Genomic DNA, 120,674 nt, shown 5'->3' with positions numbered 1-120,674 from the left:
AGCGAACAGCTTTATTTGGCTCTTTCACCCGTTTTCGTAGCATGGAGGCTGGCGGTCGAGCTTTCATCGCCAAGTGCGAAGACTCTTGCGCAACCTAGTCGCCCGGCGCGCGTTCGTCGATAACAGTAAATAGATCGGATTAAAAGACATTCGATGCTAACGTAGTTCTCACTAACTTATGACCTTTGGGTTTGACTCTTTCAATGGTAAAATAAATATTTCGCAAAATTTTAATTAAACATCGAGGGCTATTCCGCAGATCGTGAAGAAGGCAATGAGGTCAATCACTGCGAAGGCAGAACTTCGCTCAGTTGAAGACATGCCTTCATTGTGCGTCTAAGCGAGTCTCTCAGGACGTGCTGAGGGCCTGTCGCGCTAGAGCTTGGAGATGGTTGAAGGTTTAGATGCTGTTGTGGAGTGCTCGGGAAGGACTGCTTTCCTCGTCTCCCGTCGCCTTCTCTTGTCGCAGCTGCAGAAGGAGGCTCCAGCACTGGCTACCGATGCACTGCTTAACGGTTCTGTTATCTATGGAGTTACGCAATGAAACGACAAGCTCTACCTAAATGTCCTCACTGCAAGGAATATATATGCCTGCAAACGCATCATTCATTTAATAAATCGAACATCTTTCTATAGTCGGATACAACTTTAGAAAAGAGGGGGCGTTTACTCCTCCGAGGCGGATGCACACGAGCATCCACCAATGGGCGCGCACTCTGGACCGACGTCATGCGCCGGACGGCCGGTGACTTCGCCGCTTCGGTCATCTGGGCGGGGCCTCCCCTTTTTTCTAAAGTTGTATCCGACTATAGAAGCGTTGATCGGCTTACATTGACAATTATCGTCGATATGCAGTTTCCGCAGAGTTTTAGAGCAACGCTTTCTTTGTGTCTTCCTTCCACTATGCGAGTGCTCGATGCTGCACTGTCGTGCCGATAACAACTTGGGTCACTGGGTAAGTGACTCTGTGTATGTGACTCGACACATATGGGTAACTGGACATATGGCACTGGGCGATTGAACGTTCTTGGTCAGCCCTCAGAATACGTATGTGCCAGTGGGCACATGCCCGAAATTTTAAATTAAATTATGGGGTTTTACGTGCCAAAACCACTTTCCGATTATGAGGCACGCCGTAGTGGAGGACTCCGAAAATTTCGACCACCTGGGGTTCTTTAACGTGCACCTAAATCTAAGCACACGGGTGTTTTCGAATTTCGCCCCCATCGAAATGGGGCCGCCGTGGCCGGGATTCGATCCTGCGACCTCGTGCCCATCATCAGTGGCTATGATCAGTGGCTATGATCTGTGGCTATGACCGTGGTGATCAGTGGCTATGGTGCTGTGCTGCTGCAGCAGCACAGCACCATAGCCACTGATCAACCACGGCGGGTCATGCCCGAAACGACAAGCAGAAGACGCAAGAAGGGTCAAGAAATCGGCAACAGAAAATCGAAGTCAGCTATTGGAAAGTGAAGTCGGCATCAACTAAAGGCAGCCGAGTGCAGAGAAAGAAATTAATAAAACGGGACTCGGACGTGCACCGAGCGAGTGGACCAACTTGGACAGAAACATGGGTCCCCTAAATGCGCGGAAAGTTCCCAAAGAGTGCTAATCGCATTAATAAAAGCGCTCAGTCTGCAGGTGCGAGGTGACCCTTCAGAAGCGTAGTTGCGCGCCCAAATTTTAACGGGATTGGTATTGTCGGGATATTTCACGCACTTACCGGTTAGTTTGTGTGTTCTAATCGTTTTCCCGCAACTTCGGTTTCTGGGTAGTCTATGGTTTAATGGGTAGAGCATCGGGATGCTGTGCGGAGGGAGCAGTGTTCAAAACCAACCGTTGGACCGGCTTGGGTCAATAAGTACGTGACACTGGGTATACGCCACATTTTAATAAACTTCCTTGATGGGCCATGGGTACGTCCCGCTATTTATCGACAAAAAAAAAACTCGAAATTTTTCTGGTGCTGGGCGGTACCGAACTCACGTTTACGTTCAGACAGTCTTGTCTCGGTCGCACGCGGACTTCGTGGCGGCGGCGCTAGATGGCGGGGCGTGTCCAGAGAAATTAAGTCCCCCGAATAAAACTAAAGGTAGCGACATTCTTTTATCTTGCCGCCGCAGCTGCTGCGAGGAGCCTGAGAGGGGGCAGGAGAGCGGGTCTGCGTCTTCCAAGTGGATGGGCGCCGTCACGTGGTATTTTTCGCGCCCTCCTCTCTATTTTTTTTCTCTTCTTTTCCGCGTCCCGGCGCACTCACCACCATGACAGTGGGCCGTCGAGACTCTAGGAAATTTCTTCAAAGACGAATAGCCTAACGGCTATTCACCACCTCAGGCCTCCTGATCCGCCTCAAATCCGCTTCTGCTGGGCCACCTCCTATGGTCTATCACCAGTCCACTCCTCCGGTCGAAGCCACTTGTGCTTCCCGGCCGGGCTGCTCCGCTGCTGCCATGGTGACTCTCTACCTTTCTCCCTCCTTCTATCTCCTTCACTCCCATATCCATCCCACTGCTGGCGCTGAGCCGTGCTCCCGCAAGGGTTGCAGAAGATAGTGCCAGCCTTCCCCCTTTCCCCACAAGAACCACTTCACTCTCGAGTTGCTGCGGCGTCATTCGAAAGGGATTTGACACGTTTTGGCTAAGTTTCGCGGCTACTTGCCTCACTGAAGAACTATATTTTTGTTTGTCTTATGCTAAGGGTTGTGCGTTTAAGGCTATACGGAACGTGCCAAAGTGTACGAACAGAGCTCTTTTTCTTCGTTCATGGGATACGGAGGTCAGGCATGGGTAGCTTATGCATGGGTAGACTTTCACGAAGGTTGCTTTCTCGGTTCTCGTTCAGGTATCTTTCTCCTGCTTGCGCTATCGTTAACAAGTGCACGAAGCTATGGAGTGCGTAGCATGTCTGCTGTCATATATCGTGCTAAAAACGTAGCACGCGTTATCATCGTCCCACTGAGAGTGCGTAGCTTTGTCAGCCCATGCTTTTGTTAGGCGCTACAAGCATATCTTGCGACGACAAGCTGTTGGTGACAAGTGCAAATGATTTTGACTATTGTGAGTAGGCTTTCTCCCCTTCGCCGTCTTGGCCGAATAAGGGAAATTGCGAAAAAAAAAAATGGTTGGGGTGGGAGCGGCTAGAAAATGAACAGGTATGTAATAACAATAATATTTGGGGTTTTACGTGCCAAAACCACTTTCTGATTATGAGGCACGCCGTAGTGGAGGACTCCGGAAATTTCGACCACCTGGGGTTCTTTAACGTGCACCTAAATCTAAGCACACGGGTGTTTTCGCATTTCGCACCCATCGAAATGCGGCCGCCTTGGCCGGGATTCGATCTCGCGACCTCGTGCTCAGCAGCCCAGGTATGTAATCGGAAAACGTATTATATATATATATATATATATATATATATATATATATATATATATATATATATATATATATATATATATATATATATATATATATATATAGGGTGCGTTTCCGCACCCTGTGTCTGTATAAATATTCAGGTGTCTTTCAATTATATACCTGTTGATAGCAGTGTTCTGGTTTCTTTTTTTTTCTTCCCTTTTTTTGCGCAGGTTCCAGGAAATCAAGCAATATGATGCAAGTGTTCTCGAAGTGGGGGTTCATCAGTTGTGAGACAGATTGACCAACAGCTGTCCAACAGCTGCCTTAAACATCCGACGGCAGCAATAAACGGCACATTTGCGCAAGAGGGAGAATCGAAGCGCTTAACACTCGCGCTGCAGCGAACGAGGCCAACATTTGTAAGGTGCCTCGCTGCTGGAAACCGTGCCTACGTGTAACTTCCGTCCTTGCGTGCGCTTTGTTTGCAAATGAAGTACGGGTCGTCCACTGGAACGTTCGCGCTTGTGAGCCAGCGGCGCCAGTTTGTCTTAAAGGCGTCTGACCAGTTTCACTGCATGCAGAGATGATTAGCGTCCTGACGAGACGACGAGAATAGTTCGGATGCTCCGCGTTGGTCGCGCGGGTTTCTACACGACGCTCGCGTTATTCAAGCGAATATGTCACGCGCCTTACGTTCGGTCGTCATGGTATACTAAGATGATTAAATGATGAAGCTGCACAAGCTCGATACATCACAGCACTCGATTGGGTACACCCAAGTACACACGTACGCAGTTCGAGCAGAGCAAACACATCCGAGTTGTTGAATCAGCAGCTACATAGTGCTGCGCACAGGAAAAGGCATCGCCTTTCGCGTACACCTTGACGAAACCTTGACTTCATCGCAACCCTTTCAAGCCAGGCAAGTGTCTTTAGATAGCTAAATCAAGAATCTGCAATGCAATAGAAATAACTCGCGAAGCGGCTTCATCTGTGCAAGCCGCGACGGTGTTATTGCACATACACTGTGGATGACACGACACTCAAATAAAGCTCTAGCAGGTAAAGGAACATCGTATACATTAAGCGTGCATTATTGGCGAGACAAAGAGCTCTGATTTTTGTGCTAGCAAAATGCACTAAAAGAAATTTGTCCACGAAACTAGCCTCAAAAGGCTTCTAACTAGAAGCAGGCAACCAACCCGAAGCGGCGAAACAAATGCGCAGTTACTGTGCCGATAAAGCAAAAAAATCATCTGCTTCTGCCAATTTCATAGCATTCAGTCGTCGATCCTAGACCAGCACACACAATAAACAAATCTATAAAATACGCTAAAAATCCACGAGCAAACACCCAACAACAATTTTTAATGTCTCAGCTCGCGTAAATCTACGGGCGAAGCCCGGCGCGCCCCAGAGCGATCGAGCAAACTGCGAGGGCGAGAGACAAGGGAAAGGGCGAGCGGCGAGGAGACCACAAGAAGGAGAGGCCGGGCGAAGAGGAATGCGGCTACTTTTAGTTTTATTGAGGGGAATTAGGAGAAATGAGCGAGAAAGGCGCCCTGCTGCCTTCACGCCTCATGCTTGACGCTTTTCGTCGGTGGCAGTACGGTGCGCCGCGGCATCGCTTCACTCCCAATCGCACTAACGTCGGCAGTCATCCTGCGATGGGTTCTATCGGAATTTTTACCTTCACTCTGTGTTACTAACCCCTATTCTTTTTTTTCGAGGGGGGGGGGAGGAAAAATAAAAGAGGACTGTTCCAGTTGACAATTTTCTCCTTTCTTGCCGCCGCTCTTCCTTTCTCCGTTGAATGTTCCTCGAATATATTGGGCAATTCGCCTACATAACTTTGTTTCCCCCATCCCCATAATTTCGTCCAACCGCATTTTTGCTGCAATGCCGTGACCACCATCGCTACTAGATACTTTGGTGACCAAAGTGGCCACGTAGTTTCCTTAGAATGGCATAGAACTTCTTTCGGGATATGCTTAACACGCTGGGAAGCAACGTAATGGGAACATCTGCGGCCAACGGAGCAGACGACCGAACGCGCCACATGCGCTGCACAGCCAAACACAGCACTACAGCGCAGACGCAGCAGCTGAGGGCCAAATGCTGCAGTTCATCGTAAAAAAAATTAAAAAAAAATAAGAAGGGCGCCGAGAAATCGTTATGAGTGCGCCACGACAACGGAACTGCAATGACGAAAAACCACCGCCGTGCATGCACGTGTAAACACTGTTGACTAGCAGACGACGCCAGGAGCAATTCACCCCAAATGAAGTGACGACTGCGACTCCGCTCGATTTCGCAGGGAACGGTGTCCTAGGACATTCCGTATATGCTGTTACACAAGCCTGCCGACGCACATTTCAAGTAATCGAGCAGAGCACATCGGCCGACAGCTTCAAGTTGCCGTCACGTGGCGAACGTGTCCCACCACTGACGTCACACTACTGACGTCACACGCGAGAGAGCGCCACTCAAAAATCTCGGGGCTAATAACCATGGAAGCCCCTCCATACACGTTTCCGCCGACCAGCGGCGGTGGCGCGTGGATGGAGGTGTAACCACAGAGGCGCAGGCCACGTGCAAATGGCCCGTCGCCACACTCTTTCCCCCTCTCCCACAAATGATCGGAACCCCTCTGGGAACGCATGCGGGGGATGCATGCAGGGGCTAGAGGTTAACACTTTCGCTGTAAAAAAATAACGAGCAGTCAGAAAGCAGACACTAGAGGACACAATGACCGAAGAATTTCATTTCAGAAGATGACTTCAAAGGGAAAAAGGTGCATTACCCCCGGCACCGGATGGATGGATGCCTTGAGCGTCCGCGTTGGAACCGCGGGGTGGTGGGTTGCGCAACCAAGCTCTTATTATTATATTGTTTGACGTCCTACCCACGTTAAAGAAGAAGAAAAAAAGAAAAAGCCCACGATAAACTCCTACAACGAAACTTTCTGAACCCCCATTGTGAACTTTGTTTTTGTACGCCTCCGTTGTTTGTCGTTTCCCTACTTTTACTCCAACAATATTCCAATCGCCTCTTACTAATCTCTATTGCGAATATGTTTACTTTCCCCCTGCTCTCGTTGAAAACCCAAGAGCTTCAAGGAGGCCAGAGGCGCCTAAATTGACCGCTGGGCCGATATATCTTCCCATTCTAATAAAACATGCTCCATCGTTTCCCTAGCTTTACCGCAGCAAGCACATGCTTCTTCTTCCTTGTTGTATCACGCTTTATAAGTGCGTATACGAAGGTATCCTGATGATCGCTTCGAAAAGTAAACAGCTTCCGTTTGAGTTGTCATAAATTGTTTATTTCCTGATTTCGTTTTTTCCCCCCTCTTAAGTAGTTACTCATAGCAGGTTTATTTTCCACTGCCGACACCCATGAGATTATCTCAGCCTCTCTGACTTTCCGCTTGACGTTCTTTGTTGCTATGTTGCTCACCATACAGGTTGTTGGTAAGTTTCCTAGTTCTTTTCCTCCACTGTGAATAAATGTTTTTTCCTGTACAAATACCTGAAAACTTTCCCGGCACATTTATCTTCTTTCATATTCCTCAGTCGCTCTTCATAATCAATTTCACTGTGAGCTTCTCTCACTTCAAAGCTTGTCCAGCCCATATCACCCTGCACAGCTTCATTTGTTGTCTGAGCGACCGATGAGAGGCGTCCCACTGACCTTTCTTTGCTATCGAGTCCTGATTGTGCCCCTGATTTCAAGTAAACAACCACATTTCCAAATGTAAGTCCTGGAGCACTTACACCTTTCCACATACCTCGGAGGACCTCGTACCTATTGTATCCCTATAGCGCTCTGTGCTTCATTATGACTGCATTTCTCTTCCCCTTTACTGTTGTTGTTTTTTCCTGTGTTTCCATATATCTATTGCCTTCGTTTATCCATATACCAAGGTATTTATATTCTTTCACCCGAGGTATTTCCGTTCTACCCTAGAGTTGGACAGTGCGTGGAAAGGGTTCTTCCACTGGTCGCACACTCAAAGGGGAGCGACCGGGGTGTTACGTGCCAACCGTAACACCTTCATTTCTTTGCTCCTGCCATGGGCGGTGAGCACATTGCACAGGTGAGGTTCGTCCATCGATGAGAATTGGTGCTATTGCGTAACGAAAACAAGCGGCAACATTTGCTTAGACCACCGTTTTCAAACTATTTCGTTCTGTAAACGCGTCATTCGTATTTAGAACTAAAGCAAGAAAAGTGAGAAGCTTGGTTTGCTGGTACTTGACCGAACAATTAGCTGGGGCGTCTCTCTCTCTTAAACACACACACACACACACACACACACACACACACACACACACACACACACACACACACACACACACACACACACACACACACACACACACACACACACACACACACACACACACACACACACACACACACACACACACACACACACACACACACACACACACACACACACACACACACACACACACACACACACACACACACACACACACACACACGCACGCACGCACGCACGCAGGCCTTCCGGCGTTCTCAATATAACATAATTTATATATCACATATAACAATATAACATATAACCGACTTTATATAACGTATAGCCCCGGTTTCAAGGAACATGCGCGCTCTAAGGGGTTGCCGGACATCCTAACTTATTTTTTTTGTTTCTCTTTTGTGAATTTCAAATCGGGCGAAACGCGGGAAGTGGTTGTCTTTGTGCGTCCGTCGAGCTTACCTCTCTGCTCACCCTTGCCACTCGCTCAGTGATATCACAAGTCGGATCGCGCTTGGTCATCTGCTTCGGCTGTCGTCCCAAGTATGAAGATGGGAAAGATAACACAGAAAAACTTGATCAGGCGTGCAACGAACGGAAGACGCAGGAAACCAGGTCAACCGAGCATTAGACGGACATGGCTAAATCGGGGCATCACATGTGTTGCGCTGCTCTGCGGTGTTCTAACACCGGGAATTCCAGTTCTGCGAAGTTTTTTCAGGTTTCCTAATGAAAACAGGTAAGCGCAAGTATATCACTTTATTTTCTGAGCAGGTATTCATTTTGCACGAGTCAGCCAGTTCTGTGGAAGCCCGAGTGGATTGATGTAGGAGCAGTGTCGCTCGACCCATTCGTCATGACGGCAGCCTATCTGCTGTCGGTGAAGTCCTTGTATTGAAGGGCTTGAGTGCGTGTTTATTGGGTTATACATTTTGTGCACTCTTTAATTTGTCGACACATACAGCCAAGGCTAAAGCAAAGAAAAAGAAAGACACAGCCATGATGTTTTATCAAATTTAAAGAGAAGTGATGGAAAACGGATGCAGGCACGTAATTACTTGTTGCGTTTTGATGCACCACTGCTAAGATATCGTACTGAACAAGGTTTAAGCTTTATATTTTATCTGAATTTTAAAGCGTAGACGGTACTATACGCTCATCTACCTTGCTTTAGGCTCAGCTTCGCTGTGTGCGAGCTTTTGAGTACTTGTATTACAGACGAGACGCAATGCTACTTGTTTTGCCGGCAAAATGCAAATTATAATACCAGTAATACAAGTACAGGCTATTTATTGCTAATTAGGTACGAACTGGTAATCCCCAATGCGGTGAAGAGTGCTATTAAGTTTTGTTTATGAATGGTTGGTTCCTTGCGTTGCTGTTGTGTCAAAATAGTGTCCTAATACTCGCCGTGCTTTTCTGTATATATGAGTATGACGCAAAGTATGACGATGGGCAGATTATATGCGCTCGTAAGCGCTATAGAAACATGTTCCTTCACTCGGAATGTAGTTCAAATGATGAAAGCAATTATAGGCTATTTCCTGTTCATGCAGATGCATGTAGCCAGTTTAAAATTCTGTGGGTCCTTACTTCTCTTACTGTCAATGAAATACATGTTTTGTACTCTACCTTCTTTCTGGGAGCCACAAAATGTGTCACCGTCATAACATACGTGATAGCCAAGTTCCGTGTGACCAGCTCGTGATGGTTAATTTTCCCATTGGTTTGGATCTTCTGGAATCTATGTTCATTCATTATGTACAAATTTCAGTTGTGAATGAAAATTGCTTCTGCAGATTGACACTTTTGCATTGCGTGGAGGTCAGTCTTTTTGCAGTACGGTATGTGCGAATAAAAACAAGAACATTCAACTTTTACTTGTGCTGAGTTTGGCTGACTGAGAAATCGGCCAGCTATAGTTTATTTATTTATTTATTTATTATCATACCCTCAGGGCCCAATGGGCATTACAGAGGGGGTGGGTACATGGCTTACAAACAAAAAGCATTCAAGCGTATAACACAAGGACAAGATAAATAGACAGTAAGAGCAGAAAAATGAAAAAAAAAACAGCAAAATTCCAGTCATTTTAAAAGATGATCTGTCACAGCGGTCTTGAATGATGACGCATCGGCTAAGGTGGCGATAGAAGAGGGAAGGCGGTTCCACTCAGAACAGGTTTTCGGCATAAAAGAATGCAGGAACATGTCAGTGCGACAAAGAGGAACAGCTACCTTATTGCTATGATCGATACGGGAGGATAAGTACACTGGCTGCGAAATGAGTTGCTGATTCAATGAAGGGTGATGGAACACTTTGTGGAATAAACAAAGGCGCGAGATGTTGCGCCGAGTTTGAAGGTCAGGAAGGGTAAGTGACGATTTCATCTGCGAGACACTAGCGGTACGTGAATAGTTAGACATAATAAAACGAGCTGATCGATTTTGAAGGGATTCTATGGATTGAATGAGAGTGCGGTGTGCCGGATCCCAAACTGCACACGCGTATTCGAGTTTCGGACGAACGAAAGTTTGATAAAGCATTAATTTTAGGCGCTGTGGAGCTTGGAAAAAATTGCGTCGGAAATAACCGAGAGTGCGATTTGCATTACCTATGATGTAGTCAATGTGAGTATGCCATGACAAGTCATCAGATATGTAGACACCGAGATACTTGTAGGCAGACACGCGCTCCAGTCCGATGTCATTAATTCTGTATTCTGAAGACATTGAGGCGTTAGTGCTTCGCGAAAATGTCATATGCTTGCATTTACTGATGTTAAGGGTCATTAACCATTTACTGCACCATTCAGATACTTTATTTAGGTCAGATTGAAGGACAAGTGTATCATTAGGGTTATTTATTTCGCGATAGATAACGCAATCGTCAGCAAATAGCCCTATACTAGAGTTAATGTTATCTGGAAGATCATTTATGTAGATCAGGAATAGTAGTGGACCTAAAACGGAACCTTGAGGGACGCCAGATTCAACAGGACAAGGAGAGGAAGCGTGATTATTAGCGATAACATACTGGGTTCGGTTAGATAAAAAGCATTCGATCCATTTGAGAATGTTTGGGTCAATTTTCAAAGTGCTGATTTTTAGTAGAAGTAGTTGATGAGGTACTTTGTCGAAAGCCTTAGAAAAGTCAAGAAAAACACTATGAAGAAACGAGCCTCGGTCTAGAGCTGCGGCGATGTGATTAGTAAATAACAGAAGCTGTGTTTCACAGGAATAGTTTTTCCGGAATCCATGTTGGCAGGAGCTAAAAAAGTCATTAGATTCAAGATATGAGACTAAATTAGAGTAAATTACATGTTCTAAAAGTTTGCACGGGATACTAGTGAATGAAATTGGTCGATAATTAAGAGGAGAATGCGTGTTCCCGGATTTAAAAAGTGGCACCACTTTCCCGACCTTCCAATCTGATGGCAGCATAGTTGATCCACATCACAACACACGAAGAAAATTAACGATTAATGGTGCCAGGAATTTATTTATACCCGCCCCCCCCCCCCCCCACAGATTATATTTGTGGACTAGTTGAACTGCAGTCCTAACCACAAGTTAGGAATTTCAAAGCGACTACTTTCACGAAATGACAAAACGTAATATATTACCTACGAATATTGGCATTTAACGACAGTTTGATAAATAAGTATATATATATATATATATATATATATATATATATATATATATATATATATATATATATATATATATATATATATATATATATATATATATATATATATATATATATATATATTGCTACGGGGTATGTTCCCACTGATGAAGAGCTGAGCAGGAAGAAGACGAAGACGACGATTTAGAAGCTAGCGCGGGCTGTTGCCTTTTGGCCAAGCGCAGCGTATTTTCCTTGTAAATATATTTGTACATAGCTTGTCGTCTGCGTCTTTCTACGTAACATATTTGGTGGAGGTGGACGTTCCCTGTACCTCGTCACGGAGCTTCGCAGTGGACGGTACGTCGAGCCTACCTTCATGGCTCCCGGCGACGCCAACCCGACTCCACCGGCTCCGACACCTGCTGCCACTTCGACGACCTACATCACCCTCTCCGCTCCCCGTGATCCTGGCGTATTCTCGGCAAAAGATGGGGAAGACGTCGAGGACTGGCTCAGCCTTTACGAACACGTCAGCCGCAATAACCGGGGGGACCCCACTATCATGCTCGCCAACGTAGTCTTTTACCTCGGTGGCACACCTCGAGTTTGGTTTCGGACGCACGAAGAGGAGCTCACCAGTTGGGATTCGTTCAAGCAAAAGCTCCGAGACTTGTTCGGCAACCCCTACGGTCACAAACTTGCCGCGCAGAAGGCGCTTTCCGGCCGTGTGCAGACGTCAACAGAGCCCTATGTCACGTACATTCAGGACGTCCTGGCTCTGTGCCACAAAGTTGATGCACACATGCCTGAGTCGGACAAGGTATCCCACATCCTCAAAGGCATTGCCGATGACGCCTTCAACTTGCTCGTATTCAACAACGTCGCGACGGTGGATGCTGTTCTCAAAGAGTGCCGCCGCCTGGAACTCGCTAAAAGCAGACGTATCGATCAGCAGTTTGCCCGTCTGCCCAACACCCCAGCGACTTCTTCCTGTGCCGACGCTCCTCGTCCCAACAACACCGGCGATATTACCAAGATCGTTCGGCGTGAGATTGAGGCCGCCTATCCGGCTGCCTTCGACTCCAGCCCCACCAACGCACCGGCAGTCACGGTTTCCCTGATCCAGGCAGTTGTCCGCCAGGAGTTCGAAAACATGGGCCTTCACACCATCTGCTCGGCCCATCACCCTGATACCCATCCGGCTTCTTCGATTCCGCCCCGTCCCGCATCGTCTTACCCACCACGTTTCCGCAACCCAGCTGAATGGCGCACTGCTGACGACAAGCCCATTTGTTTTCACTGCCGTCGCATCGGGCACATTTCTCGGCACTGTCGAAGTCGCTGGACTTCCCCGACCCGGTCTGCTTATACTGCCTATTCTCGCCCATCGGGTGGCCCTTCTCGTCCTTATGCCGCACGCTCCGACGATAATGCCGCCACTGACTCTCCTGCGCCGAACCGCCCCTATTCTCGTTCACCTTCGCCCCAAGGACGACAATCTCGCTCTCCCCAGCCCCGTCGCTTCTTTTCGCCGACTCCCTTCGGACGCCGCTCCCAGCCGGAAAACTGAATGATGCAGCGCCTCGAGGTGACGCTGCATTGCTCCCTACGCCGCCAAATCCTCCACTGACGTTGCCCACTCATCTGAACCTTCTTGACGTGCAAGTCGACGGTGTTCCTGTATCTGCTCTTATAGACACTGGGGCGCATTTGTCGGTAATGAGCGCGGACTTTCGTACCCGCCTGAAAAAAATAATCACGCCCGCCACGACGCTTGTTGTCCGTGTCGCCGATGGCGGAACAGCCCCCGTAATTGGTATGTGTGCCGCCCGCGTCTCCTTCGCCGATCGCTCAACAGTCGTGCTATTCACAGTCATCGCCCACTGTCCCCACGACATCATCCTCGGCTTAGACTTCCTCTCCGCACATTCTGCTCTCATTGATTGTTCCGCCAGTACTCTCCGCCTTGACCTGCCTGTTCTGGATCCCGCTGAACCACACCCCAGTCGCCTCAGTTCCGTCGACTTTGTTCGCTTGCCACCTACGGCACTGACCTACGTTGACCTAGTGTCATCCCCACCAGTGCCCGACGGTCACTATATCGCGGCTCCTATACAAGACGTCCTCCTTACACACGGGATCACGGTACCTCATACCGTTTTATCTATTACGGCTAATTGCGTCTGCCTGCCAGTGGTTAACTTTGGCTTGACGACACAAGTGCTGCCACGCGGGATGTCTCTGGCCCAGCTTTGCCCATTCGAAGATCACTCAATAGCATCTATTGAGGTAGACAGCACTTCAGCCGATCCTCCTCTACCATCCCAGTCGACAACTTGCACCATCGCCGACTTACAGAAAATGATTGCGCCCGACATGCCGTCCGAGCACGCTCGTGAGCTCTACCGCGTTCTGCTTTCCTACAACGATATTTTTGACTTTAACGATCGTCCTTTGGCCCAAACTACAACTGTTAAACATCGCATTAATACCGGCGATGCCCCTCCTATTCATCGCCGCCCGTATCGAGTGTCACCGGTTGAGCGTCAAGTTATTCACGCTGAAGTTCGCAAAATGCTTGCCAATAACATCATAGAACCGTCATGTAGTCCATGGGCGTCACCGGTTGTACTGGTAAAAAAGAAGGATGGTTCATGGCGCTTTTGCGTGGATTATCGGCACCTTAACAGGGTTACCAAAAAGGACGTGTATCCCCTACCTCGGATCGATGACGCCCTTGACTGCCTCCATGGTGCTCGCTACTTCTCTTCTATTGACCTCCGCTCCGGCTACTGGCAGATTGCTGTGGACGATCTCGACCGCGAGAAGACTGCTTTTGTAACTCCGGACGGTCTTTATCAATTCAAAGTAATGCCGTTTGGTCTATGTAACGCTCCTGCCACTTTTGAACGCATGATGGACTCCCTTCTTCACGGTTTCAAATGGTCCACATGCCTGTGCTACTTGGACGACGTCATAGTATTCTCCCCAACGTTCGCTACGCACCTCGAGCGCCTCTCGGCAGTCCTGGACGTTTTTCGTCGCGCCGGTCTGCAACTGAACGCATCGAAGTGCCAATTCGGCCGTCGCCAGATTACCGTCCTTGGACATCTCGTTGACGCGAACGGAGTGCAACCGGACCCAGGCAATATTCATGCTGTTACGCACTTCCCTGTTCCGAAGTGTGTCAAGGATGTGCGCAGCTTCATCGGCCTTTGTTCCTACTTCCGCCGTTTCGTGAAAAATTTCGCGGCCATAGCACGACCACTAACCGAGCTTTTGAAAAAGGACGCCCCTTTCCAGTGGGGCGTTAACGAGGCCTCTGCATTCTCGCATCTAATCGACGTTCTCACAACGCCTCCCGTTCTGGCCCATTTCGATCCGTCTGCGCCTACCGAAGTTCGTACTGATGCCAGCGGTCACGGAATTGGCGCAGTACTGGCACAACGCCAGCGCGGCAACGACCGTGTTATCGCTTACGCCAGCAGGCTCCTCTCACCCGCGGAGCGCAACTATTCCATCACTGAGCGTGAGTGTCTGGCCCTAGTTTGGGCGGTTGTGAAGTTCCGCCCATACTTATATGGCCGACCCTTTTCCGTTATCACAGACCATCACGCGCTTTGTTGGTTATGCTCATTGAAAGACCCTTCAGGAAGACTTGGTCGCTGGGCCCTACGCCTCCAAGAATATTCGTTCTCTGTCACCTACAAATCTGGCCGACTACACAAGGACGCTGACTGCCTGTCTCGCTACCCGGTAGACGAGCCTGACGACGCCGACAGTAGTACCGCCGACGGCATTTTCTCTGTGTCTGCCTTCGTTAACATCGCCGATGAGCAGTACCGAGACCTATCGCTGCGAGTACTCATCGAGCGTCTGCGCTCTACACCTACCGGCGCATCCGTTCGCCGATATGTCCTCCAGGGCGGCATTCTGTACCGAAGGAACTTCCTCCCTGACGGATCTGATCTTCTTGTCGTGCCAAAACATCTACGACAGACTGTGCTATTTGAGATGCATGACGCACCTACTGCAGGACATCTTGGCGTAACCCGCACGTACGACCGCGTCCGCCGCCGCTTCTATTGGCCTGGTCTCGCTCGCTCTGTCCGACACTATGTTGCTGCCTGTGATACCTGCCAGCGTCGGAAAACACCTCAGGTGCTACCTGCCGGTCATCTCCAGCCGATCACTGTCCCTGTGGAACCGTTCTTTCGTGTTGGATTAGACCTCCTCGGTCCCTTTCCCACGTCATCCTCTGGGAACAAATGGGTAGCCGTCGCAACTGACTACGCCACCCGATACGCTATCACGCGGGCTCTCCCTACCAGTTGCGCCACTGACGTCGCGGACTTTCTCTTGCGGGACATTATCTTACTTCATGGCGCCCCGCGACAGCTGCTCACTGACCGTGGTCGTAACTTCCTCTCGAAAGTTATCGCCGACATTGTACGTTCCTGCTCCACTCAACACAAGCTGACTACCTCATACCATCCTCAAACCAATGGCCTGACAGAGCGGTTAAACCGTACTCTTACCGATATGCTGTCAAAGTACGTTTCCAAGGACCACCGCGACTGGGACATTGCCCTTCCTTACGTCACATTCGCTTATAATTCTTCCCGGCACGACACCGCCGGATTTTCTCCCTTTTATCTGCTCTACGGTCGCGAACCGACCTTGCCCCTTGACACGGCACTTCCTCCTACTTCGATCTCAACAAGCGAGTATGCGCGCGACGCCATCGCTCTCGCCGACCATGCACGCCAGCTTGCCCGTGCTCGACTGACGGACTCGCAAACCACTCAGCAGCGTCAGTACAACGCCCGCCACCGTGACGTGCAGTTTTCGCCTGGTGCGCTCGTGCTCTTGTGGTCGCCCTCTCGTCACGTCGGACTTTCACAAAAGCTCCTTTCGCGATACACAGGACCCTACCGCGTGCTGCGCCAGGTGACGCCTGTGACTTATGAAATTGCTCCTGTGAGCTCAACCTCGTCATCTACTCTGGCGTCTAGTGATGTCGTGCACGTCAGTAGGCTCAAGAGCTACTACACTGCCTCAGAGTCCAGCCTTTAGTCGCTCCGGGACGGCGCTTTTGCCGCCGGGGGTAGTGCTACGGGCTATGTTCCCACTGATGAAGAGCTGAGCAGGAAGAAGACGAAGACGACGATTTAGAAGCTAGCGCGGGCTGTTGCCTTTTGGCCAAGCGCAGCGTATTTTCCTTGTAAATATATTTGTACATAGCTTGTCGTCTGCGTCTTTCTACGTAACAATATATATATATATATATATATATATATATATATATATATATATATATATATATATATATATATATATATATATATATATATATATACACTGCTTGTTCACCAGCCTGCTTTTTCCCCACTTTTTCATTGAAGTCGGCCATTGCCAAGGCACTGAAATGAATATATATATATATATATATATATATATATATATATATATATATATATATATATATATATATATATAATTCCTTGGCAATGGGCGACTTCAATGCAAAAGTGGGAGGGAAGCAGGCTGGTGAACAATCAATTGGGAACTATGGTGTTGATTCTAGGAAAGCTAGAGGAGAGATGCTGGTAGAATTCGGGGAAAGGAATAGGCTTCGAATAATGAACACACTTTTCAGGAAGCGTAGCAACAGAAAGTGAACCTGGAAAAGCCTTACTGGTGAAACAAGAAATGAAATTGACTTCATGCTTTCTGCTGGTCACAGCATAGTGCAGGATGTAGAATTGTTAGGTAGGGTAAAGTGCAGTGATCATAGGTTAGTGAGGGCTATGATTCACCTCAATTTGAATAGAGAAAGAGTAAAATTGGTCAACAAGAAACAGGCCAATCTGGACGCAGTATGGGTAAAAGCAGACCAATTCAGGTGCAAAGAGATATGAAGCCTTAGAACAGAGAGATGAAGATGACACAGAGGCAATGAATGAAACCGTAAATGGGCTGGCTTCAGAAACAGCACTTGAAGTGGGAGCTAAGGCACCAAAGCTACCAGTAGGTAAGCTCTGCCAAGTAACAAAGGACTTAATAAAGAAACCACTAAGAATGTGTCCAACTCAAGAGATAATATAGAATTCGCGGAACTGTCAAAACTGATCAACAAGGAGAAAATAAGGGATATTCGAATTTATAAAGTAAGAAAGACTGAGGAAGCAGTAAAAAATGAACGTAGCCTGAAATTAGTGAGAAGGAAACTTGGTATCGGACAAACCAAGATGTATGCACTGAAAGATAAGCAGGGTAGTATCATCAGCAATCTCGAATGTGTAATAAAAGCTGTGGAAAAATTCTATACTGACCCGTACTGTACCCAGAGGTCTCAGGAGTACTCCATTCGAAGTAGTAATGAACAGGTTACAGAGGCTTCCTCTATACTAGCAGTGATGTTGGAAGGGCCTTGCAAGACATGAAACGGGGAAAAGCGACCGTATAAGATGGAATAACAGTCGATTTAATCAAAGATAGAGAAGACGGAATGCTTCGAAAACTGGCGGCTCTTTATACGAGGTGTCTGTCAACTGCAAGCGTCCCAGAAAACTGGAATAATGCCAACATTATACTAATCCAAAAAAGGGAGGCGTTAAAGAATTAAGAACTTGTAGGCGCGTTAGCTTACTTCTAGTATTTTATAAAATATTCGCCAAGATAATCTCAAATAGAATAAGGGCAACACTGCACTTTAGTCAACCAAGGGAACAGGTAGGTTTCAGGAAGGGATACTCTACGATGGATCACATCCGTGTCATCAATCAGGTATTCGAGAAATCCGCAGAGTACAATCAGCCTCGCTATGTGGCTTTCATAGATTACGAAAGGGCATTTGATTCAGTAGAGATACCAGCCGTCATAGAGGTATTACGTAATCAAGGAGTACAGACCAGTAACGTAAATATCTTGGAAAATATCTACAGAGATTCCACAGCTAGCTTAATTCTACACAAAAAAGTAGGAAGGTACCTACAAAGAAAGGGGTCAGAAAAGGAGACACAATCTCTCCAATGCTATTCACTGCATACCTGGAAGAAGTATTCAAGCTATTAAACTGGGACGGCTTAGGAGTAAGGATGAACGACGAATATCTCAGCAACCTTCGATTTGCAGATGACATTTTCCTGTTCAGAAACACTGGGGACGAGTTAGAACAAATGATTGAGGACCTTAACTGAAAGAATATAAGGGTGGGGTTGAAGATTAATATGCAGAAGACAAAGGTTATGATCAATAGCCGGGCAAGGGGAACAAGAGTTCAGGATCACAAGTCAGCCTCTAGAGTCTGTGAAGGAGTGCGTTTACCTACAGGTCAGCTAATCACAAGGAACCGTGACCATGAGAAGGAAATTCGCAGAAGAATAAAAATGGGTTGGATCGCATACGGCAGAATCAGTGAGCTCCAGACTGGAAGCTTACCGTTATCATTGAAAAGGAAGGTATACAATCGGTGCATTTTACCAGTGCTGACATATGCGGCAGAGACTTTGAGACTGACAAAGAAGCCTCAGAACAAGTTAACGACCGCACAAAGAGCGATGGAACGAAGAATGCTAGGCATAACTTTAGGACACAGGAAGAGAGTGGTTTGGATCGGATGGCAAACGGGTATAGTCGATATTATAATTGACATTAAGAGAAAGAAATGGCGCCGGGCACGTCATGCAATGCGCAGATTAGGTAACCGTTGGGCCATTACGGTGACAGAATGGGGTGACTTCTGATGATGATGTGTAGGAGCGCTGTCCCAGTGCTTTAAGATATGGCTAGAAGCTTCCAAGGCAAACGCGATAGAAAAAACAAAGCGCTTCGTAAACACGGCACACTTCAGCGGGTTCGCTCCGCGATTTGGCCAACGTCGCCGCGCCGCCAGCAGACCTATATGAGAGCCAGCAGACCTACACAGCCCGCTTGTCTATGTGCGAAGTGTGAAAGGAAGGCTTCTCGGCAAGCCTCCTCCTCCTCTTCCAGGTGGCGCGCCCCCTCTCTCTGCCTTCTGACCTCATCAGTGACCTCATGGAGGCATTGTTTTGTTTGTGAATCATTTCCGGTTAAATATCCGGCAGCCGCCAGGGGTGGAAGCGGCGCTGCCGCCGCATATCGGCATGGGACCGAGTGTCCCACATGGGAGGTATAGGGTGTTTCCGCGAAGAGACGCAAGTGCGAAATACGTCGAAAAGTACCTGGCCACAAAAAACACAGCAGTACACACAGATGCTGCAGTATACGCCAAGCAAAGAGGAACAAACATAGTAAAGACAGCTGCGATAGTAATAAGCCCGGACTACAAAGAGATCAGCAGCGCGTCAATGAAGGACTGCTCGGTAACGGAAGCTGAGGAAATAGCCGTAGCTCTAGCGGCAGTGGAGGGCTACCGATCCGAAAGGTCTTTAACAATACTCACCGACTCGCAAGCTACGTGTCGGAATTACATGAACGGCAGAATAGGACGCAGAGCGCTTCACATCCTCCGCTCCTGCAGGGCTAACAACAAAGTCAGGCATACGATTTTCAGGGTACCGGGACACGCTGGAATAGAAGGGAACCTAAGGGCGGACAAGGCAGCTCGAGAGCACACAAACCGAGCGGCCACAGGCACCGACCCTGAAAAACCCATACTAGTCGACCCAAGCTACTATGACATTCTGAATTACTATCCGAATCAAATACCCTCCACCCCACAGCAGCCTAAATCAGCATGAAGCAACCTCTTGGAGGAGGCTGCAAACAGGAACATACCCAAATCTAAACACACTAAGCAAGATGTTTCCCACCCAGTATAGAGACATTTGCCCCTGGTGCAGCGCCAAGCCCACCTTATATCACATTACATGGGGATGCGTTCGCAATCAACAATTCCTTCAAATAAAAGACCCGAGTGCGGAGCAGTGGGAGAGGGTGCTCTCCAGCAGCGACCCGAAAGTCCAGCATGGACTAGTAAGGCACGCTCACCGAGTAGCCACCCTAAGTGGTGCCCTGGAATAGGGGCGTCGACCCTGCGCAGATGAGGAAGAAGACCGTGAAGACGGCCGACCACATCTGCCACCGCTAATTTCTAACCAATTAGAGCTAATAAAGTTTTACCTCCTCCTCCTCTTGCCGCACCCTGCTGAAAGTGCCTTGAACAGAAATAGCCTTATGCTAACCTAAACAAACAGAACAAATTCTTGCGTTGGAAAGTCGTAATGCGACTTATTTGCAAGAAAATGGTGTAAAGCTTGCTTGACGACTGCGAAAAATGATAGACTGTGGTGCATCTAATGTCCGAGATAAACCGCTTGTCAGGAAAAGTGTGACATTTTTCTTGTCAGAAGTTTGATGCTTGGAGCGTCAAATGACTAGAATTATGTGTGAAATATAAAACTTGTATTCGATTACAATGCCACTTAACCAACGCGAAATTATGCGAATGAGCTCTGCGATCGGGCTTCATTTCCAAATGGGACTCTCACCTACCCACTCGGCGTGATGTTTTATGACCGAGTCACTAGTTTTATGACTGTCCCTACCCACGACGGCCATGACTATATGAAAGTAAATTTGTCTACATAAAGAATTATGGCGAAACCACCATGTAATTATTAGGCACGCCGTAGTAGAGGAGTGCGGATTAAGTTGGACCACTTGGGTTTCTTTAACGTGCATCTCCATCCAGCTATGCACGAACGTTTTTGCATTTCGCCCACATTGAAATGCAGCCTGTGTCGAATCAGCGACCATGAACGTGGCAGTGCGGTGCCACAGGCCCTGAGCGAACACAACGGGTGGTGACATAAAATATACATTAAATATATGCCGTTTGTTGTCCCGCTGATGCTGACATTTGCAAATCTGAATAAATAAATAAATAAATAAATAAATAAATAAATAAATAAATAAATAAATAAACACCAGCAAGAAATACATATAGTAATCGGAGAGCGTCGTGCTAAGCGAGCGCGCAGTCAGTGAGCGAGCAAACTCGAGGTTATTTTAGCGGGAGCGTAGCAGACGACAAATACGATTGATTGATTGATTGATTGATTGATTGATTGATTGAAAACTTTATTACTCCACCGAGCTGGGGTGCCTGCCTCTTACCCTACACGCAGGTAGGGGGGGAGGACGAAGCAGTCCCCGCGAGTCGAGGGCAGGGAGTCTTCACGGCCTGGTAGACCGTCTTCGGCCTCGCTCTGGAGCAAGACCTTCCAGGCTTCTCTATACTGTCAATCTTTTCCTTGGCCCCTGGGGAGCCAGCACATTCCCATATTACATGGTCTAGCGTACCTTTTCCCTTACAAATCTTGCAGAGGGCATCGTTACAGTCCCTCGTCTGAGTTAAGTAGATCCAATGTGGTGATGTATAATTGTTTCCCTGGAGGCGCCGCCAAACGCGAACGTCCTCCGGAGAGAGACACCGATGAGGAGGCGGAAAGATTCTTCTTTCGGCTTTGTAACGATCTACAATTTCATCGTACGTGACGATGTTATCTTTGATATCTGGAACTGGCTGCTCTAGAGTTGCCCGGTGGTAGAGTGCTCGGGCGAGCTCGTGAGCGGCTTCGTTACCTGGGACTTCTTCACGGGCCGGAACCCAAATAAATGTTATGTCCTTCCTATAGGAGGGTTTGTGAGTAGAACTTGGAGGGCCCCTTCCGACATTGTCCCTTTGCTAAAATTTCGGACAGCAAATTTGCTATCGCATAATATGACTCCCGCTTTTGTATCCACACAAGCGAGCGCTACTACAACCTCCTTTGCTGTACAGGCGTCCCTTGTCACGTGGAACATGCTATCTTAACCCACCCGTTGCCATCCACCACTGTCGATACCGCAGCCCCGTCTCTGCCGTAAGCGGCGTCCGCGTACGCTACTTTATGCACCGGTGTGTTTTTAAGTTTATTTACCAGATCCTTAGCCCTATGAGCTCTCCTCTCTTTGCTGTAGATAGGATGCGGCGACTCCTCCGTCTGACGTCACCGGAGAACCATTTGCAGCGCCGCCTATCAGTTGCGCACGAGATGCGTCGGAAGTTTAAATGAGGTTTTTAAACGAGTGAGGTGAAAGTGGGGTAAAGTGCAGCGCAATAGCTGTCTCTCAGTAGAGGAAACCTCAACCGCGCTGCACAGGGGGTGCCGGCGCTGCTGGAACGGGGACGGGTAAGGGAGAGGGGGAAAGAGTGTGGGCGACGGCACCTGTGCACGAGTCCTGCGCTCATGTGGTTGTAACGTCTCGGTGCGGCTGCAGCAGCGGTTGCGGCAGATGCATGGGAGGTGCGGTGACTGCGGTGGCGCTTGTGTCGGCCTGGTGTGGTACCGTATAAAAAAAAAGAAAAATACGATTTCATAATGCATGCAGCCCAACGTATGCAGCCTGAACAGCTTCGCTGGTAATACGCCCACATATAAATGTTGCGGCCCCATGAATTTTTAATTTTTTTTATTCTTTCTTGTAGCGTGTACTTCCTACCTCCTATAGGCCCCGTCATCATCGTGGGTATGAGCCACATGTTTTGAGGCAACAACGGCAAAACACTGACTCGCTCAGAGAAGAAGAAGCTTCCGTGAAGGCCCCGGCAGCAGCGCGCGTACGCCAACCCAGCCGCTTTTTTGAATATGAAATTACCCCGTGAGTACTATATTTGTACGAACGTGACTACCTTAAGCGTTTGCCGATGCTGTTTCTGTTACGGCAACTGTGACCAAAGGGTATTTTTCTCTAAGGCAGCGTATTTCGACGACAGCTGTCGCACACGTTGTTGTGACTGTCTGTGGTGGTCTTAAACGTGCATCAAAAAGAAATATTAGGCTGGTTCCATAATTACACTCCTAACCTCTACGTCAACGAAATTGTCATTGTTACCATGCGCCTATATTATGCAAGACTCGAAAGTGGACGGAGGAGGGCCGGGGGGGTGTCAGTAATCTGGAGGGAAAGGCGAAGTGGCGACACTACTTTGAAGTCACCGTACTATAAGCTCCCCGTTGTGTCTTAGATTCTGATAGCATGCATCTGGCCAGGAATAGTTAACGAATCTCCTAGGGCCGGTGTACGTAACGTAGCGTTTCCGTTTGCTTTTGCCTATTCATTTTCTATCAACCACCGCTCTCGACCGGCTGACGCTGGTGGTTATGTACAGGCGAACCGCCACTTGGACCACTGGCGGAAGAGCTAAAAGGAAAATAACCGGCCTGGGATATCTTACGTTATCCCGGCCTATATAGGATTGCATATGCATTCTAAAGGAATTCGTCCTTGAAACTAAACTCCACCTTAAAAATTTTGAGAACTTCCGCAGCACGAGCATGCGAAATTACATTAAAAACCGTGTCGTCACACTGACGTATCCCGGCAACCGCTGTTTGGGTTAGAAAGTGAGAATGGCTCGAACTTTCGGCCTTCGTTTTCTCCTCTAGTAACCGACCTCTTTCTTCTGCAAAATAAACAATGCTACCTGTGACTTGAAAGAATTCACCCACTGATATAAACTAAATTAGTTTCACTCTTTAGTGACCCTTAACTGGGCGCCCAGGGGTAACGCCAAATATAGTTAGATTGATAAATCATTTTTTCCATAGCTATATTAATCTGGCAGGGCAATACGGTGTGTATTGTAGTCCGGCGAGTAATGTAGTCCGAAATCTCCTTCTTTAGATGTCGCGCTGAAACCTCGTTGCCTGTACGTCAGTGTGACATCAGGGATCTCGAACATCGAGGTGTATGTCGAATGTCTGCTCTATTTAGAGAAACAATCGCTTGCATCTCGAACAGTTACTTGAACATTGCAAGAAACTCACTTTAGCGTCTGCCTGCTCTCGTGGTCGCCTTTGCTGCACAGCAGGAGAGCCGTGCCCTGAAGACATCGTCTTGCAAGTGGTGTAGGCTATTCATGAACAGCGATCATCTGCAACACGGCTGATGCTTTTTTTTCTGCTTTTGTTCTTGTTTTCTCGTTTTATCTGCTAACCGTCGGAATAGTGCAATCGTGTAAACCACCAAATGGAAAGGAAAGGCCGAACAACTTCGCTGCCATTTTAACGGTTCGCACAATTAAATAACGGTTTTAGTACTCCGCGAGAGTGTCGGCTCAAAGAATCAGTCACGGAGAGATGCAGGTGCACCAGAGTCCTGTAGCATATTTAAAACGTGGAATGACTCTTGTCGCGCTTAGGTTCCGCTTTGAAGACGAAATGAAAAAAGAAAGAGAAAGAAAAAAGAAAATGTCGCGCGGAAGTGTAGTGCTTATCGTAGTTTCAATTTAGGCCGACTTAGGAGACAGATGCGGTGTGTCGAGTCCCGGGGCCACAAAATTCACAGCAGTGACACACAGTTTCAATGAGTCGTCTCATCGAAGGTGAGAAAGTAAAGCAGCCAATTCGTGGCATTTTCGATTTCGATCACAGCAGATGGGAGCTGCAGCTTGTCACCTGCTCCGACACAAACAACCCTTAATGCTACGACTAAGTGGCGCGGCCCCCTCGTAACGTTGTGCTCCGCTTTTCAGTTCTCAGGACGCGACAGTGCAATCAATGTGACAGATTCGCTGCTCAATGTCAGCTGTCCAAGAGAAGAGCTAATGAGTTCTGTGGAAAGCCGCGAGACGGAGCAGGTTCCAGCGCGTCGAGTTGCTGCTCTATTGCTTCCGAGTAATTGATTTATTCTCCCTCGCCCTGTCATCCGCTCCTGATTAGCTCTGTTAATTAAAACAAAGACTGCCTCGAAAAAACGGCGGTGGGGGGTTCAGCCACTCGGAGCAGGACGAAGCTCTTCTCCAAATGCGAATTCTCTTTTTTATGGAGGCCGTACGTGCTTTCTTTTGTAGCTTTATTCTTGTTTCAAATGGATGCCAGTTGTCTTTTTTTTTTGAGGAAGAACAAAACAACTCATACCAGTGTAGCTAAAGGCTACCACATCATTTCCTTGCTCGCTCTTTCAGCGACTTGGCGTGGAGGCAAGAACGTTCCAAAATTTTCCGCTGCACTGATCTACCTCGAAGGATCTATGTCGAGCAGCATCACTCTTAAATAAGTTTACGCCCTTTGGGGCTTATCTCGTCCCACAATAACTATCATCATCTGCCTTGCTCGCGTTACCGTTCTCGAAAAATCTGCGCTGGCTACTTTCCTGTCGCATGCTGTTGTACTGGGGTGCACAGCGTTACGGAAAGAAAATGCGGGCAAGACGACGATGATCGTTGTGCCACAAGATAGACCCCAAATGGTGCAAACTTTTTGAAGAGTGATCACTTGCGACAAGGACACACAAGAGCAGACGCGTACAGGACACGTTCCGATAAGCCCGCGTGTGTTTTCTTCGTTTTATTGCGATATAAATTATATGAAAACTTCCGACGAATTTGCGTCGTCGTCGTCGTCGTCACTGTGAGGTTCTGTACAAGGTCCAAGTGCGATAAGATCGTGGCGGCGTGCTGTATAATGTAGGTGCGAGGGAAAGCACGCAATGGTGAACCGAGAAGTATGGTTGCTTGATGCGGCGATGTCTGCTCGCACACGCAAGGTAGGAAGACGGGGAGGGTGCGTGCCGTCTTCTCTCGCGCTCAAGGTGGGGGCGATGTGCACGTGCTAGGAGGGGAGGGGACGACAGGTTAGTGCGCATCCCCTCTTCTAGTCCGGCTTCTTCTTCTTCTTCTTCGTGATTTGGGAGACGGAAAATACGCTCAGTTCTGCAGCCCATATGGGAGCACGGCGCAGCGTAATGGGGATGGGGGCGTGCAAAGAAAGATGAGAGGATAGAGGGGGAAAGGGAGAGTAGGTTTCAGGCAGCAGACGTCAGCATCAGCGGCTGAGCCAACACCACCTAGATAAGAGAGGGTGTTGGCTGAGCGCAGGCGCGCGTCTCCAATCTTGGAGGCAATCTGCGGTGGGTTCGAAGGCTAGGCGATCCGAGATAGCTGATGGCTTCGTGTGCGCTGTGTTCTGGCGCGCCTGGTTCGCGATAAAGCGGGAGGTATACCACGAAGGGGAACTCGGTCGCCGCTGCTGGCCCCTCTTCATCGCGCCAGCGCTCTAAAGAGCGAGTGTCCGCGGTCATCGAGTGAAATGTCTCCGTGTTTGCACGTTGTTAGATATGGGGCTGTTTCCTGCGCCTACTCCGAGTTCCCCAGACCACATCGAATCGCAGCACAACTAATTGAGAAGCGCAGAAAAGCGGAAAGCACATTCCAGAGGAGCGCTCGAGCAAACAAGTTCTCGTGCACACAAGTTCGTACGCCGCCGGTGGAGCCGTGCCGCCGGGAGTAGAAGGGGCCCTCGGACAATGGAGCCCCAGCGTCCCCCTTCTCCGCCTTTGAAGAGGGCATTGCCAGTCTGCAAGGCAAGACCGCAGAGAACCGCCGGGTGTGACACCACGACACGGGCGCCAACCATTGGCCGAAAATGGCGTCATCTGAGCGGACTCTCCCATTGGCCGAACATGACGCGACTTCCAGTCCTCGAAGGGTTTAAAAGAAGCATTCCAGAGAGACCAGAGCTTTCCCTGATTGACCTCTCTCGAATTTCTTGCCGCGGGCCGCAGCGTCCGAGTTGCTGCCGGCCCGCAATGAGTGTACGACTGATACTTGACTCTCACCTCTCTGTATATAAAGTAAAATAAATCCTCCAAGTTTGTTTTCATACCGAAGTACGTCCTCCAACCCCTACAACGTGCACGTGTGACAATGTGCTTGTCAGTTTAGCTAGTAGGCGAGTGCTTACGGCAGCTTATGCAGCCGATAAAACTACTAACTTTACTCCTTGTAGCTGTCCATTAATTTGCTATCGCAACCAGTGCTTCCCATTTCGGGCGAAACTGCGACTTTTTATGTTGTTGTCTTAACAAGTGACGCTGTTCGCAATATATCGCAAGCAATTCGTACAACTTTTTATTCTCTAGAAGGCGAACCAAACAATTTCTGAATGCGCAGCGCAGCTCTCGCGAAAAGATACATGCATGTTGCTTAGCTGCACTTCAAGGTTGTTCGGTGCTTCGATTGTGTTAAGAGCATTTGCGACTTATTTCATACCAGCGAAATTTAAGAAAGTCCACAGTCACACGGCCGTAAAGAAAGAGCCACAATTATTGGCTTTGTTAGCTTGACAACGTTTACTTTGTTCGAGCTCGTAGTAGATGACTTCATTGCTTGCTGTACTTTTTCAGAAACAAAGGGATTGATTAACTGCTCGTCCATTATTTAACTCCGTTTTCGAGAATTGTCTTACACACCCAGTAGGACACGTTCACTTTGCTTGTGCTCAGTTAGAGTGAACGTGTTTCGCAAAAGTGACTTAAAGGCAAAAAAAAAAAGAAAGGAAAATGGCAGGTTGAGTTAACAAATATAACGATCTTATAAATTCGTTAAGATCGCAAGAGGGGTTGAGAGGACTCCCTTTGTTCTCGGTGTGGCATGCATAGTCCTAATCTTGCTATACTTACCGAAGCGCGTTTATTATCTGATCTTGTAGTCCAGTTTGGTGTGCAGCAAGGTGGAAGCAACCAAGCTGACACACAAGGTACGTTCATTACCGTCAGTACTGTCGTTGACTGTAAACGGTCATGTATTGAAAATTTGCGAGGCTGTGTCCAGCATTTTGACTCCTGTAAAGCACCTTATACATTAATAGATCGACATTTCACGGTCATTCAGCTGGATTATCGTTAATGAGGAAGCGCGCGCGCGCGAGCAAACACACACACACACACACACACACACACACACGCACACACACACACACACACACACACACACACACACACACACACACACACACACACACACACACACACACACACACACACACACACACACACACACACACACACACACACACACACACACACACCTCTATTAACTTCCTCATTTGTACATATCATCGTCGACCCATCATCAGAACCGCAACTTTGTCATCGTGGCGTGGAATCTTCGAGAATAAAGAAGTTCCTCAGAATATATTTTTTTCTCGCAATGAAGATTTCTTCAAATGCAGCGAGGCAGTACCCACTGCACAGTTTTACTAATCAATGGATTATTTTTATTAGGAAATAGCTTCAGCATTACCTTTGTACAACGTTCATCATCAGCGCATACATTAGAAGTCAAGAGCAGAAAGCAGCTGCAAACTGCCCATATTCGGTGACAAGTCAAGAACTCGAGAGAGAGGCTGTTTTCCAGAAGTTGTGATGCGCGTATACCCTTCAAACCTACGGCGTTTCAAAAGTGTTGTTCACTTGCGATGCTGCCGGTATGAAGAAGGGACGCCCCAGAATCGCCGATTTTGGGTCGAAGACAGCTCAAAGCGCGTGAGAGTAGTTTGAAAAGGGATCAGGAGAAATGTTTTTCTGACGTGCACTCCAAAGAGCTAACACCTCATGCACTCACTTCCTGCGTGGGCATCGTGCCAGGGCCAAGCGATGCACCTCCAAAAACCAAACGGCCCGATTAGTGACTTCACAGACGCGGTTGTCGCTTGCTTCCGACGAACGATATCTTCTCTATAGCCGGCCGCTAAATTTCAGGACAAGGAATTGCCCCGGAAGCGCGAACGTGGGCACATGCTCCAAAGGACATAGCTGGCGAGAGTAGAACGAGGCGGATGCCTGGCGCAAGTATACCTGTTTAGTTTGAGGACCACTTATCGCTGTATTCTTCACCTGTCAGTGATGATATTTACGGCGAATAAGGCGTTTCGTGCAGCTTATGTAACTAAAAGTACGCCTAGAATTGTAGAGGAAGGGACAGTTTGGATTCTCTTTGATCTCATATCTCGTTAGCCCTAACGTGACACATTCAAAGCTGGCCGACGGCGTACCGGGAAAAGACGGGCACCCACTATAGGCTTACCAAGACCGTGCCGCACGTACTCCTGCAAACGCTGTGTTAGGCCGCGTATATATATTGCCAGTTTCTCGCCGTTTGAGATCCGGCGCATCCCATGCGCTTCCTCGATAGTCCGGCCGAGGGCGCTACAAGCCTTTGCTCTTACTTTATGTTACTCTATGTTATTAATAGACGTTGCTACTCCATGTTATTAATAGACGTTGGAGGAACTCGGGCGAATGCACGTATAGGAGCAGACGGTACCGTTCTTGAGCCGTGGTCCTTGGAATGACCCACGTGGGCTAACAAGGCGAACTCTAACCTTCGCCCTAATCGGGCGCCTCTCAACTCGAGCATTAGCCGCACTGTGCGCGAAATAAGGGAGGAATAAACCACCGCGAAGGGTTGAGAAGCATTTGCGGAAGCCTTCTGTTTATTTCTGCAAATTTGGATTACCTCAGTTATGGACCTAAACTCTCAATTATGAATTCGGCAGGAAATCGCTATATATATCCATTGGGCCATCGCGGTCGGTCGAGTTGTGCATATAATATTCAAGCCTTAACGGAACTGGAAGCAAAACAATAGTACGTTTATTAAGCAATTGCATGTGGTGCATACACAGTATTGTCGGTACTTAGATGGGGCACTTAACAAGTAATGAAGACAACGTGACTGCAGCATTTCTCGCACACTTTAATAGGGAAAAGAATCATTGATATATTCCGTCAGATCGGGTCTACAAATAAAGATAAATACTACATCTCAGGGTTTCGTGCCGTACCTAGTTGTATTGCACGGTGGAACAAGGCGTTCGATTTAAGAGCGGACCAGGTTGTAAACCCTGTCGTCTGGCTGCCGCATCCTTGTCCTTAGTGAAATGGTGTTCTCGGAAAGCACCCGCCTTTTCAAGCGGCGGGTTTTTCACTGCCAAGGCCGGCGCCATATACCGCCGTTTTGCAACACTTCAATCACCCGCGTCGAATGTCGTGATACTTTCCAGTGCCGCTCCTGCGGTTCTCAATTCTTGACGAACTTCATTGAACTTCAGCTTGACGAACTTCAACTTGACGTTCTGATTCGTACGCAGGTCGTCGCTTTGAACAACTCGTTTCTCTTTTGCTCTTCCAGAACCTTTACAGGAGACGTACACAGGCCGTCTAAGAAAGTAAGTATACGAGAACAGAGCTGGAGTGGGGTCATCTTCATTACGGCATAACGATGTAGTGGCACATCGAGGACTCTGAATGTGACTGGTACAGTTAACGGTATATAAGAGAAGCATGCTAATTAAGACGCGCAGTATGTAAGCAGAAGTTCACGAAGTAAGAGAAGCGTCAGATGCGCGACGCCGAAAACGTTTTTACGACTAAGGAAACCTCGGAGAGCATAAGATGTACGTGCAGATAGTACAAGGAGAGGTAGCATGAATGCGGAAGAAAATGACTGCAAGAAAACCACGCTTTCTTTTTTTCAATAAGAGCTCTCATTTCTCTGAACAAGAACAACACAAAAGCAAGTAAGGGTGTGGCAATATTCGGAGCTTTGAATACAAATTGAGCAGTCTTTGTCTTGTTTACATTTTGATGGCCTTTACAGCACGCACATACAATACAAAAGAAAGGATGGGCAGAATAAGAGAGCGCATACTTACAACTACATAAAAAAGTTTTGTTTTAATGAAGGACTGAATCTAAACACCGGTGGAAAGGAACCAAGGTATAGGGGAAAGCGAATGACAACTTAAATCAATTATTGTGTTTCAATTAAGCGCGTGCCCACGGTCGTTTCAAAACTCGGCAAGATTCTCAAACTCATGTTTCTAAAGCGCAACGAAAGCTGCAATAACACACACACGTCACCCAGATTTCCCCAGTGAATGCTCAGATGATTCTGCACAGCATTGCGAACGTTGTTATGATACTCACTCAACCCCTCGTTGAGGCATCTGCCAGTCTGTCCGACAGGTCACATGTCATTCCCCCACATGTCAGTGGTACTGAATATACGACGCCCACATGACACAGTGACTCAGTTATACATTCAGTGCGTTCAGTTCCTGTCATTCGCTAAGAATGTGCCTAGCTTCATGGAGACTACGAATTGATTTAGGCTAAGCAATCTGTTATATAGCCGGCCTCACCATGGTTTCATTCATGTAAACAACAACAACAACAACAACAACAACAACAACAACAACAACAACAACAACAACAACAACAACAACAACAACAACAACAACAACAACAACAACAACAACAACAACAACAACAACAACAACAACAACAACAACAACAACAACAACAACAACAACAACAACAACGATGACGACAACAACAACAACAACAACAACAACAACAACGATGACGACAACAACAACAACAATAATAATCTGCGGTGTTGTAGCATTAGATTTGCTTCCTTCAACAAACACGACACTCTAGCTGAATTTGCTGAACTTGTTTTATTAGCGTTGGTGTCACGGTGCACCAGATAAATGAAAGCAGTTGTTTCCCATTTTCAAGCTTCTCAGTTGACCCGACGTCTAGTTGGGAACTGCATTACGTGCACACATCAAATAATGCCAATAAGCATTTTTTTAACCGGACGGACTTCACGCAAACCTTTTTTTACTTTTTATTTTTTATTTTATTTCAAGATACTGTCAGTCCCTGGTGGGATTGTAACAGGGGGAGGGGGGGGTACAATAACATGTTGGCACAGAGTTTGGATCAAATGTACCAGGATACTTTCATTGGAGATGAGAAAATATTCGATGGTCGCGTCCATACTTGACGGTCGTTTTTTCTCGACTGCTCGTATTCAATTCGATTAGGAAATGTCACTTCAAACACCTATGAAAAAAAAACCCCATAAGAACGAAAAAACGAGAAAACGAAAGGAGGAATCTGGTGTCGTACGTGCTATATTAAAAGAGAAAAATCAACCTTAAGAGAGCAAAGTGTTTGCATACCGCAATGTTTAGTTGAGATCAACTGCACAAACCTTGTTTGTTTCTTTGTAGCTATCCTCGGCACATTCCGAGTCAGATTTGGCGGCCCTGTCACCGTCACGCGCACAGAAAACCTTCGCAATTTGATCAAGTGGCTTGTGAAGTAAAATCATGTGATTTGGATGATGAACTTTACGTGTTGCAGTGCTGCCAGGTTGTCGCGTGTATTTTTGGCACATTTCGAGGCGAAAGCTTTATTTTTTGTTCAACTACTAAATTCTCCATTCTTTATTACACGATCAGTTTTACTCGCAAAAAGATATTAAATGAACAAAAAAAAAGCTTTCCATCAGTCTTATACTTGTTTCCAAAGAAATGTCGTTTTCGCATCTGCAGAGCAGCTACAGTTGTAATGAATGCCTTCAAACTTTAAATAAAATAAAATTAAGTCACATTCGACCAGGGAACACCCAAGAGACGACTGAGTGCCACATGTGTTTCTCTGTGGGCGGCAGTCTGAAGAATAGTTTAAAAACAAGGTTCAGTGCCCTAATGTAGCGTTTCTTTTCTAAGCCTCAGACATGAAGCGTTGTTGTCAGCTTTTCAGACTTTCAGTCTTACTATTATCTTCATTCAGCAAGCGTTACATAAATGAGCAGTCATACTTCCCGCTACATACAAGCGTGTTTCAAGGATCATAGTTAACTGTGAAAATTAAAAACATCACTCAGTCTTCAGTTTTCGATACGCGGGCATGACCTTGCCAAACACACTCTAATGAATGGCAAAAAAAAAGTCTAAGGCCACACTAGTCGTCGCATTATTTTTTTGGAGCAAGTCGGACCTTTACCGAAGAATTGTCCAGATAGATTTGCAAAAAAATTTCCCAACATGTAGCTGTACCTGCGTTGCGATCACCAAACCCATTCTAAGATAGCTTCCGTGGGCTCAAGAGAATGTCCATCTTCGCAACCGTCCTTGCAGCCACCTTCTGTAAACACGACGTAGAACACTCGGATTTCGAAACTATGCAAAGAAGCGTCTGTGCCTATGCCTGGGCATGTCAGAGTGACTTGAATTCATTTGGCTATACTCACAAAAGTAATTATTATTGCCACTGTTAGTACTAGGCCCCACCAAAAAGAACAAAACATTTTCGACCTCGTGAAAAAATTTCCCACGCTTTTTGCAAAACAAGGTTTCACCTTTTCCCTCGGACACCTAATTTCCCCCAGAATATTGAAAATTTCTTGCTATTTGACAACATTGATTAAGATGCCTGGTCTGCTCGAAGCAACGGGCCCGGGCCAAGTGCTCGCGTAAGCCGGCTTGCATCCAACCAAATCCACAGCAGCCGCTGCCGCAAACCGCGAAATGGTCATCTCCTGCGAAGGGCCGTTACAGAAAATACGCCGATTTATCCCTTCATTTTGCTTCAAGAATTTCTATCTGACGGAGACTGAAGAACTTTTCTCAGGCGCAGCCAAGAAGACGCTCACAAAGAGCGACAGTGTTATTCACCATTGATGGAATTTTATATACTTGTAATCGGTGAGAGACGCTGTTCTACGTTTCCGAGAACGGCATGTGTGTACAAGTTCGTGAAGGCTGCCCAGTTCGACAGAGGTTGGCATGATATGTTTTTGCGTATGTATATCGTATAGCGGACAGTGACTGGCCTATAACAATGTACCGCATGAGTGGTAAAATCGAACAGGCTAGCGGGCCACAGTTTGGCCTAGCCAAAAGAAATAGTCTCCGCGAAGTGCACTAACTGCCTTCTTTCTCTCTCGCATGTAAACCCTCGTGTCGGCCAGGCTAATCTTTGCAAACCTACCTCTCCTTTTGTTGATCATCGGCTGCCTGCCGCTCTTCCTCCTGCTCGTCCCTACTGCGTCGTCCCGTAAGTATACGCACCGGCGACCTCGGAAAGTACTGAATGCAGTGGTTTGTCGGGCCATCATCATTGCCGTCATTACCACGCGTGTACTGTGCTAATACTGTCAACGCAAAAAGATGAAGTCTTCCCGTTTTTCTGCGGCGAAACGTCGCTAATGCCCCTTCGTGGGTTCGTCGCATTTCTAACAACAACCTTCCCGCGGTCACGATTGTGTACATATTTGGATGCAGCGAGTATGTATACGCGAAAGGACTAATGTGGACTTCCCACCCTTTCCTGAGTGATAGGTGTCTGCGCCAAGCAATCGACTGTGCTTCCGGCACTACATGGTGCTCGTCTATAGTGACACTATATGTGTGCGTGTGACTTGTGTTCGTTTATTTAGCGCATGTTGACATAGCTCTCTTGTTTGCTTTGTTTCTGCTTTGTTTGCTGAATGGCATACTTGGGATAGCTGACCTTAAAGTCGCTCGCCTTCCTATCTTTATACACCTGAATTCAACAACAACAACAACAACAACAACAACAACAACAACAACAACAACAACAACAACAACAACAACAACAACAACAACAACAACAACAACAACAACAACAACAACAACAACAACAACAACAACAACAACAACAACAACAACAACAACACAGAGTAGAGTACGCTAGTATTTTGGTACTTGAAGAATGAAGCACGAAGCACACAGGCAGTATAAAGTAAGCGAAAATGTCGCTCGCAGTATTGGAAAAATCTGTCTGTCTGTCTGTCTGTCTGTCTGTCTGTCTGTCTGTCTGTCTGTCTTCACCAGTTTCTTCGTCATTAATCATGTGTAGCCGTGATTGTTTGTTATCGCCTACAGCGGAGTAAGGCTCTGGAAGCCCCCAGAGTGAAAATGGAGCTATCCAGATATCTTCAGCTATTGCCGCTTTAGCAACAATAAAAAAATTCGCCGCCGATTACGGTACTCCCTAATGCGAAGTTTGAGTGCAGCTGTACACACGTTGCATGCTGTATGCGTGCATATGCTGTCCGCACCTGCATGCATGTATGCAGCTGCGGGCAGTCTGCCTCGCGCGGCACGTTGCAAACGGAGCGAAGTGTGGCGCGACTGCTTCGCTAATCGGGAGATCGCGAGATAACAACGCGCGGGTGACTCGCGTGGGCGCGGGTCACAGCAGCAGCCGCAGACAGACCTCTGCTCATGCAGTGCTTTGTTTCTATATATGGTATCAGTGAACAGACGTCATCGGTGAACAGACGACGCGGGCTACTCGGGCGCCATCTCGTAGCCATCGTCGCCGCAAAACCCGTCTTGCGCGGCGCTACGCTTTTCTTCTCACGCTTTCGTCATACCCTCCTCCCCCTCCTCCTCCGCTTTCCGCCTCATGATTGCGCTGCACCCTCCTCCTTCGCTTTCATCCTCGCGCTCTTCGCTGTCGCCGTCTTTCATCCGCGCTCCGCGTTCACTCTCTCATCCTTTGCTGTGCTCGCTCGCTCGCTAACGAGGACGCCGACGGTCGCCGCAGGAACGGGCGTCTAGAGCTTCTAAGAGCTGTGCTCTCAAATCCTGGCGAATACAGTGAAGCAGACAGTGGATAGTGGACAGCTATCCTAGTGGATAGCTGGTATTGACCAATACAGAAATGATGTGAAGGAAAATAGACTAGGAAAGCACTTCCGGGTATTAACGTCAGGGTGAGTAAGGATTTATGAACAGATCAGAAACGACTATAGCCGCGGTAGAAACGACAGTTCTCGCATCCCAACAAGTGTTCAGTGCATTGCAACTTAGCGTAGCCGGTTTCCTCAAGCATCAGTTGTTATTATCACGTGGTGACGTTTCTTTTATTTTTTTTCCTCCCTTTAATTCTGCACCACAGTGAGCTCACATAGCGCGCAGCTGACGCCTCTCAGCGACGCAGATGAGTTTGATAAGCCGGCGAGCTCGGGAGCTGCCAACGCTGCCTCCAAGACGACCAGGGCGCCGGCAGCCGCCGCAGCCGAGAACGACGAAGTCGAGGCTGCCGCCGAGGCCGCCACCAAGGCGGACGTGCAACACGCACCGCAGTCGTCCGAGCGCCGCCACCGTCACGTTACCAAGAGGAAGCCCGCGCGCAGAACCGATGTCGCTACGCGTCCCGAGAAGCGACGCCACACGACACGACGACGCCACCGCGCGACAGAACGAAACCCAACGACCCGACGACACCGCACGACGCAGGAAGAGGAGGAGGAGGAGAGAGAGAAGGAAATGCTCGCGGCGACGCCGAAGCGACACCGAGGCTCTCCTGCCGACGAAAAGCTTGCAAAGCCCGAGTCTGAACTCGGAAGAAAGCAAGTGGCGTCTCGGACGCAGGGCCCACTGCAAGAGCTGACGGGACCCAAAGGAAGGCGCCTTGTTCGACGCGTGGTGCGCAAGCGCCGCAAAACGACCCCGCTCGTCGGCAACGCGTCTTCCGCGGTTTCCGCAAGCCCAATGCTCCTCGGGACCACAACGGTCAATGCCGACAACGATTTGGAGGACCGAAAGCTGGACGAAGCGCAGGAACTCGCCGAGCGTCTTTGGGGAATCATTGCCGAGACAGTGACCACGCATTCCGGTCGCATCGGGATGGCTTCTCGAACGAGCGCGGCGTACACCTTGCCAAGACGTTCGTCTCATGTTTACTCTCAAGCTACCGAGGCAGTCAGCGACATAGAAGGTCGACGCCGATTGGAAGTACTGGCACCGAATTTCGGGGGGAACAGTGCAGCGACTTATGGGCTACCGACGAACGAGACCTGCGTCAACCCTTCGCACTGCCGGGCTCCTTCCTACAACAACGGTAGTGGTTCGCGCCGAGCGCCGCCGGACAATGTGGAAACTGAAGAACCAAGGACATTTCAGCACCCTGCTGAACTAACACGTGACTCAACGCCACCCAGAAGAACGCAGGGCAAAGCGTGGACTCAAAACAGACCGCCGAAGACAACCGTGATGTCCAGTGGAGCGCTAGACCTATTAGACTGGCTGTTCGGCCTCGGAGTGAACAATAGGCTGTCGAATACAGAATCTGCGCGGAAGGAGTTCAGAACCGAGAGTTCATCAAGCCTTGCAGCGAAGACTAGCGATGACTGGTCTACCCATTCCTCGCGGTTTTCGACCACCGGAGCTGGTCCTTCCCTGGCAGCCAAAAGTCACGAACTGACTTCCAAAAGCTTTAAGAACCGGTCCTACAAAATGTCGGACCGTATCATTGGTGTAGAGACAGCAGCGACGTCATCCAGCCATAAAATAGCGACCAATTCTGAGCTGGAAACTGCGACTTTCCGGAAGATATTGAATCGCAGCGACGCATCCTCGCTCAGTAGTACATCATCGCCATCTCAGACTCCGGTGGAACCCTTTTCAGACATGTCCAGGGGACTCCGAACAGGTAAAGTTTCAGAAGGCACGGTGCCTCTGTCATACCTGCCTCCAAATGAACCTTTAGCCACTGCGAGCAGAGAGATTCAGCCGAACGGCAACAAATTTAGCGCTTCGGTGGGCAAGCCACTTCAGTTTTCCACAGAAAGCGATGCTGGAGGCGGAAATGCCGATCCCAGTCTGAAAGCCTTAATTCTGGCTGACGAAGACTCAAGTGAGGATGATTACGACGACGGCTACGAAGAGGACGAAAAGAACAACGATGACAACGATGAGCAAGACGCTCTTATAAAGAAAGGCTTATTACCAACGTTTGGCAGGCGTCAAGGACTGTCTGGCCCCGAGAGACGAAATTACAGTGACAACCAAACGAGAACGCCCTTCAGCGCAAGTGATAAGAACTTGGTTTCCAGGAGCCATTCGGTCTCAGCAACTGAACGTGAGAGCAAGGAACCATCCTGGAACTTTGGGGGCGCAACTCAGAAGCATGGGGCCGATGTTGGTTCCGAAGATGGTGGACATAGGCATAGCACAGTTCGTGGTATCTCTGGAAGAATCAGAAACTTGCGTTTGAATCCGCCTGCGCCGAATGGTGTCTCTGGGCGGAGTGCAGCGCCCGGACAAGCGATGACTGAAAATTTCATGGATGGGAGAACAGCGGTAGCAAGCAGCTTGTCCGACAGCGATGAACTCCCAACGACGTCTTTCGCCGAGGAACGTATGGACTCACCTACGAAATGGAGTGGTGTCCGTGACGCAGAGGCTCGAGGTAGCCCTGTTCGAACCGCGGCAACTGAAGGACACACGCCCTCGCACGAACCCTCCGGAGAGGTTCCTCGCCTCATCTACAACTCCGAAAGCCACAACTTGACCGAACCGACAAAAGCAGCCGCTCCCACAAAAGCTTCTGGGAACACGGCATCTGTGAACGCGACCACAAGCAGCGAGCAGGGCGGTATCGCAAGCGGCGGTGCAGTTTCCAGAAATCATACAGGCTCGACCGTGAACCTCCGTTCCATTCCGCCACTGTCGCACCTTGGAGAAGTTCCGAATGCTCCAGTTGTGCCCGAGGTACTGAAGACGGAACTTTCCAAAGAACTTACCACAAGGGCGTCTACGAGAAGGCGCTTGAGGTTGGAAACAACACCGCACAACAGCGCTCCAGATGTCCTCGAGCTCACGTCGTCGACCGGAACCGTCAGTTCCAAAGCGCAAGGTAGGTTGCCTGCGGACAACATTGGGCTAGTGTATTTCGCCTCACTGTGCCTAAAGTGACATCGTTACACTCACTCGCTCGCTTGTTGCCTCACGGATGTGCCGATGGGGGAGAAGTCATGCGAGAAAACATATAGCTTTAGTTGCACGCCACCTATGCTTGCGAAGAAGGTGCCTTCACTTGTTAGCTCAGATGTCTGCATAGGCACAAGTTGCAAAGGATATTAGAACATTCCTATTAAGCTTTAATCAACGAGAACGATTCCTCTCAGGGATAGATACCCCCCCTTACCAGCACCAAGCTCGAAGTAGCCATCAAGCTTCTTAAAGGGTTGAGCAAACCTGTGTGAAATGAAATCAATGGCAACTTTTTAAATAAGAAAATGAAAGGCATAAAATGGGGTTGTTTGCCTGCACGTACTGGAAAAAAACGCGAACATATTACAGAAAAATAAAGAAAAAGAGTTTTCTTCGCTTGAAACACTTCTGTGACAATGAGTGAGCATGATGACAATGGTTAGGGAATATTTTATGAGTTGTCTCTACGCTACTAACCGGCAGATGTTCGGGCTAGTAGGTACAACATTTTCTTTTTTTCTTTTGAAAAAAATTACCCACAGCGCCTTTGTCGGTATTACTGCGGGAAGCACAAGGCTTCATAAAAGAAATCCGCAGTTTTGCGCAAAACAACAATATCTGCTGATAAAGAATTACATGCAGTAAGCTTTTTTGGGAAAAACGAATGCTTAAGAAGATCGGACCTGGGGTCGTATGGTCGAATTTTATTTCGAGGTCCAAACGGGAGAGCAGATAGTGCGCTGGCTGACCATAAGTTCAAACATTAATACCCGTTTCCTTGTTATAAATTGAGTAAAAAAGTTTCAGCCTTAGATTATGCCTTCGATCGTTTAAACATTGCCATTAAGGTCCGTCTTCACGTCTCAGGTGCTTTCACACTGGTCGTACTTCCTCAGAACAAATCTTGCTGCAAGCGAGTAAATACGCTCCAAAGCATCAATATGCACCTTGTGAAACGGATCCCACACAGGGGAAGCATATTCCAGTATAGGTATCACATAGGCTTGGTATGCGATCTGATTAACTTTTTGGTCATGTGCTTCAGCTTTCGTTGCAGAATTTCCGGCCCTGTAATAACACTTGATTTGTTCTCTTGATATCCAATCTTCAGAAAACATGACACCCAAATATTTTTAAAGGTTTTCCTTCATAATAACTCGATTGTTTAAAACGTATTGATTCGTGAACCTATTGACTTCTTTAGCAAAGCTGACGCGGACGCACTTGTTAGTACTCAGTAATACGTTTTTCTTGAGGCACCATACCGCTATGCGACTATGGTCATCCTGAAGCTATGTGGAATCCATTTCGTCATTCAAATTAGTGTGCAAAACACAATCATCGGCAAACATTCTGACATTGCAATTGGTTATGTCTAAAATATCATTTATGAACACTAACGAACACCATTGGGCCCAACACAGAACCTTGGGTTACCCCGGAAGTAACAAACTAAAGAAGAAAGTGAGCCACTTAATATGACTCCCTGTTTTCTTGATGTCAAATAGCCTACAATCAATTTGCTGTTTTGCCAAGTTATTTAGAATTTGTGGTGTAATCATGTATTACGAATTTTTGATGTAATGGTCATTGAAGGATGTATTCCTTGTTGCTCATCTCGAGCTTCACCCTGATGAATAACACAATCAAGCGTTTGTGTCTGCAATCGTTTTTCTTCCCTTAGATAAGTTTCCATTGACAGCTCAACTGTTTGATAAACATCCCCCTCAGAGACACGTAGCCCCGGCCCACACAAACTTCGTAGAAATTTCTAAATGCTATTTTTTTTTCTTTTAGGTCACACCTTGCCACAGAAGCTGCACATCATGTGCTCTATAGGGGCCACATACCCTGGCCCCTATCCCGTTGAGCTGTGCGACAAGATCATGATCAAGGACGCGGTGTCGTTTGATCAAGTGAGGATCAAGTTCACGGTCCGGTCGTATGGCAAGTATTGCGCACTGTTGGAGTTATTACGTCGTGGTAATAGTCGCAAACGTCCCGTAGACGTAACAGCAGTAGTCTTTCTTGATCAAAAATGGCGAAACTGGTATGACCACAGCCTTAAAAAGACAGGAGTGGTTTCGTGAGTGGGCTTATAGACTAGTAATTCAGCGTCAGTCAAGAAGAGGGTTGAGAATAACATCATCTCCGGTCAACCTCGGAGGGGTTCCAGGTCATAGGAGAGGTCTCGTCCAGCCTTTAGCTGCAGCGGACGGTTTGGTCGAAGTATGAGCACCATCGCTAAATTCGCAATCACCAGGATTTTTGCGAGGGTCGCGCTGAAGTATACGAGGAAGGAACCTTGAACAGAGACAGCGCAAAAGAACAGGAAGTAAGTGACAGACAACGGCGGCTGCGGCTTGTTCTCTTGCGCCATTTCTGCTCAAGTTGGGAACCAACCAGGCCAAAAGCGGACACTATTGAATGAAATTCATTCTCGCAGACGCCTTCCTGGCGCTCAAGGCACAGCAGATAAAGCGGCCCTCGTTCAAGATCGTCGGCCTGATGACTTGGCGCAACATCGAGCAGTTCCGGTTGCTGAACCCGTCCAGCGACGCCTTCGTGGGGAAGGTGGAGCGGCTGCTGCTACGCATCAACTTGGACGGCCTCTGCATGGACCTGGCAGGAGTGTCGCGCGGAAACATCATGGCCTACAGGCACATCCTCAGGGTGCGCCTTCTCAATCAATCAATCAATCAATCAATCAATCAATCAATCAATCAATCAATCAATCAATCAATCAATCAATCAATCAATCAATCAATCAATCAATCAATCAATCAATCAATCAATCAATCAATCAATCAGTTATATCACTGAAGTTACAGCTTGAGTGATTTCGTGAGCAAACATTAGGAAGAACTCGGAAGCAATACTTTTTGTAACTTCTTTGGCCAGTAACTACTCTTAAAGCAGTTGCACCCTTTGGGGTGTATATTTGTCCCACAAGAATAATCGTCATCTGACTTGCTTGCGCTTCCTTTCTTTAAACTGCTGCGCTCGCTACTTTCCTGTCCAGAATGCTATGTCACGCTGATAACGCGCATGCCGTTCGTGACTTGGGAGTACCGGGCTCGCGCCGTTAAAGAAAGGAAATGCGGGCAAGACAGATGGTCATTATTGTTGTGAGACAAGATGCGCCCCAAAGGGTGTGAACTTTTTTGAGAGTGCAGCATGTGTAATGCGTACCTGTACAAAGGGTTGGGGGCCAAAGGCCACACTTTCTTGAAACTTGAAGTTTTGACTGGTTGCCCGGATGATCTCATTTTGTTCTCGCAACGATGCCCGAATGTTCCCACCTGAGTGCCCGGTTAACGGCTCTGGATTCTGGCCCAAGGTCACTTGAAGGTCGCAGACAACGGGAGCTAAAATCATGTCATGCTTATTGAAATGAAGGTCAGCTAGCCTGTTCTGGCAACCACCGTCGAACCATTATGTTTTCATTTTTGCGTTAGGTCGTATAAAGCGCTTCTTAATGCGTAAGCATTCTTTGGAGAGTACCCTTGTTGGTCATGCGAAAAATCTAATGCCTTGTAGCTGCATAAAAATGTGTAACTTGCGAAGAAATTTAATCAGTGTCATAGTGTGAATCAGATGATTGGTAGCTTTATAAGCGATAATGAACAACTTAAATGGGACGCCATAGAAAATGCATGGCGAAGCTTATAGTGAGCCAACTGATATTTTGGGTTGGGTCAACTTGAAATTGGGGGATGGGCCAGCTTGAAATTTGGGAGTTGGCCAAGTTGAAATTTAGGGGTGGCCCAAATGAAATTTGTGGTTGGCGAACGGAAATTTAGGGGTGGGCCAGCTTGAAATTTAAGGGTGGGCCAGCTGAAATTTGGGGCATGTCCACCTTGCAATTAGGGGCTGGCCCAACTCAAATTTGGGGGTGGGCCAACATAAATTGGGGGTGGGCCAACTTGAAATATTGAGGTGGGCCAGCTTAAATTTCAGGGTGGGCCAATTTGAAATGTAGGGATGGCCAAACCTAAATTCGGGGGTGGGCCAATGGGCCAACTTGAAATTTGGAGGTGGGCCTTCTTAAATATGGGGGTGGGCCAAATGAAATTTGGGGTTATGTTTACACGCACTTAGGCAACTCCAGTGGAGTTTTCGCATACCTTTATGTAGCACGTATGGAGCAACACGAAGCTGTATCGGGAGCTATTCATATTGCTCTGCAATTTTCTCATTGACACTTTTCATCTAATTATAATATTGGAGAAGTTAATCAATTAATAAGACTAATTATGCAATTAGGTGGAACGAAAAAAATAATGTGAGTATCTCCAAGAGACAACAAACATTACCTTGGTTTTGTCCAGCTACGGGGCATTTGCATATTTTTATTGTTTGGCTAATGACACCTTGGACAAGCATGTCTGTTCCCTTTTCGGCGTTTCCTATTGACTGCATGAGTTATTAGTCCGCTACAGCGCCGTGTGATACGACTTCGAAAGTGAGCTTCTAGGGCTTATATGTTATATATAGGTGCGTTATTTCTACCTTGCAGCTACCACGTTTGAATGTAGCGCCATTCTCCCTTTCCTGCCTGTTTCTTTCTCCAAACTTCTCAGCATCTGCCGTTCGTGTGATTGCTTATCCTTGCCGAAGGGGTGCAAACTTGGCCAGTATGCACGCAGTACTCTCTTTGGTTAGTCACCGTGTATAATACCTACGGCGGAGAGAAAAGCTCGGGAGAAAATTAAAACGGTTTCGGGAACGAACAGCGGGGCTACCGCGACGTGGATTTATAGCGACTTTTGAGCACATCGCATGTTCCCAAAAGTCCTTACCGCTGCATGCCTAACCAAACCGGACCTCAGACGCTTCAAAGCATCTGAGGTTAACTAAATGGAACAGTTATTTTCGGAGCCCTCCCCTTCTCAGCACCTGACCTGCTAAAGAAACCCTGTTCCAGAGCCCGGCGACAGATCTTGCTATTCGCAGAGTCGCTTCGAGACTGCTTACAAAAACTACACAGCGCCGGGCGCGGCGCAGTTTTAATGAATCAGCGGTAATGAATGAATGAGCCTTAATAAGTTGGACTTTAGCAAATGAATGGGTGAGTCGGTTCTTTGGTAACAAGGAGTCCTTCAAATGCCACGTATTCGTTGTTGCGACGGAAGTACTTTGTTTGTACCCGCCGCGAAGATACCTACTAATGAAAATAATCTTACGACACCTAATCACTTCTTGTGAATTGTGAATGCGAAAGCATTAATGTCCAATTGGAAGCCACTGAGCGTTCTTGCGAGTTATGAGCTGCTCGCGGGCAAGCGAGCGCGCTGAGACGCTTGGTGCATTTTGATTTGGCCGAGGTGCAGTTAGACTCACCTACGGGGCAGAAACCTGGAGGCTTACGAAAAGGGTTCTACTCAAATTGAGGACGACGCAACGAGCTATGGAAAGAAGAATGATAGGTGTAACGTTAAGGGATAAGAAAAGAGCAGAGTGGGTGAGGGAACAAACGCGAGTTAATGACATCTTAGTTGAAATCAAGAAAAAGAAATGGGCATGGGCAGGACATGTAATTTGGAGGGAGGATAACCGATGGTCATTAAGGGTTACGGACTGGATCCCAAGGGAAGGGAAGCGCAGCAGGGGGCGGCAGAAAGTTAGGTGGGCGGATGAGATTAAGAAGTTTGCAGGGACAGCATGACCACAATTAGTACATGACCGGGGTCGTTGGAGAAGTATGGGAGAGGCCTTTGCCCTGCAGTGGGCGTAACCAGGCTGATGATGATGATGATGATGCAGTTAGAACGCGGGCGAGAGCTTGCGTGGGCCATGGACGCGCGGATAACGCAGGGGAGGGAGAGCGAGGGTGACGTGGCGTCGCGGCGACGCCGTCCTCTCACACGCAACACCTGGCGCGCTAACGCTCCACAAGGCGTTCCCTTTCGCCCGCTCTGCTCCGTCGAGGCGCGCTCGTGAGTCGTGACGCGGCGTCACAACCAATGACAGTGGAAGCTTAGGTGCTGTTTCGCTGTTGCAGACGACAGCAGACGACAGACGCAAGACGTTTTCGCTTAAAGGGCCTGTAAGGTCGCTCTGATTGTTCGGGTTCTTAAGTCTCACGAATCGGCCTCGTGCTTTGTGTATAGAGAGGGGGTTCACTTCCCCCCATGTCAGCGGGGCGACATTTGCTGTGTTATGTGGGGTCACAGGCAACGCGCGGGGTTGGGTGACGCGTCGCGGCAGGTGCCAGGCAGGCGTGTGCCGATTCCAGGAAGTCAGTATTGTGCGCACGATGTTGGCAGTCCGCCGACGGGTCACACAGACCAGCCCTGAAACGAACCGCTGTACAAAAGGTATTGTGGGTCTGGCGCCCGAGTCCCTGACTAATTGGAGGCGCCGCCGAGGTTAAGAAGGACTTAGCAACTCTGTCCCCGTGCCGCATGCAGTGAGCATGGACCTAATCTGCTACGCGTCCGGAACGTAATCGCCAGCCTTGTTGTTGGGTGCGACTGCCTGTGTGGTGTCGAAAGCCAGCTTACCGTGCACGCTGTAGGAATGCGGTGCACACGTAAAGAGTGCATTCGCACGACGGCGTCTTGGAAACACGCACTCAAAGAACTTTGTCTTGTAGACAATAAATTTGAAGGACAAGGAGGGTCATCCGTCTCCCAGACGGCCAAACTTTGAGTACAGCGGCACTTCGTGGTGCCGGTGCCCCTGCTTCCGAGACATTTGCAGCCTAGACGCCGTTGGGATTTGAAACGGTCTAGCGATAACTTGTTCGGGCCTGGCGTGTTTTGCTGAGCCGGTCACTCACTACGGAGAAATGAGAGGGCAACGGAGTTTTGGCGAAGAAGGAAAAGAGCTTTGTTTTCCAATATGTTTATTTTTAAGAGTAAGCCCATCCCTGTGGGTTGTGGCTTAACAAACGGTTGACTCTGATTGGCAACTGAACCTGTGGGACGGGCCAACGGCCCTACCGCCTTTTTTCTTTGTATATTTGGGCTATAAAAATCGGGACGACATGCTGTCCCTCAGACTTGGCTGAAATCAGGATTGCTGATAGATCAGTGAGCCTCCGTACTATGTACGTTAAAACGAGTCTGGGCTCTAACAGTCATTGAGACAGTAGAAGAGTGAGACTTTGTTTCTCAATTGTTCAAGTTTGTAATGTATTTGTTTTACCTGCCATGTATATAGAAAAGTTTACGTATAAATACTTCTGACCTCATCGTTTCCTGCCTGCGTTTGATCAACAACTGCCGATCATCATCCGAGAAGCTTCAAGTTCCAACGGTGAAGCGAGGACGGAGAACGAACGAAACTTTACTGGGCCATTTGACGCTTTCGCACAAAAGAAAAGAAAAAACAACAACTTTTCAGTGAGTGTGTTACGGCGTGGGCGTCTTCACACAGCACCACGTGACACGCCCACGGCTGTCGGCTAGTCGTAACCAACCGTACTGCATCTGCGTTTCTATTCTCTTTCCACTGGTGCGCTTGTGAATGTGCTAAGATTTCATGTGTACATGACGATTTCGACATTGGCTGTTAACGGGTTCACCAGCGCATTGAAAACTATTCTTGATCCACAGAAAATCCATGAATTATTGCACGTGATAGACGCACAAGGAAGAAGACAGCACCAATGCTGAAGGTTCCTTAAGTTACGCTGCTCACTCCTGTGCAACGGTATATAAATGGGGTAAAAATTACGACTGAGCGCTTTGTCAGAGGAACACAGTCCTTAAAGTTAACAGCAAAAATAACCACTCTACGCCAGTCGAAGTTCAGGGACAGGTAATGTAGGGATTAACCTGCTTCAGAACTATGGCGACGTACGCACTCAGTGATTGGATTTATCAGGGCCCGTATTCACGCAAGCGTTATTACGCCAGAACTGTTCAATTCGGGGGGACGCTCGAACTTTCACGCGTCCGTGATATTGTTTTTCCCGCATGGCTCGTGTCTCTTGTAATTCGGCTTGCCCGCGTAATCGGGCGCAAGCGGTGGTCGGTGGGGTTGCAGACAAGTACGAGAGATGGCGCGAGTGTTGCGCTGCTGGCGCCACCTAACGGCGGGGTTACTCGGGCGCAAAATGAAGTAGCCTGTTCTTCCTCTTTGGCTTGGGGTCGACGAGCGGCGAGAACATTTCGGGTAACTGGGCCGACACTTCTCGCGGGACCATCCCGAGAGAGGCCTCGGAGCGGGGCACCGAAAAGACGAGCGTGGCACCGTTCGCATGAGTGGAACACGCGAACGATTAGGCCTTGGTTTCAAGCATGGGGGCGAACATATCCGCTCGCTAGCCTGTCGCAATGAGTCGAACTTTCTCGATTCGTCAGCTCCCATCGGCCCGTTCTATTGGTTAACTGTGGTCCAGCTGTCTAGACTGGTGTATAAAAGGCGCAGTAAGTGCCCTTGCGATTGTCTGCACTACTTTGTTGTGGTTCCTTTGCCCCAAGATCACTTGTGAGACCCCGCAAAGTGCAGGTGCGGGTCAGTTGTGACACTTTATGTAATGTTGACGAAGGCAACCGGTCCATCTGAAAGAGCACTTACGAACGAGAAACTTTCTGAATTTGGTTCCTGGTGCGTAGAAAGCCAGAAGCTCTTACGTGGACGATTCTTTTTCTTAGGATATGCGAGTGAGGCTAATGGACACGAAGTTCCTGTGCTCCCTCTTCGACTACAATGTGCTCTACAAGGCCTCATTCCAGGACCTGCTTTCCTTGCTCAGGTAAGAGTTCCTTCAATAATGGTCAAGTGTTTTTTGGGTCGAGACCGTGCAAATCATTCTTTGACCCTGTGATTCGTGAACCTTTATTTCATTATCTAGACGGTCAAAAAATTATTCGCAGGTGTAGCTGCCTGTCAAACATCAGCAAAACGTATATGAAAAATCCTTGATATGGAAGACGTCAGAATGCTTTCGTAATTTTTTTTTTCGTGCGTTTCGCTTTGTGTCCGTTGAGGAAGCCTCTTTGCATATATTGAGAGACACGCACGAGCTATCACGGCGGTGGTGAACATCAGAAAGAAAAACGCATTGTTCTAGACACACAGGCAAAGAACACAGTCTCCTACAATACTTAGTAAAGCGAAATATGGCGCTGGCATCCCTCCGATGCAATGAGAAAAACCGTACAGTAAATGTAATTCGCGTTCGCGAAGCCCATGTACTTCACCGCAAAGTCTTTGTTCGCGAAGTCCACGTATCTTCGCGCTCGTGGCTTGAGGCGTTCTGACTCGTAGTTTTCTGAACAGAGCAAGGCAATCGGCTTGTGCCGGTATGCGTGAAGCATTGCGAATTTTTACATCTTAACGCAATATTTTGTTGCGAATGGCCGATTTTGTTGCAAATGACGGATTAATTTCGACCACTTGGGATCCTTAAGAGGAAGCTTTAGCTCGAGTGCTCCTATCTAAATATATGTAAAAGGAGAATTCGTTTTTCTCGGCAGCCACTGCACCAAATTTGACGAGGTTTGTTGCATTTAAAAGACAAACTTAAGATCTAGTGACTGTTGGTTTCGAATTTTTGAGTTAGGTCGTCAATTTTTTATTAAAAATTGGCAAAAATCAAAAACTTTCAAAAAACGAAACTGTCAAGTTTACAACTCTGTAACTCAACCACTAAAAATGACAATTCAATTCTGTGAATTGCACTAATAGTACATCTAAAGCGGACAAAATTTATATGTTACAAATGAATATAAAAAAATTTAATCATCGGGAAATACAACTTTTGCAAAACCGTTGTAACCAACGTAACAAATTCACGTAAGATGTAAAATGAAATATTTAATTTGTCCGCTTTGAATGATCTAATGGATGCCGTTTACAGAACCACGATATCTGTACTTGATGCAGAGCTATGAATTTGTAAACTTCGTGCTTCTATATTTTCCAAACGGTCAAATATTTGAAAATCGTTTTAAGGAAATTCAAGCCCTAAATCGAAATTCCGCTTCCAACAGTCACTAGAATTTAACTTTCTCTTTCAGATGCAACAAATTTCATCAAAATCGATTTAGGGGTTATCTCATAAAAACGTTTTTGCTTTTTACATGTACTTGAATAGGCCGCGTCGGAGTTGGGCCCGAGCTAAAGCTTCCTCTTAACGTGCCCCCGAATGCAGCGGGACGTGGGCCGACCGCCGCGGCCGGGATTCGATCCCGCCACCTCGTGATCCCGACACCATAGCCGCTAAGCCACCGCGGCGGGTCACTGAGGACCGAGGTTTGAACCCACCATCGGTTGCATGCAGTTAATTCTTTTCGAAAGTGTGCATCATTCGGTAAGACAGGAGCACCCAGCAGTTGCAGTCAGTAAATCCCTGGGAGTGTTCGCAAATAAAAAAAGACAGCCTCGCTTTATAAAGAATGTTTCCGGAATTATTTTTCCAGCACAACACTGCTCGGCTTCGCGTGAGCTGGGGCTTTCGTGCAGAATGCGCTGGTCAGAGGACGCGCCAGAAAGCTGCCACCATTTTGTCCTTGACTCGCGAGCAGACGTAAATTGCTCGGCGGGCGGGCGTGACTCCATAGCAGGAAGTTGCTGCTGCGCCGTGCAACTTTCCCGAATCTATCTTCGTGGTGAAATTTCGTGGGCGTCCGTGTACACGCGAAGGCAAGAAGAGGCTGAGAGGTATTACGCGCGGGACCCTACGAAATCGCCGTATATTTTGCTCCTCGCTTTTCCTTCCGTGTTGTGGCTGTTGCGCTTTTCTTTCTATTCCTGTCTCGCGTTTGATGAGCGGCTCGCGGCTTCTTGCGCGCAGGGTGTTCAACACGACCGTAATATACCAGAGCGTGCAATCCATCTCGAACATGGAGACCTCGGTGCCCAACGCTCTTCGCCACCTGACCAGGAGGAAGTACTCGCTGGTACGCCCGAGCTTGCGGCTGGCAGTCTTGTCGTCACAGTATAATTAACGTTAGTAACTACACGGCATGTTTCGGTGATAGCTGTTTCAGATGATTAAAAACGGATGATTATCATTTCTTTTTTCTTCTGGACGACTTTGACCGAATTGGCGGACATCCGAATGGTGAACATACCACAACGCTGACATCCACAACTGTTGTTTGTTTTGTTTCAGAGCGGTTGTTTGTATCTGGGCTCCCTGCAGGCTATATTTAAGGGGTTTCTGTAGTATGCCATTAGTTGAAATGTCCCGAGGAATGGAACGTCCTGGGAACATCCTGAATGGAACGTCCTGGCTGTACTCACCGTTCAAAAGTTAGGAGGGTCACGAACGCCAGGGGAACCGCAACACACAGCCCAAATACATATGCAGCGAAACATGGCCTCAGAGATCGCGCGCTCAGTTTGAACTCGCGGAGCAGACCGTACAATATATTCAAAGGCTGTATACCTATGTCGTCTGCCGTCATAATTAGGTCGATGACAGCAAACACAGCAGTTTAAGTATCTGGAAATGCCCCCGCAGGGGCGTCTACGTCAGCAGGCGTTTGGTACGTTGCGACACCACGTACCCGAGCACACGAGGGTTGGACCCTCCCGCCTTCTCCTTTCCTTTCTCTTCATCTTTTTCTCCCCACTCCCCTTTCCCTGTGCAGTGCTGTTGAGGTGTCCTCCTGTGAGAGACAGTTACGGCACTGCACTTCTCTCTTCCATTCTCTTTCATATCACTTCACACATCTGGAAATGCTGTTCTCTATATTTCCGCGTCGCGCTGCAGACGGCTGCCTTGGAGTTGGCGATGGAGATCCGGGGCATGTCTCGACACCGCGGCGTCTGCTGGACGCTGACCCCTTGGGGCATGGAGTACAGGCTGCTGCTTCCCAACGAGGCAACGGGTGTCGGCGTGCTAGCGCGGTTCGTCCGCACGGCAGTGTCCGGATCAGACGTGAGGCGCCCCTCGCAATTACGTTGTAGACTCGCGTAGGAGCCGCACTTACTTTTTTCTTGATTTTGACCAGGTGTGGCCCTCACACGAGACCGGGCCATTTGGTCAATATTTTTTTGTGAAATACGAAACCTGCCACGATCGTCTGCTCTCGCCAACTGTGTAGCGATGCGCGAAAGTTCGCTCGAACGCGAACGCAGTTGCTTCTCCAAAATTTAGCAACGGAAAAGTTGCACCGAACGCAATTGCTTTTCGGTTGGAACTATATCTTTTGTGAAATTTTCGGCTGGGGGTCAAGGGGGGGGGGGTGCGCGGCCCTTACAGAGGTGTTTTACAGTGCCTAACGAGGATTCGGTATTGTGGATGGACACCAAGAAACCTTCCTTTGCGCAGTTGTGCACCACGTACCGGAGGTTACCCAGGACCTACGACAACATGACGGCCAGCTGGTACTTCGTGAACAACACCAAGTGGGTGGCCTACGACGACCGAAACTCGCTGGAGCAGAAGGTGACGTCCGTTAAGGCAACGTTTCGCACGAATCCGCACCGAGCGATAATAGATAGCTGCGTAAGCCGAAGAGAGAGAGAGAGAGGAAAGGGGAAAGGCAGGGAGGTTAACTAGAGGGGAAGATCCGGTTTGCTACCCTACGCTGGGGAAAGAGATAAGCCGAAGAGCGAACGCACCGCAGCCGGTAACGCCTACACCTAGCCATTTGATCGGACCCTTACATCGTGGTCACGCGATACAGCGCAGCTTCCCTAGTGCAGTGCACATACACGCAGGGTTTGTGTCGTGTAAAGAAACGGTATCGGACACTTGTAAATTGGCGAACCATACATTTTCTTTTTGTTTGCATCTCGCTTGTCAATTCTTTACCAAAGGATATTAAGTAAGTGATTTCGGGATTGAAACCACCTTGTTACAGCGAGCACGCTAGGAACTGGCACATCAGCCTTCAAATAAACGTTTTCCTCGAGCTAAATGGGCAGTAAAGGAAAAAAAGAGGAGAAATAACGAAAGAAAGAAAGAACGAGAAAGAGAGTGAAATAAATAAATAAATAAATAAATAAATAAATAAATAAATAAATAAATAAATAAATAAATAAATAAATAAGCCGTTACGTAAGCTTCGAGTGAGATGATTAATTTTATGAAGAAGACACGTGCGATTTTGTGGCGAGATATCGCGTAGGTTGCGGTTTTCTTACGTCCATTGGCGCTGTCAACTGGTAGGGCGACAATAGCCGCTGAAAAACAATAAAGCCTATTTTCAAAGTAAAGCTAGCCTGATTGAGCTTTTCAAAAGTTGAATTTACCCATCGAAAATGAATGTTTATTTTTATGGCCCTCTTAAAAGGGGAATTGAATGTCAATAGTAAACCAGTTTTGGATTAGTTAAGCATTTTTTGAACGGCTCATGTTTCGTCCATTTAGCGGGAAAATATTGTTTATAAGCGGATGAAGTGAAGGCCATAGTTTTGCTTCTTCAATTTCAATTAAGTGTCGTACACGGTGTTCCGTAAAAAACAGACGTGCTTTGGTAAACTTCACCGGTAGTGCAGATATGCATTGCGGTGAGATTGTTTATGATTGAAAATAAAAATATGTGCAAACGGAGGCCTCAAGGGAGCTTCCGGCTTTGCTGCCTCCATTGCCTTTTTTGTTTGCTAGATGCACCGTCAAAGTAGGGCACGTTGGTCAGACAAAACACTTGCGCATATTCGCTTTGTACGTACGTTGCGTGTGCTTCACTGCACTACGTTGCTATACTGCTCTGAAGTTCAATATGGAACGAATATAAAGCTTCTGCCAAATTTTGCATCCATACCCCGGTGCCTGCTCTATTGTGTGACGTACGGATTTCACAACGTCTTCTCGCTTTTCGACCGTTTTGGCGCAGGCGTTACTCTCTAAACTTTGTCCGTTCACCCTTTGGTCATTGGCATTATCCAGATGACGTCATCGAAGCGCGGGAAATTCGATGTGGAGAAGCCACGAATGTTTTTTCTTTGCGTCTTTTTTTTCGGGATCCTCAATTAGTTTTCGTCCACAATATCGCTGCCATTTTCGGTGTTTAAGTGTAACTTGCTGATCAGGTTTAACTCGAAATTGTTCTTTAGCGTCTTCCCAGTCGCGGCGGCTACGTTTCGACGGTGACAAATCGCAAAATGCTCGTGAACACAAATGTAGATGCACCATAAATAATACCACGCGGTTAAAATAAATCCGGAGCCCTTCACTGCGGCGGCGCCTCCCGTAGCGCTCCAGTTGCTTCGGTACGTTAAACACAATCAATCAATCAATCAATCAATCAATCAATCAATCAATCAATCAATCAATCAATCAATCAATCAATCAATCAATCAATCAATCAATCAATCAATCAATCAATCAATCAATCAATCAATCAATCTGATTAATCAATCAATCAATCAATCAATCAATCAATCAATCTTCTACAGTGTCCTTAATCTTCCCACAGGATAGTTCATAGCGATTTATCCGGGTTTAAATTGGCAAAAAAGAAGTTAGGCGTGTGGATGTACACACAAGAGGGAAACGGACAACACAAACGCCGACTGTCAACTGACAGGTCACTGTGTGACCTGTCAGTTGACAGGAAGGTCTGTGAAGTAGGCACATGCTAACCTTACCTGCGCATGCTCAGGAATTCGCCGACAAGTTTTGTGTCTGTCTTCCTTTCCCGTCACTGTGCGACCTTTTAGTTGACAGCCGGTGTTTGTTTTCCTCATCTTGTGGCTTTAATGGTTGGCATTAGGAGTGGCGAAAGTTAAAAAAAATTGTATTATATATATATATATATATATATATATATATATATATATATATATATATATATATATATATATATATACACACACACCAACAGTTGCCCTTCCCTCTTCGAAGAGGGGCAGGACGTGTGGTGTCGAGTGATATCTCCTGAGCAACACACTTTGCAATGTGCTGAACGCGCTTGACGTCACGCATCCGGAACTTCAAAGAGGCGCGACGTTTCTGCCAACGCACTTCCTCTCGCACTTTCCGCCGAATCACCGCTGAATTCTTCCGCTATAGCGTGAATCCCCGCCAACTATTATAGCTCAACTCTCTGCGGTTTTTTTTGCAAGACTCACGCGGGCATCGCGCATCGCGCAGATCCCGCAGCTGCTGGCGGCGTACGCGCCGGACTGCGTCTACGTGGAAGACGTGCAGCGGGACGACCCCCGGGGCGTGTGCGACCGGCCTTTCCCGCTGGTCTCCTCGCTACAGGGGATGCTCGCCGAGGCCCTCAAGTACACCACGCACCTCGCGGGGTCGTCGACCACGACGACGAACTTCGCGCTCGTCGGCGATCGCCGGGGAGAAGTGGTCCTAGCGCGCCACGGGCGCGTCTCGCGGACGTAGCAGGGCAGCAGCAACGGCCATTAAACGCTTCGCGATTTCTCTTCCTTGACATGCTCATCTTCGTATCGTTTCCGGGTCCTTGCGGGCTCCACAGAAATGAGTAACGAAGATAAGTGTCAGTGCAGGAAGCATTGGAAAAAGTCAGCAAAAAGAAAGATTATGCAGAAACCATCGCGGGATGCTTGTCAAAGTTAAGTTTGATTTACAGCGGTCGTAAAGCGGGTAATGTTTTGTTTTGGACAGGGTGATACGAAGAAAGGAGGCCAGAAGGCGTGGACACGATAACAAATGGGATTTGAAGACGTCATCACGTGAAATCGTATTCGTTATTGCGTCGACGCCTTCGGGCCACCTTCCTCGTCCTCGCCTTCTTGTTGGTGAGCGGAAATGACGGATACAGCAGACCCAGTTTCAGGCAGCTTCTTTTTAACTCGTTTCGCATTAGGACTACATCGAAACTCATACTGGGTCGGACTGGCTAGGCAGAGTTAACGGCGTCTTCGGACCGCTTGATTGGAGAGACACGACATCACCAGCTTGACTTGCGTTGGGATTTTGGAAACGCGGGCGATATTTAGGCACACATCTTGTGCGTTGGGGTGTGCCCCCGATAACATGTGTGCTCCAACCTGCAGTGCACCGTCTATTTGTCAGGTAGCTGTTTTTGAAACGGAAAATTGTCATCCACCCAGTTGTGGCAAAACTACAAAACAAACACGTTGCGGTTTCTCAGAAGATCCACAGTTAAAGAATTAGTCCTGGTCCGGGGATTGAACCCTAAATTAATGCCCTTCCTAGGCAGTCGCTTTACCATGTCAGCTAACCAAGAGGCTAGTGTATCGCAGAGCGAGGTCTAAATATTCGACGGCTCGATACGCACAGGCCCACTGAAATTGGCAAACCAATTCTGCGGAAGCCCGTAACGGACTGCTCAGCCGGCAAATGATGTCCTTCTAGTGTTTTAACTCCAGACAGTCCAGGTGAGACTGCGTGAGCCACCAGGGGGCAGCGCGTAAGGGAACCTCAATGTAGCAGCGCTGGTGTAGGTGTATGCCTCACTGTGACTTACATCGTCTGCTTTGGAGCAACAGGCGGCTAACTGCATGACTTCTGGACCTTGAGCAGCAGGGCGGGGACCGCCTATTCGGCGGGCGCCTACTAGAGCTGATGTTCTATCCACAGGCCCAACTCGATCACGGCCCGCTGCCATGAAAAGCGATTGCCGTCGAGGACTATCTGGCTGGCTTGACGACCAATGGCCACACTGGGGTGGACGAGGAGGACTTTGGCAGGGATAGTTTAATGATTCTATTCAAATTATATAGCTTCTCGCGCTTCGTCAATGGTCTTTGGTCTTCGTCAGCGCTCCGTCTGTGCGTTATCACCACGATCGGCCGATCATGAAAGGAGGATGGTAATAAATAGAATAGAGCGAGATGGATTCCTGTATTACAGAGAGAAGAAGAGAGAGAGAAAGTTAAATTGAAGCTGTAGATTTCAGCCCTCATATGTGCAGGCATTTGCTACTTCAGATGAGGCGCTTCAAATGGCATCGAAAGGACAAGACAATAGATAAAAATAAAATGGAAACAAATTTAGGAAAAACAAACAAATCAATTCTAGGCGACAAAAGGTCGGCTAACGTCTGTAAGATCGGACTGGCGTAAGTACTGACGTAAGGGCCTTCGTATCTCTGAATTCCTCACTTCGGTTCCAGATGGCTGAAAAATAGCCGGTCTGTATCTGTCCCCGTATATCAAGTGAAGTCGTTGCAGCTAACCGTGTACGCGGCGGTATAACCGCGGCATGGACAAGGCACGTGATCAGTATGAGATGGCTTTCGACGGTGCACAGTGGTGCACTGAGTTTCCCGATCTTAAACAAACCTTCACTAGTGTAGGCTACACGAAGACTCAACCGATGAGTGACTCCCTCGACTTGCTTTCCCAATCCTCGATGGACGCCCCTGATATCATGGCGGCCATTTAATTTAGAAGGAAAATTTAACGCATTCGCTACTTGGCAATGAAAGTCCCGCACTCCTTGTTGAAACATAGACTCGGCCTCGTCACTGGTTCGCTCTAGTATCACAAACTACGAGTTGATGTTGACTAATAGAAGCTTTTCGTTCTAGGGCATGGGTATGCAAGAAATACTGCAAAACTTGTGGAGATAGAAACAATCAACGAATACAATTATCGCCAATATATTACGCAACAACAAAAACGGCAACGACAAAAGCTTTCTTTGGGGCACGCGAACCAAACTTTGTGACCCACTGAAAGCTCAACACAACGGTGATAACTACGACAAAGAAGTTACTAAGGCACGTGCCAATGCAGAGACTCGTTCATACAAAGCAATCAATACAGAGATGACCTCGTTTACTGTCTGTAGGGTAAATGCTCTCTATGACGTCAATGACGGCGATAACGGTGGTGTCAAGGGGGCGATTGCGCTGTCGCACATGCTGGAGTGCAGCGGTTGCGTACGAGGTCGGCAGGATTTCTCTACAAGTGCAATTCGTTTTTCGCACCTCGTCGGGCGTTATACCACACATGTCAGCCAACGACAGTCCCCGACTCCTCCTCCTCCTTCCGCTGTCGTGCGACGGAAGACGATGTTGCGTAATAATGACCAAGACTATGGCGAACGCTGGAATCCTTCCTGCTCGCCGTGCGGATGCCCTTGAAATTACGCTTGGATGCGGCTCGACAAAGGTGCTAGATCTCGCGCGAATCGCATTCAGACGGGCTGCTAGCGGCGCTCTTACGAAATTAGCGGGGCGGAGCTGTTGCGAGATCGCCTACAGTCATTGCTGCTACGGACACGAATGTGTTATTACCCCGGACCCTCTGTTTATCCGACGACGCGTATATTCATTTCTCCCTTTTTTCTGGCAAAACAAGCTGTGGTTGTTGGTTTGACGTGAACAAATGCCTACTGAAAGATCCATCCATCCGTCCGTTCGTCTAACTAACTAACTAACTAACTAACTAACTAACTAACTAACTAACTAACTAACTAACTAACTAACTAACTAACTAACTAACTAACTAACTAACTAACTAACTAACTAACTAACTAACTAACTAACTAACTAACTAACTAACTAACTAACTAACTAACTAACTAACTAACTAACTAACTAACTAACTAACTAACTAACTAACTAACTAACTAACTAACTAACTAACTAACTAACTAACTAACTAACTAACTAACTAACTAACTAACTAACTAACTAACTAACTAACTAACTAACTAACTAACTAACTAACTAACTAACTAACTAACTAACTAACTAACTAACTAACTAACTAACTAACTAACTAACTAGCTAACTAACTAACTAACTAACTAACTAACTAACTAACTAACTAACTAACTAACAATTAACTAACTAACAATTAACTAACGAGCAATTAACTAACGAACAATTAACTAACGAACAATTAACTAACTAACTAACTAACTATTTTGTTGCGCAGTGAATAACATCGCAACACGGTCGACGGAGGCGCATACACATGGATAGAAACCTTGAAGCTGCCTGATGATAAATTTGCCTTAAAACTACTTAAAATTAGGCAGTGTTGTCCACTGGATCAAGCGTATGAAGCTCGAAGAAAACTTGTCACATCCCCCGCCCTTCCCTCAGCCCCTCCCCGTTTTCCTACAAAAAGTGCGCTGGCCTAAAATATACTTCTTCACCTTGTACTCTTTTATTAAGCTTCGTTTTTGTCATAGCACGATAGAAAGGAAAAAGATATAAATATTTGAATATCTCAGTCGCATATCATGTGACTTTTGATGATCTTAAAAAGTTTGTATATTCACCTTCTCAAACTTGGGATGAGTTTATGTAATACTGCTGTACTCTTAAAATATTGTTCTACGCTACAATATTGTTACACTACAGTCATAACAATTGCGGAGCTATCTATAAAACTTCTGCAAAACAAGAAGATTACCTTGCTACTGATTCTCTAGATTTTATTCGTTATCTACCATATCCCCACGATTCATATCTACATTTATAAATTATAAAATTCATACTTCAGATAGACAAATAAAAAAAAATGATTTCAACATCAATGCCCTTTACCCCACTACTTTGCTTCCTCATAGTTCTTTTTACATACTTCCATTACGCATTCTTTATTTGATCTACGAACTTTTGCTTTTTGTTTTTTTAAATTTTTGCTGCTAATAACCGCCGAAATCTTGTCATATCGCCCACAGGGGGGTTCGTGTCGATTCTGGAGTAAATCATTATCATCATCACCCTCACCCATATTCCACGTCAGTAAACAACAGACGCTTGTCCTGCTTTCGTGACCGCAGGCGCAAATCGTTGCCTCGTTTTAACCAAAATTTCCAACGATGCCCAAGAACGACGGCATGTAAGTATATGGAGATGTATGCTGAGCACGTTGTGGCAGTTTCTTAGAGAGAACAGCGTGTTTGTCCGTGTTGCAAGAGCCCGGCGCAACGCCGAGGCCCCTACGGTCGCCGCTTTCCTGCAGAGCTTTGTTCGACCTGCCGAACAGCGCGGACGTCAACGGGGCAAGTTCTACGATCAGGGCAGATGGGCCTGCTTTCATCGCTGTCGTGATAGCACATGGTCATCCTGTTCGCATAGGTCTTGTCCCGTCGTTTGCACTGCTCGCCATGCTGAACGCTAACCAACAAGCCCAGCTTAGAACTCTCGCACAGCATTGTCAAGTCATCACGTGATCGCTTCATAGAGCTGAGACCCTATAACGTAAAACGATTCCAATGTGTTTTTATTCCAATTTCCTGACGTCAAATTTACGTAACCGCCGACGCAAGCATGGAGTGGTTAACCGAAGCGTTGTCGGACCAGCCCAATCAAGCGCCCTGCTCCTTTAATGGAGCCTACTTTTGTTCGCTTTCAAAGCGAATAACATTGCCTACATTGAGTGGTTTTTCTTATCGAATCGGCTGACGAAAGGCGAGGGACACCCTCAAGTAGAGAGGGATTCTATGGGGCTGAGCCAGCGCAGTGAAAATAGATAACCGGATAAAGAGGGGCCTGCGATTGGTCCGCTTCCCTCTGCCCTTTTCGACCACCTTGCGGTGGCTGGTAGAAAATCGCAGCGGCGTGCAACGGAAGGTTAAGAATGCCGCTAAAACACATCCTCAGCAAAAAAAGAGTTGGCACAGCGACGTCGTAAACGTGCCCAAAGTGCTCGAAAACGTTGCACGGCCACGCAAAAAGTTTTATTATACGCAAATAAACCCGCGCTCTCCTGCAGGTGCGAGTAGCCAGTGCCTGAGCGATCGGCGGGCAGCCATCTTCTACTACTTTCGGAACGGGGTAGTCTCCGGCTATTCAGAAAGAAATTCAGTTTTGTTTGGCATAATAATACATTTTTAACACGTACACGTCATTTTGACACGGTGAGTTTTTGCGGTTTTGTGACGTCGCGTGGTAGGCAGGCGAAGTGGGCACAGCCCGAGAACTTCTGACCAATAGCAGAGGGCTAATGGCGAAAAGGCGTCGAATCAGAAATAATTACATTTTTTTTCTTTGGTCTAATTAGGCCTGTACAACTCATATCAGATGTGGAGTTGTCGCGGTTTTGGTGACGTCGCGTGACAGACAAAGTGTGGGTGGCTCAAAGAAGTTTTTGATCAATCGCGGAGGGCTGATTGCAGTATTGGAATATAAAAGTTTGGAATAACTTTACATTTTAGCGCCCCTGTTCTGCCTTTATCGGGGGACGCAGTGGGGTGTGGTGGGGAGTGGGATTCGATTATCGCTGCCTGAAGGTCTGGGACTGCAGGGGTCGGTGCTTTCAGCCAACGAGCGTTGCGTATGCAGCGTCTTGGACAGCACTGGACAGTCCGAGACGACAAATCGAAGAGACCCAGCGATGACATTATCTGTGCAAGCGTAAACCGTCCGCGTCACAGCCTGGCGCCTTGGCTGAAGGCTCTAGGTTAGACATGTTGTTTACGTCCATACCCAGACATGCGCAGATTTTTCAAGAAGGGTTTTTAGAAACGCTTGATGCTCAGTAGTACATAGTAAAGGCCATACAGGGATAACTGTATCGCGCTCCGGACAACCAGACCTATCATACGGCTACCCACAATACTTCTCTAGCCTCGCGCTTCTGGCCTACGCATGTGTCCCAGACTATACGCAAAGTCTGTGCTTCTGTTCACTGTAAAGGAAGCTCCTTCAGGGGGCGCTACCGATCTGCTAACACGCGTACGCGGGCTGCAGAGCGTGACGCAATGAAGTTGCGCGGGCGCCTCTGTTACATTCTGTACCGACAAAAAGAAAAAAAAAGAAATCTGCAACAAAAAGAAACGTTCCAACGAGGCCTGATGAGGTGACCTTTAACGGCGCTGAGAAATAGGCGTTTCTGAGGGACGAACAAAGTCTACGCCTCTGTGTTCTGAGCCACGTCATACCCGTTTATTATTTACTGTTGAGTGAACTCGGACGGGGAGGTGTTCGTAACCGCCTTTACACTCCCCTGTTTTCAGGCACGGACGCAAAAAGGTTGCCTGCTCGCTGTGCACTGTGTCCATTTTAACTGTCACGGCGCTCTCGATCGTGGGAGTCTACAGGATCGCAAGTCGCGCAGGTGAGCGCACGGAGCCGCTTTCCTTCTTTTTCTCCCGCTGTCGGTACTCTAACACGTGCGCGACATGCAAACAACGCACAAGCCATAGTTTAGGCGCAAGGTAAATTAAAATATGACGCTTAACATAATCCGAAGTCGCACGATGGGTTATGAAGGACGCCGTATTGACCACCTAGGAGTTGAGCACGAGGTCGCGGGATCGAATCCCGGCCACGGCGGCCGCATTTCGATGGGGGCGAAATGCGAAAACACCCGTGTACTTAGATTTAGGTGCACGTTAAAGAACCGCAAGTGGTTGAAATTTCCGGAGTCCTCCACTACGGCGTGCCTCATAATCAGAAAGTGGTTTTGGCACGTAAAACCCTATAATTACACCTAGGAGTTTGATAAGTTCCAGATAAAAAAAAGGACCATGCAACGAACGAAGGAATGAAAAATAATGCGCGTAAAGTTAAAAGATAGGAACGCAGGGGTGCGGATTAGTGAGCGAACTAGTTGATATAAATGATATCTATATTTGGAATTGGAAGAAATAGAGTTGGCCAGGCCATGTGTAATGCATAGAACAGATAACCGATGGTCTATTAGAGATATCGAACGCGTGCTACTGTGGAGTTGCTAATGGAAGGAGACCAAAGTCGAGGACGGCAAAGAATTGGGTGGTCTGGCGAAATTAGGAAACTTGTAGGCATAAGCTGGTGTCAGCTGGCGCAAGACAGCAGTAATTGGAGATTGCTACGAGAAGCCTTTCGTCCTGCAGTGGACGTAAAACAGGCTGATGAGGATGACCTGAATCGCGCGAGACGAGCGTTTTTGGCATTCCGCCCTCATCGAAATGCGGCTGACGTGGCCAGGCGTCGAATCCATGACCTAGCGCTCATCAACAGCGTGCCATAGCCAATCAGCCTTATCGGCATCAGTGGCTATGGTAAAGTAACTGAGATCTGTTAATCAACTAAGTTAACGCGTGGTAGTTGGGGAAAGGAAGCTATCATCATCATCATCATCATCATCATCATCATCATCATCATCATCATCTGCCTATTTTATTTCCATTGCCCAGGACGATGGCCTCTCCCTGCGGTCAGATGTGGAGCTGTGGCGGTTTTCGCTGTCTTGTGCTAGCCCTGTCCCTGTCTTATCCCTGTCTTGTGCTAGCTGATTCCAACTTGCGCCTGCAAATTTCCATGCAGGAATGCCGGGTGAGTGGGGGCCGCTTACATTTGCGCCCCTGCTCACATGATATTCCGCCCGATCTGCCTGCGTTTAACGGGACTGAACTACTAAAGCGCCAAACAGACGACACAAGAAGAGACACGGACAAGCGCTCGTCTGTGTCTCTTCTTGTGTCGTCTGTTTGGCGCTTCAGTACTTCAGTAACATGCACCAAATAGCCCAACAAAATGTTCTGCTGGTTTAACGGGATGCCGAACACGCTAAAACTCCCTATTTTCGGCTGGTCGTTCTCGAGCGTTCCGGCAGAGCTTCAAGAGTCGGGTTAGGTTAAAGAACTAGCGAAACTAAGCCAGCCTTGATGTGCATAACGACGCCCGATTATTACGATTTGCCGCTCGAGGAAGGCGCGCTTTGCGGTGCTGTATTGCACCACAATAAACCTGATTTTTACTTCCAGAGCCAACATGTCTTCGACATTCCGTAGGAGAAGTTGTTATTTTTTTCCGACTTTCTGTGCACTAATGATAAGTGGAAGGTTGCCAAAGGCTTGCTTTCGGATACTTGCGTTTCAGCTGACGCTGTGGCGATAAAAACAATCTGTTATTTTACAGGGACAGCCCTACACCTTGCAGCTGACGGTAAGCACTACAGATCTGCCTAGTTATGTCGGAGCTGTTGGAGTGTTCACCCGCGAAACCTTAAGTAATCTAAAAAAGATAACCATTGAGGACGGGCAAGTCTGATATCGTGACTGGTTTAAGGGCATCAAATGAGGAAGTAAGGACTTAATGCACGCGCCGTTTAGAGTTCAAAAATGTTCTTCATATGGCGCCCCGACGTAGGCTTTCCAGTGTTCATTCTGCAGAAACAGTCGAGTGCTCGCGGCTCATTTATGCAGGACTTTATTGCCAGTATCTATACATCAAGGGACATTGACACACCTTTCATGAAAGATGAAAAACGAACCGTAATGAGTGCGGTAGCTTTAAGTACGAGGGGGAATCAGAAAGTCTTTGCCCCTATATTTAAAAAAAAATTACGGCTGTAAATGCGGAGTCAGCATATCCATTCCCAGCGGTGTACCTTTCTTGGACCGGCCCGGCCTTATCTTCCGGTAGCTCCGTGGTGCGGCGCTGCTGTCAGTTGTTGAAGATGGCGGTTGTGCTTCCAAGCCCATGGCGTACGAGCAACGAAATGTGATTCGTTTTCTATGAAGTAAGGGAACGAACGCCCCGTCGAAACTCACAGGGAAATGCAGCCCACGTATGGGGAAATGCGTCTCGCTTTGAGAAGTGTTAGATGGCGGTGTCGTGAGTTCGTAAAAGGGCAGTGACGACTTGCATGACAATGAGCGTGCGGGGGAGGCCGCGTGCGTTGCTTACTGGCGACTGCGATGAGACGGATTTAGGAGCTGCGACGGGACAAATGCACGAACCGTTGCGGGGAACATGTGGAAGAAATAGTCTAAGGTACGTAGAACGGTACGTGTATTGGTAAACCTGTGCGCACCTTATTTTGACCAATAAGAAATAGGGGCGAGAACGTTCTGATGCGCCCTCGCAAGTGTATTCTCAAAGATATTTTCGAAAGTGATGTGCACTAGCGGTGACGTAATGAGCGTGAAGTTTCCTTCCCCGTTGCGCACAGACTCATCCGTTCCCTTCAGGTTGCTGTGGCGCGAATAGAAATGCCCCGGCGACCCCTACCGCTCCTATCCTTTTCTTGTTCCCGCTATGCGACCTTCCGCGGCTGGCGTCCGACAACGGAGCCCGAGAGGGACAAGAGATCGGTGAAACATCGGGCGTGCGATGCGTACACAACCGCCAATTTCGAGCTTCCTTGAAGATACGGAAGGGCGCGCTTGCAGAAGCGAGTCTTTGCCAGCGAGTAATCCATGGCCGTGAATGATCGGTGGATGGCTGGCGTCCGTGGCCCGTCGTGCCCACGAAGTTCCGCGCGATAATAATTACTAGAGGAAGATCTGGCGTTGCGATCCTTCGGTGCCCGTGGGAATGATAGTTTAGGGCACGGATTTGTCTGGTCTTCGGGCTTATGGCTTGAGAACGTTCTTCCGGCTTCGTGTACCACGTTTTATCGGCTTAAATTGCAAAGCAATCTGTCGTTTTGGGAAATGCAGATATATACAAGACTCCGTGAACGTTTATTACCACGACTAATTGCAGCGGTTCTGCCCGTCCCGATGTGCGCCCGAGGCGCGATGGTTGCCATTATCGGACTTGTATGTTTGTCAAAGGTTCTCCGTTCGAATCCCGTCGTCGGGCAATTTCGTTCGTTTATTTTCTTATACTCATATAAAGCGCAATATCCTTTTTTCTTGGGGAATGATCAGTGTGCAAGGTCGCGAAGGCGTTCGAAGCCAGAAGGACGGAATTTTAGGCAAATCCCCACGTGCTGGCAACCATCACTCCCACGTTGGCTGAACCACTCTGCTTTCAGCTGCCGTCGACACTAGCGCCCTCTAGTAACTATTGTGGGAAACTTTCTATGGTTTGCTGGCTGAAGCGTCATCGCTGACGTAACGTACGGAGCAAGGTCCTCGATAGCCGCGCGTGAGAGCAAGCGATTTACTGCGGCAGATTACAGGCTCCCTGATGCTCGCGTCGTGAATATGACTTAGCTCGCATGCTCATGGGGGCACTATTGTCTACAGACCGAGAACGTTTTCATCCCGTGTTCTTCAAAAAAAAAGTGTTTCTGCTACCTTTTAAGTTCTCGTGCGTGTACACCCTGACGGAGTATACGTAGACTTCACTTGCGCCCGATGTACACTACGTTTAATCAGCGCCGCGCACTACACCCAAAGCTATGGAGGTCGCCTCAGTCGACCAAAACAAAGATACTGAAGTACTAAAGCGCCAAACAGACGACACAAGAAGAGACATGGACGAGCGCTTGTGTCGTCTGTTTGGCGCTTTAGTACTTCAGTAACATGCACCAACTAGCCCAACAAAAAGTTCTGCGGCAAACCAAAGAGCCGTAAAAAAAAAAAAAGTGTTTCTCCGTTGTCCGCCGCTGATCGCGCTCTGCGCGACGCTCGTTTGAACCGAAGCTCCACGAAAGTATTAGCGATGCACAATGGGCAAAGCCGCCCTTGCTTCTCTGAAGCACGAAGCCAGCTCTAGTTGATTGCCATGTGGCACGAACCTTAGCTTTCGCCGCAGTGCGTATAAATGGTGAGAGGAAGCTTGCATAAGTGAGTGGAATCCACCGGGTCATGCGAGAACTCCCGAAGGTGGAAGTAGTAGTAATAATAATAATAATAATAATAATAATAATAATAATAATAATAATAATAATAATAATAATAATAATAATAATAATAATAATAATAATAATAATAATAATAATAATAATAATAATAATAATAATGCCTTTATTTTCCATCTCAAGGATGTGGGAGGAGGAGAGAAAAAGCTACATATCCAGCTTGACGGGCTCTCGCCTCCCCGATACAATACATGTTTAGAAAAAAAAAAGGGCAAACAGTACAAGCATATCAGTACAGTCAAAAAGGAATATTACAAATGGCAATTTTTACAAAAATGTACAATTCCAAAAAACAAAGTGATGTGCATAATATGTCGTACATTTCAGACAGAAAGTGCCGCCCTTTCACTTATAAGTGAAACAAAATGACGCAAATCTTTTGACCGGGTGCGTTGGAGATTTAAATTGTAATGTTGGCACAAGTTTAAGAGATGTGGAAGAGTGTTTCTGAGCATATGTTGTCCGTAACCTGTTCTGAATGAATGTATGTGCCAAATATCGGTGTTTCTGGTTGCGTAGGCTAAATTTCTTTTCTGCAGTGATGCCAGTTGTGCAATGAACGAGACGTTATTTTTGACCTCTGTAATGTATTTAGTTATTAGGCGGTATGCGTACAGATCATGAATTGGCATTATGTTGTCTTTCATAAAGAGCGGCTTAGATGGGTGGTCATATGCTACATTGTATATTATCCTGAGCATTCTTTTCTGCTGAATGTGTAATTTTCGTAGATTCGCCAAGGATGTTCCCCCCCAGACCAAATGACAATAATTTAGATGCGAACAGAACAATGAATTGTGAAGGAGCAATTTTACTTTTATAGGGAGGATGTTCTTATGAGTGTAAATCGATCCGATGACACGTGACAGTTTAGATGCTACGTAGTTTGTGTGGTCATCCCACGTCATTTTCTCATTGAAAAGTACACCTAGTACTTTAAAGGAATTTACTATCTCTATTTTTAAATTATTAAGAATGATATCATCGTTAATAGGAACATCCTTGTTTTTGGACGGTAAATAATGTATGCGTCGTAGAATGCGTATGCGTATGCGTCGAAGTATGCGTCGGACCAGCACTTACACTCGCCAAGAAGGATCTACTAACACGCTATTTTTTGTATAAGTTAAGTTATGGGGTTTTACGTGCCAAAACCACTTTCTGATTATGAGGCACGCCGTAGTGGAGGACTCCGGAAATTTTGACCACCTGGGGTTCTTTAACGTGCGCCTAAATCTAAGTACACGGGTGTTTTCGCATTTCGCCCCCATCGAAATTTCCGGGATTCGATCCCGCGACCTCGTGCTCAGCAGCCCAACACCATAGCCACTGAGCAACCACGGCGGGTATTTTTTGTATAAGAGAAAAAGCGCTAGAAGGTGACAATACCTGAGTGCACTGACTCTCTCTCTCTCCCCCACCTTCGGTATGAGTAAGCATCTTAAGTACCATACTACCGTACATTTAGCCTTTAATCTACGAAGGTTAGCCTTAATTGTCCACATATAATTTCGGTTAGGTGAAAGGTCACGCGATCGTGTGTTTTTCAAAAACTTTACTACCACACCGAATGTCTATATGACACAAACGTTTCCCAGAACCATCCCTGCATAACGTCCCGTAGCGCTGTATTGTTCACGTTCTTTGTTGCACAACGGATCAATTCTTTCGTTACATTGTTCCACAGACAGGCCATGAAGGAAAGCAGTCTGCCGGCTTTTACTTTTTCAACCGCAGAGTTGTGTATGTTTACCGCTGCGTCTGAAAACTGCTTTGGCTGATTTGTGTTTGCTCTTAATTTTGCCTTGTGATGGGCCTTGGTTGTGTTGCTTTCTTCTGCGTCCGAGGAGTTTGTACTTCATTCATTTCTCCGACATGTCTCTGCCCTACGTGTGAATGTATATCTTTTTATATTACACCTGTACTCCATTCTGTTGTGGCTGGCTGGCTGGCTGTGTGTTCCGGTAAGCAGCTGCGCCAACCGTAATATACGAGTTAAAATAAATTTGTTTATTTAAAAGCGTCTATCTCGACCATCTTTCTTCTCTTCTTTCTGTTCCCGAGTCTCTTCTTACCGAAACACCACAATAACTAACTAACTAACTAACTAACTAACTAACTAACTAACTAACTAACTAACTAACTAACTAACTAACTAACTAACTAACTAACTAACTAACTAACTAACTAACTAACTAACTAACTAACTAACTAACTAACTAACTAACTAACTAACTAACTAACTAACTAACTAACTAACTAACTAACTAACTAACTAACTAACTAACTAACTAACTAACTAACTAACTAACTAACTAACTAACTAACTAACTAACTAACTAACTAACTAACTAACTAACTAACTAACTAACTAACTAACTAACTAACTAACTAACTAACTAACTAACTAACTAACTAACTAACTAACTAAATAGATATAAAATAAATAAATAAATAAATAAATAAATAAATAAATCTTTAGTGACTTTCCAGCTTCCTGACGCACAGTATTAAGGTTTCTGCTTTGTCCATCCTACCAGAGAGGCCCCACAGGGGCCGCATGCTGTTGGCCTTATTGAAGAACTCCACGCATCCCGCAGCAAACTCGACATGGAATCGCGCCGGTTTCCTGTGGGACCGCTTCGTGGACAAGGTGAGGGAGGCCCTCTACACAACGACGACGCGTCGCTCGTCAGGGTCTTCGACGGCTTCGAGGCTGCCTCGCTCGGAAGAGAAACCGCCGACGAGTGTGACTTCAGCGGCGTCCAGCACGTCGCCACGTTGGGAGGAATCCTTCGAAGAGGACACGACGATTGTCGACTACGGCAAGATCGACGACCACGTCATGCTCGACGCCGGGCGCACTCGAGCGCACTCGAACGATTTTCGAGCGCACTCGGAAAGGCACCGTCTAAACCGGCCGGGAGGAGGATCGTGGGACAACGACGCTTCGTCTTCCAACTACGATCACGTTGAGCCGAACGTGATACTCTGGAAGGCTGCAAACGGTTCGAATGAAGCCTTGAACTGGTTTAACGACACGTCAGGCCTCGGGTCAGCGGCGGGAACTGCACACGTCTACGCGACATACGGCGCTGGGGCTCGCAAAAAAGCCTCTAGAATGAGAGGTACGTCGGCCGCGTGGAAAGATCACGAAGGTGGTCCGATCGCCAGCTCGACGCCGTCCCCTGATGCGAGTCGAGCCAGCGAAAACGGAGCTCAGGAGCGTGTTAGCCTAACTCCGGTGAGCCCTTCCTCCCTGGAAGCACCACGTAGCGAGATCGAACCGATCGGTGCGCTATCCGCAAATGAATCGAACGACGGGACGATGGGAGGCGCAAGAATGCAGGAGGCGCAGCCGGAACTAGAATGGGATAGTCCTTCAATACAAAGGAAAGACTCGGCGCCTCAAAAAGCGCCAACGGTCGAGGGCATGTACACGGAAACCGGAAGCACATTCCTTGGGTCTGGGGTCAGTGAGGTCGTTGGAAGAGTCACGTGGACTTCCCGCACTTCCGGGAATAACGATTCCGTAGATCCCGCCGAACTCGAAGGTTGGACGCTCGAAGAACCACGGAGAGGCGTCGACGCCGAAAGCCCCGCGGTCAGTCCGAATCTTCGTTTACGAGGAAGCGAGAACGCGGCCTACGCAACTACGCCCACTTCGAACGTTACGCTAAATCTGCCGGGTTTGAAGGCAACTGGTATTTTGGAAGACAGCGAAGAAAATTTCAGGTGGTCCAAAAATGACGGTGACGTTTTGGTTGCGCCGAAATCCGACGTCAGTGGCGCTACCTTTGGCGTAGCTCGAGCCGTTCCAGAATCTAACCGGGCAGCCTTCGAGGGCCTCTCCAGCGTAACGCTTGGCTACGACGAAGGCATGCTGTATCCTTTAACAAAGCCTTCAGGGTACGGAAGAAGAATGAAAGTTTCAGGAGCAGGGAGTGCGCCTCACTCATTTGCTAATGAAACTGGTAATCCTGCAGTAAGCTTGGTGCCGCCGAACAGCGTTCGTGGAACAGTCGGTAGCATACTTGCCGGCGACAGCGTGTATCCAATAAAGACAGATAGCCCACCTCCGAGATCAAAGACCGAACACTTACTTACTAATGGCTCTGTTACGCGCGTTTACCTGCCGAATCTGACCGTAAGTGACGAAAGTATTTCGTCGTCGAGTCCAGAAGCGCTATTTCCGGAGACGTACCGAATTGCACGTACGAAGGGTAAGGCTGAGCATACCGCTGACGCGTGGTCTGCGAAGCCATTAGATTTGAACAATCCGAAACGGACTGAAGGCTGGGTAAGTGCTGGCGAACAACGAACACGACCAAACATTGCAGACGATCTTGCTTACGACCGTACCCTTCTAAGACGTCAAACGGCTCGAGGCGGCAAAAGCAGCGCCGAAGGTGGACGTGGGCTCAGCGAGCGACCGCTGCTCAACGTGGAGGCTTCGACCTCAGCCTCGTCCGCTGGTTGGGGGCGCGCCGAAGGGACAGGGAAGTTCAGGCAGCTCCGCGTGGCCGAGAATGGTGACCTCAACACAGAGCCTTTTCAGGAGGACACAGCGCCGGAAGAAGAGGTCACGGCGGGAAACAAGGCGACGCGGGCAGATCCTGCGTTTCCGTCACTGGAGGGGCATCCCAGGGACTTCACACCAACGCTCAGAAGAAGTTCTTCGACGACGACGACGACGACGACGACCGATTCCTTCAATCTGCTGCGCGAACTTGACCGCATCGCCGACGAGTTCACCGAGTTCCTCGACAGGAAGGAGCGGCGTGAACGGGGTGAAGATCGAGTCCATACCACCGTGGACCCGGAGGAAGAGCTGCTCGATGCGGACGAAGCGATAACAACGATCGCTGACGGCGACCATTCTTCGGCTGCTTCTGCCGAAGTCGATGACCTCGGAGTCGAGTGGGATGCGAGGCACATCGGTGGTCCGACGATTCCGGAAGAGGCGGGCCCCACAGTCTTCCCCACAGGCGACGAAGAGCAGTTCTCGGAGCACCCAGCAGAAGAGAAGAGAAACCGCATTGCGAGAGCGAAAACAGGTGAGACGGCAAAGGCGGGGGTCACAAAAGTTGTCGACTTTTAAAGACGAAGGTCCTAACGATAATGGAATTATTTGTACGCTTTCGATATCGTGTTCAAAAAGGGACACATTCCTGAATGTGTGGGTTCGGCTAACCAAGTCGGAAAAAAAAATGCCCTTTGTAACGACGAAAAGTGCGCTCGTATTCTGATACATTCTTGCTGTCCTTACAATATGTTTTTGATGTGGCAATATATGCGTGTTGTAAAATACACCATCTTATCATCACCACATAGTGAACTTTGTCCTAGCGAGAGTAGTCTCGGCTGTAAGCCCGATTGCCTTTGGTAAAGACGAGACCAGTTCTGTCAGCACCCTGCATAAAATGTTTGTTTCCGGCACAAGACACCGGACTAATACGGCGCCAACCTCGTATTGTGGCACACTATTTGCTGTTGTTTTCTACTACGAACACACGCGAAAAGAATGAAACATAACTTGAATACAGAGACAGGTGCGGATACCTTGTTCATCTTCTGCCTTTCGCCTTCCAATAAAGCAACGTACCATATATTGAACGACGTAGCGTCCAATACGAAGCGTGATGCGTCGGATAGATGGCCCAGCAATTATTGTTGGAATTTGCTGCAAAATTGTTCAATTTCAACGGTGGTCGTACGCAGTCAGTAGTAGAATTCCAAGCTGCACGTGAAACGTCTCCTTTGATGTGTCCTGCTTACGTAAGGCTTACTAGCTATAGGTGAGTAAAATGAAATGAAATCATGTCAGAGCAGCTATCGTACAACTAAGACTCTGGTTTGTGCAACCCGAGCTCGCGTATTTGGTTTCCGATCTGCCCTGACTTCTTTTTTTGTTTTTGTTTTTATTTTGACAGAATCGCCATTATACTGCTCTGTCGGGTCAACATACTCGGGGCCTTTTCCTCCAGCCCTCTGCAGTTACTTCGTCGTTTATGACTCGGTGCATTACGATTCAAGCAAGAACATCTTACGAGCGGTCTTCAGAGGTACGTTCCTCCTCTAATTTACCAAGTAGGAAGGGCTAACATTCCTACTATTATGAATGATGGTGACTTTCGTTTGTAGGCCGATTCATGCAAGTCTGGTTGTTTTCGTTGTGTTGTGCTGTAGTTGCATCAGCTTGTATGGTTAGCAAAAAGGAAAAAAATAAAGACGAAGGCTGTCTCTTTTGGTGCATTTGTACCATACGCAAAGCATAAGTGAGGCTTTTATCCTAAAGCTACAAGGTAAAGAAAATGTCGTCATCTCGAAGTCAAGTAATCTTATAACACATTTCTTGTTTTTATATCTCGGGAAAAATGACGATAACTTTAGAATTGGCTGCCGCTCCTGCAAGTGAAACTGCCCAGCACTTCTTTTGTTCACTTAGTTTAGAGCGATGACGATGATGCTGGTTAAGCGTATGCGAGAACGCATTTTATCTGTGCAACCAGATGGAGACATCCGTTGCTCGTGCGGTAGCCTCCATGACGAGTGGCTTCCTTGAGGCCGGTGCAGCGATCCGTGGCCAATATTGGTTTCGCCTTTTGTGGAAGAACACGGCGCTCCAAGGCAGCGTCGAGTAAAGGCGGTCTCTCTCTGCTTCCAAGGTTCGTGGAGCGAGGTGGCGGACAGTGATGACCGCTTCAGGCTCGGACCCCGCGTTCTCCTGGCCCTCGATGCCAATCAGCTGCGGTCCGTGGTCGCGGACTTCCCAGTGTTCGCATTCTTCGCTGCCAAGGCGAGGTCGTTAATTCAAGGGGCAAGCCTCACCGGACTTGCCTTTGACCTGAGCCTGGCGACGGACTACGACTTCCGCTCGCACGCCACGCTTCTCCAGGTAAGGTTGACTGATTGATATGACGGAATGATTATTTCATTTGATCAATTGGATTGCTTGATACATCGCGACTGATTGATTAATGCGTTGTTAGATTTGCCGACTCACTGACTGAATATTGGAAGCACGGGATCCCAGGTTCAATTCCTGTCGCCTTCTCCTGCCATGCAATTGGGGCGGAGTATACTTAGATTTAGGTGCGTCTACGAGTAAGATTTACTGATGAGGTTGCACGACTTATTAATTTTTCATGGAATGTTTATTAATTGGTTGTTAACACCAGTGTGGCGCAGAATGCTCAGTTGCATCTCTCACGGCATTACAGCAGTAGTGTCAGTTTGTAGCTTGAAAAACCATGAACTAAGTAACCGGCTTATTAGTTAATTAATTAGACGTTATGTCGTAAAGCTGCACTTGGGCGATGCGATGCGCCGCAATAGAACGTTGCGAACTCGTTTTTGTCTGCAGGGCGTTTCTTTTACGCCCACCAAAATGTAAACCCGTGGAGCACTTCATTATTGATTCTGGCATTCTGGGAATGCAAAAGCTGCGGCTTGGGAGTCGAACCCGCTAACATGCTAGTTTCTAGGCGAGTGCGAGCGTGTATTTCACACTTCGCTTCCGTTCTAGACGGACTGTCGCCACCGAGCGAGCGCGCAATAAGCAGGGAAGGTAGCCAAGCAAACACATCTCGGTGGAATGCCAAATGTTGCTGTAAGCTCGGTAGTCCTTTGTTACAGCGACGAACGTTACTATGTAACCTGTCCAGTCCCGGGATTCTAAACATACAACCCAGCTCCCCATCCTCCCGAACTTGACAGCCGTTCTCCTCTGAACATTCACTACAGATGTCGAGTGCAGTGTGCACAGGTACGCTCTCCTCTTCACCTGTACGCGGGACGGCAACGCATTCGGTGAATGGCGGAGGAAGGAGCGACTATGGATAGAAAAAAAAAAATGGCTGTGGCTTAGCTAAGGTTAAGCCCAGGATGCGAAGCATACTAGCCTTTATTTTAGTTGTTGAACCACTGTTTAGCCTGGTGAACTGCTGTTGCTTGGCTATATTTGGTTCGGCTAGACGAAGAAACAACTCGTGCAGGCGAGCGCACGAGCTGAGACCCGGCTATGTAGCTGCGCGGCCGCAAGCGAACGCACGAGTTGAGCCTCCGCTTTTGCAGCTGTTATGACGTCATATGGTAGCTACGCGGCCGCGCGCGGCGCAGCAAGGAAGAGCGTGGTTGTGCGGCTAGTATGCTTCGCATAAAAAAAAAAAAGGAAAGCGGTGACGGCCTCACGCAGTGATGGACACAGCCGCGGGTTGCGCGTTCCTTCAGGGTTCGGTGTGTCTGGCCGAGCCTTCGTCCGGAAGTCTGGATAAAGAAAAGACAACGACAAAAGAAAGAGACCGTTTGGCAAGACGGCGCCACAACGTAAGAGAAAAGACAGAAACAACGAAATAAAGGCGAAAAAAAAAGTTTGTGGTGGAGCGTGGTGGTGGTGGTGGGGGGGGGGGGGGGTTGTTCCTTCCCTTGCCGCGCATCGAAGACGGGAAGTCTCTTTTCTTCTCGCGGGAATTCCCTGTTCCCGCTTCCGGGATCCCCGCGGAGGGTAGGCCTTCTTTCAGCTCCGAGGCCTTGGCCTCTTGGTCTTCATCCGCTCTTGTCATGGAGTAGGCGACGTGACGGATGCTTCCAGAGGCTTTTCCTGCCGGGGCGGGTGGGGTAAATCCACTTGTAAGTGGGATAAATGCGCTATATATATATAAAAGATAGACTGATGCAGCGGATCATCCCGAGTTTGCAACGCAGAGACCGTTACACTGTGGTAGAGGCTCTGACAGAAGACAACTGTGCCGTAAAGGAGTGGAACACGTTTTCAGGCGATTCTCGCGACTGCACGCACTTCATCCACGTGATCCGAATGTCGTTGATGGGTTCCATTTATCTGTTTGTTTGATCGGATCACACCCAGACAGCAGGCGGAGTGAGAAGCCGTTCGATAAAGCCTTGAGCGCTTCACTCTTATTTGAGCGCACGCAAAACTGGGAGCGCGGACGATTTGATCAGGGCGACGAAAATAAAGCAGGGGGTTGGAACGCAACTCACGTATCTCAGGTTTCGGCGATATGCGGTGAATGTGTCTTTAAGCGAAACGTGACAGTAAACGTCGGTTTTGCCCAGTCTTACAATGCGTGGCATTGTAGACACGAGAGACGGTTCACTTCGGTAGTTCAGACACGACTGAGTTGGTAAGTGGAATTGTGGCTGAATCATCGTACACCTCATGTGCAGAATGGTCCTCCTCTACACCTCGTTATTCAGCTATCGATTACGGCTGAGATATGCGATGAAAGCCTGCAAATTACTTTTATGCGTGGATGTCGGGCCCCAGTGCATCATATCAGCCAATTTTACACGCCACAGTCGAGCAAATATTGCAATTACAGTGTATTTATAACCACTTACAAGTGTTTCCTTTAAATACTACATGGCCTTGTGTTGCGTATTTCCAACCGTAGTACCTACATTTTGCATATTTTCTGCTTGTGTTGTACTGATTCAACATTTGTGGGACATTACCTTGTACCTTGTATCTCAGTTAGAAGGTTACAAGTACATTACCTTGAAACGTCAGATAAAAAAAAAAAAGAAATTCCCCTTGGTCGGCGTCTGTTTCATGTTCTCTCTACTACTTTAACGCCCACGCAAACCGTAGTGTGAGTGGCATTGACGGAACGTCCATATCTTTTTCCTTGTTTTAGTGACTTAATTGGTTTAATCACATATATGTAGCGCAGATGCAACGCGAGGAAAAGAAACGTTAAATGAGGAAAAAAAACATATAATGGAATGCTACTCATACTTTCTTCTTACGATATGTACAAACCGAAAAGAGGAAATGCTGGGCGCAGAAAACAGGGACAAACGAATGGTGTCGTCCATGTTTCCTGCAGCCATCATTTCGTCTTTTCGGTTTGTACATAGCGCTACAAGAAAGTGTGAACAGCCTCCAACTAGCACCCTTCGTCGCGCTTTAGAAAGGCTGCCTTCTTTCTGTTCGCTCATCTGGCATCGGAACGTTAATGCGGATTAGCTATATCTTGGCCGGAGAAGTTAATTAAGAAGAGGCATGCGACGGTGACAGGAGCACAAAGGAAAGTGCGATAGATTTGACGATGTTGAAAATGGGAATCAAAGAACCATTACGCGGAGGTACGACGTGTTTTAAGATTTACCGGACAGCAGCAGTGGCGACCAACACTTTATTTCTTGCGGCTCAAATTAAATTCTCCGCATCCGAATACCTTGCCGTTTTCTTCTTTTTTCTTCTTCCCTTCAATTAGGGGACGAGAGACTACATGCCGGGCTATCACTTTATTGGTCTCATCGACTTCGTCGCCGCAACCGGACTTCTGCGAGCGAACCTAGCAGAACTCGCGGGGTAAGCTCAATGCCTAACGTACTTTTTTTGCTGAGATGACTGTTACTTTAGGGAGTTTTCGTGGCGTGGGTCGCAATTGAATAATCGTTTTGGCTACTGCCATCATGTTTTCATGACAGAAGCAGTTGTTGTCAGAAAGCAACGACTTGTCCTTCCCCAGGATTCGAGTTTGGATCGCTCGTATACATGATGTGTGAGCCGCCGTGGCGGCTTTGTGCCGTCGTATTCTCATCGCAGTGGTGCCTTCGTCGCGTTGTCGCCGTTGTCGTCGTCATCGTAGTAGCACCATCTTTGCCTGCCGCCATCATCGCTGTCCTTATTATCGACGTCGTGCCGTCGCTGCCTTTGTCATCGTCTGCTACCTTTGTCCTTATTGCTATCGTCACAATGCGTTTGTCATTGTCATGATGCCGTCATTGTCGCCCTTGTCGTCGTAGTCACTCCTTCTTTTTCTTTTCAGTAGTCGTCTGTTATCTATTGTTATAATCGCCGTCATCGTCATGCGTTTGTCATCGTCATGCTGTCATCATCGTTGTCGTCATCATCATGCCCCCCTCCCCTATGCCGCCGCTGTGATCTGTTAAATTTGCCGTTATTGCCATTGTCCTCGCGCCTTGGGCGTTGTCATGTATTCACAATCTTCGGGGTCGTCTGTTACCTACGCGGTCATCGTCGTACCTTCGTGATGTCATGCCGTCGTTATCGTTCTTCTTGTCGTCGTCGTGCCGTCTTCTTTTTACCAGTCGCCTTCGTACGTTATCTTCATCATTATTGCTATCGTCAAAACCACGCCTTCGTAATTATCGTGCCGTCATCATCACCGTTGTCTACGTCATTGCCGACGCGCTGCCTTCGTCTTTTCAGTCCTCATCCATGCATTATCGTCGTCGTTACGGCCGTTGTCGTCATCGTCATGACTTCGTCATTGTCGTGTCGTCATTATCATCTCCTTGTCTTCGTGCCTTCTTCGTCGTTTCAATCCGTCGTCGTCTGTTACTTCGTCTTTATCGTAATTGTCATCCCCGTCACGCATTCGTACGTGCCATCCTCGTATTATCCGTTCTCGTTGTCTATTACCTTCGTCGTCATTATCGTCGTCATTGTCGCGATGTCACTGCTGTGGTCGTGCAGCCATTGTTGTCGTCGTCGTGGCGTCCTTGCCTTTTCTGTTTTTGGCTTCTATTATCTCGATCGTTATTTTCGTCGTGGTCACCATCTTCACGTCTTTGTCACTGCCGTTCCGTCGTCATCGTTGTACTTGCTGTTGTCGTAATCCTGTCGTAACCTTATCAGTTATCGTCTATAATCGTTGTTGTTATCTTCACCGTCTTCATCGCAATCGGACTTCATCGCAGTCGGACCGTAATCATCGCTGTCCTTATCCTGTCATCGTAGTCGCGCCATCTTTTCCTTTCCCGTCTCCGTCGCCTGTTACCCTTGTATGTCAGCGTCGTCGTAAAGCCAGCTGTTGCTTGTTTCGGATGACGCCTGTGCCCGTTGGAATGATCACTAAAATACTTTTTATTGCGATAGCTTCGCAAGCGGACCTCACCCGTTTTGGAAGTGTCGTCGTCAGGCTTAAAGGTGTGGTGCCGATCCCGAAGGCATTTCCATCTAACCAGCGTATAAAAACGCTGGCGGTCACGAGGGAAAGTACGCTGCATGGGAAGTGGCGCGTGACGAACGCGCCAGACGTTTCAAAGAGCAACATTAGACAGTTTTAGTTACACTCACGTAGAGACTTCACGTAAGCAAACGTGAAAAGCCGAAGTACCTCACATGCACGCCATCTGAAACGCTTTTAGCTACACGTACGCGACGCACGCCAAGAGGGGCCCCGTAGCCCCATCTATCGGGAAATGTGAACACGGCGGTAGCCAATTCAATCCTGTCGCCGTGTTTCGATACGAGCCGTCTGCGCGTGCACGGCCCGCTATCGCTTGTTCGTGATCTCGCCAAACTCCTGCGCGGAGCTGTCTACGTGCGCAAGAAACGCACGCAAACAGTTGAATCTCACGTACGTCCGTGAGACCAGCGCGCGGCCGCTACGTTCTACGCATGCGCACTGCTTACACGTAGAAGCTCTACGTACGCAAAGCCTCCACGTACGTGCAACTAAAACTGTCTACTCAACGGAGAAGCGCGCGCAATCGTGTCTCATGGTTAGAGCATTGGGCAGCTGCGCTGGAAGACGGACAACTAGATGACGTCATCGATCACGCGTTTGTTTATAGTGTCACAGGCGGACTTCACCCACTTTGATTGCGCCTAATCGGCAAGTCGAGGCGTGTTGAGCGAACGCGTCACAGTGTGCCCGAAACTGCATGTTTGTAAGGGACACGAGGCATTAAAAGGTCACCGTGAGAAATTAGGGTATGCGCGGTCGGCCGTGGCGCATGCGCGCGAGCGTTGCTGTCGAGAAGTCGCAATCATCACATTCGAAGTATGCTGCCGTATACTTGAGGTGCTTACATCGGCAACGCTAAGCCCTGTCCGAATTATAAATGCAATTATGAACGCTGCTGGAGTCAATTTATACGCACGAACGGCAACATATCATCCAACATAGCCGCAATAATGACTCAAATAAGCTTGGCGAGTTTCTGATACATACTTCTTTAAAATATCTAGCAAGAGCTACAGAAATGCGTTTTTAAAAACTTATCTGTCGGCAGCAAACGTCTTTTAGTTAAATATTACAGGTAATTTATTAAGTGTGACAACGCCCTATAATATATATCAAGTTTTGCAATAACTTGTTCATGGCAGTATGCACCGTCTCAGTCTAGTTCTAATGCCGCGCCCGGGCGGAAGGCGGAGTGCATTTCGATGGGGGCGAAGTGCGAAAACACCCGTGTACTTAGATTTGGGTGCACGTTAAAGAACACCAGGTGGTCGAAATTTCCGGAGTCCCCCACTACGGCGTGCCTCATAATCAGAATGTGGTTTTGGCACGTAAAACTCCATAATTCAATTGCGTTTCACCGCAAACAACGACTAAGCCCAGCGGCCGAACCCTCACGCTCCGTTAAGTCCGCTCTGCAGTCAGCGCAGGATTCCGCGTTTCCGCTGTCGGCCTGAGCATCGTGTGCACAAACGCACACAGCGTTCCCGCTGAACAGTTGTGCGCATACAGTGTAGTCTGAGCTGGACAGACAGTACGCTTCACACTACAACAAACACTGGCGGTTTTCCTTTTTTTTTTTTACCCTCAAGCCGAGATGTCAAGATACTGCACACGTTCTGCTATCCAGGCACACGCGAAAATCAGAAGCTTTGCGACAACGAATTGCATAGTGCGCTGTTCGATTCGGTCTTAGAATCGAATGCATCGCCGTTCGTACGTGCGAAAATTTTTTGGTCGAATATTTCTCGAATGCTTCGAAACATTAGATGTGCGCCACGAGACATAAGATTGGAGCGAGATATGACAACTTTCATGCCACTGGGCATCGTGTATATAGGCATGAAACACGAGGACGTACGCGTAGTGGAGCGGGCTATATATACGTCACTCAAGGAGCCAGATTTGACCGGCTGAACAGCGATCGCTTGCACTTTCCGAAGAGTCCTGCGTGCGCAAATGAGTTGCAATTATTTCTTCCTGGTGCTCCGTTTATTTGCTTTTTTAATAGACGACGCTTCGTAACGTGCTTTGTAATGACAGATGCTTGCTAATCTTGTGAATACTATAGTATGCGAACATAGATTACATTAATTGTGGAAGCGGTTGTTCATTTTTCCAGAACTATTAAAAGCGTGCTCGATATTCGACTCGTATTCGACTCGCTTCTGGCACTACTCGATTCGTATAAGACTCGGTCTAAAAAAATTACTGTTATTACACCCCTTTTGCTATTTGTCGTTGCAGGTTAACTTCACGTTCACGCTTGGACTGCTTGGCCAAAGGCCTTTTTCTTGTTTAATCATGTAGCGTACCTAATTGGGAATTTCATGCAAGGTGAGGTTAAGCAAGGTGCAAGGTGCGTCATGCAAGGTGAGGTTAAGATGGGAAATCGCCTGTGGCGTAACAGTCATTTAATAGAAAACACGGCAGGAAATAGATTCAAAGTGCGACTCAGTCACGTAGATCTTTTTCTAGCACAGTCTGCAATTGCAGTCGTTATAGGTCTACGTCCCCAAAGAAATAGAGAATGCCACAGGCGCAGAAGGGGCTCCAAATTGACTCGTCTGGACGACTACGAGCAAAATAAAACAAAATAAACAATATAAAAGGTTCGGGATGACTCGCAGCTGCAAAAGTTCTTGCAAGATGCCATCGTTAGCTTTGATACTTATTAGCTCGAGTCATGGCGTCCCCAGAGAAGAATGATGATTCGAAATCGCACCGTCATGCTCGGCACTGAATGCTAAGTGGATAATTGGTGGGCGGCCGGAGGCCAGCGTATGTAAGCTCGCCTCTCGAATGCGTATAAATTACGGAATGTCTCCGGCGCTGTTTACCATAAGCGGGGGACGCCCCCCAGACCGGCCACCTTCGCATGCAAATTAACTCGTTTCGTGGCGACGCCTATATAACTAGTCCGGCGTACACGTGTGCGCAGTGCGAAGAGAACGTCGGCTCACGGCGTTATCAATTTCCCGGCGTAATTGTACGCAAAGAGTTGTCTGTGATGCGTACGGGCACTGCCGTGATTTAGGATAAACACGAAACGTTATATATGCTGCGGGCCTCACTGGAAGCGCGAGACCTTAACGCCACGGTCTTCTTAAACAGACCTCTCGGATGGCTCGCCCTCATTAACAAGACTGATTCGGCTCGTTTTGATATGACAAAGAAACAATGAAAAAGTGGCAGTACTAAAGGACCGGTTAATGTGGCCTTACAAGCGTCGATGACCAGCCGCGGTATGAAAAGCGCCGACGTCTTCTTGCTATTTTTTTGTTCGTTTTGTACGTTGTCTCGACCGTGTAGGGCTTAACTTGACAGCAAGCAGCACTGGCTATCGGGAACCTTCAGTGCTGCGATCGTTTGCATGGCGTATGAAAACAGTACTGTACCGAGGATCTGTCAACTTAGGTAGAGACAAGAATAAAACTAAAAAGAAAAAGACACAGAAGCATAACACGAGTGTACGTTAACGGCAAGAGACAAGCCTTTCGTTGAGCCATCTGAATTTTTACCAGCAGTATTGTCGTGTTTGCTCTTCGTGTTGGGAGTGGTACAAGTGGCGACGGCTGTAGAGGGGGAGCTTGGGAGAATTCCCTACTACAGACATTGCAAAGCGTTTCGTTTGTGGCGTGAACTAGGACAAAGGGGTAGTAGTAAGATAAACCGTACGCGAGCAAGGAATACATCAACCTGGAGCCAACGTTTTGATAAGGAGTCCTTGGAGACAGTCCACGAAGACAAGCCCCTTCACGAAAGGTTGGCTCGGTGTTGAAGCTTCCCTTGTTCACCCCACGATGCATCGCTTGAAGTGGGACGTCAGCTATTTACATATAAACTCGGACTACACTCGGATGGTACACCTCCAAATATCTGACCGAACCCCATGCTGCTCGAGATATCGGTGGCTTGACGAAAACCGGTGAATCCGTCGTGTAATGCTCGAGTCTCTTGCTCGAAGTACGCTTCCTGTATAGTGTTCATATATATATACCGAGAAGACCTTTTATCACCGTCCGTCATGTAATTCTCTTTCGTGGAAAGCTACTGCGCGATGCAATTTTCAAAACTTCGTCGAAGCTGGCAAGAGGACAAGCAGTTCATTCTATTTGTGTTCTATAGGCTGGTCGCGAAGTTACTCTTTGTGACTGTAGCAATACAGGTTAGATTCGCACCACCCCTTGACAGTACTCGACTAGCCAGGTTTATTTATATCAACCGTTTATTAAAAGACTAGCAGAGGAAGCTAGAAAACGGAAGGCCACATGAAGAACGTTATATTACTTGGCCGTCTCGTAAAAAAGATGGACAAGCCTCAATGTCCGGTATAGATAAAGCAGCTCACTAAACGTGTTTCACGATTTTGCCAATCTTACTGTTACTATAATAAAAAAAAATTGGAAGAATTCAAAAATAGGACAAGATAGAACTAGACAGGTTTATGTTTCCTCTTTTCTACGTTGACCATAAACTCTGACGACTCCGGAGCGAGGCAGCCTGTGCGCAGACACGACAGATCATTCGTTGTCACAGCTGGGCATACCATTAGGGCGTGGCTTTTGGCTACTGTAGGTGTACGATATGATATTGCGCTCAGGGTGACAGCGCGACTGCTGGCTGTGAGGCAGACTGAGATTTGAACGCTCTGCAGGATGTTCAAAAATAATAAGACGCCACGCTCACCGCTCGTGAAGAAGCGCTAGAGCACTCATAAAGCAGTTGACATTTTGCTGTTATGCCGCAGTAAGTGTGGACATCAGTGTAGGATTTTTTTCCTTCATACAAGTGAGGTACTATACTATACTTACTATAGGGGCTTACTATACATACTATAGGTACTTACTATACTGTAGATAGTTTTGACGCGAATTCGCAAATGCAGCCTCTCGCCGTGCTAGTGCTCGAACATGGCGGCCACGATGACGTCACCCAGTGCAACGTATCATCACTCGTACGTTATTCAGATTTTTTTTTACAGTGGGAATTTTTCACCGGGTTATCACTGCTATCGATTTGTCCATCGACGCAAGATCGCGCCTGTCGTGGTGGCACATTTATTGTTTCTCGATGTGCTAGTATACCTCAAGATGGCAGCCGTGATGACTTGAATGCAAATCGCTTGTGCCTGCTGCAGGTCAGTGCACAAGGTGTTTCTGCGCCACGACCCACGCAACGTACGCAGCATCGGCACCTCGGTTCCAAATCCCTTTGCTTCGCCAAACCGCAAGTCCTATTCCGTGGTGAGTCCGCACGCCTACACGGCCAAGTTCGCGATGATAATAACGATATAGCAATAAAACACGCATAGACCGCATGCAGCTCGCGTCACGCTCGTAGAGAGCACTAGAGTGCGGTATGAGCCTTTGCCAGAGTCGCTGGCGATTTGGAGGCTCGAAATGTCCTTGCCGCCCATACATTAAATACCGCATGAACAAATGAGGTCGTGCTTAGTCGACTACAGTGCTCTTGGTGCGATTTCGTAGCTGGTAGACGCCGTATAAATGCCATCCAGGCAACGAGACTGTCAGAGAACTAGTGGACCATTAAAAAAAGAGAAAGAGAGAACTGTTGTTGCGAAATTGATGTCTGTTTCTGGAGAACGAAAATTTCAACATTTTCTGCTCGTTAGATAATCATTTTTTTTTGGTGGTTCATGTGTTATGGGCAGCAGGATGGACCCTGCGACTTGTGCAGTAACTGTATACGCTGTCATCGTGTTGATCCCCATTGTATCTGTGAAGGCTGTCCCTCAGGTGGTCCCTGTGAAATATATTAGCCGCTCCTTTGGACGCCATTCTTCGAGACTGATGTTGGGGCCTTACGGGGAGAGCAGTTTTGTCATCGCTTAATGTCGAGTACGCTTCACTTTGAACACCCTGTCAGGTGAATGCGCGCAAAACTAGTTCTCTCTTTTGCGGTTCGAAGTAATCGGTCGAAAAAACCGAAGCCTCCTACTCTCTACTTGCTACGACTGGTGGAATCTAACCAGTGGGTGACCATGTTACAAATGGTACAAACACTTGGTTGTGACCATTTCATTATAAGAAGACGTCTACGCGTAAAGGGTAATGTTACAAGTATTACATTCGACTTTAACAAAATTGGTTGCTGGGCTTGTTGGTTCACGCTTAACAACTGAATACTGGTAAGCGCAATTCTAAGACGGGACAGAAGATGGGCACAGAAGCACTGGACAAAAGCTAAGCCACCACCAAATATTATTCTGCAGATTTCGCCTACTTAAGTACACAGCAGACCAAGATCGCGCAAGCGCACTGCCCACCAAGCCAACCAATGCATCATATCAAGAAGCATATACAGTATCATTTGTAAAACCTGCTTTTTTTTGCTACGCAAAACAACCGATGTATCATGGTGCCTGTATTAGCTATGCATCGGTTGTTCTGTGCTTCTGTGTCTATCTTCTGTCCCGTCTTGGAATTGCGCTTGCCAGTATTCAGTTGTTATCCATTCGACCTGCGCGTCAAGTCTTCCGCAAACTGTCTTCAGAGCAACGGGTGCGAGTAACAATCGTCTTACATCGGCATTTTCGCCCAAACGCACAAATCATTGGTTCGAATTGACAGTGACGCGAGATACATATGAGATGTTTGCCTTGCGCCCGTTTAATTGTAAACGCCAGCAGATTGACTAACGAGCTACGCCAGAGCCGGCGTCCAAACCGGAACTGCACCGAGAAAGATCGCGCTCAGTGTTTGGTACGAGAAAGTGGCCAACAAAAAGAATCAAATCAAAGAAATCGCAACGCGACATCCTTCGGCTCTAGTTCACAGATGCACATTCGCCTTGTCCGCACACAGTGTCCCGTCTCCTTCCGTGTTTCTGTGTGTGTTCGCGCCTACTACCCAAGATGAATTGTGACCAACTCGTCCAACAAGACGTACGTCCTTTTGAGTGACACCACCGTTAGTGCTTTTCTTTCCTCCCCTCCCTTTGTCTAAAATTTCATAACATATAACATTTCACCCGCCGTGGTTGCTCAGTGGCTATGGTGCTGGGCTGCTGAGCACGAGGTCGCGGGATCGAATCCCGGCCACGGCGGCCGCATTTCGATGGGGGCGAAATGCGAAAACACCCGTGTGCTTAGACTTAGGTGCACGTTAAAGAACCCCAGGTGGTCGAAATTTCCGGAGTCCTCCACTACGGCGTGCCTCATAATCAGAAAGTGGTTTTGGCACGTAAAACCCCAAATATTGTTATTATTACATAACATTTCTTCCGCTTTTCAGGAGAACGCGATGCGGCTGGCAGAGAGCCTGAGGCTGCTGTCCCCGGACCGCGATCACGTCTGCTTGAGCGTGTCGCTGGCCGTGTACAAGTTTAACGTCTCCGACCAGGACGCTGACGCTCCGTCCAACCCCGGCGTTGGATCGTTATCCTCTAACGTCAACACGGGTTTCTCCTACTCGGAGGTGTGTGCGCTTGTCCTTCTGTGTTCGGGAAACCCAGTTTAACATACACCGTCATACGCGCGACGATGTGAGGCGCGCATTTATCGCGCTGCTGACAGCCTGCTAGTGCGATTCTATTATATTCCACAGTGGTGTGTCAATGCACGGTGCTCAGCGATTGAAACGGGATACTCGGAGCGCATGGCGGCCGGCGCTTTGCAAGTGCCGCCGATGAACACTGGGTGTTGGCTCGAGAGCCAAACAGAGTCGAGACGCTTCAGAAAGGCTCTCGCTTCCATCGTATACCGCAATGCATCAGATAGGTGTCCTCTGAGACAACCGGTGGTGCGAAAAAAAAAGCAGCACCGGTATATCATGCGAGTGTCGGGTTTTGAATCGCCGTGCACTGTACTTAACAGGAAAAAAGATAGCAGTCGCTGCTTTCGAGATCGTTCAAGGGCTACGCTTGTATAGGAGTGGTAGGTCAAGGAATTCCCTATATAAACCTCTACGCCAGATAAGCGCGCCTAATGGCACCGCACATTTACATATGAGCTAACGTAGACAGATTCAGTGTCGCAAGAGCCCGTTTTCAACAGATTTTACATCTGAATATATGCGCATAACGCAACGTGCTTTTTTTAAATAAACGAGCGATTACGTCAATACGTGTGCGTAGGCTAGTGCGTAGTGTATGGTATGTTCGAACCAGTCGTAAAACGTACGCGTACTGTACTGTACGATACTTCTGAAATGTCCCCTTGTTGTTAATCTAGCGCCGTTAAACACTGGCTAGCTTAAGACTTCCTCATTAGTGCCAACGTCGTAAAGAGGCGCGTAATTTTTTTCACGGAGCGAAGGGTCATGTATACAAACGGCTAAGCAGCTGCTGTCTGGGGATTCCGCGGAATAGGTTCGTCCCATTTCGCGGCGTTATGAAATACTTTGTCGTCACTTACGCGGAGGACAATGTTCAAGAGCTGTGGTGGAATCTCATTTGTACGAAACAATTATATGGCAACAGTACGACAAAGAGTGTCTTATCAAACACCTCGTTGTTCACCGCCGAGATGCAGTATCTTATCTCAAGCGCCCTTCCCATCGCCCCAAACTGCTCGTGGCAGGCTTAACTGCAGTCACGCGAGAAAATTTAGACCTAAGAATTTTATGCTCGAAATGGTCCAAAGAAAGGGTCGAGAAAGTGACATCGAAATTTGAGTGACTGAGCTATGGTACTTCATAGATTGTAACATCGTGCCACGCCGAATGGTTTCTCCACGCGCGACGTTTGCTTGCAACTAGTTAGAAAAAGAACAAATGTTTGTAACCACTGTGTGCTGTGTGCTGTGCTGTGTAACCGCTGAAGCGCTGTGTCTGTGTATCTGTTTCTTTCTTCGTCCTCGCCCAGTCGCGCTTATACACTCTACCATGAATTCTAACCAACTAGCCCGCCAACGTGTTTTAACCAAGTTTGTTACCACTTCGAAACATCACAAGAACATGTAATCATAACAGTAGAGCATTTTCGATGTCACGTGTTTTCTTTTTTTCTTTTCACCCTTGTCTTGCACATCAGCTTTGCGAGGAGTACAGAGATCCTCACCGGCACTTCGACGATGCCACTCTCTCGACGTACGTGCACGTAGGTGGGGCGTGGCTCGGCTTCGATGACGACATGTCGATGGAGATAAAGGTAACTCGCTTTTTGGGGGTTCACGTCATTGTTACGTTCGCGTAGGGGTGTTCAAGTGTCACGGCGAATGCTTGACCTCTGACGACGGGATCAAGGAGGTGGGATCCTCGATTGGGGCAGTGCTCACTTGATAAGAGACTGAGCTGCTAGGACAAGTATCTGCAGCAGAAATCATCCTTTGGTATGGAGAAGAGTGGGATGGCGACACCCCTTCATTTCTGTCACCTTCAACGTTGATTAGTGGCAATGCCTTAAGAACCGAACAGAATTGCCAACCCAAGAGGCGTTCAAAATCTGACATATTTCAAGTAATAATAATATTTGGGGTTTTACGTGCCAAAACCACTTCCTGATTATGAGGCACGCCGTAGTGGAGGACTCCGGAAATTTTGACCACCTGGGGTTCTTTAACGTGCACCTAAATCTAAGCACACGGGTGTTTTCGCATTTCGCCCCCATCGAAATGCGGCCGCCGTGGCCGGGATTCGATCCCGCGACCTCGTGCTCAGCACGAGGTCGCGGGATCAAGGGATCAAAATTACCATATTTCAAGTAATTGTCTTATAGTAAAGCGAAGATTTAATTTCAACTTGTGCAGCACTAGATCGCAATTCTCCAGACATCCCCCGAGAGTACCTCATAACAAGCTTTGTAAAACCAGAAGTATAGCGTGTCCTCTTGGTAAATCTAAGAACACGAAATGAGAGAACGGCACGTAATGGTAGCAAGTGCGTGGCGTTAAAATTGGGATATCCAGGTCATGAACACTCCGCACGAAAGACGTTCAGGTTGTTACATGGTGTTGAATGGGTTCTAACGAGAGAAAACATCACCCTCTTCTTCGTAATTATTGTTGTGCAAAACAGAAAATTACATCTGTATCATACAGACATACAGACCTGTTTGATAAGTTCGTCCATAAAAAGCAATAATTATATTTTCATTGCTTATAAACTACGTGCGTCTCCGCCTATCGCAGAGACAGAGATGTCAACGGCATAGTTCTGCACCCGTCGTTACTGATGGAGCGACATCTCGTTGTGTGCATTCGGGGCTCTCGGTGCAATTTGTCCTAACAAGGAGAAGGTCGGCATGACTGCGACGAAGGTCGACACACTTTGCTTTTGGTGCGTTTGTAGTTGCGCAGCAGCAGCTCAAAGAAAGCGCCGCTTTACATTGAGCGTCGGCCTTCTCCAGGAGTTTACTAGAGCTTTCAGGTACAACTAAAAGCCTGCGATTTCTGTGACCTGCTGGGTCTTTGGTCAAGAAAAGATAGAAGTCTCTTAATGCATTTAGAAGTCAGTAGCTCATAATTATTCGAAGTAAGTGATCATGATTGTGTTGCGCTTAGTATTACACTGACGAGATAACTAAAACACTTCATTTTTTTCTCTTCGATCATTGTAATACTAAGCGCGACACAATCATGAACGTCCACCAATTAGCCCCGTTCATTGATTTACTAGAGGTAATTGAGTTAGATTAAGATTAGATAATCAAATACGTTTTTCTTTCTTTTCGCGGACGAGGCAGGGAACTAAGGATGCTAAAAGTTCTATTTAACGATGTGGGCAAAAGATCATGTAATCTATAACTGCTAAGTTTGAGCAAGAATAGCTACATGCAGGCGCAAGACCTTTCAAGGTTATAATAAGAAAGCAGCTGAATGTGCATTTCTCGATTACTTGCAACTAAGAGGAGCGCAACTAGGTTCCCCCTTGTCGCCTTATGTGATTATTGTTTACGTCACACTCGACAAACTGTAAAACTGTTAATTAACCTGTAGAAGGGGCATGCAGAGAATCTGGGAGAGCGCAGACATCGAAGGACGTATACGATGGATAGTTTCTTTATGTTATCCCTCCCCGCTATGATCTGGTTACCGCGCTCTTTCGCCGTCAGTAAGACCCTTGGGGCCTTTGCGTAACTTGTCGTTCGTTTTTCGTTGTCTTTGTTTTTTTACTTCTTACGCCCCAGTAACGTCTTTTACGCTGACTCGGCGCGCCGGGCCCCTTGAACGTCGCAGATTGACAAGCTGTCTCGAGGACACCACGTCGGCTGCCTGCTGGCGGACAACATCGACTTGGACGACTTCAAGAACGCTTGCAAGAAGGGCGAATTCCCAAGGCTGCGCCTGCTCCAGCGCTCTGTGTTGAGCCGAGAGCGACGATAGATTACTGCTTTCCCGCTATCAATTGCCTGACCAGACCAGCGTCATTGGACTGCAGAGAACATAATAAATACAAAAGAAAGCATGGTCAGCATAACATATTTACTTTCAAAAAGAATACGACAAAAAATGCGTCACTCATTTCTGCGTCGCTGGAGAGAAGCGTTGTCTTCATCTGTAGACACTGGTCCCTGGCGTTATAGAAAATAAGGCCGAGTTAATTCTGAGCGGTACATGATAACTGTTGCATGACCACACAAGCGAGCACTCAGCTACAAGCGGGTAACTTTTGTCTCGCTTTGAACCAGCATGCAACTTTCAACGTGTTTCCCGTGCTCCACCAAGGCTTGCTGGCACACAACGTAAAAAGCGCTACTGAAGGGAGCGCTAGGGATCTTTTTTGTTCGCTGCTTGGGTTGCCACGCGGCATATCGTCAGTATGGAACTAAATATAAGCATGCAGGCCCATTTCGTAGAGATCCTGCAATAGTGACTTATAAAATGTGGTGTCCATGTACATCTTTCATAGTCTACAGCTTGATCAATTCTTAACCCGCCGAACATTTTCTACACTTGTAGACGGGCAGCAGTCCAGTTCTTTTACATGAAGCGTCCGTTCTGGCACCGTTCTTACGCTTGAAAAGTTTTCACCTCGCGTTGCCGGCGACCTTCAAGTGACCTTGAGCCAAAAGCCGGATCAGTTATCCGGCCAAGTTGTGAGAACAAAACGAGATCCGGGCAATCAGTCAAAACTTAAGAAAGTGCTGTCTCCGGTCCCCAACACTTTGCATAGGACCACTTTACATACGCTAGTTAGTGCCCAAACAAATGTTTAAATATATTGCTTCCAAGCTCTTTATAATGTTTGTTCACAATATTACTCAAGCTGGAACTTCTAGTACGCTGAAGTTTTGCTTGCCATTTCCAATGGCGACGTTCAAAAGCCAGATAGAGGGCGCCACACACGTCATTGTGATCCTTTAGTGCTGAGACAAGGTTGCCTCTTGTGAACGCCAGCGGTCCGTGAGTTCCGCGGCACGAGTTTTGCGTCACCTCCTTCAGGCGGGCATTGCGCTCTGTCTCCCTGACGTCTTTCACTGCCTGTCGTGCAGCCTTCAGGCGGTTTTCTTCAGCTAGCTGGGAAGCGTCCATATGGACTAGCGCACAGCATGTCGGGGTGCTATGTGGGGCTGTGTGGTGTGGTGGGGTGTGCCGTTACGAACGTTCGCGACAAACATTGTAATAGTGTGGCTAGTATCATCTCCAACCAATCTGCTTTGGCTGTTGCCATTTCATGCTTACTACTACTCTCGATTGCGGGAGAGCCAGCAATTTTTATTTCATGTTGCCTTCAAACCTATAGCGTATGAACTAGAGGACGTTGATAATATAAGATTTCTCATTTATGCCGAGGACGTCACACTGTGGTCCACTCACAGATACCTTGAGATACAGTGTAAACAACTGCAGAAAAGTCTCAATGCGTCACACGAATACGTGCAGTCCGCTGGACTCCAGATATCGACATAGAAATCTCGCTACATAGACGTTGCCAACAAACCGCCGGGCAGAAAATCAGTTTGCGACACCGCCTGTCGTCTCAAGATTGGCTTATCGCTGATTCCTGAGACAGAAGAGCGGCGGGTTCTTGGCCTGGAAGGTCACCAATCGTGGTCTAGCTTGAAGTGTATCAAGAAGATAAGCAACAGGTCAGCAGGAACAGTTGACCATGATTCGCAGAATTTCGCCACGGACGTGGTGGGCCTCGCACTGACATGGCTCGTCGCCCCGTGAGCTCTGTCCTACAGCCTCGTAATAAGTATCAAGCGCAGTTCCTACTAATGACTGCTCAACAGTGGGACAAACTTTTGGTTATCAAGAGAAGTGCCATGAAAAATTACTGCCCTCCCTGGTCTAAAGCCTATGCGAACGCTACAAGAGCGCACACAGCTAGGGATTTGTCAATACCGAAAGAATAAGCAGTGACGTCAGAACTACCAGGTTTTAGTGATGAACAGAAATAGAAAATTATTTTCCACGATTACCAGACTTCCAGGCAGCGGGATGTATACCTGTAACTTTCAGCTGGAATCTTATGAGTTTACATATAACGTTGAATAAAGGCGGATTTTACGTTCAAGAGTAAATCGCGAGCAGTGAGCTTAAGTTTTGTTGGGGCGCATTATAATCGGTTACGAACGACTCAAGGAACGTGTGCAAAAGCATGTGCCCACCTAATAAGCGAAAAAGAAATTGAAGAAATTGAAATAATCATTATTTTCCCAATACTTGGTTTCAGGTGCCAGCTTTGCGACATGAACTGCTTGCAGGCCAACTGCTCTCTGTCTGACAATATGAAACAACTGCAGAGGCAACAATCTGCACTGGTTACTGCACTCGAGATGATGTCAAAGACAAGGCAGCGCATTGCACCCATCAGTCGGTATACGTTAGTTCACGCATGCGCCCATCGATTTATGGTTGGCCAATGAAAAGTGGTGCAATGACTGCGTTGAAGATGGTTCGCGTTTATTACTGACAATATGGAAAAACTGCGGAGGCAACGATCTCCACTGGTTACTGCAGTCGAGATGATGTCAAAGACAAGGCAGCGCATTGCACCCATCAGTCGGTATACGTTAGTTCACGTATGCGCCCATCGATTTATGGTTGGCCAATGAAAAGTGGTGCAATGACTGCGTTGAAGATGGTTCGCGTTTATTACTGACAATATGGAAAAACTGCGGAGGCAACGATCTGCACTGGTTACTGCAGTCGAGATGATGTCAAAGACAAGACAGCGCATTGCACCCATCAGTCGGTATACGTTAGTTCACGTATGCGCCCATCGATTTATGGTTGGCCAATGAAAAGTGGTGCAATGACTGCGTTGAAGATGGTTCGCGTTTATTACTGACAATATGGAAAAACTGCGGAGGCAACGATCTGCACTGGTTACTGCAGTCGAGATGATGTCAAAGACAAGACAGCGCATTGCACCCATCAGTCGGTATACGTTAGTTCACGTATGCGCCCATCGATTTATGGTTGGCCAATGAAAAGTGGTGCAATGACTGCGTTGAAGATGGTTCGCGTTTATTACTGACAATATGGAAAAACTGCGGAGGCAACGATCTGCACTGGTTACTGCAGTCGAGATGATGTCAAAGACAAGGCAGCGCATTGCACCCATCAGTCGGTATACGTTAGTTCACGTATGCGCCCATCGATTTATGGTTGGCCAATGAAAAGTGGTGCAATGACTGCGTTGAAGATGGTTCGCGTTTATTACTGACAATATGGAAAAACTGCGGAGGCAACGATCTGCACTGGTTACTGCACTCGAGATGATGTCAAAGACAAGGCAGCGCATTGCACCCATCAGTCGGTATACGTTAGTTCACGTATGCGCCCATCGATTTATGGTTGGCCAATGAAAAGTGGTGCAATGACTGCGTTGAAGATGGTTCGCGTTTATTACTGACAATATGGAAAAACTGCGGAGGCAACGATCTGCACTGGTTACTGCACTCGAGATGATGTCAAAGACAAGGCAGCGCATTGCACCCATCAGTCGGTATACGTTAGTTCACGTATGCGCCCATCGATTTATGGTTGGCCAATGAAAAGTGGTGCAATGACTGCGTTGAAGATGGTTCGCGTTTATTACTGACAATATGGAAAAACTGCGGAGGCAACGATCTGCACTGGTTACTGCACTCGAGATGATGTCAAAGACAAGGCAGCGCATTGCACCCATCAGTCGGTATACGTTAGTTCACGTATGCGCCCATCGATTTATGGTTGGCCAATGAAAAGTGGTGCAATGACTGCGTTGAAGATGGTTCGCGTTTATTACTGACAATATGGAAAAACTGCGGAGGCAACGATCTGCACTGGTTACTGCAGTCGAGATGATGTCAAAGACAAGACAGCGCATTGCACCCATCAGTCGGTATACGTTAGTTCACGTATGCGCCCATCGGTTTATGGTTGGCCAATGAAAAGTGGTGCAATGACCGCGTTGAAGATGGTTCGCGTTTAGTACCGAGAGCCATGCGCACAATGTTTGTTTGGGCCTTTTTGAAAAGCAAGACCACACGTGCTTTCAATCTCTGGCCTTACAGTACTCATAAGTACTCCTATCTTCCTCACCTGCCTGAATAGAAAGTCCATAAGACGCGATTCGACTGCAGGAACCAAGCAACCTATCCGGTGAGTGCACATGACAGACGCGCTATGTTGAGGCCACCACAAGGTCCTCAGAATGATAACAGGTGCTGGTTATGAAATCTGAGCCCTTGTAGCAAGGTTTAAAGTGGTGACGAGTGCTGGACACCTTTGGTAGGAATATCTTGCACGAATCCATGCAGAAGACGCGAATATGCTGTCCCACTGTCAACAATCCAGCGGTTTCGCTGGTTGCAGTATCCGTCTCTACTTATATATTGCATACGCAAAAAAGCCAAGCGAACAAATAATTGGGCAGCCTAGCCAATAAGGAAATGGTGAAGTTTGGGGATAGAAAGTCAATAAATTCGTCTGCAAGAACCATGCTCGGCTTGCCGCTGTTTCTGAAGTAAGAAAAACGAAGAGAAGCAATAGAGCAAGGGACGATGGGATCGGTCATAAAGGAGCAGGAAAGATCATGTACATCAGCGAAAAAACATTTTACGGCACGCAAAGTTTGAGACGGAATACATTTCACCGGCGTTATCATGCATTGTGCGCAACTCATATTGTCCGTTATACAACAGTGACACGAGCTCGGTACTGTTTTCTTGTTGTCTCCGGAGTCCCGTCATGTAGTTCGCCGGTCTGTCGACAAAATTTTGCCGCTTAGAAACGAAACGCCATTGTTCGAGATCAGTGCACACAAGGAACCCCTTAATCAGCCATTTACCTCGGGCAGTTGCACAAATGAATTTTCGAATGAGCCTCTCTTGAACGAGGTAGTTTGCATGCAAGGTGAACAACTGATAGTGCAGTTCAGACACAATGAACTATGCGGGCAAGCTTGTGTCTGCAAATAGAAACCACTTTAACGTGTTTACTTCACTCAGGCACTTTTGCTGCACGTGTTTCGAGCGCTTTGTCAGTGCGAAACCGCGTTCTTTTCAACGCGAACAATGCTTGCTGAGTCGACGAGTACCCTTCGGCGTTGCCTTGAATGCGGAACTCTGGTTCCGACCATCGATCAGCAACACTGAAAGAAAAAATACTATGTATATGAGGCATTACACTCAGCACCCCACTGGCGTTCTTTTCAAATTTTTCTGTTTATCGGTCGAGTACAGGTGTGATTTATGAAACGTCTGCGTGCAGCTTCAAATGACAATGATAAATAGCTGTTGTGAATGCGGAACTGTGGTTAACTGCTTGCGCGGCGGCGTGCGGATGATTGCTGAGCGACGAGGCGTGACCGACTGTTCGCTGCTTCCTTATCGGTAATAGCTGTCGGAATGCCTTCACGTATCGTACATGTGCTTACGACTCAGGATGCCATTACTTTACGCTTACGCACGAGAGAAAAATCTGACGCTTCCTTTCGCAAGTGCAATCCGAAGACTAGCCTATATGTGAGCGCGTTCCTACGAACGACTATTCCAGCCGAAGCAGTGGTAAGGCATATAGGGTGTCTCACGTAATTTGAGCCAAACTTTAAAAAATATGCAAATGATACGTAGCTAGATAGAACCAAGTCAATGTTGTTTGCCGTCCCTTGGAAATGCTATGATAATTTTTTTTGGTTTCCACGTAATTACAGAATGAGTTCAATCAATTAACTTCAATTCATCAGTTAGACGAAAAGTGTAAATGAGAAAACTTCACAGCAACATGAAAAACTCCCAATAAAGCTTTCCGTTGCTCAGTACGTGCTACATAAAAGTGTTTTTCTAAGCATGAAAGAAGCCAGCGAATACATGAAAATTGCCGCGTGAATGGCCGCTCGAGGCACTTTCCATCTATTCGGGGGCTTCTCACCTGCTTGGAAAAATACTGTTACGTAGCATGCATTGAGCAACAGAAAGCTGTATCGGTAGTTTTTCATGTTGCTCTACTATTTTCTCACTGACACTTTTATCTAATTATAATATTTAAGAATTTCATTAATTCTCACTGACACTTTTATCTAACTATAATATTTTAGAATTTCATTAATTTTTTGGGACTAATGAGATTAGGCGGAATTCACGAAACAATACGAGTATCTCCAAGTGACGGCAAACAACATTTCCTTGGTTCTGTCCAGTTACGTGGTATTTGCACATACCTAAAGTTTGATTGAGGTTAAGAGGGGCACTCAGTAGACGGGGATTGTCGCAAGTCTTTCAACGCCGAATGAGACAGCAAGCGTGACGGGGACGGTATCATGCGCTGCTCTGACAGTTTTGTTGGAGATGTTCAAGACACGTGAAGCATTTAAATCTGGCTTAATTGGTGCGTGATGAAAGGGAAGAACCAGGGACAACAAACAACACAGTAGTAAGAAAAAGATTACCGAAGATTACGGCACTCCACGGCGTGAATTTTGAGCGCGGCTGCTTAGGGGTTTGCTCGGAGGCGGCACTGAGCCTCTGCTCGGGCACCTCGATTGGCAGCAGCGGCACAAGAATCATTCCAAACGGCTGCGTCGTTCATTGTTCAAAGAGAAAACGTGAACGCGGCAACGCGTAGATCGCGCGGAGCGCATTCTCTAGTAGCGGCGGCGCAGGCAAACTAGCGCATGCGCAATGGGACCGAAGCTCACGCCAGCGCTTTGTTTCAACATATGGTATCGGTGGACTCGCTCGCCGCATGCCTGGTTACCACCGTGGAACACGACCCGCGTGGCACTCCGCTTTGCTCCTCACGCTTCCGGTGCACCCTCCTCCCCCGCTTTCCTCCTCGCGCTTTCTTCGCTCTCGCCGCCTTTCAACCCCGCTGCGCTCCACATTCGCTCTTTCATCCTTCTCTGTGCTCGTTCGCTCGGTCACGCCGAGGGACGCTGATACTCAACGCAGGAACGGAAGCCTAAGACCTGCGCTCTAAAATTGAATGCGGGGATTTTACATGCCAGAAGCACGATTTGATTACGACGCATGCCGTAGTGGTGCACTAGGGGATAATTATGAACACGTGGGACTATTTAACGTGCACCCAATGCACGTACTTTTTTGCATTTCGCTCCCGTCAAAATGCGGCCTTCGCGGCCGGCATTTGATACCGCGGCCCCATGATTGGCAGCGCAGTGTCATATCCCCTAAGCCGGCTAAGCCACCATGGCGACTGTGATGAGAAACAGCGTGCAACGACTTGGCGACTTGTTTTTCTTGCGTTACCTAGGAAGAAGCTAACTGCACGGTGTCAGGATTGGGGGCTCAATCCCATCGCTCGTGATCCGTTGTCAAGATTGGAGTCCGGCATGAATTCGAAGGTAGCTGGCCCATGCCGTCGTCCAACTTATCCACGCTGAGGACGTTGATGAAGGGAAGAACTGCTTCTCATCGAGAACGAGGAATATGGGTTTATTTACAGTATTTAAATCAGTCTAACATGACTGCTTGAGAAAAAGAGAGTCAGTCCAACATGACTGCACAAGAGAAGTGTATCCAGCATTCGCACCACAGCAGTTTTTATACACTCGGTCCTCCCGCGATACAAGGTGGTGCGAACGTTCGTTTACTCATTGCCGCCGCCCCGCAGAACAGTTTACGCACACATAGGCACACACATTCCGATGTCCGGCGCCGACGTCAGAGGGGCGCCGTTCCGGGAAGCTCGGAGCCATGGGTAGCTCGGTGTCATGCGTCCCGGTCGCGCGTGGGAAGCAACAAAAAACGGCTTTCCCGCGGCCGCCCGCTCACGCGTAGCAGATCAGGTCCTCGCTGGAGAGCTCGGGCACAATAGTTCGCCCGCCGAACTCGTTCCGTCACAACGGCGATGGGGCTGGAGGATCAGGCGACGGTGTCAGCACAAAGCCCGCTTCATCGAACGCATCCTAGCTGAAGCGACGGAGAGTGAGGGATGCGTGTCTTGTTCCCCGGTCGTAACTGGGTGGCAATCTTGCCTTGCAGCTCGCCATTCTTAACAACGGCCACGCGCGACAGATGCATACGTCATGTGCCAGACAGGCCACCGAAGCCAGCGAGGCCGGATGCGCATGTGAAGTTCATCTGTTCGGTGAACCGTCTCTTTTGGATGTAGCGTTTTTGTTGTACTTCCGGCGTACTCTTGCATTCCTTCTGCACTTCGGCACGGCATCGGTGCACTACTGGACTACGGCGAGGTGAGAAATTTTGTTTGCCACTGTGCGACGCATTTCAAGTAATTGTGGCTTCACGGCACGGAACCGAGACTTGTGATGTAACTAGAGGAAAACAGCTCGGCCGACCTGGCGTAGTTAATTTGAGTTGAAGGCTCGTACTGGGAGATGTTTGCGACGCTTTGTATGAGCCCCAACGTCATTATAACTTTTTTCGGCAGTTTTTGGGCACGCTCGCCGCACCTGGCTTTGTGACGCAGTTGGGGAAACGCAGCTCGGCCGTGTACTGCAGTTTCGCGTGTACTGAATCTTACTGGGACAAGTTCGTGACGCATTCCCTGACCCCTTAAATTATTGTAATTCGTTACTTTTTGGGATGCTTCTGAGGCACGCTCGCCGCGCCTGTGGTTGTGAGACAGCAATAAAGCAAGCCGGACGTGATGACACTTATGCCATCTTCGGCTGGTCGTTTCTGAGCGCTCTCGCGAGCGGCGTTGTCTTCGGCTGGTCGAAAGAGGGCGCGCGCCCTGCGTTCGGCTGGTTCTTCTCGATTGCTCTCCTCCATCTTCGAGCGCTCTGAGGCGCTCCAAGCCCTGTCATCGGAGCAGTCGTCAAGATTGCAAACGTCATCGCAGCGCCGCGTCGCGTCGCTGCTGTTGGCGACGGCCCACCGTGACCTAGGCAACCTAGGCCACTGCAAGCTGGCGTCTCGACGAACGGTCGTCCCGCCGGCGCGTCCGTCGTTTTTCCCGGCAGCGCCGGGAGCTTTGGATAGGCGAAATATCAGACGTTGGTAGTAGTCACGTGGCTTCGCATCTGCCATTTCGTCCTCCGAGAGCGAGTCGCACGTTCGACTTGCGCCCTTGTCCTCTACCACTGAGGTCGGGGAACGCCCGATGTGCCCACCTCTGCTTCGGAGGATGGAGGCGACCAGTTGGAAATACCATTAGCTTGGCGTTTACAGAATCTTAGTGAGATAAGTTCGCGACGCTCTCTATGGCTCCGCAACATATACCTTCTTTCGGTACTCACGCTTGTCCACCCGCCGTGGTTGCTCAGTGGCTATGGTGTTAGGCTGCTGAGCACGAGGTCGCGGGATCGAATCCCGGCCACGGCGGCCGCATTTCGAAGGGGGCGAAATGCGAAAATACCCGTGTACTTAGATTTAGGTGCACGTTAAAGAGCCCCAGGTGGTCGAAATTTCCGGAGTCCCCCACTACGGCGTGCCTCATAATCAGAAAGTGGTTTTGGCACGTAAAACCCCATAATTTAATTCTTTTTTCACGCTTGTCGAAGACGCGACGAGCGATTGCCAAGAGTGATAAGACTGGACTGTGTTGCTTGCGCCGACAGAACCCGCAAAAGATAACGCCGAGGAGCTTCAAAACCAAGAACTCGAAAATTCTGCCTTCTGAGCGACTGAAAACAGGCTTTGCACCCACGCATTTCTCTCGAGTGCGAGTAGAAGGCATTCTGCGAGTGTCTAGCGTGGTCTGGGTGAGAGCCTGTGTTGTGGCCACCTCTGTGTATGTCGCGTACTATCGCATTGGCTGTGGCCAAGTTTTTTTTTTTTCTAGAAACGCGCAGTCGCCCGTTCATTTAAGCTCTTAAAAGTGCAGGAAATAATGCCACCGGATGGGAGAATGCCTGGAAATCCGATGTTTTCTTCATAAGTTATAGTACGGCTTGGAATGAGTCTGGTATTTTTGACGCCATGTATGCAGAAGCGAATTGCTTTTGTTTGCAATCTCTCCCATCTACCACTCTCGCACGTTTCCCTTCTGCACGCATTATTCCTATAAAGGCTAAATACCCAACTGACACTTGCTTGTAATTTACTTTCTTCAGCTGATGCCGTCCGGTGGAGCTTCGTACGGGAACTACTGCTGCTTACCTGGTGCCACAACGTCAGATGAATGCACAAAAAACCCGGAACGAGCATTTATGTATACAGCGAAATGAACATTTCCACTTTTGCAAGGCGGTTTGCGTCTGCTTTATGAAATCGCACGCGCCACAGATTCGATGGAGGCTTGTGAATATAGTTCGAAATCATTTTAATTAAATAAACGATTCCGCACAAAGGCTGCGTGCGACTGAGCCGCAAAAAAAAAAAAAAAGGCGCCAAGTAGCGCTGCTGGCGTAGTGCGTGCAAGCTAGCGTTCAAACCGCGCGCGCCCAAAACCGAAACCGGAAGGAGTTAATACCGTCCGCTTGGTGCGCTACAGTCGATTCGGCCGCTGGGCTCTACGGCAGTGTCCGCTCTTGTTGAATTTATTTCTGTGTTTGGAAAAAGTTTATTTAAAACAGAGACGATGCGAACACCGAGTCACAATCATGGCACAATTCCACAAGGAGGATAACATATATAAGAAACGAAGGATTGTATACACGGCCCGTTCTCAAAGTAGTGTCCGAGTCCTCATACACCCACGGGAAAACACAGTTACAAAGAAACTGATGGTGTTTAGAAAAAATTTCAGTAAACACAGTTGCAAAGAAACTGATTGCCACGGAATGCTGAATGAGCAGAGAGCACTATTTCGAAGCCAAATTGGCAAGAGCAGCACTGCTTGAAAGCCATAACAAGGAACCCCCTATCCGGCTTTAAGTAATATTCTCTATTTAGATGAACGTTTTCTTTAGCGCTTGCGCCAATTGTTGAGCTTAACTGGCGTTCCTAACAAGTTCAATATTGAGCATGGTTCTTTTTACTTAATCATGACCGCGCTCTTGTTGAAGACAATATATGTAAAATAGTAGGATAATATTGCGAATAGGGTTTCGTTTCCGACATCCACACTTTTAACAGCGAAGCTGTTCTTGCTTGGCCTAAAATGGACTGCGTATCACAAGACTCCACCGACGCCCACCGACGTAGACACTGCGCGCAGCAGGGTTGCCATATTGGGCTAATAATAGCCAAATTGGGCTACTTTTTGTTCGAGTTGGCGTCAAAATTTGCCTTTTGGCTATGTGGCTGTTGTTGGGCTGCATATTTTTCCTGTGTAAAAAAAAAGCAACAATAGTTAAGCAGAAATGAAAAGCACGCTGGAATAAAAATGCAGACGACAGCAGGTTAAAGAAATTGAGCGCGTCTGCTACAAAATCAAAATTTGCAAGTTCTATGTGAGAGAACACATATGCGTGTGAAAAGGTCAAGGATTGCGCCCTCTTGATAATTTTAATTAAGAAAGCTGGCCTCAGGAAACACGTCTCCATCCGCGAACTAACGCTACCCGTGCGCGCGCGCCAGCAACCACAGACTGTTGCTGGCTGTCTCCACATGTGAGATTTCGGCGTCCTAGGTACGTTTCAAGCATGAGACGCTTCCAGCTCCAGTTGACGGTGCGCCGCGGGTGACCTCGACGCCGGAATGGAGGGAAAACACCGAGCTGAACCTGCGGCATACAAACACCGAGCTACTGCGACATACAGTGATTGGTTCGTTTACAACCTTAGACAGAATTTTAGCCAAAGTTAAATCTATACATCACCGTTGTTGACCATAGAGTTATTTGGATTGATGTGGCATTTTCTAGCACAACCTGAGTGTATCATTTCTTGTCTGGTTTTGAAATGTCTGCATTGAAGTCTCCAACGATTATCACAGGGAGTGTGACCACGGTTAACCCGTGCAAAGAGCGTGGTCATGAAAGTCTCGCTATCACACTTGGAGATATATACACTGCGGATATCACATTCCGTCTTTAGTTAGTGGGGCACATACATCACTACGGTCGATGGCATTGTCCTCTAGCGAGTTCAGGGTGTGTGATTTCACATACTTTTTGTCCTTTGCAGATAGGGGCAATGCTTCGTGCACATGATGCATGTGCTGTGCACAAACGATTCAAGTATAGTCATAGACTGGAAACAATGCATCTTGCTTTATTTATTTAATTTTTTTATTATTTCATATTATTATCAGGAGCCGGGTGCTTGAAACCTGCTCATCTCTCCCGCGGGTCGGCCCGGTATTTCACTACCTTAGGGATCAGGCCACATTTTTGAGCATGCGCACGACAAATGCATTACGGGATAGAGGTATATAGCTTCACGGTAAAAAAACATTTATGCTAGAAACAAGTATTCAGAGAACAACACTTTCTCCTGACAAGATGAGCGTGGATGCAGTAACACGCCGTTTATCGGCTGCGAGGTTCGAGAGAGCTTGTCGAATGCGCTGTCACAAAAAGAAGCAAGAGAAAAATAAAGAATGTGACCAGCGGTGGCTATGCTCCATGCTTTGTCGGAGAACTGCGTTTAATGATATTTCAAACCGTGTTTTCATTGCTTAGTCGCGTGTTCGTAGAGGAACATGACACCATTGATGTATTAAATTACCCGCGTCGGTGTCGCCGAGTATTTGTGATTGCGATTTGAATTGCCTCACTCAGATGGTGTTTACTAGTGTAAAATGTGTTACCTCGCGAGAGGGTCGTCAGGTTTCACCTGATGGTCCCCGAGTGGGCCTAGCCAGGTGGCGTGGAGTTTGCTTACGTCTATAATGGACCAAATAAAGTTTCTTCACTCACTCACTCACTCAATCGCTCACTCACTCACTAACTCACTCACTCACTCAATCGCTCAATCGCTCACTCACTCACTCACTCACTCACTCACTCAATCGCTCACTCACTCACTCACTCACTCACTCACTCAATCACTCACTCACTCACTCACTCACTCACTCACTCACTCACTCACTCACTCACTCACTCACTCACTCACTCACTCACTCACTCACTCACTCACTCACTAACTCACTCACTCACTCAATCGCTCACTCACTCACTCACTCACTCACTCACTCACTCACTCACTCACTCACTCACTCACTCACTCACTCACTCACTCACTCACTCACTCACTCACTCACTCACTCACTCACTCACTCAATCGCTCACTCACTCACTAACTCACTCACTCACTCAATCGCTCACTCACTCACTCACTCACTCACTCACTCACTCACTCACTCACTCACTCACTCACTCACTCACTCACTCACTCACTCAATCACTCACTCACTCACTCACTCACTCACTCACTCACTCACTCACTCACTCACTCACTCACTCACTCACTCACTCAATCACTCACTCACTCACTCACTCACTCACTCACTCACTCACTCACTCACTCACTCACTCACTCACTCACTCAATCGCTCGCTCACTCACTCACTCACTCACTCACTCACTCACTCACTCACTCACTCACTCACTCACTCACTCACTCACTCAATCGCTCACTCACTCACTAACTCACTCACTCACTCAATCGCTCACTCACTCACTCACTCACTCACTCACTCACTCACTCACTCACTCACTCACTCACTCACTCACTCAATCGCTCACTCACTCACTCACTCACTCACTCACTCACTCACTCACTCACTCACTCACTCACTCACTCACTCACTCACTCACTCACTCACTCACTCACTCACTCACTCACTCACTCAATCACTCACTCACTCACTCACTCACTCACTCACTCACTCACTCACTCACTCACTCACTCACTCACTCACTCAATCGCTCACTCACTCACTAACTCACTCACTCACTCAATCGCTCACTCACTCACTCACTCACTCACTCACTCACTCACTCACTCACTCACTCACTCACTCACTCACTCACTCACTCACTCACTCACTCACTCACTCACTCACTCAATCGCTCGCTCACTCACTCACTCACTCACTCACTCACTCACTCACTCACTCACTCGCTCACTCACTCACTAACTCACTCACTCACTCAATCGCTCACTCACTCACTCACTCGCTCACTCACTCACTCACTCACTCACTCACTCACTCACTCACTCACTCACTCACTCACTCACTCACTCAATCGCTCACTCACTCACTCACTGTGGTGGTTCAGTGGCTAGGACATCCTGCTGCAGAGCAAAAGGTCGCGGGTTCGCTTAACCTGCCGCCACATTCTCATGGAAGCAGAATGGAAGGGTGATCCGAGTCCTCTACATGGGCTTGTCCGAGAGCCCGGGCTCATGGTTTTGGAATCAATCAATCAATCAATCAATCAATCAATCAATCAATCAATCAATCAATCAATCAATCAATCAATCAATCAATCAATCAATCAGTCAACCAGTCAGTCAGTCAGTCACTCAGTCAGTCAGTCAGTCAGTCAGTCAGTCAGTCAGTCAGTCAGTCAGTCAGTCAGTCAGTCATGTGTCGGCCCTCTTCTCGTTGTTCTGTCTGACTCTGCTGGCCATAAGAACTGGCCATTTACGAGCCGTATGCGGAGATAACAGGACTGAAGTTGCCTTTTAAGCAGCGATCCTCGCGTTTTTTTATTGCCACGCAGCGATACATCGAGAATTCTGCCTGCACACAGCTAATGCATGCGGAGGCCACGACGTCTCGCGCGAAGGACGCGTGCGCACATGACGATAAGGTTTGCGAAATGTCGTCGGTCGGGACGCATTCCAAACACACAGCGAGCTTCGCCCGACCGTGATTAAGCGGCTGGAGCGACAGGTCAAGGCCCTACCTCGCTCCCTCGTTGATTTATCTTTTAATCGCCATGCGAACATGTAAGTTCGTGGTTCGAGAATAAGATTGACGCACAGTTTGTATTGTGAGATGGAAGCGTTGTCATCAATACGAGTGTAGCACCGAGCTACAACGGAAACGCATACGGATCTATCGGTAGCAAAGCCTCGAGGTAAAAAATAAATAAACTGCGAATCTCACTTTTTGAGAAACCGTCGTGAGTTTTCTTTGTAGCATCTTACTACTGCCAGATAGGTGAAACTTTTTTTTTTTAGCAAACTTACGCCACATGGCGGATTTCCAGGGAACTGATTTGATGTACTTAGATCTCGCTGTCTCTGTACGAGCTGACATGAAGCGCTCCGCGTTGTTTCTGTTCCCGGAAGCACCAACATTCTCGCGGCAATGAAAAAAAAAAAAACGAGGAAAACTAGACGACCGTCAAGCACAGAAAACTTTATTTACAATGCCTGTAGAACTAGCAAGTGCTGTGGCCGAGATCAAATGTCATGAACACCCCGTGGGGCGTTTCCGCTATTAGTGACTTAATCTGCACAATTCAAATTCACATGCGTTATAACACTGAACATCTAAGAGAGCGTGCATACTTAGTTTCCAATACAAATCTTTACGCAAAGTATCGAAATATCTGCATGAAGGCTGAAGCAACGTGATGATGAGAAAACTTACTCGGCACATTGGCTCAGTGGCTGTGGCGTTCTGGTATTGAGCACGAGGTTGCGGGCTCGATTCCCAGCCGTGGGAGCCGAATTTCATTATGTGCACATAATAAAAACTCTAGGCTGTGAAAAATTAATAGTGTCCTCCCCTACGGCATCTCTCATAGCTCTAGTAGCGACAATCAATCAATCAATCAATCAATCAATCAATCAATCAATCAATCAATCAATCAATCAATCAATCAATCTAATGATGCCTGAAGCAATGAAGAGTGACTAGATAAGGGACCACCTATCAAAACTGCTGGCAGATGGGAGGTGTAGTATGTGATCGTGTTGTTTCTATGTACCGGTTCTATATGTAGCTATGCTCTATAGCCTGTTCATGCAATATTGCGAATGTGGAGCCCTTGAGGCACTTTGAATAAGCAAGCAAATAAAGCTTTTCATGAATTTTGGCTCAAAGGCCTATCAGGTGGACTCGAAAAAGGCGGGGCGTAGTTCAACCCTCCGAAGTGCAGATTGCTGTCGCAGGGGCATAAGAAATATGACATGCGAACTGAACCTTTTCGTAGTGGCGTCCTTTGTAATGCTTTCTTTCTATTCATTTCTTGGTGTCGCATTGAAGCAATATTTTCCTGTATTGTAATAGAGAGGCGAGGCGTAGCCTTCCCATTTTCCCGCACTGGGGGTGGGGGGGGGGAGGGGAGAGGAATGGAAGTGGGCTCGGTATCGAAGCCGAGCTAACTGTGCATTGAGGGAGGCATACAAGATAAACCAGTGATTGTTGCGATTAAAATTTCGAAGTTTATTTACGCATGGCTCATTACTTTGTACAAAACGAATCTCCTTGGAACGTTCAATAATAACACATAACCACCAAAGCAAAGAGCTAACAGATGCATTCGGTCCTTTCTTGCCCCTTAATTGTGCGCCGCCGCTTTTACTTTCTGAAGCACTTCAATAATGACATACCCGGATACCGCCGTGAATCCTACTATATGATAAGATTGCGGCAGTATACTGCATGTACAGAATTAGATGCAGCCAGTAATTGGGGCTGTTTAAGGTTTGCAGCCCCCAGTGAAGGGGGGAAGAGAATAGTGGGGCGGTAAGAGCATCTTCCACTGCCCTGTAATTGACGCTTATGATAAAGAGTTACAGCTGCAACTACATGTCCTTGTCTGCCCTTCCGCCCCTCAAGTCGCACTAATACATTTTGAACCTATCTTATCTACACGGAAACGGAAGCCCTCGTTGTCCAGAAAAGGCAGGCTGTGGCACAAATGGAAGACGATACGATAAGAAGGGTAGAACAGGGCCGGGTTTTAAACGATGGATTAAAGAAAAATTCTTTCCGTTAGTTTAGGTTTAATTAAGGGCAAATTCGGCATCCAACCGTTCATAGCAATTGCTACAAAGGAAAACCATATGGTTTCCTTGAAAGAAAAGCCTCGCAGTTGAAAAATTCGTGTTGGTCTGGGACTCGAACCAGGGACCACCGCCTTGCAGTCGCTCGGGGGAAGTCGCTCTACCATCTGAGCTAACCAGGCGTCTAGCAGATAGCAGGGCGAAGTCGAATTTGTCAACTCGAACCAAAGGCAAGAGTTCGATGCTTTGCTGAAAGGACGTTTCACATCCGCCGCCAAGGTTTGTGAGTGGTGGCGCTGGGTAACACTCCCAGGGTCAGTTCTAGCAGTAAAATATAAGTACCCCAGAAAGTGGATGGGAAAACGGCGCCGTGGTAGCTTAATTTGTTAGAGCATCGCTCGTGTAATGCGAAGACGTGGGATCGTTCGCCAGCTGCGGCAAGTTCTTTTTTTCTCCACTTTCATTTCCGTTAATTTATAATTTCTTCATTTGAATTACTAAGTACAAGAAATTCTCCCTGTGTTGTCCTTGGTGTCCTTGTTTGCTGGCTTCTTATGATATGATTAATAGAAATCGGGCACCTCGGTTAACCCTCTTCTCGTTCTATATATATGTGTGCTTGCGGCAGATAACGTAATTGCGGTCTTTGAGCTGGTGCGGCGGTCATTATTCGCACGAGAAATCAAACTGCATACTTGACCAATTAACAGAAACTTGAAAATTAAGCTTTTGTAATTAATTTACGGGACATACAGAAATTTACGAGTTGTAGCCGATGAGTTTGCAAGGCGTGTATCCACTTCGAACGAATACTCAGGATCGCGGCGTGGGGCCGACACATGCGCCGTGAAACTCGGGGTAAAGATGCACTGTTGTTCCACTTACTTTCTTTTTTATCAGACCACCGGGATGTTCATTGGTGTTCGATAGTAACTGGAACGCCCACGTATATTGCCGCACACATTGGGAATGAATATCTCGAAACGTGACGTGATCCTGAATCCATATTCAGGATCACGTGGATATGCCTTGCAAGCTCACCGGCTGCATTTCGTAAAGTGCACTATGCGCCATTAAATAATTATTTAAAAACGGGTAATCAGTTAAGTATTGCGAATTTGTGGACAATGCGTTTCGATATTTTAGTGCGAGAGATGTCCGCGCGCTTGTGTAATCCAGCTTAATGACTAGAATTACGCTATCTGCCTCAGGTGAATTAAAAAATTCTGTATAGTGTAAACAAATAACACGCCACGCTATATATATATATATATATATATTGTCGCGAAGCACTTTGAGCAGTAAGCGTTCGCGACTAGAACGTTGGAGCAGCGAGAGGTAGTGTAGCCGACCGAGCACCGAAACAAGGTTGTTCTTTCTCGTCGTCGTTGTCTCTCTCTTAGCCACAGCCCCACTGCTCCCTATTTTACAGTACAGTTATCTCCCCCGCGGAAAAGGAAGCCGTCCCGGTGACCTACGGGTAGGACAGCACAGGCGGATCATAGTAGGGCTTGAGACGCTGGGCATGCACAATTTCGCGTCCACGGCGGCGATGACCCAAAGGTATCTCGAGGGGTTCCACAATATAGTTGACTGGAGACGTTTGTTTGATCACGCGGTATGGGCCCTGGTACTTCGACGCGAGTTTCGGTGACAGTCCAGTGGTAGAGGCTGGAACCCAAAGCCACACTAGCGAGCCAGGAGCATATGATACAGGAGCATTGGAACTTTCTCGATGGTGCTTCTGGCGTTGCTGGTCTTCTGACGTAAATATACGGGAAAGCTTGCGACACTCTTCTGCGTGTGCAGCAGCTTCGGATAGGGTAGTTGTTTCCGTGGAGTCAGGGCGGTACGGAAGGATAGTATCTATTGTGGAAAAAGGTTCGCGTCCGTACAGGAGAAAGAAGGGCGAAAATCCCGTGGTAGTCTGCGTGGCGGTGTTGTAAGCGTAGGTCAGAAAAGGTAGGACATGGTCCCATTTGGTTTGGTCGGATGCAACGTACATGGCCAGCATGTCACCAAGAGTGCGATTAAAGCGCTTGGTCATGCCATTAGTCTGCGGATGATACGCAGTAGTGGTGCGATGAATGATGCGGCATTCTTTGAGGAGAGCCTCGATGACGTCGGAGAGGAAGACGCGGCCTCTGTCACTGAGTAATTCCCTGGGAGCTCCGTGGCGAAGGATGATGTGGCGCAGGAGAAACCAGGCGACGTCACGTGCAGAAGCGCTGGACAAAGGGGAAGTTTCCGCATAGCGCGTAAGATGGTCGATGGCCACGATTACCCAGCGATTGCCATCTGATGTGGTTGGCAGAGGTCCATAAATGTCGATGCCTACTCGATCGAAAGCACGTGCTGGGCAAGGTAGAGGCTGCAATGGGGCGGTTGAACGACGAGGGGGATCTTTACGGCGTTGGCAAACCAAACAGGAGCGGACATAATGATGGATGAATCGATACATCCCCCGCCAGTAGTAACGAAGGCGTAGACGCGCGTATGTCTTCAGTACCCCTGCATGCGCGCACTGGGGATCGTCGTGAAACGCTGCGCAAATATCCGAACGCAGGTGTCGCGGGATGACAAGCAACCATTTGCGGCCGTCCGGGAGGTAGTTGCGACGGTACAGGAGCCCGTCGCGAATGGAGAAGTGATGTGCTTGGCGACGTAATGCGCGATTGTTAGTGGGTGTCGATAGGCTGGACAAAAACCGCAGCATGGACACAATCCATGGGTCTTTCTTCTGCTCCAGAAGAATGTCCGTGGCAGCAAGGGAAGACTCGGACAATGAGGCTTTCGGGAAGCTAGCCTCGTCTGTTAGTGGCGAACGAGACAAGGCATCCGCATCCGAATGTTTTCGGCCAGAACGATACAGTACGCGAATGTCATACTCCTGCAGTCGAAGGGCCCATCGAGCAAGACGACCGGACGGTTCTTTTAAGGATGACAGCCAGCACAGCGAATGGTGATCAGTTATGACGTCAAACGGGCGGCCATAAAGATACGGACGGAATTTGGTTATGGCCCAAATTATAGCGAGGCATTCCTTTTCTGTGACAGAATAGTTCGATTCAGGTTTAGTGAGTGCACGACTGGCGAAGGCAACGACGTACTCATCGAAGCCAGCCTTTCTCTGAGCGAGTACGGCCCCAAGGCCAACGCCACTGGCATCCGTGTGTATTTCAGTTGGAGCGCTGGGGTCGAAATGGCGCAGGATTGGTGGCGACGTCAAGAGACGACGCAGCTTTGTGAAGGCGTTATCGCAATCCCGTGACCAGGTTGAAAGGTTGTGGTCACCATGAAGAAGCTGCGTTAAAGGTGCAATTATAGTGGCAAAATTGCGGATGAAACGGCGAAAGTATGACGCCAATCCAATGAAGCTGCGCAGTTCTTTCAAAGTCGTTGGTCGGGGAAACTGGGCAACAGCTTGTAGTTTCGCCGGATCAGGAAGTACACCTTCTTTCGACACGACATGGCCGAGGATGACCAGCTGCCGGGCAGCGAAGTGACACTTCTTCAAGTTAAGCTGGAGGCCAGCATCGGCGATGCACTTTAGGACGCGTTCAAGTCGAAGTAAGTGGGAAGGAAAGTCCGGTGAAAAGATAACGATGTCGTCCAGATAACACAGGCATATCTGCCATTTGAGGCCGCGAAAGATGTTGTCCATCATTCTTTCAAATGTGGCAGGCGCATTACACAGGCCAAATGGCATCACGGTGAATTCAAATAAACCGTCAGGTGTGATGAAGGCCGTTTTCGAACGGTCGGACTCAGCCACTGGCACTTGCCAGTACCCGGATCGTAAGTCTAAGGATGAGCAGAATTCAGCGCCTTGGAGGCAGTCTAGCGCGTCGTCAATACGGGGTAGCGGATAAACGTCCTTGCGTGTGATCTTATTAAGTCGCCGGTAGTCCACGCAAAAGCGAATTGTGCCATCTTTCTTTTTTTACCAGCACTACAGGAGAAGCCCAGGGACTGTGCGAAGGTTGTATGACACCGCGTTGGAGCATGTCTGCAACTTGCTCAGCGATCACGCTACGCTCCGAGGCGGATACACGATACGGTCTGTGGCGTAAAGGCGCATGGTTGCCGGTGTCGATGTGATGGACAACAGTGGAAGTACGGCCTAAACGAGATTGTTGTAGGTCGAATGACGTGCGAAAGCGGTCTAGAAAATGGACGATCTGGGTGTGCTGCGCTGGAGTGAGGTTGGGATCAATACTCTGGTAAAATGCTGGGTCACACGGCGGCGTGGGAGGAGAAACTTGAAGGGCCAGAGCGTCAACCGGAGGAGAAGCCGGGTCGTCAGGCACATCGTAAAGGAAGCTTGGTTCGATTTCGTCGGCATAACCAAGACACTCATTGTGGAGCAGCCTGGCAGGGCAAGGAAACAGGTTCGATACATAAAGTGCGCTCGAACCTTGTCGAATGGCAAGAAGGGCAAAAGGAAGCAAGAAAGGATGGCGGCGAGCAACAAGCTGAGACGGCGTGAAAAGAACTGTGGAGTTGGAAAACCCAACGCAGGAAACGGGTACAAGTGCGGCAGAGTATGGAGGAATCTCGGTGTCGGCGGTGACGAACACACGACTGGAAGTGTCATCAGTATCTTCAAAAACGTTGGTGCCGAATGGTGACAGCGCGAGTTCAGCACGGGCACAATCTATAACGGCATGATGAGAGGACAGAAAGTCCCATCCTAAAATCATGGCATGGGAGCAGCGAGGCAGAACAACGAACTCAACATGGTATAAAGCGCCGCTTATAACAACACGCACGGTACACTTCCCTAAGGGTTCAATCGGCGCAGCGCTTGCTGTACGTAATGAAATGGCTGAATAAGTCGTCGCGACTTTTCTAAGGGTAAGACGAAGCTGGTCCGAAATCACTGATATTGCTGCTCCCGTGTCTACAAGCGCATGAACGGCAATGTCTTCTGCATAAACTTCAAGGATGTTCGCAGGAAATAAATGAGGTCTTGAGGAGTTCGCTGAGATCGCAGTTCTTGCCTCTGGAACTGCGGTCCTTAGTTTTCCTCTCGGATAGCTTCAGGACGACGGATAAGCGGCGACAGAGAACGCCGACGGGGAGACGGAGACCGACGGGTATTGAAGGGTCGGGAAAGAGGAGACGAGGCTTCGAAGGGCTGAGCGGCAGTAGCAGAACGGGACGGAGAGTCGAAACCGTTACTTTGTGCCCTCGGAGAATCCGAAGGATACCATCCACGCCGGCGGCAAAGCCGTGCTACATGCCCAGGTAGGCCACACGAATAACAGATAGGCCGATTGTCATGGGTGCGCCATTGATTAAGAGCAGCGGGCGTAGACTGTCTGAAATATTGGCGAGGTGGGCGCACGGGCTGCTGTGGCGGCCAGTAGCTGCTTGGGTGGGCAGGAGAATATGTTGCAGCTGCTTGCGGAGGTGAGGGAAAGGCGCTGGTAAGTCCGGATTGATTACCTGCAGAAGGAGGCCGTGGATTGGCTACAACGGCAGCGTACGTAAGTGGCACAGGCGTAGGAGGCGGTTGATGAGCAAGTGGTACTGCGTTAGCGACTTGTTCTTGTATCAGGTGACGGAGATCTGGAGACAAGCGCGGCTCTGAGGCTGGAGCGACTGGCAGAAGAGAGAGTTGGCGCGCCACTTCTTCTCGTACAAACTGCTTGATGCTGTCGAAAAGTTCTGAACTGCAAGGAGCCGAAGTGACGCCATCACTCAGAGCTGAAAGCGCGACGTCCGGAGCGAGAGCTCGGCGCGTAGAAAGCCGCTGTTTGCGCAGCTCCTCATAGCTCTGGCAAAGCGCTATGATGTCGTTGACCGTCTGAGGATTCCTTGCCAAGAGCATTTGGAAGGCGTCGTCTTCGATGCCTTTCAAGATGTTCTTGACCTTGCCATCTTCGGTCATATCAGGGTCGATACGCCGGCAGATGTCAACTACATCTTCAATGTAGCTCGTAAAAGTTTCGCCCTTTTGTTGGGCACGACAGCGAAGCTGTTGTTCAGCCCGAAGTTTGCGCACAGCAGGGCGACCGAATACTTCTTGAAGTGCCGTTCGGAATGCTGACCAGTTGGAAAAGTCAGCCTCATGGTTGCGGAACCAAAGATGGGCGACCCCGGAAAGGTAGAAAGGGACGTAGCCAAGCTTGTCAGCATCAGACCATTTGTTGTGGGCACTCACTCGGTGGTATGATGAGAGCCAGTCCTCTACGTCATGATCGTCAGTTCCATTGAATATGGGAGGATCCCGTTGGCGTGGCGCACCAGGACAGATGACTGGAGGCGGTGCCATGGGTGGCGCGGTAGGGCTAGTCTCCTCAGGCATGGGAGATGTGACAGGGATCGTTCGGCTTCGAAGTTCCAGGTTGGCAATAAGTCCAGCACCTTCCACCAAATGTCGCGAAGCACTTTGAGCAGTAAGCGTTCGCGACTAGAACGTTGGAGCAGCGAGAGGTAGTGTAGCCGACCGAGCACCAAAACAAGGTTGTTCTTTCTCGTCGTCGTTGTCTCTCTCTTAGCCACAGCCCCACTGCTCCCTATTTTACAGTACAATATATATATATATATATATATATATATATATATATATATATATATATATATATATATATATATATATATATATATATATATATATATATGAAGGAGAGAGACAGAGTCACTTTTATAAAAGCTGCAGAGAGAGTAGGTTATCTGGTGGTAGGCGCCTAGCTTGCTGACGGTTCAAGAGGATGACAAATGAACTGAGTCGCACTAGGCAAGTCAAGTCACAGACACACAACATAAATCAGTAGTTGAAGTATCTCGTCGAGGCCCCGGTTTCGACCCCACAGAGAGCTCAAAAGCGCCTTCTTTAGACAGGGACGCATGGCCGGCACTTCTCCACGGTTAGAATCTACAAGAACTACGCTCTTGATTAAACGCTCGATTTTCCGGTTTACCAGCCGTTCTACACGACGCCTGAGCGCACATTTCGTTTAGTCGCACGTCCTGTGACAGACGCCAGTTCTGCATGACGTGTGGGGTAGCGCAAACACTTGTAGCCGTGCGACGCGCACAGTGCAGGTCTCTATAGGGAAGCGAGATAATTTCCTCGGCGTTAAGTGTGTGTGTGCGGAGGGGAGGGGGAGGGAGTTCTGCTATTGTAGCGTATCCCAAAGATTGCTTCTAAGAGTTGCAATCGGCGACCAACTCGTTGCAGGTAAGTGAGATTACAGAACCAGGAAAACGAACTTGTTGGATCCTCGGCACGTTGCCCAGACAAGTTTTAGTCCGCAAGTTGAAGGTGCGATCGATTTAGCGTTGAACCGGTACGGCGCGACGCATCGCCATTTCTAACGACCCACGAATGCGCCGAGCGAATGCAAATCCGGGAGAGTGCACGCAACCGACTTGACTAGCTGACGTACATTTTGTCGAGATTCTTGTAGAATACGTCACGTGAGGGTCTAACTTATGTCCAACCAAAGTACCATCACCGGGGACCCCGCGCGGTGCCTCCCACAATTTTTAATCGAGCGATATTATGGGGTCTTGCGTTCCAAAGCAGCGTTGGGGCTATGGGATGCCCTACACAGTGAAAGCTTCGGAGTATTATTTATTTATTTATTTATTTATTTATTTATTTATTTATTTATTTATTTATTTACAGGATACTGCCTGCCTTAGTATTAGGCACTGCGCAGGAGTGGGCAGTGCGATATACAGACGAACAAAAAAAGTGAACAGCAAGAAAAAGCATTGCAAGAAATCAATACATTCTAGTAGACAGATATTCCTTGAATCGCACAATCTGTACAGAACATATTGATAACAACACTATATTGATGACAAGAAGTAGAGAAGGAATCGCATTCATACTAGTATGCTGAAAGACACCACACATGCTCGGTTGGTTGAACCGAAAAAGAAAACACCTACAAACAATAAGAACAAGCAAGCGAACAAAGAAGTTGCGTATAATGTCACAAAAGAAACAGCAACAACCCTGTTACGTCTAAATGATATTCAGCATGTTGCAGAAGGAGTGGGCGGTCGGGAATTTCACTGTACTGGCGATGAGCACATTTCACTCGCCTATCGTCGGAGGAAAACACGAGTTTTACAGCGAAGCTGTCTATGGCTAGAATCTCGAAAAAAAAAAGATGTGTCCGAGATGTTGACAAAAAGAAATCATCATGTGGACCGACGCTGGTGATAGTGCAGAAAGGGTCCAAGCTCAATGGCACACACCCCTGTGGGCTCGGGGACCTGCAACGCGCCTTTGGAGTACTCTTGTCGCCAGTGGGACCCAAAGATGCCGCAGGCCTCTTTGGGTCCCACTGGTGACAAAGTAGGGGTAGGAGGGGGGGTGCACGAGGCAGGGGAGGGGGTGCACGGGGCCAGTTGGGGGCGGGGGGTGTCGTATACGTCTGAAGACACCCGAAAATTGTCGATATCCTCGCCTTCCTCGACTACGCCCGGGGGGGGGGGGAGGTGACAGAAGAGCTATCGGCCCCGGGTGCCAGACGACCTAGCTACGCCACTGCATTCATTGTCTTAAGTGACGTCTTGCATTACGTGAAGTCTTGTCTTCTATTAATATTCATTTGCATGTGGCGTACCATGCGTCTAAGTTGGCTATAGTGAAGAAATGAGACCTGGGGCGGCTCGCACCTACATTCAATAACGAAAATAATTACGAATTTAAGAATGCGTTCTTAACCCGTTGACAACGCCTAGTCCGCACAAGAACGCGTTCTTAAGTTCGGTGTTACTTTCGTTATTAAATGTTCGTGCAAGCCGCCCCTTGTCATTTACTCTATTAAGCTCTTGATATAGTATACAGTCACCTGCAAATAATCGTACTTTACGTTCACTTCTTTTATTAGGTCACTGACAACGATAAGAAAGAAAAGGTGCTTGAAGACGGACCCCTGTGGTATGCCCGATCGAACCGGTGTTGAGCCAGAGCGCGCGCCGTCGACACTTTGTCGCCTTTACGACAGGTATGCGGAAATCCACGAAGTCAGTGAATCATTTTGAAGCACTGTTTGTAGCTTTAGAAGTAGTTTAGAGTGAGACAAGCGACTTAATGCTTTATCAAAATAATCTGTAAATATCATATCAATTTCCCCCTGTCTGTCTAGGATTGCTGCGAGTTCGTGGATACATAGTTTCGAGAAGCTGTGTTGTTGTAGACAGCCCCTTCCGAAGCTCGTGCTGCCTGGAACCACTTACATTGTTGTCATTCAGGTAGGCCGAAATATGTTTAAATATGTGTAAATATGCTTAAATATGTTTAAATGTAGTATGATCGTGAGTTTTCGCACATGTCGGCGACAATGAAATCGGTCTGTACGAAGTGATAAGCGACGTCTTTTCTGATTTGGGTATTGGGGTAATACCTTTGGGTACTTCCAATCATCCGGAACTTCTGCACACGATAAAGACTTGGTAAATAGAATGCACAGATATTTCGAGCACAACTCGGCGTATATCACGAGAAAAGCAGTAGGTAAGCTTGTCCATTACAGGCCATTTCTTAGTACTTAAATTTAACACGAGAGCTACTGAAATATTTGCAGTTGGCAGGCAATCAACTGGAAGGTTAAAGCTTGGTTTGCAACCGTCATCGTCCGTAAATATCGAACAGAAAACTGATTTAAAGATGTTGTGATCAAACTTAGATCAGTTACTTTTTCTCCGTCTATACAGAAACTAGATAAGGGCTGCTTTCTTGAAGAAAAATGTCACCGAGACCTTGCCGGGGAGAACCGCAGAAAATTCTTCACATATACACTTTGATAGTATTCCTTTACCTTTTGAAACCTTTTCTAATGGTTACATTTAGTTGCAGACGCATGCTGTAAAGATTACTGGCATTAACATCTGTGGTACACTGACGGTGCTGTTTCCTTACTCGTTTAGTCTTCCGTCCCAGCCACGCTAGCTCCTTCGTCATCCATGGGTGGGTGCGCTGTAGAATACTTAGTTTCGTGGGAACAAAGTCCTTGACGCATTTTAACGCTAAGTTCTTGAAGAAGCGCTACAGCTCATTCACACAGCACATTCCTGATTCAGAGAGAAGTATGAAATCAGCCAGCGACAACCTATCCATGGCGTCCAATATATCGATCTCTTCAGCACGGCAAATGTTTTGGAACGAGGCATCTTTTTGTCTTGTTTTCAGTCGGACTGCTAAGTTGAAGTGCTAAGGATATAATTTTGTGATCAGATATTCCGTCAAAAATATGTACTGCGGGATCACGACTGAGCCCTGCATTGCGTACAAGGAATATATCGAAAATTGAAGCTGTATCATTCTGACAGCGCGTCGACTCTTTTACTAGCTGACGTAAATCATGGAATGCTACAAGGTCAACAAAATGTTCGGCTGCACTAGAAAGGGGCTAAGAAAAATCGGTACTTCAGTCGATTGAACTCATATTGAAGTCGCCATCTACGAGGACATTACAAGAATAGCTTTTGCTAGAACAAAATAATTCGTTAAGCTCAAGAAAAAAAAATGGCTGTGGCTTAGCTAAGGTTAAGCCCAGGATGCGAAGCATACTAGCCTTTATTTTAGTTGTTGAACCACTGTTTAGCCTGGTGAACTGCTGTTGCTTGGCTATATTTGGTTCGGCTAGACAAAGAAACCACTCATGCGTTACTCTGCTTCGCCTTCAAGAGTGGAACGCGACAGCGTTCCCGTCGACCCGCCAAGGGGTGTAAGACAATGGGCTACGGCGCAGCGACAACGCGCTCCCCATTGGACGTGGTGAACGTCCAGCAACGCAGCGTTCGGCGCGGCAACGAAATGTGCGCCTGAGCAAGCGACGCACGCCTGAGCCTTAGAAACAGCTCGTTTCTAAGGCAACATCGCATTCACTAGAGGCGCTTTTGTACCGCTTTGAAGCATCGTACTCGTGGCTCAGTGGTAGCGTCTCCGTCTCACACTCCGGAGACCCTGGTTCGATTCCCACCCAGCCCATCTTGAAAGAGTTGAGCCAAAGCCACCTAGAAAATCAGTCTCTGTAGCACGCCGTAACCTTCGCTTGTCATTCCAACGAGCAGCTGTGTCTCCAGGAGGCATCTCACCTCGTGAGTGTCTAGCAGAGGCAAGCGCAGCTGCTTATATACCGCCGCGACGCCGCGAGTGACAGCGCGAGTTGGAGCCCCGTTTCTCCTCTGTCGTGACGTCACGGTGTCACGTGGTATTGAAGGCGACACCGCCGCGCCTGAGGAGCTGGGTTGAGCTCTCGTAATATGCTTCGCATAAAAATGGCTGTGGCTTAGGTAAGGTTAAGCCCAGGATGCGAAGCATACTAGCCTTTATTTTAGTTGTTGAACCACTGTTTAGCTTGGTGAACTGCTGTGGCTTGGCTATATTTGGTTCGGCTAGACGAAGAAACAACTCATGCGTTACTCTGCTTCGCCTTGGACGCCCCGCATTGGACGCGGTGAGCGTCGAGCAACGCAGCGTTCGGCGCGGCAACGAAATGTGCGCCTGAGCAAGCGACGCACGCCTGAGCCTTAGAAACAGCTCGTTTCTAAGGCAACACCGCATTCACTAGAGGCGCTTTTGTACCGCTTTGAAGCATCGTACTCGTGGCTCAGTGGTAGCGTCTCCGTCTCACACTCCGGAGACCCTGGTTCGATTCCCACCCAGCCCATCTTGCAAGAGTTGAGCCAAAGCCACTTCTCCTCTGTCGTGACGTCACGGTGTCACGTGGTATTCAAGGCGACACCGCCGCGCCTGAGGAGCTGGGTTGACCTCTCGTAATATATGTACCCATCAAAATGTATTTTTATGTTACCTAGACCTGCACTCAAATGAAGGTCTAGGTAACCTAGACACCAGTAATGACTGTTGATAGATAATTGGAGCACCACTGCCACGCGAATTTCTATCTTTACGATGAATTTTGTAAAGTAGTAGTGTTACTTCCTCGTTACAGATAACGGGGTGATAATTATAAGAATGTGCGGCTTGTGTGTTACAATGACAATTTCAATATCATTGTATTTATTACCCACGCTACGTGCATTAAGGCTACTGCAACTGAGGGGCTTTTTAGCATAGCTTACGATTAATTGTGACCAGTGTCTTCTGTTTGTCTCTCTGTGGGAATCCTTCTTTCATTTGCGCTATCCCATCGGAATAGCTCCCCATTAATCCAAATTTTGTCATACACGAGTTGGGTTTTCCCCCCATGCAGCTCTAATGCAGAAGGCGCTAACCCAGGATTTCTTTCTTTTGAGTGGTGTGGTTGCTGAGAGGTCTTCCGAGAGCAAAAAATCTGTATTTTTCAGTTTGGAACAATTCCGCAGTACGGCGATTTCTGTTTCGCGGTGCTCGAGAAGCTTGATTATGAACGGGCGCGGTCTAGACCTTTGTTTGCTGCCAATCCGATGTAGTCGTTCAGACGAAGAAACTTGCACACCAAAGATTTTCTCAAACACGCCCTCTAAACAGCTTGCTTCAGTTCATCATGACTTTCGACAGCTGTTTCTTTGACCGCGAAAACCACAAGGTTGTTCCTGCTGGAACCCTCTTCTAGATCCACTAATTTGTCTTGCAACCTGTGGACACTTTTCTCGAAGCCAGATATTTTATTACTGATTTCCTTAATAACTGATACCGACACCTCAACCACCTTAAGTTTAATTTCAATTTTATCTAACCTTTTTTTCGATTTTCTTCTGACCATCAAGTAGCTCGATTAACAGTTCCTTAGTAGTTGGCCCGGACCCAGAATTAGGCTCTGCGTCCCCAGAAAGCCTTAGCAAAGAGAAGATAAAATGCCGGACAACCAAATAGAGCGTACAAAGGCTGCCTAGGCACGTCAGCTGGATGAACATCTATCACTGGATTTAAAAGTAGAAGCTTTGCTACTGACTTGCATGAAAAAAAAAGAAAAAAAAAAACTGGACGCCCCTAGCGTATTCTCCCTGGCCGGCGGGAACGACAGGAGAACGCTCGCCACCGATGAAAAGGCAGCCACCATCGAAGATTAGAGTCATGGAAGCCATGCTTTTGACGGTAACTTGGAAATTGAGACCTCCCATGTGCTGAATGCCGTAGACCTCAAAGAGGCCAACTACTGAGGCCGTCGCGTGAGCGACGGTCTGGGGACCATTCGCCATAGGGAGAACAACGTCGAAGACTTGTTGGGCTTTCGAGAAAGTCCACGACACTGTAGGTGTCATGACGTCAGAGGTGGACGCACCTGGCACGTAGCACGTAGGGAAGTGCGCAGAATGTCTCTTCTGCTTACGCGCAAACTGAACAGACCGTGTTGAGAAAAAGTTTATTAAACAAGAGACGATATGAACACTGAATCACAATCACGGCACAATTCCACCGGGACGGTCACATATACAAAGTACGAAGCACTGTATACACGGCACGTTTTCGAAGAAGTGTCCGAGTCCTCACTCACTAACACATAACCACGTAGACACACGCAACACGCAGTTACATGGAAAGTAACTGTCACGTTATATAAAATGATGCTGATATGTACAGTGCACACAATGGTTATGTACAACGATGATGCGACAGAGACATTTTACATATTTGAAGTATTGCTATGAGATGGGTAGATACAATAATGATCAGGTATACGAGATCACGCACACACAGAAGTGGCGTTCGACATTGAAGCGATGCTTGCTCCTAAGCGCAGTTTTCGAGCGCAACAATGCTTGCAAGCCGTAACAAGGAACCCCCTCATCTGTTCAAAGTTATATTCTCTATTTCGATCAACGTTTTCATTAGCGCTTCCGATAATTGTTAAGCTTAAGTAGCATTTCTAACAAGTTCAATATTAAGCATGTTTCTTTTTACTTAATGCTGACTGCCTTCTTGTTAGAGACAACATATGTAGAATAGTAGGATAATACTGGGAACAGCGTTTCGTACATTTTTTCCCCATTTCCGTACTAGTTTTCCTTCCAAACCGGTGGCGTACTCATTTGAAGAAAATCATCGCTCTTGCCATCTATCTTTATGACGCTCCGATAACAGAAAAAACCAAACTACATGTACGCCTGCCGGCGCGCGACAGCTCACGTCTGAGCGCCTTGCGTTTGCCGCGCCTCGCGAGGGAATGGCCGTTCGAACCTAAAAGACGCGCGCCAGCGCGCGTCCACTTGGCTTACCTTTTCGCTTTGGTAGCCATCGTTTCGTATTTTTGTGAGGCAGCCGGAGTACCGATATTTGTCTAAAGAAGATATCAGTGCTCGCGCCACGCTTAGACGCGTACAATCTGTTCTGCACCGTCTGCGCATGCGTGAGGCGTGGGGGCGCGAGCTTTCGCGCTCGAGGCAGGCGTACGTGTAGTTTGGCTTTAATCTTGGCAACGCTCGAAGCTGTCGCTGCAGTGGCTCTCCTCTCACATAGGAGTCGAGGACAGCGAGGAGCCTGACGTCTTGGCAAAAGCAGCACACCACGCCACTGTACCCGTCAGCACCGCTGTAACGGCTTTCGACTATACATGTATAAAACCCCTTAAATTTCGTAAAGCAGTTACAGTCTCCTCCTCCGCCTTCAGTCCTCCTTTTTTCTCCTCTCTTTCACGCTCCCTCCTGGACCGTGGCGCCGCCTACACTGCTCGAGCGTAGCAACGGCGCCAACATGAACTCCTCGCCACTCCGTAGACGCTTCTAGAGCAAAAATGGCGCTGATGCACGGCGCGAGGGCCCACCTGATGCTATTAGGCCAATAGCGACGCGGCGTCGGCTTCGGCTAGAGCGCGCGAGGAGGAGGCGACATTCTTCAAAGCGTGGCGCTACTTTACGAAGCTTAAGGGGCTTTATACATGCAGACTTTGCAGCGGCACCTTACGGCGCCTCACCCGGATCGACTCATCGCCAGCGGTCGACTCCCATCTCGCGGCCTCACAAGGCAGGAACAGTCTCCCCTGGACGGCATCCCAGAGGTACAGCAAAGGTCTGCCTCCATCTCCGGTCTGCTCAGCTTGTGGCGAGACCGAAGATACCAAGCAACCTTGTTTCTGCTCCGCTTTCTCCAAAATTGGAGGAACCCCGCCGTGGTTGCTCAGTGGCTATGGCGTTGGGCTGCTGAGCGCGAGGTCACGGGATCGAATCCCGGCCACGGCGCCGCATTTCAATGGGGGCGAAATGCGAGAACACCCGTGTACTGAGGTTTAGGTGCACGTTAAAAATCCCCAAGTGGTCGAAATTTCCGGAGTCCTCCCCTAGGGTGTCCCTCATAATCAGGAAGTGTTTTTGGCACGTAAAACCCCATAATTAAAAAAGAAAGAAATTGGAGGACTCAGGGAGGCGGCTCTCCAAAGTTCAGAGTTGGCTGACCCTCTCTGGGCCGTCCGGCAAGCCAAAGATGGCGCCCGAGTCCAAGGACTTCGAGCCGCCACCTGAGGCCACCACAACAAAAACTACCGGACCATTCTTTAATAAAGTTCCTTCTTCTTCTTCTTTTGGAGGAGCCATTCCACTCTGTGCAAGTTGGATGAGCAGTGAAGCCGTAGCACATCACAAAGGGTTAGACAAGCGTTCTTGTATTTATGTTCATCATTTAGTAATTGCAGTGACGATAGCCAGCTTCGGAGCGAGTAAAACTACTAAGGGTTATTTGAGAAGCATCCATAGCGCGG

At 47.9% G+C, this 120,674-nt stretch overlaps 2 protein-coding genes across 6 annotated transcripts; both read left to right on the top strand.

Moving 5' to 3' along the window:
• Window positions 1-22,792: 22,792 nt before the first annotated feature.
• On the top strand, window positions 22,793-53,947 carry LOC135910610 (mucin-19-like). Of its 2 annotated transcripts, XM_070534335.1 has the most exons (12): window positions 22,842-22,914; window positions 27,747-27,794; window positions 30,230-30,266; window positions 33,869-33,954; window positions 35,827-38,568; window positions 40,443-40,592; window positions 41,092-41,318; window positions 47,252-47,352; window positions 49,396-49,501; window positions 50,320-50,487; window positions 50,881-50,997; window positions 53,650-53,947. In XM_070534335.1, exons 1-12 carry the CDS (start codon window positions 22,902-22,904, stop codon window positions 53,896-53,898), a joined length of 4,044 nt encoding a protein of 1,347 aa, XP_070390436.1. In that variant the 5' UTR covers window positions 22,842-22,901; the 3' UTR covers window positions 53,899-53,947. The 2 variants fall into 2 exon arrangements, with proteins under 2 accessions (XP_070390437.1, XP_070390436.1); XM_070534336.1 differs by lacking the exon at window positions 27,747-27,794 and having other exon boundaries at window positions 22,793-22,914.
• Window positions 53,948-58,181: 4,234 nt separating this feature from the next.
• LOC139056256 (uncharacterized) lies at window positions 58,182-88,350 on the top strand. Of its 4 annotated transcripts, none has more exons than XM_070534332.1 (11): window positions 58,182-58,304; window positions 60,424-60,524; window positions 62,312-62,338; window positions 67,589-70,045; window positions 70,922-71,053; window positions 71,657-71,886; window positions 75,230-75,327; window positions 82,092-82,197; window positions 84,208-84,390; window positions 85,946-86,062; window positions 88,089-88,350. In XM_070534332.1, exons 1-11 carry the CDS (start codon window positions 58,285-58,287, stop codon window positions 88,233-88,235), a joined length of 3,618 nt encoding a protein of 1,205 aa, XP_070390433.1. In that variant the 5' UTR covers window positions 58,182-58,284; the 3' UTR covers window positions 88,236-88,350. The 4 variants fall into 4 exon arrangements, with proteins under 4 accessions (XP_070390433.1, XP_070390431.1, XP_070390435.1 ...); XM_070534330.1 differs by having other exon boundaries at window positions 67,529-70,045; XM_070534334.1 differs by having other exon boundaries at window positions 67,529-70,045; window positions 88,040-88,176.
• The last annotated feature ends 32,324 nt before the right edge of the window (window positions 88,351-120,674 follow it).

Source organism: Dermacentor albipictus, chromosome 2, assembly GCF_038994185.2.
Source record: "Dermacentor albipictus isolate Rhodes 1998 colony chromosome 2, USDA_Dalb.pri_finalv2, whole genome shotgun sequence".
Taxonomy (NCBI): domain Eukaryota; kingdom Metazoa; phylum Arthropoda; class Arachnida; order Ixodida; family Ixodidae; genus Dermacentor; species Dermacentor albipictus.
The sequence above is the reverse complement of the archived record's forward strand: the minus strand, read 5'-3'. Positions and strand labels throughout refer to the sequence as shown.

What these genes read in the sequence shown, in the direction of transcription:
- LOC139056256 (XM_070534330.1), top strand. Translation starts at nt 58,285, where the DNA reads ATGCCCAAGAACGACGGCAT. An exon ending in CAGGATCGCAAGTCGCGCAG is followed by an intron (nt 60,525 to 62,311) that starts GTGAGCGCACGG and finishes GTTATTTTACAG; the next exon opens with GGACAGCCCTACACCTTGCA. An exon ending in ACCGCAAGTCCTATTCCGTG is followed by an intron (nt 82,198 to 84,207) that starts GTGAGTCCGCAC and finishes TCCGCTTTTCAG; the next exon opens with GAGAACGCGATGCGGCTGGC.
- LOC135910610 (XM_070534335.1), top strand. An exon ending in GACCTGCTTTCCTTGCTCAG is followed by an intron (nt 47,353 to 49,395) that starts GTAAGAGTTCCT and finishes TCTTGCGCGCAG; the next exon opens with GGTGTTCAACACGACCGTAA. An exon ending in CCAGGAGGAAGTACTCGCTG is followed by an intron (nt 49,502 to 50,319) that starts GTACGCCCGAGC and finishes GTCGCGCTGCAG; the next exon opens with ACGGCTGCCTTGGAGTTGGC.